Source organism: Cervus canadensis, chromosome 15, assembly GCF_019320065.1.
Source record: "Cervus canadensis isolate Bull #8, Minnesota chromosome 15, ASM1932006v1, whole genome shotgun sequence".
Lineage (NCBI taxonomy): Eukaryota > Metazoa > Chordata > Mammalia > Artiodactyla > Cervidae > Cervus > Cervus canadensis.
This window is the reverse complement of record NC_057400.1, coordinates 56,236,031-56,355,828: the sequence shown is the minus strand read 5'-3', so window position 1 is coordinate 56,355,828 and position 119,798 is coordinate 56,236,031. Positions and strand designations below refer to the sequence as shown.

At 41.1% G+C, this 119,798-nt stretch overlaps 2 protein-coding genes, 1 long non-coding RNA gene and 1 pseudogene across 12 annotated transcripts; 1 reads left to right on the top strand and 3 right to left on the bottom strand.

Annotated features, from left to right (window-relative positions):
* Positions 1-26,742: 26,742 nt before the first annotated feature.
* NFE2L2 (nuclear factor, erythroid 2 like 2) lies at positions 26,743-105,570 on the top strand. 6 transcript variants are annotated; one of them, XM_043487646.1, is made up of 5 exons: positions 26,743-26,763; positions 101,448-101,714; positions 102,301-102,390; positions 103,234-103,425; positions 103,840-105,570. In XM_043487646.1, the coding sequence occupies exons 2-5, from the start codon at positions 101,451-101,453 to the stop codon at positions 105,067-105,069; spliced, it is 1,776 nt and encodes a 591-aa protein (XP_043343581.1). In that variant the 5' UTR covers positions 26,743-26,763; positions 101,448-101,450; the 3' UTR covers positions 105,070-105,570. The 6 variants fall into 6 exon arrangements, with proteins under 6 accessions (XP_043343581.1, XP_043343576.1, XP_043343582.1 ...); XM_043487641.1 differs by lacking the exon at positions 26,743-26,763 and adding an exon at positions 71,516-72,772; XM_043487647.1 differs by lacking the exon at positions 26,743-26,763 and adding an exon at positions 73,424-73,548.
* Positions 64,424-65,985, bottom strand: LOC122453602 (annotated as a pseudogene).
* Positions 70,722-73,496, bottom strand: LOC122453604. The gene is made up of 2 exons (XR_006273117.1): positions 73,359-73,496; positions 70,722-71,920 (listed from the first exon to the last, which is right to left on the bottom strand). It is a non-coding gene; the product is annotated as an uncharacterized LOC122453604 (long non-coding RNA).
* A 4,065-nt stretch (positions 105,571-109,635) lies between the features above and the next one.
* Positions 109,636-119,070, bottom strand: HNRNPA3 (heterogeneous nuclear ribonucleoprotein A3). Of its 5 annotated transcripts, none has more exons than XM_043487652.1 (11): positions 118,967-119,070; positions 116,791-116,913; positions 116,555-116,701; positions 116,264-116,474; positions 115,841-115,930; positions 115,662-115,757; positions 115,483-115,563; positions 114,910-115,053; positions 114,202-114,324; positions 114,038-114,107; positions 109,636-113,943 (listed from the first exon to the last, which is right to left on the bottom strand). In XM_043487652.1, exons 1-10 carry the CDS (start codon positions 118,970-118,972, stop codon positions 114,055-114,057), a joined length of 1,074 nt encoding a protein of 357 aa, XP_043343587.1. In that variant the 5' UTR covers positions 118,973-119,070; the 3' UTR covers positions 109,636-113,943; positions 114,038-114,054. The 5 variants fall into 5 exon arrangements, with proteins under 5 accessions (XP_043343587.1, XP_043343583.1, XP_043343584.1 ...); XM_043487648.1 differs by having other exon boundaries at positions 118,901-119,057; XM_043487649.1 differs by having other exon boundaries at positions 109,636-111,251; positions 118,901-119,057.
* Positions 119,071-119,798: the final 728 nt, after the last annotated feature.

Genomic DNA, 119,798 nt, shown 5'->3' with positions numbered 1-119,798 from the left:
AGATGTAGAGCAGAGAAGAGACCCGTGTGAATCCGTGGACTCTGGGACTCAAGAAGAAAACAAACCTAGAAAAGAGAGGGTTACCTTCTTCCTCTGTGATCAGAGGGAAGGAGAAAAGGAAATACTTTGTTTAAATATTTCTCAGCAGAGAAGCAGCAGAAAGAGGAGGCTGACATTTTTAGAATCTTGATCTCTTCCATCATGCAAGATGGGAGTAATACACAGGAAGTGGGATTGTAGGAAAGACCAAGAAAATACAGTGGGAAAGCACCTATCTTGATTGAAAAATCAGACAATTGCCTGTTGGTAGCGCGGGCTCAGCAGAAACAGTCAGTTGACATTGTCTTGGATCTGATTTCTCAGTTTTCCCTAGCAACATCTTCTGTTTTAGAGCAGAAATAGAAAGTACGTGGTAGATTTCACTTTGGGTGGGGAGTACAAAAAATAGGACTGAATGGAGGACCAAAGGGTAAAGGGCACTTATGAAGATTATTCCTGAAATTATCAACACTGGTAACAAGCTGAGAGGAAGACAGCAGGGCTGATGGGTCCTTGGAACAGTGGTGGATGAGGTAGCAGGGCTCACAATGAAGAGGACGAACAGAAAGTTCAATGGCCCTGATAAAAATTACACCAGAATCTTCCAGTCCAGTCTCCCAGTAAATTAAAAAGGTGAATGCCCCTTTAAATCATTAACTAAACCAGCATTCAGATCCGGCAGGCTCTCCCAGCCTGGGCTGTTCTGCTTTGCCAGGAATCAATAAGCTTCTGTGAACCCTCCAGGGCAAGTGAGGCATGATCCATCTCCCCTGTCTGGACAAGCTTGATCTGGCCTCCCTCCTCCTGCTAAAGCAGGCCTGAAGTATGTGCCGGATTCTGTGTCTCAGACTAATTATCACATTCCAGAATGTTCCGGGATCCTGCTGATAGAGCCTTTCAGCTTTTAAAGGGCCCTGCTCTAACGCTCCCTGGCTGTGCCCCTCACCACTGGATGAGGACACTGGGGCCAAGAGGAGGCACCCATTCAGAACCTACACTGATTCCCTCTAGACCAGGGGTCCCCAGCCTCCAGGATCTGATGCCCAATGATCTGAGGTGGAGCTGATATAATAGCAATCAAAATAAAGTTCACAATAAATGTAATGCACTTGAATCATCCCAAAACCATCCCTTCCCACCCCAGTCTGTGAATTGTCTTCCACGAACTGATCCCTGGTGCCAAAAAGATTGGGGACCACTGCTTCTAGACCAGACTCTGGGTACCTTGGACCATCCCAGAATTCCCTGCCCAAACAACCTCAGGCTCACTTTCCAGGCCAGCCTACACTTCCTCCCCAGTCCCATCCTTTCAAGGGCAGACCATGCCACTAGTACACTCACTCCTCAGCCTGAAGGTCCCCAGGGGATGTACACACAGTGTGGATGTGTGGGCCAGGGCATCCACACTCCTGCAGGAGAGGCCCTTCTCCGTCAGAGCCAGGGATGGGACAAGAAGAGGGGCAGCCTCAGCCTGGGATCCAGCTCACCCCATGCCTCCATGTCCTACCACAGGACTCCAAGGGGTTCAAGAATCAACCAAACTTGATCTTGAGATCATGAGGGAGATAAAGTTACTAAGTTAAAAAAACAAAACATTTTATTTGTAACATTTACACAGACATGGGATGTGTAAGAGTTCAGTTGCTCAGTCATGTCTAACTTTCTGTGACCCCTATTGACTATAGTCCCAGGTTCCTCTGTCCATAGTATTTTCCAGGCAAGAGTACTGAAGTGGGTTGTCATTTCTATCTCCAGGGGATCCTCCTGACTCAAGGATTGAAAGCATGTCTCCTGCATCTCCTGTATTGGCAGGCAGACTCCTTACCACTGAGCCACCTGGGAAGCCCATAGACACAAGACGCAGACCTCTGTTTTGCAGTTTTCCATGGTCTCACAAATGTCAGGGGCAGTCGTGGCTCCTACAGTGTTTTATTTGCCGGTTGTGCAGAATAGCTCTTCAGAATTATTATTTTAAATTTATTTGACATATGCTGCTGCTGCTGCTAACTCACTTCAGTTGTGTCCGACTCTGTGTGACCCCACAGATGGCAGTCCACCAGGCTCCCCCGTCCCTGGGATTCTCCAGGCAAGAACGCTGGCGTGGGTTGCCATTTCCTTCTCCAATGCATGAAAGTGAAAAGTGAAAGTGAAGTCGCTCAGTCGTGTCTGACTTGTAGCAACCTCACGGACTGCAGCCCACCAGGCTCCTCTGTCCATAGGATTTTCCAGGCAAGAGTACTGGAGTGGGGTGCCATTGCCTTCTCCATATTTGACAGTTAGGTCCAAATTTTATCCCAAGATGGTGAAAAATAGACATCCATTTAAAATCCTCTCTGGATTTCTATAAAGTTTTGGCAACCTAAGCTCTCCCCTAATTTTTGATATCATTTTTTGTCACTTGATAGAGCATGTTCCCCTGTTTTACTAATGTCTGTATTTAAGCTGAATTTCCTGAAAGAATCTGTGAACATTTCTATCCTACTGTATCATTCAAGGTACATAGCTCGGCCTTGAGTATAATCCCCATCCAATTAACATTGGGCTTCGCTTGTGGCTCAGCTGGTAAAGAATCCGCCTGCAATGCAGGAGACCTGGGTTTGATCCCTGGGTTAGGAAGATCACCCGGAGAAGGGAATGGCTGCCCACTCCAGTATTCTGGCCGGGAGAATTCCATGGACTGTATAGTCCATAGGGTCGCAAAGAGTTGGACGCGACTGAGCGACTTTCACCATAAACATCAGAATATGTCCTCGGTATATATCCCTTCTGCTTTTGAAGATGCCGTTTATTATATCTTTTTCATATGTTCCAGATGCCTACTGTTATATTCAATCTGACTAATGCTAAATTTGAGACCTGTCCTGCAAATCCATGCCTTATATCTTCTTTCCTTCATGATCAGGTCTTAATTAAAGGAATAGAATCAGGTAAAGCTGAAAATGCTTGGTCATTAAGAGAAGGGAGGGGAAATGACCCCCGGATTGCCTCACAGGGCCTACTGTTCTCATTCCACTCACACTCCGCGTCTTGAATCTCAGAGTGGAATGTGACCTCTTGGGAGAGTCTGTGCTTGGACCTTCTAGTAGTTTACAACCAGTCAACAAATCTCAAAGCTTTATTCAGTTCGAGAAATCAGTTTGAGAAGTGGGAGACTTGGTTTCAAAAAGAGTCAAAAGAGCATTGATCTCGGCTTGAGAAGACGCAAGTTCTTAAGTCAAAACTATGATTAAGTCATTGCTTAAGTGACACAAGACACTGTTCTACATATTCTGCCTATAAAGTGTGTGAGGAGGGGCAGACGGGGTGAGAGAATTCATTTAGCTTTCTGTTTTCCACACTTACTAAACTGTGCAACCCTTTTCTTTTGCAGCAGTGGGTGAAATTAATATTCTAAGGAACTCTCTTTTGGAAAAGTTAGAGTAAGTCAGTGGTTCTCCACAGGCAGGGGAAGTGGGGATTTTGTGCCCTCACCCAAGGGCATGTGACAAGGTCTAGAGACATTCACAACTGAGGCGGCCAGGAATCCTGCTAGGTATCCTACAATCTATAGGACAGCTCCCGCCCCTCGCCCTGGCCCTGGCCAACACCCAACCAAGAATTATCCTATCCAAAATTTCAGTACTAAGGAGTTGAGAAACTCTGGGCTAGATGAACTGTCTCTAAATCTTCTTTTAACACTATATCCAAATGAAGTGTAATTTTTTTTAAAAAACACAACATTTTATTTCTCTTTTACTCAGAGTCAGCTGTGGGTCTGGGTAAATCTCTAGAACAATTTCCTTTCATGTGTTGGCTCCATATTTAAGCTGCTTTGATCTTATAGCATTTTCCTATCAATACATGCTTCTAAGAGTGCCTTGGCAGAGAAAGAGAAAGCAAAATCATGCAGGGTCTTAAATGCTTTTATTTGGATGTGACAAATTCTCTTCTACTTCTGTAAAAAATAAGCAGCTTTGCTGAGATATAATTCATATGTCTGATAATTCACCCATTTAAAGTGTAAGATTCAGTGCTTTTTAGTATATTAACTGATATGTGCATTCATCACCACAGTCAATTTTAGAGAATTTTCATCACACCCAAAAGAAACCCTGTACCTATTAGCAGTTGCTCCCAATTTTCATCCAATACCCCTGCCCCAGCCCTAGGCAACCACTATCTATTTCCTATCTATAGATTTGTCTATTGCAGAAACATTACTATAAACAAAATCATACAATATGTGGTCCTTTGTGACTGGCTTTTTTTACTTCACTTAATGTTTTCAAGGTTCATTTGTGTTTCAGTGTGTATCAGCTTTCTTTTATTGCTGAATAATATTCCATTGTATGGATATAACAATTCATTTATTCATTTTTCAGTTGATGGAATTTGAGCTGTTTCTACTTTTTAGACGTTACAAATAGTGCTGCTATGAACATTTCTATACAAGTTTTTGTGTGGACATATGATTTCATTTACTTTGGGTTGTATACCTTAAAAAGGAATTGCTGGATCACAGGGTAGCTCTTTGTCTAGCCTTTTGAGAAAACCAGACTGTTTGCCTAAGTGGCTGCACCATTTTGCAGTTACATTAGCAATGTATGAAAGTTCGATTTTCTCCAGTCCTTCAGCAACAGTTGTTATTATCTGTCTTTTTTACGCTAGTCATCCTAGTGGATGTGAAGGAAATCACCATGATTATGATTGCCCTTTTCTTGAAGGCTAATGATGTTATGGATCTTTTCATATGTTTATTGGCCATTTGTATATCTTCTTTGGAGAAACGTGTATTCAGATCTTTCGCCCATTCTTAAACTGGGTTGTCTTTTTATTGTAGAGTTTTAAAATTTTTATGTATTCTAGATACAGATCTCATGCCAGATATCTAATTTGCAAATCTTTTCTCACCTTCTACAAGTTTTTTGCTGGTGTCCTTTGAAACACAAAAGTTTTTAATTTTGATGAAGTCAAATGTACCTGTTTTCTTTCATTGCTTCTGCTTTTGGTGTTAATATCTAACCAGTCCTTGACTAAAGGCACATATTTATGCTTATATATTTTCTTCTAAACTGTATAGGTTTAGCTCTTACATTTCACTCTTTGCTTTGGTGGGGCTAATTGTTGTATTAGGTAAAGGTCTAATGATATCCTTTTGCATGTGCTATCCAGTTGTCCCAAATGTTTTGTTGAAAAGACTATTCTTTCCTCATTTATTATCTTGGAACCCTTGTCAAAAACCAACTGACCATAAAAATGAACAAACAAAACAACCAGACCATAGTGTGAGGGTATAAGAGTTTTTAAAATACTTTTTTTTTTCTAATATCTGTAATTTCTTTGCTAAAGGGATAAGTAGTAGGTTGCATCTCAGGTTACTGTGACACATTTAAACCAAAAATTTCAGAATAGGCCTTCCCTGGTGGCTCAGTGGTAAAGAATCTGCCTGCTAATGTAGGCGACATGCAGAGACATGCAACTCCTGAATCCTGAGTGCCCTGGAGTTGCTGCTCCACAACAGGAGAAGCCACCACAGTGAGAGGCCTGAGCACACAGCCGCAGAGTAGTCCCTGCTCACCGCGACTAGAGGAAAGCCCCATGCAGCAAGAGAGACCCAGCACACCCAAAATAATACATTAAAAACTTAAAAAGATTGTATTTGCAGCTGAAAGCATTCTTTCCTATTAGAGGTGTTTCACCCAGACAGGAATTGTTGTTGTTCAGTCACTAAGTGGGGCTTCCCAGGTGGCGCTAGTGGTAAAGAACCAGCCTGCCAATGCAGCAGACTTAAGAGAGGAGAGGAGGGTTCGATCCCTGGGTCAGGAAGATCCCTTGGAGAAGAGCATGGCAATCCACTCCAGTGTTCTTGCCTGGAGAATCCCATGGATAGAGGGGCCTGGTGGGCTACAGTCCATGGGGTCACAAAGAGTCAGACGCGACTGAAGTGACTGAGCTCACAGTCATTAAGTTGTGTACAACTCTTTGCACCCCCATGGACTGCAGCGCGCCAGGCTCCTCTGCCCTCCACTATCTCTGGGTTCACTCAAATTCCTGTCTACTCAGGATAGAATAGTTGGTGATGCTTTCTCACCATATCATCCTCTGCTGTCCCCTTCTCTTTTTGCCTTCAATCTTTCCCAGCATCAGGGTAACAGAAAGCTAAATAAACTGGTGAACTGAGATCACACAAAGGATCATCTTAATCATTGAGTATGTATTCTAATTTCCCCCTTTCTGTCCTCATTTTTTCTTTTATCCAGAAAAGTAACATTAACTTTTTCATAAAATTTATGAGATCAGTCGTCTGTCTAATGTTGTTGGGCCCAGAATGTGTTTCTTAGCTAAAATATCTCTTCACCCCACTTCCACACATGGAAAGAAATAAAACGTGAGACTCTAATCTCATAAATGAGGAACAAGGGTTGTTTCCTCAAATGAAACGAGGATTTAAGATGAGAACATGTTTTGAGTTGAGATGGTTTTCATAAATCCTATCTAGGTTTATTTTACTCTTTACTGTATTTTGTTCCCATTTATACCAATGAATAATAGATTTAATTGTGTTCTATCATTTACATCATAAATATTTCCTCCAGGTTTGAGTGCTGTGAAGTGTTCCTTTAAACTTGAATGGGGATTAAACTTGGCAGTGATTTAAGGTAATTAATTCATATGTCAGTTGTTAGCAAGGTCCAGTAATTAAATTCTACTTTACAGTAAGTTATTAACTCTCCAATTAAAAAAAAAGCTCTTTATCAACTTATCAGTTTTAGCTATTTATTCTGGTTGACAGATGAGATAGGGAAGTTCTTTATTGTACATAATCACCTCTGTACTTCCACCACTGAGCATTGGGGTCAAACGGAAGTCTAGGCTCTTCAAGGTCATAGTTTAAATATAGAATAAAACAGTTCAGGTCATTGGGGCTGGGGAAGGTGCCCTTGGATCTTGTTACCTTTGCAACACTGTCTCCTGAAATTTTGCATAGAAAGTCTGATTTTGCTCTGTTCAAAATGTTTAAACTTCCAAAGTGAAAACAGTCTAGACCAAGTATTTCATATTGAGGTCAGATATTAAACTGCTTTACGGTTCATGTTTTTCCCGGTATTACCTGTAGTCACCATGCTGTATGTTTTACATCCCCACAACTATGGAAGTTTGTATACTCTCTTTGTACAATACTTTTTAAAAAGCTAACAATATTAAAAATATGTATATATATATAATACTATATGCCAGTTATGTCTCAATTTTTTAAATAATTTTATTTATTTTTGGCTGCCCTGGGTCTTTGTTGCAGCACTCGAGCTTTCTCTGTTTATGAAGCAGGGGCTACTCATCATTGCTGCAGTACTTGGGCTTCTCATTGTGGTGGCTTCTCTTGTTGCAGCGGAGAAGGCGATGGCAACCTACTCCAGTACGCTTGCCTGGAAAATCCCATGGAGGGAGGAGCCTGGTAGGCTGCAGTCCCTGGCGTCGCTAAGGGTCGGACATGACTGAGCGATTTCACTTTCACTTTCATGCATTGGAGAAGGAAATGGCAACCCACTCCAGTGTTCTTGCCTGGAGAATCCCAGGGGTGGCGGAGCCTGGTGGGCTGCTGTTTGTGGACGGCACACAGTCGGACACGACTGAAGGGACTTCACAGCAGCAGCCCTTGTTGCAGAGCGCGGGCTCTAGGGCGCTCAGGCTTCAGCAGTTGTGGTGCATGGGTTGAGTAGTTGTGTTGCACAGGCTTAGTTGCCCAGAGGCAAAGGAAATCTTCCCGGGGCAGGGGTGGAACCTGTGTCCACTGCACTGGCTTGTGGATTCTTAACCAATGGACTACCAGGGACATCTTCAATTGTTTAAAGAGGAAAAATTAAGAAATGTTTAGACTCCTTAGATGCTCTCCTTGTGAACAGGCTGGAGGATGAACTCTAGTTGAGTGTTAATGCCTGGGACACAACAGTGCAGACCTTTTATCTACAGGCCTAAACTGGCCATGTGTTCCCATCTCATGATAGCAAGTTTCCTTTCATTCCACTTTGTTTCTTGACCTGACATTTCGTTTCATTTATTTAGTTTGAGGGCAACCATAATGGACCCTTTGCTTTCCCATGTTTGAGTTGTGGATGAACTGCTACCAAGGTCAGTTCAAGCCCGACTTTTTATCTGGTCAGCATGACTACACTAGTGGTTCCCACGCCCAGCTGATCATCAGAATTACCTGGGCTGCTTTAAAGAGCTTTCAGGCCTCACCCCAAATGTACTGAAACTGGGTCTCTAGGGTAGAAAAGGGAATCTGTATGTTTCAAATCTTCCTAAAGTGTTTCTGATGTTCAGCCACGTTTGGGACATGTATAGGACCTCCTCCAGGTAGTTAGAGATCCGTTGAGTGTGACCTTAAGGCGTCACCTCTGAGAAGATGCCATTTGTAACACTTAACAGAAGATTCTGAAAAGACCAGAGGTTCCTATTTGCAGTCTGCCCTTACTGACGGTCTACTACCTTGGCAAAGAGTTCAGTGCTCTTTCTCTATCACTCTCACTCCCTCAGGCTGTCCTGTGACTTATTTATCCTTTCAAGCTGCCCAGCAGTGGGAAGATAGACTTTGGTTTTATAGACCTGACATGGCCTCTTGGCTCAGCCTACGCTGTGGGTGCCCTTTGCTCTCTCTGTACAATGGAGATAAGATTGTCCTCCCAAGGGTGTTATGAAGACCAGAAGAATGTGTTTATATTACACCCTGAACTGGGCATTATAACTTGTGTGATTTTACTTGTCCACGTCTATGCATAGGTTGGATAAATGAAGCTCGGTCATCAATTTTCCCTGATTGTACCCCCTGGATTGCTCTGGGCAGTGTTTCTCAAAGTAAGGAACATAGATCACCTATATCTGAATAGGGAAGAGATAGGATAGAAATCTGCTCTTACACAGCTCTAACTTTCTCTACTTTTGAATTTTGATTGCAGTGTATCATACACACAGGAAAGTATGTATTTTTTATAAGTGAAAAGCTCATAAACTGAAAACACTCCTGAAACCAACACCCAGACGAAGAAATAAAGCATGACCGGCACCCCGGAAGCACGAGAACTTTGAGAAGCAGAGTCACGGGAAGAGCCCCGCCGTGGAGCGCCCCTTTGCCACAGTCCTGCTGTTGTCTCGCGAGCCAAATCCGTGGGCCACGTGAGCCCTCCCCAGTCTGAGAGGCTGGGCCTGTGGCCTCACATGAATCCTTAATAGTGACGAGGCTTCCTTTGTGAGGAGGGTCACGGAGGGTGTCTCCATCATTTATATTCCTAGCATACACCCTAAACTGCTTAACATGAATGAATCCAGGTCCTGGCCAACAAGGAGTGGAGATCACTCATTGCCCGACAGCATTGCTTATTACCACACTCCAGCATTTTCTCACGGAAGGGTGAATGAGGTGGATTCTAGTGTAATTACCTTTGTGTAATTGAAAACTAAATCACTGAGGACTGGATAGTTTAAATATCCATTTAAATACTTCCATTTTATTGCACTTATTTTTGCAGGACATGCTACTACCAAATAGGCTATTAATTTTTCTAGCAGATTAAAACCTGCATGGGTACATTAAAAACCAGCACAGCTCAAACAGATGCCCCCAATTTTTTTCAGAAATCGTTAGAAAGAGCTTGTCTTTTCCTGTAATCCAGCTATTCAAATAATCTATTAGACCAAGACCTATAATAACACAGGTCTTGCCCAAAAGAGATCAGGTTTTTCTATGCAATATAATTTAGGCAAGATTTTAAGTAGAAGCACAAGAGCCTGTGGTGCCTTTGCCTATATCTCCTCAAATTTTAACTTGTATACAGATCGCTTGGCGGGAGAGGTTGTTAAAATGCTGATTCTGACTTTATGGGTCTCGAGGCGGGAGATTCTGCATTTCTAACAGGTTCCCAGGTACTGGTGCTGCTGGTCTGAGGACCACACCTTGAGGAACAAGAGTACTCAGAATAAGCACTGACTAGAAGCCTGGGTGCAGATCTGAGCTTCATTTCCTGGCTTATATAGACTATTTCTAAGTCCCTTCTAACTGTACAAATCCACTATTCAATAATTCCTCTATGCTTATTAGCTCATTTCTCTTTAGGCTTCTGATTCTCATTGTTATAAGCTGTTGTATTAGATATTGTTGCGTTTTGGAGGGCCAGGTAAAAACTCTTACTTATGGCTGAAAAGTTTTGTTTTTCAATCTTCTGCAATTCTGCCCCAATCCATGGGAATTTTGGCTAATAATAACACAATTCTGGGCTTGGACCATAAACTAAACTTGAGTCAGCAGTTTATCTAAGGCTTTGGTTAGATAAGCAAGTGTGAACCTGGGAGTGTAACGAAAAGAAAAGGGCAGTTAATCCTACCAGTATAGGCAGTCCTTATATGAATACTTTACTCAAACATCCACAATTAGGAAGAGCTGCAGAGCATGTAAAGAAAATTTCAAAGAACTGGCATTATGTAGCTTGTGAAGAGAGAACAAAGGATGCCTTAAGAATCATTTTTGAATGACACCTGAAACCAGCAATCCTCTGAAGTAAATGGCTTTGCAGTGCAATAGAATAGATTTAGGTAGCTCTAAAGCAGAACTTTCTCACGAGAATGATGATCCTAGGTGGTAAGATTGCCAATGATAATTTTTTTTTTTCCAAAGACTTCAAACCAATCCTCACTATATTGCCCATCAGTTGTAACGCTAGCTGATATATTGACTGGGGTTCTGTTCAGACACTGCTCTACGTATTGAATACAAAGAATTAAATATGACCACAGAACTCTCAGGAAGGCTGTCCTCGAGCTTCAGGCCAGACCACACAGCAACAGCCTAGAGGTCAGAAAGCTCTGGAGACTACTCCCAGCGCCACAGCCGTTTCTCGGCAGCGGAGGTGGTGGCAGCACTGAGGCAGAAAACGTCTAGCCATTGACAATCATTTCTAACATCGCATGGACATTAACACCTAGGAGGGGAAACTAACAGGTAGGGAAAATGGCACATCTTCCTTTTACCTTCCAAATCTCACTTCACTGTGTCTGATTGGCAAAATCTAGTTTACATAAAACTATCATGTTTTTTAACTGTAAGTCAGTATTTATTGAAGTATAACATACACATAGAAATCACACAAATCACAACCAGCCAGCTTGATGAACTTTTCGTAAGTGAACACACCCATGTAATCAGCACCCAGATTGGGAGATGGAAATTTCTAGCACCTACAAGTACCCATTATGTTCTTTCCTAGTCATTGTCCCCCTTGAAGGATGGTTTCTAACATCATAAAACAATTCTGCCTATTTTTGAACTTATAGAAACTAGAATTATCTAGTATGTACTTTTTTATGACTGGATCTTCTCACTCAGTATTTTTGTGAGATTTATCCATGTATTGCTATGTGTTATTGCACTGGATGAATATAACAAAATCTATGTATTCTACTGCAGATGGACATTTGGATTATTTCCAGTTTGGTTATTACAAATAGTGCTGCTATGAAAATAACATGTATGCATTTCAGCTAGATTTAAAAGAACAGAATTTCTGCATACACCCCCAGGAAACCAGAGTTGAAAGAGACACAGGTACCCCAATGTTCATTGCAGCACTGTTTACAACAGCTAGGACATGGAAGCAACCTAGATGTCCATGGGCAGGATGAATGGATAAGGAAGTTGTGGTACATATACCCAATGGAATATTACTCAGCTATAAAAAGGAACACGTTTGAGTCAGCTCTAATGAGGTGGATGAAACTGGAGCCTATTATACAGAGTGAAGTAAGTCAGAAAAAGAAAGACAAATACTGTATATTAATGCATTTATATGGAATTCAGAAAGACAGTAACAACGGTCTTACATGCGGAGCAGCAAAGGAGATACAGGTGAACTCAGTGGGAGAAGGCAAATGTGGGATGATTCAAGAGAATAGCACTGAAACACATATACTACCGTATGGAAAATAGAAGTCCAGTGCAAGTTTGATGCATGAAGCAGGGCACCCAAAGACAACCAGGGAGAACCCAGAGGGATAGGGTGAGGAGGGAGGTGGGAGTGGGGCTCAGGGTGGTGGGGGACACATATATATCTGTGGCCAATTCATGCTGGTATATGGCAAAATCTAGCACAGTATTGTAAAGTAATTATCCTCCAATTAAAATAAATAATTTTTAAAATGAAATTTCTGGATTATAGGAAATGCATAGCTCAAGTAGATATTGCCAGACAGTTTTCCAAAGTAATGAATGTGCCACATCCTTATCAAAATTTATATTTTCCATCTTTTACATTTTAGCCATTCTGTTGAAAGACTAATGCAATATATTGAAATCATATTGTGGTTTTAATTTTTATCTACCTTGATATCTAAGAAGCAAAGCACCATTTTTTATGTTTGTTGGCCACTTGAATATTTTCTTCCATGAAGTGCCTGTCCAACTCTTTCACCCAACTTTCTATTAGCTTATCTGATTTTTCTTGTTCCTTGTGGTTCTTTATTCTGAGTATGTGGAGAAGGAGATGGCAACCTACTCCAGTATCTTTACCTGGAAAATCCCATAACCTGAAGGGCTACAGTCCATGGGGTCACAAGAGTCAGACATGACTTAGTAACTAAACCACCATCACCACCATTCTGAATATGAGTCTTTTGTTGGGTATTGTTGTTGTTATTGTTGAGTTGGTAAGTCTTGTCCGACACTTTTGTGACCCTGTGGATTGTAGCCCACCAAGACTCCTCTGTCCATGGGATTTTCCAGGCAAGAATACTGGCGTGGATTGCCATTTCCTTCTCCAGGGGATGTTCCCGACCAAGGGATCGAATCTGTGTTCCCTGCATTGGCAGGCTAATTCTTTACCACTGTTTGCTGGATATATGTATCAGGAACACCTTTTGCCTCTCTGTGGCTTGTTTTTTTCACTCCTCTAATAATGTCTTCTGATGAAGATGTTCATAATTTTGATGTAGTTCAGTTTATCAGAGGTTTCCCTTTATGGTCCATTTATTTTGTGAGCATCTGGTTTAAGACTGCTGACTCCAAGGTCATAAATGTTTTCTCCTATGTTTTCTTGTGAAAGCTTGTTTCCCCATGTCTTCTTGTGAAAGCTTGCTTTACTGTTGACATCGCAATTGATAATTCATCTGATACTGATTTTTGTTTATGATGAAAAGTAGGAAATATAGTTTTGAGCCTTCCAATTCCTATAATACTGTGCAGGGGGGATGGGATATCTATAGAAGTTGGTGAAAATGAAGCTGAGTGCCAAGAGACCATACCTAATCCTGTTAACCTAAGCAAGTTTTTGCACTATAAAACATGGAGCTCCAAACTGAATTTTCCTGAACCTCTTCTCAGTATGACTTTCTGTGATGGCGATTTTCCAGATTCCACACCCCTAATGGCCACAGTCCATCTTGGGCCGTTGCTTTGCTTCTTCTCCTTACCTTGCCTCTTGGAAGGTCATTGTTGTTGCAAGAGCACTGTGTTCTTTTTCAAAGCTTACAGCAAGAATTGATCTGCTTTCAAACAAGTGAAAAGAAATCCAAGGTTAGACTTGGTGAGTAAATGTGAATGTTAGAATACTTTGAAAGATTTGTAGTTTTGTTACTCAATCTAAGAAAGTGCAGTTAAGTATGAGACTTTGTTCTAAAAGGCTTGAGGGCCTGGAAACAATGTCAGGGTCCATCACTGCATGAATGGATAAAGAAATTGTGAGATATATAATACTCCACTATGTATATTCAGCCATAAAAAAGAAGAAACCCTGCTGTTTACAGTAACATGGATGGACCTTGAAGGCACTGGGCTGAGTGATATATGTGAGAGAGAGACACAACTGTATGAACTCACTTGTATATACAATCTCTGCCAAAAAAAAAAAAAAACTCATAGCAAAAGAAATCAGATATGTGGTTTTCAGAGTGGGTTGGTCTGGAGGAGGAGAAATTTAAGGAAAGTAGTCAAAAAGAACTAACTTCCAGTTATAAGATAAATAAGTACTTGGAATGTAATGTACAGCATGATGGTTACAGTTAACATTGCTGTATGATATACAGGAAAATCATCAATAAGAGTAAATTCCAAGAGTTCTCATCACAAGGAAAAAAAATTTTTTTTTCTTTTTCCTTTGATGGTATCTGTATGCAATGATGCATGCTGACTAAACTTATTGCAGTGATCATGTCACAACATATGTAAATCAAACTATCATGCAAAACACCTTAAACTTGTGCAGATGTATGTCATTATATCTCAGTAAAACTAGAGAAAATAAATAAAAGGCTTGAGGAAAAAGTGAGTTCTCCTAAGTGGGGTCCATCACCCTTTCTCTCCCCACTTACAGGAACAACCACCCCTGGCATTTTTTTCTTCAGGTAGAACAATTGATGTCTCAATCTCATGTAAGGTGTTATACAAAGGAAGTTTTGAAACAAGCTCCCTACAACCAGACTTCTCCCCATAAGATCCTGCTCAAGAAATTACAGGGTGATCCTTGGAACAACAAAATGTATCTGGAGCAAAATATATGAACAGCCATTGCTGTGTTTGATGGTTTTTTCCTCTCCCAGAAGTAGCATATATTGACTCTACTACTGACCCCTGAAGGGCCCACCTCTACCCCACAGTTTCTCAGGGTTCAGTGGGTCTTAAGTTACAGTTTCCCAGTGTTCACTCAGGCTTCCACAGGGATTAGGATAAGGATGCAATCTTTGGGAAACTGAAATGCCATTTTAGACTCAATATAGTTTTGATAGATTTTGTGGATGAATCTGATACCTAATCACTAAATGAAAGGTTTTATGGGGAAATATGTACATGTCCCCCAAAAAACAGTTTTGGAAACTAATCTGGCTATACTCCTTAATTGTTAACCATGTTGCATTCTTTGCATTTCTCGGGTATTTACCTTGTAAACCTGACTATTTTAAGTGGGACTTCTGGTGTTTGTTTTCTCTGTTCTTTACTCTTGGAGGTGGATGTCTCTGTTCTGATGCCAATTCTCAACTTGAGCAAATTAGTGCCTCTGGAAAACAGATCTCTCTGATAGGGATCGGTTAAGACTTTACAGCAGTGTTTTGCAAAGTTCTGATTACCTTTATTTATCTGGAATCTCCTGAAAATTAATCCCAAATTAGCTGAATGTAAGATGACCTACCATGAAAGCTAGTTTTACTAGTACATTTCATCCTAGATTTCTGTGACCACGATTTTAGTCCTAGAGAAAAGTAAATTGGCACCGTTTTATCCATCTCATCATGAAGTCATGGTACAGGAGCCTGATCAAACAGTCCAAGCTTCCTGATAGAGAAAGCAGAATGTCAGGGCTTCATAAGAAGAAGCATAGAATCCCTAATGCAGAGAGTGATCTCATTGCTTAGTCCTTAGATTAGGAGCAGTTTCAGTAGGATGAAATCCCTGGGCACAACACCTGCAAAGAAGGAGAGAGGACTGGCGTGAGTGATAACCCCAAGCTTTATCTTGAGCCATTTAAAAAATTCCATCCATCTCAATTTTGTTACTGTGAGATGGGGCCTTAAAAACTGTTTAATAGGAGAATTATAAGATCATATCAGATGTGTGAAAGTGCTTTGTGTTTAAAGTAGTATATGCCACTAGAGATTTTGAAAATTCATTTTTATATTTCCTTTTTTAACCTAGAAAGTGCCCAGTCATAATGACCACATTACATACTTTAAAACCATTGCTGGACTTTGGTGGTATGATAATAGCAATAGCAAGCAAACAGGAAGAGGAGTGTGGATAGGTAGTGATGTATATTTGTGTGCGCATGACCAGAGGCTGAGTTTTCTTCATGTTTCAGAAAGCTCCATGAAAGCCATCTAGTGTTCAAATGGAAAGGAACACAAATCGGCTAGGAAATCTACCCAAATGTCAGAGTATCCACCTTAATCTTTTTTTTTTTTTTTCATTTATTTTTATTAGTTGGAGGCTAATTACTTTATAATACTGTAGTGGTTTTTGTCATACATTGACATGAATCAGCCATGGATTTACACGTATTCCCCATCCCGATCCCCCCTCCCACCTCCCTCTCCACCTGATTCCTCTGGGTCTTCCCAGTGCACCAGGCCTGAGCACTTGTCTCAGGCATCCAACCTGGACTGGTGATCTGTTTCACCCTAGATAATATACATGTTTTGATGCTGTTCTCTCAAAACATCCCACCCTCGCCTTATCCCACAGAGTCCAAAAGTCTGTTCTGTACATCTGTGTCTCTTTTTCTGTTTTGCATATAGGGTTATCATTACCATCTTTCTAAATTCCATATATATGTGTTAGTATACTGTAATGGTCTTTATCTTTCTGGCTTACTTCACTCTGTATAGTGGGCTCCAGTTTCATCCATCTCATTAGAACTGATTCAAATGAATTCTTTTTAATGGCTGAGTAATATTCCATGTCCACCTTAATCTTACTAAGTAACTGTCCATCGCAAGTACATGTCATTACTTTTCAAAAAATAATAACCATTTTTATTGATAATAGTTTCAAAGCCTTGTGTAAATTTTTTAGTTTGTTACATTGGTTAAGATTTTTAAAGTTACCTCTTAAGATATTAATAATAGCTTATTTTAAGATGGCTCTGTTTAAGGGAGCCAATCTGGAAGCAAGAATGGCCTAGGACAGATGCTTTTTTCTAATTCCACTCCAATGTATCCCTTAGGCTGGATTCCACCTCTTAAAAAAAAAAAAGGGCAGGGATATGTATGGACTCAGTAAGGGTGGAGAAAGGAAAGCTGGTAGTGACTCACTCCAGTTTGTAGAAGGAGGGATTATGCTTCCACCCCCAGAAGTCTGATGCTGGGAACTCCCATGTAGGAAGATGAGGCAGATCTTGACATGAAAGCAGTTTGGAGTATTGTCCCACCCTAGAAGACAAGCTAAATTCATTGCTGATTTCTAGACTACACAGTTAAAATGTAAGAACAGCAAGTGTCTCTTACACTAAAAAATGCACATATCTTTTGGTGAACAATTTCAATTTTAGATTTCTATCCTTAGGAAGTAATTAAGCATATATGCAAAGATGGAGTTACTGGGACAGATCATCCAAGCTATGTTCCTCATACAGAAATAGTAAAAGCAATCTAAGCAGCCAACAATGAGTTTAGTTAAATAAATACCTCCACATAAAGTGTACTATTTATATTTAAAGTAATGTCATAGATAAATATTTATTCATATGATAAGATTCTAAAGTGTATTAAGGACAAACAAAGGTGACCAACCAACAGATTCCAATTTTGTAAAATGAATAAATGTGTGAAAGTAAGTGTGGTTTTAAAAGCCCTTAAAGGGCTTCTGACTCAATATGGTAGACCGAACACATGTATCTGATCTCCTCTTGCTCTCCACATTCCACTAAAATGATTTTAAACCAGACACACTCACAAAAGACAGTGTGTAAATGTGCGAAAAGGAACGCTCCCTGCTTTCACGCTCAGCCCAACTCTGGGTCTTGCCTACCTCTTTTCAAGTGGAAAGAAAGCTGAGGAATGAGACAAGAGAATGGAAAGACAAGATTTTTACTTTTTATTTTATACTTTCTGTACTACTTGAATTTTTAAATTAGTATGCATGTATTTGTGTACTGTTAGAAGGGCTGAGATGGCCCACACTGTCTGCAGAGTGTGTTTCTAAATCAATCCACTTCCAAAGTGTTATGCACTTCTTACCTGAAAAAATTAATTAAAAAAATAAAAGTTATTGCAGGATAGGTACAAATGTTTTAATAAGTAGCATCACACCATTTTGCATTTGGATTCCCCTAAATTTGGTAAAGGAAGAAGGCAAAAGAGGAAGAAGAAAGAGGGAAAGGGAAGGAGAGGAGGGCTGGTGGATGGTGGTGGTGAGCAAGAGAGGATGTTTTAAGTGGTGTGATGATTTCTGCCTGACCTGCCTTTAAGTGAGCTTGAACTTAACCTGAGGTTAATCCAAAAGAGATAATTTTGATGTAAATTTGATACATTTCTGGTCCCATGTACTTTTCATATTTGTAGTATCTGGCCACAGTGAATATTATTCTAGTGTTAACAGATCCTCTTGTTTTTATTTGCTTTTTGAGACGTAAATAACATGGCTATTTAACACAACAGCTTCATAAGGGATCAACTGAGGAAGCAACATTCTATTCTGGCACTGAGTAATCGAAGGTATTTTCAAGGATAATTCTCATTTCTCCCTAGATTTAGAAGTTAATTCCCAAGACTAGGGAAAGACAGTGCAGAAATTAGTAATCAGTGGGTGGTAGTATTAAGGTATTTTTTATTCTCCTCCCCTCTCTCTTTAGTCAGATTTTCTATTTGAAATATGAGGAAGTGTTCCTTTTGTAATAAGAAAACTATATTAAAAAAAAAATTTAACAGAATGTGTGACTCTCACTCTGCCTTCACCTGGCTGGTGGGCCCCCAGTGGCTCCTGTCTTTTACAAAGGCAACCAGATTCCATGACTCTCCTTAGAACCATCTCGTTTCCTCCTGCTGCCCCAAATGGAGCACTTTTGAGTGATAAGATGCCATGGCATCATGAGTTTTCCCCTTACCAAAGTCACTCAATCCCAGTCTGTGTCCAATGCTATTCATAACCAGCAGTTTAGTTGTTTTTCTTTTGTAAAGTGCTTCATGAAATTTTAAGAAACTCAAATACATATTCATCAGTAAAAAAAAAAAATTCAGAATTTGAAATACACTTAGAAAATGCCATTTGTAGAAGGAACATTAAATAGGTTACCACTTTATTGTATAAGTTAAAACGCCACCCAAGAAACTTCAGATAGCGTAAAAAAGGAACTCACATGCCGATGATTAATCTGTGTTTCTGCCTGCAAACGTTGAGCAATCAAGTTTGGGCTGTCCCCGGAGAACAACTTCAAAATCCTGAAAGGATAATCAAGCATTTATCTCAGAGGCCTGTGGAGTGACCAAATCCCTTTGGTTACTTAAAAGGTAGAGAATAAGAAGCAGCCGAGAGCTTCCTGCTCTCCCGGAAGGGCTAGCCTTGGGGAAATGTACCCCAAACTGGTAGCCTGGCCAGGTTGCATTTAATGGTTCTCATGTGTGGGAAGTGAGATTTCACAAGACTGTAGGTTCTCTATGGAGGATAGGTGCTTGAATAGATACCTAATTACAGGTTAGCAGTTCAGGGTTAATAGCTTACTGTATCATGCAGAACAATGGTTGACTCCTTTATGTTAATGTCCTGGGCTCCTTTAGTTTTATAGATTTAAAATGGGAATCATACTCTTTGTTTAATCTGCAAATTCAATGACAGGTGTTCTTTGGGTGTACAGTGCTGGGTCCTAAGGTATAAGAATAAGCTTTCAAACATGTATTAAGAAAGAAAAAAGAATAAAACACACCCTATCTACGGTAGAATTGTTGGACTGTTGAGTATGGGAAATGGCAGAGAAGCAGTTCCTGATGAGCCCAGTGGGAAGCCTGGAGACGTCTTTATGTTCCCCTTCTGCATTTTGTAACTTGTTTACTTGTTAAATTAATACCTTGGCAACGAGAATTGCATTTTTCATGCCTTAGATCCATCTCTAAGAAAACACACACCTGGAAGTTGTCAACAATAGACTTGCCAAGTTAGATGAGCCCACTGACAGGGTTGGCACAGATCAGACTTAATCCCTTTCTCAGGGCGCTGAAGCCAAGGACACAGGAGAGTAGCTGCCGGGAGTTTTCAGGTGAATCCCATTCCACCTGACCATCCACCCGAGGCCTGCACCACAGCCTCCTCCCCTGCCATCTGACCCCCAGGTCTCCTGAGGTGCTTCACAGATGCGAAGACATATTTTCTGCTCTTTCTTCTTTTTAATTCCTCCTTCCTTCCCTACTGCCAAGATGGGGACTGAATGGGTGGTGGTTTAGTCACCAAGTCGTACCCGACTCTTGTAACCCCATGGGCTGTAGCCCACTAGGCTCCTCTGTCCATAGGCTTTTCCAGGCAAGAATACTGAAGTGAGTTGCCATTTCCTTCTCCAGGGGATCTTGCCGACCCAGGAATAGAACCCGGATCCCCTGCAATGCAGGCAGATTCTCTACCGACTGAGCAACCAGGGAAGCCCACTGGGAGTGAATGGAGGGTATCAAATTGACCTGGACAGCATAAAGTAGATGTGCATAGATTATGGAGCCTGGCCTCTGTGGGGAAGAAATGGTACCCTAGCCTACCAGTCTAACCATGGTATCCAATTTTAAGCTTTAAGTATCTATTAATAAAACAGGTGTGCTAAGTTGTTTCAGTCGTGTCCAACTCTTCACGACCCTATGGACTGTAACCCACCAACAAGAACAATAATGAAAATACCAATCTTCTTGTGAGAGCAAGATCAAATGAGATAATAAATATAAAAGCGTGTTGCCAATTGTAAACTATTTAAAACAAATAAATCATGTTAACAATTATTGTAGTGGTTCTCTTCAAAGGGAAGCAGCCAAGACCTTGAGTGGGTGGAAAAGTCACTCTATCTCCCACCTCCTGCTGCTTCTCCCTGGCCCAATGCTCACTGCCTTGTATCAGACCCAAATCTCCCTCTCCCTTTTCCTCACGCCAGATTTCCTCACACCAGATTTCCTCACACCCTCTAGTGCCAGTCGACACTTCTCAACTAGCTGCTGATCTAAATATCAGATTATAGAAATTCACAAAAAGGCATAAATGAAGATTAATTCTTCTGGAACATATTTACATGTTAAGAGAGTTTGGTAATCAAAAGAATTTTATCTTGATGGAATGATCTGTAGAGAAAAAAGGGAAATTGATTTTGTAATGTCATTTAGGTTTATTTTTTCAGATTTTAAATTAATACATGTGATAATTGGCAGAAATGTATTCATATTTTCACCAAAAAACATGCACAAAAATAGTTGTGACAACACTATTTCTAATAGCCCCAAACCAGAAACAATCTGAAAGCCCATAGATAAATTGTAATCTATTCACATAATAGAACTACACAGCAGTGAAAAGGAAGGAACCAAAACTTTATGCGACGACAGAGATGAATCTTACGAACGTGGTGATGTGTAGAGGAAGCCAGGCACAGGTGAGTACACATCTTGTGATTTTCATCTACATAAAGTTAAATAGGGAACTCCCTGGCAGTCCAGGGGTTAGGGCTCCGTGCTCTCACTTCTGGGGCCCCAGGTTCAATCCCTGGTCAGGGAAATAAGATCCCACAAGCCACATGATGTAGCCGAAAGTTAAACATCAGACAAAGTGAATCTCTGATGTTATACGTCAGATCTGTTTTGGTGGGGAAGTAGTAGTGACTAGGAGGAAGGCACAAGAGCAACTTCTGGGGTAATAATGGTATTCTGTCCCTTGATCTGAAGACTGGTTACATTGATTTTGTGAGAATTAGTTGAGCTATAAATTTATGTATGTATGCATGCATAGTTAATTAAAACATACATGTTTTAATTTTGTATGCATGCATAATGTACTTGAATTTAAAGTTTACTAAAAATTTGGCAACACATGTTAATTTTTTAAAAAATATCTAGACTACAGGAAATATATAGTGTTAGAGGATAGCTTTCAAAAGTAAATTTGTGACTTATGTAAATATCAAATTAACACACATTAAAGGTTTTATTTAACTCACTAATTAGTAAGGAAACAGTAAGATATTATAGACAGTTCAAATGAATTTGATTTACAGAGATTTTTTTAAATTATTTATTTTAATTGGAGGCTAATTACTTTACAATATTGTGGTGATTTTTGCCATACATTGACATGAATCAGCCATGGGTGTACATGTGTTCCCCATCCTGAAACCCCCTCCCACCTCCCTCCCCATCCCATCCCTCTGGGTCATCCCAGTGCACCAGCCCCGAGCACTTGTCTCATGCATCCAACCTGGACTGGCGATCTGTTTCACATATGATAATATACATGTTTCAGTGCTATTCTCTCAGATCATCCCACCCTCGCCTTCTCCCACAGAGTCCAAGAATCTGTTCTTTACATCTGTATCTTTTTTGCTGTCTTGCAATCGTTACCATCTTTCTAAATTCCATATATATATATATGTTAATATACTATATTGGTGTTTTTCTTTCTTACTTCACTCTGTATAACAGGCTCCAGTTTTACCCACCTCATTAGAACTGATTCAAATGCATTCTTTTTAATGGCTGAGTAATATTCCATTGTGTATATGTACCACAGCTTTCTTATCCATTCATCTGCCGATGGACACAGAGATTTATATGGGCTTCCCAGGTGGCGCTAGTGGTAAAGAATCTGCTTGCCAATGCAGGAGACACACGAGACACAGGTTTGGTCCATGAGTCAGGAAGATCCCCTGAAGTAGAAAATGGTGACACACTCCAGTATTCTTGCTTGGAAAATACCATGGACAAAGAAGCTTGGCGGTTACACCCCATGGGGGTCACAAAGAGTCAGACACAACTGAGTGACTGAACACACACATATTATCTACCAGACAAAATTTATTTATATTGTATTAATAGGAATCACTTACATAGCTATGGATAGGAAACATTTGCATGTTACATGTTAACCCTCTTTCTCTACTGAATTGGGAAATAGTCTAGTCAAAGACAATGAAAGCAGAAGTAACCAGAATTGATGAGCTAAATTTCTTCCACTAAATTTCAGACTTTCTTACACTAGAGTAAAATCAAAACAATTTGTAATCTTTCTAGTCAGGGATAACCTACATACACAAATTTTGTGCCATATTTTTTAATATTGTATGAGAATTATCTTAAATCTGTAGCAAAACTTAACTGCTTCCACGTTGAGTATAGATTTCCCTTTGTACCAAAAAGCATTGCTCACATTCCTGATTATTTCCTTAGCATACTTTCTTAGAAGAAATACTAGATCAAAAGATACAGCCATTTAAAGACTCTTTATACATATTGCCAAGTGCTAAAGGAATACTTTGAAGCACATAGCTGGGTAGGGAAAGGGAGAAAGGAAAAACCTTTCTAGATTACCTGCCCATAGACTTCAAGGGTAAAATGTATGCTTGCAGTTTTGCAACTACCCACTGTCTGCCTTCTTCTTCTTTTTTTTTTTTTTTTTTTTGCTTTTGGACTTCACCAGGATTGAGCAAAAACTCAGTCATCGACTGAGGAAAAAGCGTGGGTTGGTACAGCAAACCACAAAAATCTCCAGTTTAAACGCAAATCCAAGATTACAAGAGATCTCCCTACATTGATGGCTTCATCTGTATTAGGTTATAAATCCCTTGAGGGAGTTTCCAGAACTCAAACCCCACTTCCTCCATATGACTTCCTGTGTTCACATGTGTTTTCTGATCTGTTTTGCTGGTCAGGATTTAAAATATTCTGTAAGCTACATGTATCTAACCATGAGAACTAAATTATTCAATTATTCAATAGTATTTATCAATTGCCTTCTAACTGATGTGCTAGTTCTGAGGTAAGTAGTAAGCAAAACAGACTTACTCCTGCCCTGTGAGCACCCAGAGTATGTCTGTGCTAAGTCTCTTCAGATATGTCCAGCTCTTTGCAACCTTATGGATTGTAGCCCTCCAGACTCCTCTGTCCATGGTATTCTCCAGGCAAGAATCCTGGAGTGGGTTTCCATGACCTCCTCCCCAGGATCTTCCTGACCCAGGGATTGAACCCATGTCTCTTACATCTCCTGCATTGGAAGGCAGGTTCTTTACTAGTAGTGCCACAGCCAGTATGTAATAAGTAAAATATAACCACATACATAGAATGAACATCATGCATTCTCAGTTCAGTCGCTCAATCGTGTCTGACTCTTGCGACCCCATAGACTGCAGCACGCCAGGCCTCCCTGTCCATCACCAACTCCTGGAGTTTACTCAAACTCATGTCCACTGAGTCAGTGATGCCATCCAACCATCTCATCCTCTGTCGTCCCCTTCTCCTCCTGCCTTCAATCTTTCCCAGCATCAGAGTCTTTTCAAATGAGTCAGTTCTTCGCATCAGGTGGCCAAAGTATTGGAGTTTCAGCTTCAGCATCAGTCTTTCCAATAAATATTCAGGACTGATCTCCTTCAGGATGGACTAGTTGGATCTCCTTGCAGTCCAAGGGACTCTCAAGAGTCTTCTTCAATACCATAGTTCAAAAGCATCAATTCTTCGGTGCTCAGCTTTCTTAATAGTCCAACTCTCACATCCATCCGTGACTACTGGAAAAACCATAGCTTTGACTGGATGGACCTTTGTTGGCAAAGTAATGTCTCTGCTTTTTAATATGCTATCTAGGTTGGTCATAACTTTTCTTCCAAGGAGTAAGCATCTTTTAATTTCATGGCTACAGTCACCATCTGCAGTGATTTTGGAGTCCAAAAAAATAAAGTCTATCACTGTTTCCACTGTTTCCCCATCATGCATTTTAATGTCAGGCTATTTATTTTTTGGTGTTGTATTTGTTGACTGCTCCCAAGAGATAGATCTTCTCTTTTCAACTAGATAAGATGCTCCTTGAAGATAGGACTATGTCTTCACTTTGCTAACATCTTCCAAATTATTATGCACTTAATAGGCACCTAGTAGAGAGCAACTCCAGTGGAGAGAAAGCTCCAGGAGATGGTAAAGGACAGGGAAGCCTGGTGTGCTGCAGTCCATGGGGTTGCAAAGAGTCGGACACGACTGAGCAACTGAACAACAGAGAACAGCTAAAGTGGGCTTCATGTCTGCGTGAACCAAGCAAGCTCTTCCTTCCAGCTCCTCAATTATTCTTATAATCTCTATGAGGATAAATAACAAATGACTGGGAAACATGATGTAACTTATTATGTAAGTGTTGTTTTACATTTTATCTTCACCAATAGGTGGCATCATCAATTTTGAAATTACATTTTCTATTTTGTAGCCCCAAATTTTAAGTATGCAGTTCATTCGATAAATGTTTATTGGGCATCTTCTATATGGAAGCTGCCCTGCTGGCTACCACTAACAGAATGGAAAGTAAAAATAGTATAGATTTACTGTGCTTTAACCTATTCCTTTCCTAGTATACCCTAAAGGATATTCCACTTTCAGATATCATCCTTGTTTTACAAAATAACATCTAAATCTGTGATAACAACTCAAAAATGACAATTTTACCTATGTTTGTGTATTTTCTTGTGTGTGTGTGTATTTTCAACTTAACCTAATATCTTATTTTAAATGGAGGAGAGGGATGTTAATTTAAATAAAATGTAAACCAGAAAAATATGGATTGAGTGCGGGAAGGGGGGGGTCAATCTGCAGAATTTAATCCAAGCTGACTTTTTAAATGACACAATTTACCACTCCTCAGTGAAAGGAACTTTATTTCCTTTTGGAAGATAAGAGAAGCGTGATCCAGGCATAACAGAAGTATTTCTACAGCTTCCAAGCCTGCACAGTCCCATCTGGAGATAATAAAAGATCCCATTCCTCTGTGTTTATTTCAAAAGATTCATTCTCTGGAATGATCTGAGGTTGCAAACTGTAGCGCATTTGCCAGCTAAAAAGGGCTGCTGCCTCCATGTTACTCAGGAGGTGTCTAGTCCCCAGGAAAGTGGGGACTTTCTAAACTCTCCTTAGAGTGGAAAGACGCCCCTCTGCCCTTCCCAACAATATTGCCTTCTCCACAGTCAATGTGGGAAGGAAGGAAAGGAGAAGGAGAAACAGGGAAGAGGAGCAGTGGGGAAATGAAATTTCAGGATTTGCATTAAACACCATGTATCAGTCACTAATTTATCCACCTACTGATGAGAGGAAAGTGATATTTGACCAAATGTGTGCTTCTTTTTACTGAGCATCTTTAAAGGGCAATGAATGGCATTACTTTGGGAGGTGCAAAGATGGGCCATAGAAAGATTTTGCCATCCAGAAGCTCCCAGTCTAGTAACCACAATACTGTCTTGTGTAGTAGTGGTTAGAAGTATGGGCTCTCGGCTTTATTCATTTCAACCCGGACTCCACCATGTACATATTCTTGCATAAATTATTTAACCTCTTCATGTTTCAGTTTCCTAACCTGCAAAATGGGGATAAAATAAATTAGGAATATAAAATGAAATTAGTAATATAAAACGAAATAATGCATTAAGATTATAACAAAGGATGTTTGTTGTTACTAATACCAGTAACATTAATACACAAAGGAAATGTTCAGTGTCATAAGACAGGTCTATGTAAAGAGCTATGAAAACTCAGGAGGTAAAGCAGCAACTTCTTAGAAGGGCAGGGCAGAGCAACTCACTCACTGTTGGTGTGAAAAAAAAAAAAAATGGACCCCAAATGGAATCACTTGTGTGAAGCTATGTCACGGATCAAGACTTAATACATAACCTAATTGCAGTCTCAACCTCCCCCAGGAATATAGTCTAAACTGTTCAGTCTGGAATTTCCTGGTCAGCACTAGTGAGGTAATCTGCCTTAGAGACCCCTTCCATCCTCTCAGAGAAAGATAAGGTAATCTGATCTTGCCTTGTCCTGCCCACTTCTGCTTATAAAAGCCCTTCATTGTGTATAGCACCTTTATATATGCTACATAGGATGCTACCAATTCATGGGTCATTGAACAAAGTCAGTAAGACCTATAAAACTTAGTTGAATTTTGTCTTTTAATAGATTTGGTGGCAGCAGTGGGATTTGAAGTGAACTTCCGATGGCTTCAGGAATAACAGGGGACAGAGGCATGGTACTCCACAAACCCACTGAGTTTTCTGTCTTCTTCGTCATTTCCGAAGGTCATCAGTAAGTTCCTCTGGGTTGCTTTCGGTTTCTTTGGATAAAGCTCCTGATTTAATTAACTTTCCAGTCCAGGGCAGGTCAGTTTAAGCTAGCAGACAGTTCCACCCAGAACCTAGGCCTTGGTTCAGTTTTCAACTCCTCATTTGTTTGGGAATCTTAGCCCTTGGTTTTGTGACCACATTCCACGCTGGGAACTCTTGGCAGTTTAATTTGCAGTTTCCCGTTTCTTTGAAATCAGTTTGCAATCCCCATTCTTTGAGGTCTTTTGTTTCAATTCTCTTCGCAGCCCCAACGCCACGCTGGGAATGGCTGGCCGCGTGCACAGCGCCGCCTATTGGCCAGTCTGCAGTAACGTCTCTTTGGTTACTGCTTGGTATACTAAGGGGCACACATTTGTTTTGTTTTATATGAAAGGCTATTGCGGATAAAGATCTTAGAAGCATAAAATTGGTGAGCATGGATTGAACACTTAGAAGCTGTTAGAGCCCTTCTCACCAAACTCTGCGTCTCCGATTTTAGGATGAGTTCACCACAGACTGTGTAGACTGAGACTAGGTCACCAGAAAACATCAAGAACGTTGTTATGCAATGAAGGACACCGTGAAACACCATAGTTCCCTCCTAAGCAGCACATCCCTTTTTAGTATTAGTTTGACTCCAAAAGCTAGCTCAATAAATACATAAATAAATAATTTAAAGTAATCATTGTTTTTTAAAATAATAAAATTAAAAGTTAATTACTAACTCAAATTCTAAAGCATTAAGCACACCACCTTTCAGCACACCTGCTTATTTTATGGCTAAGAACTATGGACCTGGAAGCTGTAGATATTTACAAAAATGGCAAAATCTTACCAGAAACAAGCTAGGATTCCTGTGGCCATAATGGGAAATGTTCCTGTTAGATCAGATCATTCATTTAAGAAGTACATTTGAAAGCTAGGATTGCCAAATTAAATATAATGAGATACCTATTTTAACTGATATGCAGGGGCCTCCAAAAGCCTTCACGATTCCAAAGGAGCTTCATCGAAAGATTCGTTGGAAAGGCCAATAAAAAATAAAAGACACAAGAGGTCCTAAAATAAAAGATAGTATGAGTAACATGGCTCCTACTGCTCCTTTCTATTTTCATTTACCTGAGTATTCACATTCCACTAATTCTCTGTCTGAACTGCCTTTCCACTCTTGTTTGTTTAATTGGAGGATAATTGTTTTACAATGTTGTGTTGGTTTATGCTGTACAACAGTATGAATCAGCTTAAGTCTACATATCCATGGTGAGCATATATCCATCCCCTCCCTCTTGAGCCACCGCAACCCCACCCCCTGCCTTTCCATTCTAAAGAGGTTATTAAGCAGTTTAAAATAAAACCTCCCAGGGTTGTAGGCAATTCTTCTCATGTATCAGTCAAACACTGAATGAAGGGCAGTACTTAAAGAATTTCCTAAACCCAGAGAGGATATAAAAAGAAACCACTTCAGAAGTCTTGAAGAATTTAGAGTCCCTGGTTTGACAGATCTTTATCAGCTTGTGCACATGCTGGTAGAATCTGAGGAAGCACAAAAATGAAGGAAGCAAAATGCAAAACCCTGAGGATGATAATTTGAGATCCTCAATCTTCAACATGGTCTCCAGTGGAGCAGAAAATGCTCTCAAAGTAGAAACTGATCTTTTGAGAGCCAATCCTAGAGTCTTCCCTGGTCTGTTATTCAAACATGCAACCAAAAAAAGAGAAAAAAGATGAGTCTATGGCTGACTTTAGAGCTCATCTGGAAGCTCTCCTCCTACAGGTTTCTGGGTTTCATTCAAGGGATGAAGTCACCCAACTTGCTCTAGCTACACTATTTGTAAATAGGTTATGTCCTGAGGTTAGTGGATTAATAAAAAGACCAAAACAAACAAACCAAAAAAATGGGGATGGGAGGCTATCTCCGCATTGGACTGAACTCATGACTGTAGCTAAACACTTTAAAAGGACTTTGGAACAAGATTGTAAACAAAAATCCACCAAGCTGTTGGCTTTAAAGTCATAACAGCTCCAAGGTCAGTCACCTGAAATAATGTCAGTCACCTAAAATAATGCCTGGGCCCCTACATCACAGTCTTCTTGGAGTCCATCATTAAAATGCTAACTCATGGGTAGATGTCTCAGTTGTAAGCAACTGGGACCCTGGAAAAGAAAATGTCCTCAAACAAGCCTCTGCATAATATTCAGCTGATTTGTAGATATGAATGTCCTTACATCGACCCTCAAAGGAGGGTCCCTGTATGGGTCCCTCCCAGAGTTGATGAGACTCCGGGGGCTTTTCTGGTGAATTGTTACGTTATTCCCTTAAACAGCCAAGGAAAACTAAAATTAATGGAAAACCTTGCCAAATTCTTGTGGATACTGAAGCTACACTCTCTACTTTAATCCCTTCTCAAAGCCTGCAGATGTGGTCCTGAAAAGACTGATACAAGCCAACTAAGGGTGAGAATTCTAACCAGAGTCAGCTTTCCCAGATCTGTCTGCAGTACCCAATAAAAAGAAAAATAAAACGTCTTTTGCATTTTCTTTGGAGATAGCAAAGGAGTTGTTCAGCACTTCCAGAAATATTTACTGTTTGTCCTGGCTGACAATGGACAAGATATTTAGAAGAATTTTGAAGTAGCTCTGTGGACAGAAATTGGCCAGGCTGAAAGCTGACATTCAGACCCTGATAGGAATTTTTCTAGGTCTCCTCCACTAAGCTAAGATAAAACTGTGTACACAAAGTAAAAGAAAAACCTTCTAAAAATGGGTGGAGCACCTATGATGTCATTTAAGTTGCAACCCATTCCTTTAGGAGTTAAAAACAACTGTCATTTTCTTATGAATCTTGGCAAAACCAGAAATGCTCCAGGAACTCTTAGTTAGATCATTTCTTTAAAATATCAACTTCAGGGAAGTGATTCTCATTAAAACAAACAAACAAAAAAAAAAAGAAGTGGAAGAGATGGTCATTTTGAACTTAGACAAATGAAAAATCTCTTACATGTCTTCTCCACAAATATGAGTAAACAGCTCTAGCCATCTGAACAGATAAGCTTAACTTATTTCATCTATTGGAAAGCATTGATCCAACTGCTTTTATAACTAGTGAGTTTTGTGTTATTACCTGCTCCATGGCAGTAATTTTAAAATAGAAGCTGTAAGATCCCTGTTTTTATCTGTTTATATGTTTGTGTGTGTGTGTAATAGATGTGTAGTATTTTCCACCTTTGGATGGTAGAACCAAAATTAATTTGTGAAAGTACTCTACTTGGCTTAAAGAGAATTAAGCACTTATATGAATTAAGGATTCCTAAAACTCTCAAAAATATAATGGAAACTAACCCAAATGCTTTTCAAGTTCACATGATCTGAGATAATCTTTGGTAAATAAAAACTAGTTTAAGTTTGTTGGGTTAATTGAAATAGGTATGTCTTCAGAATTATCAGCATTAAAATAATGCAGGCATACTTTATTCCATTAAAGTTTGATCTTGTTGGCCAATCCTATACTTGGGTTTCTTGGTCAAATAAGTTCATGTAGTTTTTCTTACACAGTTTGTCAGCAAGAAAAATAACTTGGGATGATGGCTGACTTTGTCTAATGTCTCATGAAATTTTTGTGGGTAGTCTAAACATAATTATTGAAAATAAGTGAATTTAATAGATATAAACAGGATAGAAGATTTTAGGTGAACTTTTAAGCTAGTTTCTACAAACCTTTTTGGTATACTGAAACCTTAAAGTTTTGCTAAATTAAATTAAATGATGGACAGTCATTGTGTACCTAGATCACTCCCAAATGAGATAAAATACTAAAACATTAATTACTAAACACAAGCCTTTTTACTTTTGCTTCCTTTCCCAGAGGAACTAAAGATACTTGGATTTATCAGTAAACATGTTTCATGTCACAATGAAAAATTTACTATGAGAAAGCATATGTTTCTAGAAATCATAAAAAAGTATCCATAAATTTGTCAAAGCATAGAATGCTAATATAACAGTTCACAATTGTTTTGTGTGTGTGTGTGCACGCGCATGTGTGTGCTATATCGCTTCAGTGCAACCCTAAGGACTCCAGCCTGCCAGACTCCTCTGTCCATGGGATTCTACAGGCAAGAGTACTGGAATGGTTTGCCTTGCCCTCTTCCAGGGGATCTTCCCGACCCAGAGATTGAACCTGCATCTCTTATGTCTCCTGCATTGGCAGGCGGTTCTTTACCACTAGCACCACCTGGGAAGCCTATATATACAATTAAAGCTACTAGTGACAGATTTTATTTTGTTGAGCTCCAAAATCACTGTAGATAAGACACTTGCTCCTTGGAAGAAAAGCTATGACAAACCTAGACAGCATATTAAAAAAAAAAAGCCACATCACTTTGCCGACAAATGTCCATATAGTCAAAGCTATGGGGTTGTTCCAGAAGTTATGTACAGACATGAGAGTTGGACAATAAAGAAAGTTGAAAGCCAAAGAATTGATGCTTCGAACTGTGGTGCTGGAGAAGACTCTTCAGAGTCCCTTGGACAGCAAGGAGATCAAATCAGTCAATCCTAAAGGAAATCAACCCTGAATATTCACTGAAAGGACCAATGCTGAAGTTGAAGCTCCAATACTTTGACCACCTGACACAAATAGCCAACTCAGTGGAAAAGACCTTGATGCTGGGAAAGATTGAAAGCAAAAAGAGAAGAAAGTGGCAGAGGATGAGATAGATAGCATCACTGACTCCATGGGCATAAGTTTGAGCAAACTCTGGGAGACAGTGAAGGACAGAGGAGCCTGGAGTGCTGCAGTCCATGGGGTTGGAAAGAGTCAGACATGACTTAGCAACTGAACGATAACAACAAAAGCTACTAAAAATAATAAGGGAAACATCTTCATTGCAAGGAAAGTAGGAAACATGTTTTCTATAAAAGAAGGTAAAAGGAATGGAGGTGCATTTATGTTGAGGAAAAAGAAAGGAACTTTGTCCTGATTAGAGACTAGTTATTTCACAATGGGAAAGAGAAAAAATGCAGAACAAATTATAGGTTTGTGGGAAAAGAATCTTGGGAAAAGAATTTTAGGTGTGGTCAGGCTGGCTAAGATCAAAATGAATTTATTTAAGTCAATGAGTTTTAATATCAAAGGTAAGCTGGTACAATATTAAAATCTGGTTTTCTCAGTCTTGAAAGGACAGGTTGTTTTGGATTATTAGTCTGCTCTTAGTAAGACATTGTAAACAAAAGTTTTGCTTTACCTTTTAAGTGGTCTGCCTGGAAAACAAAGATTCTATGTTTTATCAAAATAATTTCCTGTGTTTGTTGTTTTTTTCAGGTCTTTGATTACTTGAGTAAACCTAGTCTTCTTGCTATTAAAAAAGCAAAGTTTTGCTCAGAACTATGTACCTTCCTGAATTTGCATTCAAAGTCTTTGTTGCTATGGTAAAATGGCTCTTATTTCAGTGACCTATGATCCTTTTATGACCAATTGTTTTAAAATCTTTTTATATTTGTTTACAAACTTCCCCAAGGCAAATTCTAAATAAAGTGTTTTGATTTATAACTAACTTTAGGATTTCCCGGGGTGGGGGGGGTGGGGGGGGTGTCTCTGGGACTCTTTGTGACCCCATGCTGTGCTGTGCATAGTAGCCCAGTTGTTTCCACTCTTTGCAACCCCACAGACTATAGCCCACCAGGCTCCTCTGTCCATAGGGATTCCCCAGGCAAGAATACTGGAGTGGGCTGCCATGCCCTCCCCCAGGGGCTCTTCCCAATGCAGTGATCAAACCCAGGTCTCCTGCATTGCAGGCACATTCTTTCCCATGTGAGTCTCCAGGGAAGCCCAAGAATACTGGAGTAGGTAGTCTATCCCTTTTTCAGGGCAACTTCCCAACCCAGGAATCAAACCAGGAGCTCCTGCATTGCAGGTGGATTCTTTACCACTTGAGCTACCAGGAAAGCCCTGTGACCCGATAAGTTAAACTAATTAGACTTATTTGATATGTTTAATTACATGGGAGAGTGAAAGTGTTAGTCATTCAGTCGTGTCCAACTCTTTACGACCCCATGGACTATAGCTCACCAGATTCCTCTGTCCATGGGATTTTCCAGGCAAAAATATTGGAGTGGGTTACCAAACCCTTCTCCAGGAGATCTTCCCTACCCAGGGATTGAACCTGGGTCTCCAGCATTGCAGACAGATTCTTTACTATCCGAGCCATCAAGGAAGCCCAATTACATAGGAAGCGTTGTCAAATAAGAAGTAATATTAAACTTTCTTCTATATGTTTGTATGTGTTCCTGAAATTGAGCTAAATTCCTGGAAATCTGATAGGTTCTGGTCTAACGTAATCAGTCACAATTATATCTTAAAATGTATATGTCACAGAAATAACTGAATTTCCTTGTCAATAACATTGTAATGAATTTTCATCAGATCTTTTTATCTGTTTTTAAAATCATTTTTAACCATGCCCATTTTAAAGTCCTTTACCATTTACAGAGTTATGGTTTTACTGTGATGCTTTTGTAAAAATGTTCTTGCAAAAGTGCTTCATCTTAAAGGAGATTCATGTAAAGGACTTTAACAAGTGCAGGTTTCTATTAACTTGAAGATCATAAAACTGAACTGAGTGAGAACTCCGGAACTAATAGAAAAACTGGATTTAAGCAAAACAAGTGTTAATTACATGGAACTGAATGAACTGAGGAAGATGATTATAATTTTTTTAGGACTTTCTGTTTAAAACATTGGTTCCTTAATGTTTCATTTTTCCAGATTTAAGGAAATCTTTCCTTTTCATCTGAACATGACATTCAGCAATTTGGTAAAGGATACCTTTGTAAACACAGATGAAATGTTTACTTTTTCTCCCTATCTGATCCCTTCCGTAATTAGAAAATCCTTGAGTATTGTTCCTTGACAATAGAGTTAGTTATTTGCATAAGTTCAGTATGAATCTGTTCTCCTAGTAACAGAACACAATTGGAAACATTGGCTATATTACCAAGGCTTTGACTGGAATGTCATATTTGAGAGAGATACACATGGACTCAGATTTGACCAAAGCTTACATGGTCAGTCATTGTTCTCACTGCACTTACAGGCCAAGTTTAATGCAAACAAATTAGTTTTACTGTGATTATCTGTTTTTAATGGGGGAACTTGTAGAGAGAAAAATTATGTTTGTAGCTATTAGATTCTAGTTCTGTTAACTATCTTTAGGCATATAAACTAGTCTGGATTCTAAACTCTTGTAGTTACCTCAAGTATCTTGCTACATTTCCAATTTTCTTCCCTTTTTCTGATTTGGAATCACTGAGAACATAGAATGCTCTTGAATCTCCTTGGAAGAGACTATACCAGATCTTCCTAACTATAGCCAGACTTCAGGGATTTAAACCTTAGGAAGGCATCTCACTGCTGAAGAAATCTTCAGTTGTGAGATCTTTAAGTCAAATTGATTGGGAAGAGAGGTAGCCAGCATGGCGCTAGCTTGATTTCCTCTCAAGGTGCTTGATCAAGACATCATACCTTAACATTAAACTCTTTCTTCTTCTTTTCCTTACGCTGGCATTTGCCTAGAAAGATAACAGGATTGTCCACATCTCCTGGGCCATTGCTAAGGAGTGTATCTAGAATTTGGAACAACTTTTTATTTCAGACTAGGAGATTTAGTTCCTGAATGCACTGGAAACATGACTGACCCCTGGTTTGAATGGGCAAGTGAAACGACGTCTGCAAATGAATCCATTAACAGTTCCACTTTAGGGAAAGTGGTTTGGGCCCCCAAAAGATTTATCTTTGTCTGTAGTGGTTATCATTCTCCTTCAGCCTATGGACGCCTAGATGGCTAGCATGTAACTGGGAAAATGCCTCCTAGGTTATCTAATTGTGCATCGTGTGTGCGCTCAGTTGTGTCCGAGCCTTTGTGACGCCATGGAAGGCAGCCTGCCAGGCTCCTCTGTCCATGAAATTTTCCAGGGAAGAATACTGGAGCAGGTTGGCATTCCCTACTCCAGGGGATCTTCCTGACCCAGGGATCGAACCCATGTCTCCTACTTTAGCGGGCGGATTCTTTACCACTGAGCCACCTGGGATGCCCTAGGTTATCTAACCATGCCTCTGACTGTCCACAATTAAACTGAGACACCTCACCAGTCAACTCCCCTGAATTTTACATTCTCAGATTAGAAAGGACCGACCAGGCATTTTTCATGATTCAGAATTCTCTTCCTTTGGCAGGTTCCTACTACCCTATTTAAGAGTAAATGTGAATGAGGCCTGATCAGGAACCTCTCCTTAACTCTTGAAAGTACTGTGGAGTCTACTGCTAAAGAAATAGCTCCCCAACAACAGTCCTTAGACTTTCTTTCTGAAGTTGCTCTTAATAATAGTATAGCCTTTGTTTATCTTTTAGCTGGACAAGGAGGTATCTGTTCTGTGGCCAGTACCACCTGCTGCACCTAAATTAACACTTCTGGGGAATTTGAAACTCATTTACATACAAACACTAAGCAAGCCAGTTGGCTGAAAGGGTGACTCCTTCATCCAGTCCTTTCTTTGACTTACTTGATTTTCACTGGTTTAGTCTTGGGGATCATGGCTCTGAGGTACACTCCAGACATTGGGAATTATCCTACTAATAATAGTCATGGTAGTCTATCATGTCATAGTCTTTCAAAACTCTGAAATGCATGTTTGCAGCCATTAACCACTAAGTAAATGGAGATAAGACTGGAATGCCAGAAAATGAATGAAGTGACCAACTGAAAAATTATGAGCCTGAAGTCATGACCTGTTGGATACCACAGAGGTTCAGCCAAAAAAAAAAAAAAAAATCATCACGACCTGTGAATACCACAGAGAGGACCAATAAAAGCTGCAAGAACTATGGAGCAGTAGCCAAGAGTAGCTGTAATGCCTTACATATATTTTGGTCACATCCCTTGCAGATACAAGGTATTAGGTGGTTAAAATTCACTGAGTTTGACTTGTGTTATGTATGGAAGGCAAGGAGGGGCTCTCTGGCTTGGGTGAGTGGGAAGATAAAAGTAAGGACCTAGCAGGTCTGGAGGGAGAGACTCAATGAGTTCATTCATTGACATATGGAATTTAAAGTAGTGAGATGATTGGATAGTGATGTCCAGGAGGCAACTAGAAATGTAGACCTAGAGAGAAAAGCTCAGAGCTAGGAAGATTTTCAGATGACCTGTGACATTATACCAGTAGATGGAAAAACCAGAGACTAAGTTAAGTTACCAAGGGAGAGTAGAAAGAGGGTCAAAAGACTGTCAAGGGTGAATCCTTGGGACTTATATTGGGGAAAAGGAGAGAATGACTCTGCAACAGAACCAATTCATTAAATTGCACTATCACCTTAATAGCTGTGGATAGGAGCTAAAAAATTAGATAGTGTGTCCCAGCTAGAGTTGAGATCAGCAGGATCTCATGGGGAAGGTAGGAATGATGGAACCAGAGGTGCTGGCCACAGCTTTGCTGGAATGTCTCCCTATGGATTGCAGACTTAGAAAGGGCTTTCCAAGGTTGGTTTTATAGGGTTTCCATAACTCAGTGCCACAAGCTGGGTGGTTTAAGACAATAAGAAATGTATGCTCCTCCAGTTCTGGAGGTTAGAAGTCATGGTGTGTGCAAGGCTGGTTCCTTCTAAGGACTGTGTGCCTCTTTCCTAGCTTCTGGTGATGGTTGACATTCCTAAGTGTTCTTGGCTGTCGATACAGCTCTCCAATCTCTGCCTCCATTTTTACATGGTGTTCTCCATGTTTCTCTGTGTGTTGGCATGGCCTTCTTATAAGGACACCAGTCATATTGGATTAATGACCTTATCTTAATTGGTTACTCCCGCAATGACCCTTTTTATAGATAAGGACACATTCAGAGGTACTACTGGTTAGGACTTTACCATTTCTCTTTGAGGGGACACAATTCAACCAATAAAAGGCCTGATGACAAGAAAGAAAGTGATGTAGGTAGCGGGAGGAGGAGAGAAATGGGATCTGGTCAGTGTGGCAAAGAGGCAAGTGGAATTTTTGAACACTAGGGAATGGTGGAAATGCTTTTTGCTGCAAATGAGTCTGAGTTTGGGATAACTATTGGTTTGAACACATTTAATTACACCTCTAGTTTTAGAATAGCATTTTTTTTTCCTTCGAGAATTGACTTGGATATGTGAATTAGGTGGTTTACTAAAGCTCTAGTGCAGATGGACCCAGTCCTCTGCAGAGACTTGGGGTGATAATCTGGTTGGAAGTGCAAGGCTAGGGAACTTGCCCTAAGCCAATTTTATGGCAAGCCCATCATGTTTATATGGTCTGTTGTTATTTGGGATGACCCCCCCCCAAATAGGGGAACTGTTGAAGGTAAGGGAGGTCAGACTCCTAACCAACTTTTGGACATCCATCCATCTCTAGTTTATCCTTTCATCCTGCTGACCTTCCCAGATCTATTGTAATTATAGTAACCCAAATGTGTTAGCTGGAAATGGAACGAAGACTGCAGGATTTCCATGCTCTCAGCCTCACTTACTGGCTCATGCTTATCAGCAGAGAGAGCGGTGGTGGTGGTGGTTGTTTAGTCGCTAAGTCGTGTCCGATCTTGCGACCCCATGGACTGTAGCCCACCAGGCTCCTCTGTCCATGGGATTCTCCAGGCAAGAATACTGCAGTGGGTTGCCATTTCCTTCTCCAGGGGATCTTCCCAACCCAGGAATCGAACCCGGGTCTCCTGCACTGCAGGCAGATTCTTTACCAACTGAGCTATGAGGGAAGCCCAGAGAGAGCAGAGTGTAAGCTAACTTTTCTAGTATGGTAGTTCAAGCATTTGGGGGCAGTCTGTAGTGGCAGCGATCTTACACAATGATGGCACAAGCTTTTACTGCCCTTAGAAGAGTAAATAAGAAGCTGCACATGACATAACACAACCTGTGTTACAAGAAATATTTTGCAACAACTCACAGAAACAAGGTACATATTAAGTATAGTAGAATGGTTGCTTCTAAGAAAAGGGAGGAGGGTGGGGGGAGGCCCAAAGAAAATGAGAGGCCCTTAGAGAGACCGATGAGGAGAGCGAACTATAGATTAAGGAGTGTGATTAATATAACCTCCTGCACCAGAAGTTTTAAAAAGACAAGCAAAAAAAAAAAAAACCCCAGAATATGTGGGTCAGAACTGCGACTCCACTATTCACTAGCTTTTTGGAGGTTAACTAATCTCTCTATCCCTCAGTTCATCATCTGAAAAATGGAGATAGGATAAGTACCTACCTCAGGAGATGGTCCTGACAATGACGTGAATCTGAATATATAAGGTGCTTAGAAGAGCAGCTGGCACAGAGTGCACACTCAACCCTGTGGCCGAGTAAATTAAACAAAATAATCTGTATAAAGTGCTTAGCACAGCGCCTAGCCCACAGGATTCAATTCATGTTAGTTAACTGCTGTTGTCACAGGCATCATCGTTATCATCACCATTTTTTTACATGGCCAACACCATGCCTTAAATGAGAAGCGGGCAAGGGGGCAGGAGGACTGTTGTGCACAATTCAAAGACAATGCTTTCTACTATGCTGGCTCCACCTGAATCATTCTTTTTGTGTAATCTTAAACAAGTCGCTTCACTTCCCGCAGTGTCGGTTTCCTCAAGTAAGCCTCCTACACCTGTCGTCAGCATTAAATCTCACTCTTGGCACATCATCCTTTTGGAAGCTCTAGTTTTGGAACCCAGCACTTAGTCTGTGTTAGCTGCTGTGACAGGACCCAAAGCAATGGCAAGGGCCTGATCCTCAGGGAAGTCACATAGTTCCTTGTGAAATTGCCTTGACCCACTGGGATGTCACACCCTCTAACACAAGTCCCATCAGTGCAACCTACTTGTAGGCCAAATATGGGCTCATTGGGAACCTCTGGTGCCCCACAGAAGCAGAAGCCCAACCAAAATGGGATAATCTGGGTTACCCATCATGGTCTCAGGGACTCTACTTGTCTTGTTCTCACTTTTCAAACAAATTTTGTTTCTTTTTGGCTGCACTGGGTCTTTGTTGCTTTCTCTAGTTGCAGCAAGCAGGGGCTACTCTTCATTGTGGTGCACAGGTTTCTCATCGCAGTGGCTTTCTTGTTGTGGACCAAAGGCTGTAGCCACACGGGCTTCAGTAGCTGCAGTTCGCAGGCTCGGTAGTTGTGGCTCATGGGCTTCGGTGCTCCGAGGCATGTGGAATCTTCCCAGGTCAGGGATTGAACATGTGTCCCCTGCATCGGCAGGCGGATTTTTATCCACTGCACCACCAGGGAAGTCCCTGCTCTGACTTTTTATTTTTTGTTTTGTGTCAGAGTTACCAAGAACTTGCTTTGTTGTCCTTTCACAGCTGTTCTCTCTTTAGTCCTTGTAACAGCCCTGTGAGGGAAGAACTGCTTCTCTCATCATTCTGGAATGAGGAAACGGAGGCACAGGGGTGTAGAGTCATTTGCCTCAGGTTACATAAGTAGTAAGTGTCTAAGCCAGTGGCTGAATGCACACAGCCTGACAGCAAAACCTTTGCTACTAAGCCAGGGAGTTTGGCAGTTTGGATCAAAAGGGAAATTGGATACACTCTTGATCTAACAGTTTTACCTTAATGAACTTACCTGATAGATCTGTTTGGCTGTTTGAATGATTATGATGGCAAAAAGAAAAAGACAACTAAACATCCATTTATAGAAAACTGGTTAAGTAATTTATAGTACATAGTTGCAGTGGGATGATGCAGTCTCATGAAAAAGAATAATGCAGATTTATATGCATTAACATGAAACTAGCTCCAAAATAGGGCTTCCCTCATGGCTGAGTCGATAAAGAATCTGCCTACAATTCAGCAGACCCAGGTTCAGTTCCTGGATCGGGAATATCCCCTGGAGAAGGAAATGGCAACCTACTTCAGTATTCTTGCCGGGAGAATCCCATGTAGAGAGGAGCCTGGTAGGCTACAGTCCATGGGATCGTAAGAGTTGGATGCAACTGAGTGATTAAATCTCCACCATCATCCCCAAGATACAGTCTTAAGTAAAAAACGTTTGCATGAGGATGTATATTTAAAAAAAGATTGTACAAACAGTGTGTATAGCATGCTATCATTAATACTTTTTAAAAAGAGGTGGACACACACACTTGCTTATAGTTTTGTCTACAAAAAAATGCCTCTAGAGGCATATATAAGAAAGTTGAACTAGTACTTATCTCTGATGGGCAGAATGGGAGAATTAGAAATCTGAGAGAGGCAAAATTACTTCTCATCCTTTTGAACAATTCTTTATTTTAAATCATAAATGTTTATTGCCTTTTCAAAAAATATCTTAAAAGAGATGGGGTAAGAAGAGAAGGAAGACTTGTGGGAGGTATGGAGGTTTCAGATCCTCCTCTGATGGTCCAGTTCACTCCTGGGTTTCTGGGGAACGATGGTTTAGCACTGCAGGTTAGCATTGTTTGAGTGCTTGCTTGTGGCCGCTTTCAAACTAAGGGCTTGGTATAATACCTTATTTCACTTAAACCTCACAACTATCTACCAGGCCCTGCTATTTCACCTCTTTCTTATAGAGATTCCTCACAGTGCAACCCGACCAGATCCTTCAGAGGTAACAAACATCTAGAATAGGCCTCCCTGCCACTAGCCCATCCCCATTCCATTAGGCTGTTCTGAATGCTGAGGGTCTCCTAGACCAGTGGTTCACAAAATGTTGTCTCCAAGAGGCAGCATCATTATCATCTGGGAACTTGTTAGAAATACAGATTCTCAGGCCACACCCCAGACCAACTGAATCACAAATTCTGTGAGGGGAACCCAGTTGATATGGTTTAATAAGTCCTCCAGGTGATTCTGATATATGTTTAAATTTTAGAGCTGTGGTCCTAGGCCAGTGTCTTTGCCTGCGAAACATTAAACATTTAAATATTAAACACTACAAATATCAATGTCTGAGTCTCACCTCACCCTGGAGATTCTGATTTAATTGCTTTTGGATGAGGCCTGGGCACAAGTGTTTCAGTGCTCCCCAGGTGATTGACCTAGACCTTTGGAAACAGCCATTTGCATCTGGGAATGGTGAATGGTACACTGACAGCATGAAATCAAGTTGCAGGGACTAACACATATGTAAGAGCATCACAGTGTCCCACTTTTAAGTCCTGTCCCCTCCCCTAAAACCTGCACCTAACCCAGGAGGCAGAACCATGGATGAGCAATGCTCCTTGGCTGAGCAGGTATGAGCTTATCAGGTTGAGCACTTTAGTAGTGTTACTTACTTTAGGCCTACAAATTCCATCTCTAATGAACACTGAGAAGAAGCAGGAGAGAAAATATATTATCCCCAAAATAATTTAATAGAGAAAATGAGATCTGTAAATAGCACAGTAGAAACCTAATTTTACCAGCTCACCATTTCTGGGGCTTAAATATTTTGTACTGAAGATCGCGTCATATCACATAGCACATCTCTGACAAAATAGGGGTTCAATCAGCATTTGTCTAGTCAATGAATCCACTAATCAATAAATGAATGAATGGATGTCACTGAAGGAGAAGCCGATTCTGTCTTTGGCATCCACGGCCCACCTTACTACCAATTGCCATTCTTGGAGTGAAGTGTGGGGAGGGAGAATCTATTGACAGTAACTGTGCTAAGATCAGGTGCTAGAGCTGAATGTCAGTCTAAGCAGACTGTAAACCCCAATGAAGGTGAGAAGGGTGAAGCAGGTGTGGTGGTCATTAGAGCTGGCAAGTAAATATTTCCAGGTTTCCTCCCCAGAATATAGAAGGATGGCCCTACTCTACCCCTCAGAGTTCTCTATGGCCATGTGAATTGATTGGCTTACTGAAACAGAGGTTTTGCATTTTGCTTCTGCACAAAAGCTTTAAGAGCCAGTGTGTGATTTGTCCTCCTTTTCTGTAGGATGACCAACCTTCCTGGTTGCCTGAGATTGAGGAGTTTTCCAAGGAGTGGGATTTTCAATGCTAAAATTGGGACACCTCCAGGCATCAATGTTTCAAGTAGTAATCATTCCATCAGCTTGAGTCCAGGAATGAGGTCAGTCCATCAAACAAGAGACTCAGAACATTGAAATAACTTGCCTGGGGACACAGTGAGATCAGAGATGGATTCCAGACCATGCCTGTGTGACTTCAGAAACCGCAGTCATGTGCCACCTGGGTGTAGATACTCTTTTTTACATGTATCTTTTTATTTTTAAACCCCTGGGTCAGGAAAATCTCCTGGAGAAAAGAATGGCAGCCCACGCCAGTATTCTTGGCTGGAGAATTCCATGGACAGAAGAGCCTAGTGGGCTACAGTCCATGGGCTCACAAAGAGTCAGACACGACTGAGCAACTAACACACACACACATACACATAGTTGCCTTATAATATTGTGTTAGTCTCTGCTGTACAAAGACGTGAATCAGCCATATGTATACACAAGTCCCCTCCCTCTTGGAGCTTTCTCCCACCCCTTCTCAAATCCCATCTGTCTAGGTCACTGCAGAGTACTGAGCTGAGTTGCCTGTGATACACAGCAGCTTCCCACTAGCTACCTAGTTTACACGTGGTAGTGTATATGTGTCAGTCCCAATCCCCCAAATGTATCCCTCGCATGTCCACACATCTGTTCTCTATGTCTGTCTCTATTCCTGCCCTGCGAACAGGTTCATCTGTACCATTTTTCCAGATTACACATGTATAAATATACAATATTTCTTTTTATCTTTCTAACTTACTTCACTCTGTATGACAGTCTCTTAGGCCCATCCACATCTCTACAAATGACCCAGTTTCACTGTTTTTAATGGCTGGGTAATATTCCACTGTATATATGCACCACATCTTCTTTATTCATTGATCTGTTGATGGACATTTAGGTTGCTTCTATGTGCTGGCTACTGTAAATAGTGCTGCAGTGAACATTGGGGTGCACACGTCTTTTTGAATTATGGTTTTCTCAGGGTATATACCCAATAGTGGAATTGCTGGGTCATGATAGTACTTCTATTTTTAGTTTTTTAAGGAACCTCCATACTTTCTCCATAGTGGCTGTATCAATTTATATTCCTGCCACCAGTGTAGGAGGGTTCCCCTTTGTCTTCACCCTCTCCAGCATTTGTTGTTTGCTGCTTTCTTGACAATGGCCATTCTGACTGGTGTTAAGTGGTACCTCATTGTAGTTTTGATTTGCATTTCTCTAATAACTAGTGAGTTGAGCATCTTTTCATGTGCCTCTTGGCTCTCTGTATGTCTCCCTTGAAGAAATACCTGTTTAGGCCTTCTGCTCATTATTTGATTGGTTGGTTTGTTTTTTGACACTGAGCTGCATGAGCTGTTTCTATTATTTTGGAGATTAATCCTTTGTTGTTTCATTTGCAAATATTTTCTCTCACTCTGAGGGTTGTATTTTCATCTTGTATATGGTTTCCTTTGCTATGCAAAACCCTTTAAGTTTAATCAGGTCCCAATTGTTTATTTTTGCTTTCATTTTCATACTCTAGGAAGCGGGTCAAAAAAGCTCTTGCTGTGATTTATGTCAAAGAGTGTTGTTCTTATGTTTTCCTCTAAGAGTTTGTAGTGTCCAGTCTTACATTTAGGTCTTTAATCCATTTTGAGTTTATTTTTGTGGATGGTCTTAGGGAGGGTTGTAATCCCATTCTTTTACATGTAGCTGTCCAGTTTTCCCAGCACCATTTATTGAAGAGACTGTTTTTTCCTCCATTGTGTATTCTTGCCTCCTGTGTCATAGACTAGGAGACCATAGGTGTGTAGGTTTATCTCTGGGCTTTTTTTTTTTTATTTTGTTTACAACTGTGGAGACTCTGGTCTATAAAAGTAAGTGAGAATACCAATTTTCCCAAATTCATTGAATGATACTCATTCCACAAATATTTATTGTGTTCTATTCTATGGGATTATAGGCCCTGGGGTGAGATGTTATGGGTTACACAAAGATGAAGAAATGCTGTCTATGATTTCTTTCCTCAAGAAATATACAGTGTTGAAAGGAGATGGACATGTACATGACTCACTATATCCCAAGGCAGATGCTGAGAGATGTTATTAAAACGTTTTGTATACCTTTCTGTATTTAACAAATTTACCACAATAAGCACATATTATCTTTTTAAGTGTTTATTAAAGAAAACAAAAATTAAAAACAGTTAAAATATCTTTGGGGCTTCCCGGGTGCCATTAGTGTGCCTGCCAATGCAGGAGACATGAGAGATGTGGGTTCGATCCCTGGGTTGGGAAGATCCCCTGGAGGAGGGCATGGCAACCCGCTCCAGTATTCTTGCCTGGAGAACCCCATGGACAGAGGGGCCTGTCAGGCTTTGGTCCATAGGGTGGCAAAGAGTCCAACACAACTGAAGTGAATTAGCTCACATGCATGCAAAGTATCTTTACTCTTCAGGTTACCAATTCATAGTAGATCAATAATAATAACAATAATATCTAGAAAAATGTATTAATGCTTTCTTTTTCTGAAGATCAGTACCATTTGTTCAAAGATTATGATACAGCTGCACTTACCTGCCTTCAGTAGGACAGGAGCTTTGAGATTTCATTCAATTATGCCGACTAATTTCCCACTGTATTCATGGTTCCTCATTCACCCTATATGACCAGTGGCCCAAGTCTACATGCCCACTGGGCAGAATTACCTGACACGGGTCAAAGCCAGCTAACTGGTCCAAAGGATTATAGTCTTTGGTAAGGAATGAAAGACCCAGCCCTCCTTAAAGATCCTTCCCACTGGTCAAAGGCATTAGAAGAAAGCCTTACCAAAAAAGGAGGTGGCAGTCAGGCCTGAGACAGAGGAAATTTGGAGCCCAGGACCTTCCAAGATAACGGGGCTGTCTTGCCAGCCCTGGACAAAGAGAGTGTGGTTTCTGGGGAAAGTATCACTGTCCCACTGTCTACTGTGGGACATTCTCCAGGGCTGCAGTGAAGTTTTAGTCTTTGAGTACAGTTGATAGTACCTCCTGCTTTGGTGACTTGAGCAGAAGTTAAGCTACAAATGTGTGCATGCTGAAAGTGTTTGGGGAACGGAGATAACAATAAGCAAACAAATAAAACCTACTGCTTTGAGATGTTTTGTAACAGCTGTGCTCCCTATAGAACAGATTTCCTCCTTGCCTGGATCCAAGAGCATCTCCTGGGTCCTCCTGGTTAAAATGCTGAGTGTCCATGGAGAATATGAGCTAAGGAAGGAGGGGGACTGTCTTCCAGCTAAGACCGGGCAGCTGTCATGCAAGGTAAAACCTTAGCAGCTGTAATGAGGAGGTGCAGAGGGCCGGGGGTCTATCAGTTCCATGTGGGAGCTTTCCTGCAGGTTTACAGATGAATCAGCTTCCACTGAGAAAGCGATAGACTGTGATGGCATTGTAACTTGTAACATCTTTGCCCAAGAATGGCACAAACTGAACTTTTCTGTTCTGTGTAACATGGAAGGGAAGATACAGACTGAGCTACTTCTTCATGCCTTGAGACATCTCATAATATATATGTGATATGTGTGTATGTATAATACTGTTTATATTATATTGTTATCCTATTATTCTATTACTATGCCAGTCAGGAGAGGCTTGATAGGCTGCACTAATATACAACCCAGAATATTATGGCATGTCTGCTAAGTCACTTCAGTCGTGTCTGACTCTTTGTGATCCTGTGGACTGTAGCCCGCCAGGCTCCTCTGTCTATGTGGTTCTCCAGGCAAGAATACTGGACTAGGTTGCCATGCCCTCCTCCAGGGGATCTTTCTGACCCAGAGATCGAATCCCAGTCTCTTATGTCTCCTGCATTGGCAGGCATTAGGGTTCTTTAACACGAGTGTCACCTGGGAAGCTCAAAATTTTATTGACTCAACATGATAAAAGTTTACATCTTATATCACAATTCAGTGTAGGGAGAGGTCCCCACCACTTAGATTCCTCTAAGTGGTGATTCAGGTTCCTTTCATCTTAAAATGCCATCAGCTTTGACGTTTGGCCTCAACAGTTGCCCCCAAGGGAGAAGAGAGTACGTTAAAGGTTGTCACTAGGTCTACAGGCACTGGCCACTACTGTCACATCCTACTGGCAGAATCCAAACACAGGGCCCCATCCTAACTGCAAGGGAGCCGGGAAATGTTGTCTTTGTGTGCCAGGAAGAGAAAATGAAATTGATGACCATCTAGCCAGCCTTTCCTGCAAGTTTCTCCAAGTTGAGTTATATAGTACTTTTCTTCTAATTGTGCTTTACATTCGATACCGTTTAATCTGCCTCCTCGCTTGTCACTGTATTCTGTGACACCCGTGTGCAGCATCCCGTTTCTCACAATGGCGCTGTGAGTGGTCAGGACAAGTGTTGTTATACACGGTTTATAGACTGAGGACCTCAAGAGCCAGAATAGTCACATGCCTTGTCCAAAGTATATACTACTTGAGGACGGAAGTTCGTCGACTCAATGGACGTGAGTTTGAGTAAGCTCCAGGAGATAGCGAAGGACAGGGAAGCCTGGCGTGCCCCAGTCCACGGGGTCGCAGAGGGTTAGACATGGCTGAGGGACTGAACAACAATTGGGACAGAGCTGTCTCTCAGGTCGGCGGCCTCTCCTCTTCACCATCCCATCTACCCCAGCAGCTCACACTAGATGAGGCACAGGGTTAAGTGGGCAGAAAATACATTTTAATTTTACCATAAATCAGCCTAATTTATTCTTTAAGCCCCTGCTCTCTCTTGGAAGGTGTCGGCAATGAGTCCCATCATTTTAGTATCTGTCCGTCTTTGAAGGTGTGTCTAGGTTTGGGTTGGGACGTGGCGGGGGTGCAGGGGTTAGTGCCAAGGTACTGGGGGATCTATTTGTTCCTCAAATCAGCTCTTGGAGGAGGCGTCAATCCAGATGACTACAGTTCCTGCTAGTCTCCCTACTAATAAAGATGCATCTGTGCCTCCTTCCTGTCCACACAACCCACACATGTCCAGCAGCTCCCTGCCACTTTGGGGTCACTCCAGGGTCTGAGAAGTTTTGCAGGCCCACACCCTATAGCTGATATCTCCCCAGGCTTGTGCCTTTCTGAGGAAAGAGGGGAAGGGAGGAGGGAAGGACCCACTGGGCCTTTGCTGTCTCAGTTTTCATCCATCTCTCCTCCCACCCAGCAAAGGGAAGTGTTTCTCATCTTCCACGGAAACCCCACTGTCCCCAGGCCTTTTTCTTCTGAATCACTTTGGCTGCACGCCTTGATCCTCTCCAGTCCTCTGAGGGCTTTTATAACACAAAGCATAACTCAGAGAAGTTTTTACTTCTGATTTTGCTCTGTATGCTGTCACATCATTCTCTTACCTTGAGGCAATGAAATGAAGGGCCTGCTGTCCAAGGCATGGAGGTGGGGACAGGGGAATACCAAGAAAGAAACCATTTCACTATCACATGTGTATCACATGTAACTTCACCAGGTCCTTGTGAGGTGAAGTCTCTGTGTCATTTTCCTGAAACTAACAGTGAGGGGAAGAAGTACTGATGAGAGTTGTTAAATTTGGGAACTAGCAGGTTAAACCCTTTCCTGCCTGATTGGTCTTTAAATGCACCATTTCCCTTCCTCTATGAATTCACCCTCAAAAGATTGATCCAGGGATCTTGGTGATCAAGTTTTCACTTAAGAATTGAGGACCTGGTCTCAGAGTAAGACCCACAGCTGGGTTGTCTATAGATGAAAGGTTGTCTATAGATGATTCTCTAGGCTTCTAAATGTGGAAAAGGTGATGTGTTTCTCTGTGTGTTTAAATATTTATCACTTCACTTCCCCTACCTCAGTTATGAGCATGCACCCTAGAGTAAATCTGTCCTCCTCCTGGGAGGACATGTCATTGTACAGTATGTCCACAATGATGAAGCGAAAAGGAAGCATGAAGATGACTTACGTGGAAGGATCACTTGTAAGAGCTGCAGAAGTCAGATCAACTGCCAGGCAAAGAAATGTGGCCTGAAAGCAAAGCATCATTTAAAAAAAAAAAAAATCTGACTTGTACCAAATCTTATTTGCGAAGTGGATTTTAAAATCATTTCAAAACACATGAGGCTTTCAAAAGATGTTTGTTTTAGAGTACACTTGGCTTCTGGTCAAAAGCTGAAGTTTCGGTGATACACAGTAACAATTGTAGTGTAATTACTGGCTACAGAATCCCAGGTGCCCAACCAAGCCTTTTCTACCCACTTAGGAGAGCCACGCCAAGCAAAAATGCCCTGCCAAGCCATACCCAGAAGTTCCAGAGCTCAGCCTTTGTCACCAAGAAACAATTAATTCACAGAGCAAAGCAATGTTGGGCACAGCCAGGCGTTCTGTTGTGAACACCTTTTGTTAACACATGTTGAGAATTTGAACTTTCTCACAGTTAAAAGGCCTGCTTGAGAGAGAATTTAAACCAAGCCAGGCACAAGGTTGTTTTCTTTTTTTAGATTTGTGATTTTGTGTCTATGGTATCAAGACAGTAGGGAAATGCTGGTTTTGGAGTCCGAAGTCTCCCCTAGCTGTCATTTGACCTCAGGATTGTAGTGTTCTCTCTTCTTATGTGAAGAGATTGCTTTACATCAAGGGAATGAGCTCAGAAAAAAAAAAACAAAAACAAACACAGATAAAACACAGGAGTGGTATAGGGAAGAAGCATATTAAGAGACCTAGGGATGCACTTCCTCATTATATGTAAGGAAGCTATTTCCTAGATTCCTGAAACTATAAAAAGCCAAGTGAATTTGCTTAAGTTAATAAATTTTATTTAATTATGACGATAATACCACAGCAAAATGTTTTATGTTTCCTCTCCTTTTATTGCTTCCTGTTAGTTATTGAGAGAAGAAATTTACTGTAACTTTCTTTTGTACTCTGATAATGATGAGACTATTTCATTTGTTTCGCATACACTTCCCAATGTCTGCTTTTGTGTGCGTGTATAACAAAATTGAATAGGATGGCTGCCTTATGTGGTTGCTACAAACACAGATGTAAGGCTAAAGGTGGGGCCCAGTTTTATTACAGCAAAACCCCATCATTGAAGCCCTTTGCTAGGCTTTGGAACTGATAGTTCTGTCGTGAGAGAAAAAGCAAAACCTTCCGTTCTCAGAATGACCTGAAAAATCTGTGGTATGAACCTTATTCTTCTTTCTGAACCCTGGGATGAGAATGAAGTTTTACACTCAGCTAAAGTGATCAGTCTGCTTTGGTGTGTGGTGTCAGGTGTCCTGGAACCAGGCTGGGTCTCCCAGGGTTCAGCTGACGGGCCTTGCATGCTTTTTCACCAGTAGTGGCAGAGGTGGAGGTGGAGCCATAAAGTGGAATCACTAGGAAGCGGGTGTGAGCGAGGGGCTGTCTGAAGACCTCCCTGTCTTCTCTCTGCAATCCCTCAAAGTTGGTGCCTCTGCAACACACGAGGAAACCAAGGGAAAGAGATAATAAGTTATTACCTGAACCACATGGAATTCCTGTTTTTGCAGGTCAAAAAAGGTCTAACTTCAGCAGCTTCATATGATTCAGCCTAATACTTGCCTAGTTAGTAGGTTGTGATCCCAGAGTTTGAACTCTTACCTACCCCCCAAATTATAGCTGCATATCTGTATTTCAGATGGCAGAACGGGGCTCTGAGCAGGTGCATTAAAAATGGTCTATCAGCAGACTATTTCCTTTCTTCTCTAGTCTGTGGTTTCAACTACTGACTTATTCATGTCATAGTGTGAAAGTTAGCTGGAGACAGACAAGACTGGTCTGCCTGTGGCTATTGTTCTTACTGTGAAGCTGAAATCAGCCTATCAGATCAACTCTGTCAGGCCGGTGCTTCCAAACTACCTGCCTAAATATATCTTCCTCTCAGGATGGCACAGAGCCGGATATCCCATTTCCCAAGCTGAACTCCCACCGTTAGAACCACTCAGCTCCGACCATATGCCTTCCTCCTAGAGCCATTGTTAAATTCTGCTCAGCCTCTCCTGTTAACACCCTGATGACTAGTTTATCTTCAGATTACATGAACTCAGGGCTTGGATCGAGTAAATTTTGTTTGGAGCTGATGCTTAAGGTCAGGAGCCTGAGGGTGAATCATGGACTATTAGATGCAACGGAAACATTAGAAGCTGTATTGGCCAACCCCAGCCTTTTACAGCCATGGTAACTGATATACAGGTACCCAAGCTTTGGCGGTCTTGATTGCAGAGTGGCCACATTTTGCCTCAGACTGAGGGGTTTGCTGGAGTGTGAGACTTGCTCTGCTTAAACAGGGCAAGTCCTGGACAAACCATGATGAGATGGGCCACTCTCCTCACTTGGAAGCCCCAAACTCTTCAGCTTCCCTGGGCAAGTCAGACGTGTGCACAGGGCCTTCAAGCGAGGGTTGCTCCGTTGCTTGGTTCAGCTCAAAAAGCCTGGGGTGGTGGGTAGTGTCAGCCAACACAAACTCACAGGGCACAGTTTGACCCAGGCCGGCTCCCCTGAAGAGTCAGTCTGCTGTCGCCATGAACTTGGACACCACATGGGAGCGGTCCTGTGAGGTAAGGTGGTGTCTGCCTCATGACTGACTGAACTCTTAACCTCTTGGGCCGCTGCGTTTGGGAAGGCCGGTCGGGTTGAGTCAGTCTCAGAAAAGAAGGCTGTGGTTCAGTTTATTGACTTCATAGAGAGGGCCACTGGGTCGGCCTCAGCCGTGCGGTTCACAGCGCCGGCAGGAGAGGGCCACTGCGTTTCGTCCGTGCTCTGTGTGGCTGCCTGGAGGATGGAATGGAGAAGTGCGCGGGGAAGGGAGATGGGTCAGCAGGGTGCCCCGTGCTCCCACCGCTTCCGCTTTCAGAAGTTGTGTCACTCAGAGGTTTTGAATCCTGCAATAAGCAGTTATTCTTGGCTAACTTTGGACTTTTTCCTTAAATGTCAAGCCCCTAATTTTTAAATATTTCTTGGTTTTACTTCTCCTGGCCTATTTTGCCCCCAGCCCTTGGTTGCTTGATAGCTGTTTCCTTCACCAGGTCTCCTGCTTTCTATTCTGCTGGCACACAGCTCATGCCCTGCCCCTGAGGATGTGAGTGAAAGTCGCTCAGTCATATCCGACGCTTTGTGACCCCATGGATGGTAGTCTGCCAGGCTCCGCGATCCACGGGATTCTCCAGGCAAGAATACTGGAGTGGGTTGCCATGACCTCCTCTATGGGATCTTTCCCACCCAGGGATCAAACCTTGGTCTTCCACAATGCAGGCAGATTCTTTACTGTCAGAGCACCTGGGGCTGAGTGCATGTTAGACAAAAAGGAGAAGGAAAGGGGGAGGCAAGGAAGGAGTAAGGCACAGATCCAAGTCAGGCAAAATTGTCAGATGGTCCAAGTTAGCTTCAACATTCTCTTTCCTGCCAGCATTCCTTTAAGTTACTCCTAGATACCCCACCTCCCATTCCTACAGACACCTGCTGAGATCTACTTTTTTTTATGCCCCACTCTTGTTCTCCATTGCCACTGAAATGTCTTTCTTGGTGCCACAGAATAAATTTACCGATAGGAAAAACTACTCACTGTTAACGGAAGTTGAAGTCAGAGGCCAAGGCCACAAAAGTGACTCCTAACTAAGACCTGTATAGTTAATACCCCTTTTGAGTTGTCTTAACACTTTAGTGAACTTGATGCCAGTGGAGGGATTTTGAAATTGGGGGAGAGGATGGGAAGCACTGCTGTTGTTTTTATTGCTCAGTCATGTCCGACTCTTTGCGACTCCATGGACTGTAGCCCACCCAGGCTCCTCTGTCATGGGATTCTCCAGGCAGGCATACTAGAGGAGGAGGGGAAGCACAAGTGGAGGATTAGCCGTGATGAGAGTTGCCAGATTTAGTAGAGCAAAATACAGGGCACCCAGCTGAGGCTGAATTTCACATAAACAGAGAATAATTTTTTAGTATAAGGATGTCCCTTGTGATATTTATGATATACTAAAAAATTATTCACTGTTTATCTGAAATTCAAGTTTAACTGGGTGCCTTGTCCTATATCTGGCAACCCTCTGAGCCACGAAGTCTCCTGAACACGCAGCCTGTGCACTAGGAGGCTGGGATTGCTGCAGAGTTTGGAACAGTTTCTAAACGTCTGGCAGAAGGGAAGCAGCCTGTCGGAGAGGGCATCATGTGGCACAGTCAGGTGAAACTGCTGCCCCCAATGCCAACCCTGCTGATGTGTGGGGCATCTGAGGTAGGCCTGAACGGAACAGCCCTGGAGACTGGCCAAGGTGCTGGTAAAAAAAGGGCGTGTTCTGCTGGGTCCTTCCCAGAAGATACAGTGTCTGGTTCCGGTGCTGACAACTGACCCATCTGATCCCCATCACACTAGAATATTATTTTTAGATCTGGGGAAGGAGCGACAAGGTTTTAAAAATAAGATATTAGATATAGGGAGGAACTGTATTCAAGAAGCTCAATCCTAAAAGTAAATGTGGAAAAAAAAAGAGAAGCTCGATCAGTCCTGACGATGAAATGCAGACCCTGGGCTTGCTAACATTAGATCTAGAAAAGGTTAGTAGCAGCAGCTTTCCACGTAAAATTGCCTAAGACTGAGACCCCACCCTTTCTGTTTTAGGCTGTGCCGTGTGGCATGTGGGATCTTAGTTCCCTGACCAGGGATCAAACCCAGGCCCCCTTCATTGGGAACTCAGAGTCTTAACAACTGGTCCACCAGGGAAGTCCCCTTTCACTTTTTTTTAATAAGCAAAGGTGATGCTACTGGCTTCAAGAAAATTGCTCCAGCCACCTATAAACATCATCAGTTAACAAAGAGAGAGGCTGTTTTGTTACCCACTATTGGTTTCTGTAGAGGATATATACTGTCTGATCTTTCAGACCCAACCTCATTCCTTCTTCTCTACCCTGCTCTGCGCTCTCAGAAGCTCACCCTGAGGACTCCCTCCCCTCCTGTCTTCTTTTAGGACCAGCCAAGTGGAAGACATCAGCAGGAGATTGGAGGGTGAAGGACAGATGGTCAGAAGAATAGCTTCTTTGTATTTAGGGTTTATTAAAATGCTCATGATTTCAACCACTTGATAAAAAGCACTTGAAATAGGAAGAGATGAATATTTCTTTAATATGATAGAATGTATCTATGTCATTCCCAAGATAAGCATTCTGCTTGATGGGGAAATGCTAGAGGTAGGAATAAGACAGAAGAGCTAGCTACAACCTTTATTAGTTAAAATTTTCCATAAGATACTAGCAATCATAGACAAAATAAAGACTTCAAATATAAAAAACTGGGAAAGAAAAAAAATACTTGTTATGTGCAGATGATTAAAATTTTATCTTGATAAGCCCAATAAAAACTATTATAAATAATAAGAGAATTCAGTAAATTAGAAGGATGCAAAATTAATATATAGAAACCAACTGATCTCACATATACAAACAATAACCTATTAGAAGATAGAAGGATAAAGGACATTATTTAAAGTAGCAACAAAAAAGAGAAAATACCTAGGAATAAATTTAACAAATATGCACAAGACCTATATGTAGAAAACTTAAAAGAAAAAAAGGGATCAGGGACTCCAAAAAAAAGATTTGGGCAAGTAGAAGACATAACTGGATAGGAAAATAAAAAATTGTTAAAGTGTTATTTATCTCAGAGCTACTTTAAAATTTTAACACAGTTCCAATAAAATGCCAATTTTTTTTCCTTTTGAAGTTGACAAAATAATCTTCAAATTTATATTGGAGACAGGGGTTGGATAACCAGGAAGATTCTGAAAAGAAGAGAAATATGTTCATCTGTGTGTGAGAAAAGCTCAGATATGAGAACACATTATAAAGCCTCAGTAATTAAAACACTGTGGGACTAGTCCATAAATGAATATACAGATGAATGGAACAGATGAGAGTGTTCTGCATGCGTGCATGCCAAGTTGCTTCAGTAGTGTCTGACCCTGTGTGACTCTATGGACTGTAGCCCACCAGGCTCCTCTGTCCATGGGGATGCTCTAGGCAAGTATACTGGAGTGGGTTGCCATGACCTCCTCCAGTGGATCTTTCCAATCCAAGGATCAAATCAATGTCTCTTATGTCTCCTGCATTAATCAGCGGGTTCTTTACCACTAGTGCCACCTGAGAAGCCCCAAGAGTGTTCTGATACAGACCCAGACAGATAAAGGAAGTAGTGTGTGATAAACTGCCAGGAAAAGGAGCAGCTGTTCAATAAATGGTGTTGGTATAACTGAATAGTCATCTGGAATGAAACTGGATCTACACTTCACACGGTACAGTAAAATACAAAGAGATAATATATTTCAGTGTAAAAAAAAATCACATTAAAATTACTAAAAGAAAACTATGAGAGAATTTCTTTATAAACTTGGAAGGTCTTGATAAATGTGACTCAAAATCCAGAGGCCATTTAAAAATTTATAAAGTCAATTATGTAAAATTTTTTTTTAAATTCTGTGTGGATATATATATATATATATATATATATATATATATACACACATATATATATAGCACCATAATTAAACAAACCAGGAAAAAGTATTTTCAAGTCATATTACAAATACTAATATCCCTTATATACAGAGCACTACTAGAACTAAATAAGAACAAAAAAATCGACAACCCAATAGAAACATGGGGAATGGAAATCAATAAATAACTGAAGAGTTCTGGTACCAATTCCAATGTGTGTGTGTGTGTGTATGTGTATGTGTGTGTGTGTAGGGGGGCAGATTCTTTTATCAACAACCTGACTGTCCTACAATTCAGCTCAGTTCTGACACTACCTACCCAGAGGTAACATTAGATCCGGGTGGTTAAGGGTTTAATCCAAGACGGTTCATTTTCCACTTCAGAGATCAGCAGCAAGCCCAAGTTGTCACTTGTGCTTCTAAAGAAGGGCTATAGATTGGAATTTCCAATGCTCCCCTCTTTGGATTTGATTCATTTGGTAGAGTAGCTTACAGAATTCAGATAAATTGGATTACTGGTTTACTGTAAAAGATAACTCAGGAACAGCCAGATGGAAGAGATGCATAGGGTAAAGTATGGGGAAAGGTGGAGGAGCTTCCAAGCCCTCTCTAGGCTCACTACTGCCCCTAAATCTCCATGTGTCACCAATCCCAAAAGATCTCTGAATCTCTTCTTTTGGGTTTGTATGGAGGCTTCATTACATGGACATGACTGACTAAATTATTTTCCATTGGTGATTGAACTCGATCTCCAGCCCCTTTCTCCTCCCAGGATATGGAGAAACAAGTTCCAACCCTCTAATCACATCATTCGCTCTCCTGTCAACCAGTCCTCAATCTTAGGTGCTTTCCAAAAGTTGTCTTGTTAACATAGCATGATACACATTTACTGCTATCACCACTTAGGGAATTCCAAGGGTTTTAGGAACTGTGTGCCAGAAAAACAAATATATATTTCTGATTATAAATCACAATATCATAACAACTCACAGAGAAGTTCATAAATATATGAAAAGATATTCAAATTCTTACATAAGATAAATGCAAATTAAAGCTATGCTGATATATAATTTTTCACATATCAGTTCAGTTCAGTCATTCAGTCTTGCCCGACTCTTTGTGACCCCATGAACCACAGCACACCAGGCCTCCTTGTCCATCACCAACTCCTGGAGTCCACCCAAACTCATGTCCATCGAATCAGTGATGCCATCCAACAATCTCATCCTCTGTTGTCCCCTTCTCCTCCTGCCCTCAATCTTTCCCAGCATCAGGGTCTTTTCAAATGAGTCAGCTCTTCGCATCAGGTGGCCAAAGTATTAGAGTTTCAGCTTCAACATCAGTCCTTCCAGTGAACACCCAGGACTGATCTCCTTTAGTCTGATTGTCTTTGTATGATTGTAAATTGTAACAAGTCCATGGAGGTTAATTTGGCAAGATCAATCAGTCTTATAAGCACATATACCCTTTGACTCAACAATCTCTTCTAATTGAATATATTCTATGAATAGATTTGACACATAAAATGATGGAGGTACAGGTTATTAATTGAAGCATTACTTGTAATACCAAGATTAGAAACAGTCCAATGACCATCAATACAATACCTGTTAAATAAATCATGATACATTCATATCCTGAGTTGGCAAAAAATTTTGCTCAGTTTTCTTTCCATAAGATGTTATAGGAAAATCTGAATGAACTTTTTGACCACTCAGTATAAGGGCTTCCCAGGTGGTGCTAGTGGTAAAGAGCCCACTTGCCAATATAGGAGACTCAAGTTCAATCCCTGGGTCAGGAAGTTCTCCTGGAAAAGGAAATGGCAACCCACTCCAATATTTTTGCCTGGGAAATCCCATGGACAGAAGAGCCTGGTGGGCTACAATCTATGGGATCATAAAGAGTCAGACTTGACTGAAGCAACTTAGCACTCAGTATACTAAGTGACTTCCTGGTAGCAGCTGGTAAAGAATCCACCGGCAATGCAGGAGACCTCGGTTCAGTTTCTGGGTCAGGGAGATCTCCTGGAGAAGGAATAGGCTACCTGCTCCAGTCTTCTTGGGCTTCCCTGGTGGTTCAGATGGTAAAGAATCCACCTGCAATGCGGTAGACCTGGGTTCGATCTCTGGATTGGGAAGATCCCCTGGAGGAGGGCATGGACACTCACTCCAGAATTTTTGCCTGGAGAATCCCTATGGGCAGAGGAGCCTAGTGGGCTACAGTGCATAGGCTCGCAAAGAGTCGGACATGACTGAGCAATTAAGCACACCATACTAATGGAAAATTATACAGCTATAAAAAGATAGAAATAAAAAAGAAAGATAATGAGGATGTGCTCTATATTGTACTGATACAGAAAAATCTCCAAGATATATTTAAGGAAAAATGCAAGATACAGAGCAGTATGCACTATCCACTACATTTTATGTGATAAAAAGAAGAAAATACATCTAAGTATATGCTGATATGTACATAAGCTGCTGTGAAATAATATCCAAGAGACCAGTAACAGTAGATTGGGAGGAGAAAAGGGGAGCAGATCTAATGAATGGGAGATAGGGAAGGAAGAGACTTTCACATTTATAGTTTTTAAATATCTGAGTTATGAATATATATTACTTATTCAAATATTAATATAGAAATAAGCCTTTCCTGTGGTGACGCAGTGGTAAAAAACTTGCCTGCCAATGCAGGAGACACAAAAGATGTGGGTTCGATCCCTGGGTTGGGAAGATCCCCTGGAGGAGGGCATGGCAACCCACTCCAGTTTTCTTGCCTGGGAAATCCCATAGACAGAGGGGCCTGGCGGGCTACAGTCCACGGGGTCGCAGAGAGTCGGACACGACTAAAGCAACTGAGCATACGGTGCTTGCTTTAAAATATCAAACAATTCAGAAATACACAAGGTAGGAAGTAAACGTCCCCCTATTCCTATACCTACCACTCAGAGAAAAACCAGTGCCAACAATTTAGTCATTGAGAAGCAGGTAGGAAAGTTTTTTTTAAAGCATGTATTCACATGTAAATCCATGGCTGATTCATGTCAACGTTTGGCAAAAACCACTACAATATTGTAAAGTATTTAGCCTCCAACTAATAAAAATAGTTGGGGAAAAAAAAATAAAAGCTTGTATTAAGCAAGGACAGCATTATTTTTTGAGCCCCTGAAATCATGTAGTTGTGACAGTGCCAGTCTGCTTATACCAAATGTAAGTAGCTAAGATCAATATTGATCTCCTTTTACAGGCTTATGGTGAGCCCCTGGCCTTATATAGCGTATTCAATCCCATATGTAGAATTGAGGTTGGAAAATTAAGGGCAATGTAAAAGTGAATGGTAGAGATCATTAGCTATTGGACCAAGTGTTATGTGGTTTTGAAATTAAGACATTAAGACATTAATATTTCAGCAAATGAAAATGTTTATGCAGTCTTCAAATTCTTGGCAGTAGTACCAGAGAATTTAGCCAGCAAGGACTCCTACGTTACAAACATAAAGAGTTGCAAAGAACACTAAGAAGTCTTCCTTATTTTCCACTGCCATTATTAAAAATTATTTATAATATTTTCTAACTGGAATCTTATAATCCCCTTCTAATAAAGCAAAGCTCATGTTACAGAGTCTCCTTCAAGGTCATGTTCATTTGACTCAGAAAATTCCATGATGAGTAGAAAATGAATGTTACAAGTATCTAACAAAAAATGTACAAAAATGACTTATACAGCCTCCCTATTTCAACATAAATACCAAGGTCTTAGCCAAACTAGCAGTTGATATTTTTAATTCATGTGCTCCAACACAACAAAATATTTTCTACAAAATACTTGTATACAATGTACTGTCTTTCCTGTCATCTTCTTATAAAGGCAATGCTTTGATGTTGGAAGAAAATTTAGAAATCAACAAGTCTATTCATGCAATCATTCATTCATTTAACAAATATTTATCAAGAGTCTCCCATATCAAGTTAAATAAAATACACTAGGGATAAAACAAAATAGCAAAGTCCCTAGCCCTCGAAAAGCTTAAGTCTAAGGCAGCTCCTTTATTTTAATTTTGAAGAATCTCTAGGTCTTCCAAGTTCAGACCAGTTCTTTTTTATTATGCCCAAATATCAAACATTTATGAAAAGAACTTAATAGTTTATGTTTATAAATTAGCAGTGGTCTATTATTACTTCAAAGTTTTTCACATCCTAATTTTTTGGTTTAGGGTTATCATTTCATCTTCACAAGTAACTTTAAATACATACATTATGCCAGTTAACTTCCCAACCTTCATTTCACAGATGAGAAAAATGGATTCAGTAAGATAAATCAACTTTTCCAGAATCACAAAGCAAGTTAAGTAAGTGAACCCAGATCTATCTGTCTCTAGTGCTTATATTGCCTGTCATAGTACCCAGGAGAATTTTTTAAATTCTAGAGAAAGCATTACAAGTACTAAGGCTTTCAGAGCATATGACTGTTAAACTCAACATTCATGAAACTAAGATAATGGCATCCAGTCCCATCACTTCATGGCAAATAGATGGAGAAACAATGGAAACAGTGACAGATTATTTTCTTGGGCTTCAAAACCACTGGGGACGTTGACTGCAGCCATGAAATTAAAAGACACTTGCTCCTTGGAAGAAAAGCTATGATGAACCTAGACAGATTTTAAAAAACAGAGACATCACTTTGCCAACAAATGTCCATATAGTCAAAGCTATAGTTTTTCCAGTCATGTGTGGATGTGAAAGTTGGACCATTAAGAAGGCTGAGCACTGAAGAATTGATGCTTTTGAGCTGTGGTGCTGGAGAAGACTCTTGAGAGTCCCTTGGACTGCAAGGAGATCCAACCAGTCAATCCTAAAGGAAATCAACCCTGAATATTCATTGGAAGGACTGATGCTGAAGCTGAAGCCCCAATACTTTGGCCACCTGACGCAAAGATTTGACTTATTAGAAAAGATCCAAATGCTGGGAAAGACTGAGGGCAGGAGGAGAAGGGTGTAACAGAGGATGAGATGGTTGAATGGCATCACCAACTCAATGGACATGAGTTTGAGCAAACTCCAGGTGATAATGAAGGACAGGGAATCCTGGTGTGCTGCTGTCCATGGGGTGGCAAAGAGTAAGCAACTGAACGACAAGAAATATATATATATATATACACACACAGATACATATACCCACAATGGAATACTGCTCAGCCACAAAAAAGAATGAAAATTTTGCCATTTGCAGCAACATGGATGGACTTGGATGGTATTACGTTAAGTGAAATAAGTCAGAGAAAGACAAATACTATATGCTATCACTGATATGTATAATCTGAGAAATACAACAAACTAGTGAATATAACAAAAAAGGAAGCAGATTCACAGATATAGAGAACAAACTACTGTTATCATCAGGGACAGGGAATGGGGTGGGGCTAAATAGGGGTAAGGGATTAGGTACAAATTATTATGTAGAAAATAAGCTTCAAGGTATATTGTACAACACTATGGATATAGTCAATATTTAATAACTGTAATAGCTATATTTATGGACTGGGGCCTCAGAGGGCAAAGAGTCTGCCTGCAATGCAGGAGACCCAGGTTCAATTCCTGGGTCAGGAAGATCCTCTGGAGAAGGGAATGGCGACCCACTCCAGTATTCTTACCTGGAGAATTCCATGGACAGAGGAGCCTGGCGGGCTACACAGTCCATGGGGTTGCAAAGGGTTGGACACAACTGAGTAACTAACACTTTCACTCATAGACTATAACCTTTAAAAATTGAGAATCACTATATTGTATACCTGTAACTTGTATAATATTGTATATCAACTAGACTTCAATTTTTTAAAAAAAGTACACAATGTTATTTGATTTTTAAATTCTCTGATGCTTTATATATAATTTCTTGAGAAAAAGTACTCTATAATGGTAAACACAATGTACTTCTGAGTGTAAGATCATAAAATTACACCGCATCATTGTTAGTTTTGGTCATTATAATACTCAGCAGTAAAATGATCACTGTTTAAATAAAGTTAGTCCTTTCCTATTATATTCCTTGTTTTTGTTTGTTTGTTTGTTTGGCTGCACTGGGTCTTTGCTACAGCCTTCAGGCTTAGCTGTCCCACAACATGTGGAATCTTAGTTCCCCCACCAGGGATTGAACTCACATGCCCTGCATTGGAAGGAGGATTCTTAACCACTGGACCACTAGGGATGTCTTCATATCCTTTTACCTTTTAATCCTTGAACTTTCCTATAGCCTTACCTTTCATTTATTTGAACCGCTTTTCTCTCCATCTTTTGAATGCCCATATGAAATCTACTATATCTTTAATGATCTTATAATATTTTTATATTATATTATTATTACATTTATTATGAGGTATCTGACTTTTCTTCTGTTAGCCATGTTGATGTCAATCCTTTCCTCATATTTGCTCTCCTCAAATTAAGCCTTCTAAGAGGTAACAGATTCACACTATAGTAAGTGATTAATGAATAACTCACTCAGAACAGGATATAGACTTGCAATCATAAAAGTGATCTGTAGAAAAAATGATAATTTTGATAAAGTTCAGTGATCAAATCTGACATTGATTGGCAGTTTGCTTTGAAGATCTTGGGCCATGAAATCTGAATTGTATTCCTTAGAGTAATATTCTTCACCTATGAGCCACTAACAATCAAATACAGGTTTCTAGGGGCCCTTATAATTTCTTTTCTATGTATTTATAGATTTAGATCAATAGGAGAGGGTTGGTAAACAACAATCAAGAAAGAAAAACAAATACATGGAAATATTAAATTGAATTTCAATGTGAAAATTATGGCAAGGCTTTAATGTATCCCAATAGCATAAAATTATGGTTCACCCTTTGAAGTTAAATGAGGTGCTTGGCAAAAATTGTAGGATAGCAAAGAGTTCCTACATCGTTTGATTATTCACAAAGAATTGGTTGGTGCCTTGGGACTAGCTTGGTTTAGTGAAAAAGATACAGGTTTGGAATGAATTAAACCTAGGATTTCAGGGAATCCCCTGATGGGCCAGTGGTTAGGATTCCTTGCTTCCACTGCAAGAGACAGGGCTTCGATCCCTGATTGGGAAGCTAAGATCTCTCACGCCTTGTGGAGTGGCCAAAAAACCCAAACCAAACAAACAAAAAAACTCCTAGGATTTCAGCTGAACTCTGGTGTGGAACCTTAGCCAAGCTACTGAATCATGGAACTGTGTGTCTTAGCCAAGTTACTATACTTGATTGTGCTCAGATTTATCACCTGTAAAACGGTTGTTGTAAAGATTAGTAATAAAACATGTAAGGTGTCTGGAAGCAGAGCCTTATACATAGTCTGTGCTCAGTCAAGTCTCACATGGGCACCTTGAACAGTACACCCAATGATTTTTTTTTTATTAAATTGAATAGACTATTAGGAGATTAAATGTTGGTATTATATGACCTTCTTCCTGGAGTGGACAATTGAAATTGAAAGGACCTATTTTTTGCTGCTGACTGTACAGTAATTACTTCCCCAACATACTAGAATGGGCACACTTTAACAAGAAATGTCTCTGTAATGTTCCTTTATGGAGAAGTCTATAGTGTGCAGAAAAAAACTTCCTCTATTTTATAAATCAGTATTTTCACAAAAAAAATCTATTTATTTGGTGTTTAGGACCCCATTTAAAAAAACAATAAAATTGCAGTGCCTTTTCAGAATAGTAGTTAGTAGATGATTTTAACAAATTTGATTAAAATTGTACCTGGTAACAAATAGGGTTTCAAAAGGAGAGGAAAAAAAAAGAGATTGATAAAATTTGTTGCTTCTCAGTATGGCCCAGGAACCACGAGTGGGTCCATCAATGCATGGTGAATGGAAGAAATTCAGAGGTACCAGCTGAAAGTAAAATCTCAGTATTCTGTAGTTTTTTTTTTTTAATAACTCAGATTTGTACTAAGGTGCATATTTTATATTTTCTGGATTTTATATGTCATGTAAATCAACAGTCAAGATATTTTCATACCATAGCTGTTTGATTTATCTAACAGTAAAGTTTCTAATAATGAAGCATATTGTAGGGATACATCCCTTCCTTTCAGTCAACATATAAAAAACATTATATTACACATTAAAATTATTGTGCCACGAAAAGATAGTCATCATCTTTAGCCATTGGGACATGTGAATTTAATGAAAATTATATACATATGCACATATTTATAATAATTACAGGTGTCACATATACATGTGTGCATATATAAATATACTATACATTAAATACATTATATATTAATTATAATATATATTAATAATACCAAGTAATCTTGGAAGGGATATGGAGGAACTGAGACTCTTATTAAGTTGCCAGTGGAAATGAAAAATGGTATAAACACTTAGGAAAAGGTCTAGCATTTCTTATAAAAGTTAATCATGCTCCTACCATATGACCCAGCTATTCTACTCCTAAGTATGTACCCAAAAGAAATGAAATGTATATCTACACAAAGACTTACGCATGCATGTTTCACAACTTTAAAAATGCAAATAACCCAGTATAGTATCAACACGTGAGCAGATGGACAAACAGAAGTATATCCTCACAATGAATATTACTCTACAATAAAAAGGAACTAGCTATGGATACCGGAGAAGGCAATGGCACCCACTCCAGTACTCTTGCCAGAAAATCCCATGGGCGGAGGAGCCTGGTAAGCTGCAGTCCATGGGGTCACAGAGTCAGACACGACTGAGTGACTTCACTTTCCCTTTTCACTTTCATGCACTGGAGAAGGAAATGGCAACCCACTCCAGTGTTCTTGCCTGGAGAATCCCAGGGACGAGGGAGCCTGGTGGGCTGCCATCTATGGGGTAGCACAGAGTCAGACACGACTGAAGTGACTTAGCAGCAGCAGCAGTAGTAGCAGCTATGGATACATGCAACAACATATATGAACCTCAATTATGCAGAGCAAATTAAGCTAGATTTAAAAAAAGAGTACATATTGTACAATTCCATTGATAATATTCTAGAACATGCAAACTAATTAATAGTTGCAGAAAGTAGATCACTGGTTGCCTAGAGGTGGGATGGGGGAACAGAGAGAAGCAGGAATTAAGAGAGACATGAGCAAATTTGGGGGGATAATACTTACATTCATTATTTTAATTGTGTTGATGGCTTCATATATATATATATATATATATATATATAAACTTATCAAGTTGTATACTTTAAATTTATGCCACTTACTACATGTTGACTATACCTCAATAAAACTGTCTTACAAAAAAATCATTGTGTTGATTTTTCTTTTTTTTGCATTTCATCATTTATTTAATGTTTAAGCTCTTGCACTAGATTTTTACAAGTTGGTGAACACTGACAAATTATTTCTCCACAGTACTATAACCACATGTTCCTGGACAGTATAAATAAATGGTTGAGCTAACGTTAATACACATCACCATTTTATCAATTACTTAATAAAACAAATTGCCAAAAAAAAAAAAACAAACCAAATTGTCAAGTATCCAAATATTAAGTCACACAGCTCAAAAGGTATATAAAATATTAAATGTCTGCTCAATTCATTAGCAGAAACCCACTTTTTTTTTTTTTTTTTTGCAAGAGAGGCTGGGAATCACATTTCAAACAAAACTAAGTTGGTAAACAACTTCAGGTAAGTATGGAAAAAATTACAATAATTTCAGAAATTTTGATTAAGAATTGTTTTAGTTACAATAACAAACTATTTCTAACTTTTAAGAAATACTTACTAAATTAAAGTGCATATTCTGCATGTTCTGCACAAGACAAAGGCAATGTTTTACTAAAAATACTTAATAGACCCCTCTCATTCTTTTCTCAGGCCCTCCCTGTAAGCTGCACCCCAAAGTACAAACATTAAAATGAACTGTAAGGCTTTTGTCTGGAGACATTAAAGACATGTGCTTCTGTACAATGTAGATTTTCAAAATGGAGGCCTTCTACAATGCAAAATGAGATTTATAGGAAGATATTAAATAATCACTGTAAGACTTGGTTAATTAAAAAGGGAGCAAATCTGATGTATACTGGTATGAGTGTGGGAGATGTAAATATATTGTGAGTAAACCTCATAGGCCCTACTTTCTGTGTCTGAAATGATGCAAGGAATAAACCACGTAAGGTTGAGAGTGTTCATAGTTCCTGGGGTTTGTTCTATATGATACTAAAAATATACAGGTATTGTGCTGGGTATTTTGGCACCTAAGCTTTCTAAATTTCTTACATATTGATAAGATTCTGGCATGGAAACAGATTTAAAGATACAACTCAATACTGCATGATTTCAGGAAAGGTCAACTGGTACAAATGACAAGCACATTTTAAATGCAGAACAGCATGAACTCTTTACTTGTATCCAAATAGGTTGATCATAACCTGAACAGAATATGCAATTATGCCAGGCTTGTGGCCTGGTAAAACTGCTCTTCAACACACCTGTGGAAGCTTCATTAGTCTTATTCACCAAGTCAACAGGCTATCTACTATGTACAACAAATTCCATCCTGTCTCAGGTTCCACTTCTAAGCAATGGCATCACACACCCTGGTTTTACTGAATGCAACAGTTGTTTCTATGCCCAATGGAGTCTTTGTAGCACAGCCGCATTTTAGGATGATACTTCTCCAAATTCAGAAGTTGCTTGCTGTTAAAAGTTCCTCGCCACTTTTGTCTTACGAACTGTACTGCATCTTCATACTTCATTCCACCTTCAGTTAATGCTAGGTGACAAGCTCTGGAGCTCTGCCAAGGCCTGCAACACAGGGAACAGCAATACAACCACCAAGGTCTTCACAAAACTTAATTTTCACAAGACTTAACCAGTCGTCAACAATCTGGTTAGATGGTGGTGCGCCATCATCAAAAGGCCAATTGAGCACACAGATGCCTTCTTTCTCCACAAGGAGTAGTGTCATAAGTTGCTTCACATACTCTTACTATTGTGGAACTTCTTAAGTTCCTCTCCAAATTTGTTTAAGGTCGCATTAGTTGGGTTGTGTGTAATAAGAAATCTCATGTTCTTGTATGTAACTTCTACAGGAGCTGGGGGGTTCATTCAAGCCATGTTAATTTAGTTAACTCAGTAGGGATATGAAACAATTAAAAAAATTGAATACAGAAATGATGCAAAGAAACGGAGTCACCTTCAATATACTCCACTTGAAATTCTCAGTGCTTTTGAGTATGAAGTTGGGAGTAATGAATGAATGAACCTCTTAACAAGAAGCAGCAATTCTTCAATCCAGTAATACTGAGGCAACAGAAAGGAAGAGTACTGAGGTCTACCCCATCTAGGTCAAAACTCTTGTAAAAAATGCTCTGTGGATTTCAATTCAACACTTCTGTGTCCAGGTTAACCAGTCTTCTGGGGGCTTCTTGGTGGAGCAGTCATGAACTTCTGCAGTTCACCTGTCTGCACAGAGGTTGTGCTGTGCCTGGCAGTAATCTCCACTGTCCTTTAGAAACTCCATAAATGTGTGACCAAGAACATCACAGAACTGAGGAATATATCTACTTATTGAAAATTGTGGCCTAATCATACAGCCGGTCTGAGGCTGTGGCGGCAGCGGGCACCAGCAGCGGCAGGGCAGGGGTGGCGGCGGAGGCACCTAAGTCCTGATTTTTCTTAAAAATGAAGAATCAGCCGTGTCCCTCTGCCATTAAGCTGGATAGAGTACCCTTTTGTGGCATTCACCACTTACTGGCTATGATCAATTGTAAAGTTTTATCACTGGACTATAAGGACTTTGAGAGTAGAATCCAAGTTTAACTCATCTTGGTCTTCCCTCTAACCCCCAGCATGGTACCCTTCATCAACTGTTATTTTTTAAATGAGTGAATTATCTGGACAATGTTTGGCAAAACATCTCAGAAAACATTTTTTCCTGAGTTCCCTAATTAATCCTTGCCATTCTTTTAAACACCCATCAGACAGCAAATCTGCATGCTTAAAAACTTTAGAGCCAGAGTGACCTGCTCAGCTACTTGCTAACTGCTTGACCATAAATAAAATTAGCTAGCCTCTCTAAGCCTCCTTTTCCTCATTTCTAAAGAGGATAGTAATATACCTATGGGCTTCCAAGGTAGCTCAGTGGTAAAGAATCCGCCTGCTAACACGGTGGATCCCTGGGTGCAGAAGATCCTCTGGAGGAGGAAATGGCAACCCACTCCAGTATTCTTGCTTGTAAAAGCCTGTGGACAAAGGAGCCTGGTGGGTTATAGTCCATGGAATCGAACAGTCAGACAGGGCTGAGCATGACCACAATAATATACCTATGTCATTGGTTTTCTGAAAGGTTTAAATGAAACAGTCCATATAAAGTGCATGGCCCATAGTGTAAACTCAAAAAGGCAAGTGAATTCATACATTTACCATCACAGACTTTTGAAAAAGTTTATAAACTCCAAATACTGAAATAATTTATTTTTCATCAGAAGAAAGAAAATGTAATGAACTAGTACCTGAATCTTTTGAGGAGAGAGAGCTCTAAACTGCAATTAAAGTTACCTGCATGTTAGGCTTTTTAAGAAGCATACATCCAGAGAAATTTAATTTGTTGGAAGAAGTAGAAGGGTTACAATAGCTTGCAGTCTTGTCAGTACATTTTATACCTTGTTCTTAGACCTTTCCATTAAAGCAGGAAAATTAAAACCTTGTCATTACACAGAGAGGCTGAAGTTCCAAATAGCCCATTTAGTTTCTTCTTACACTTCACGTTGAGGTTCTTACATGTGGAAATCCTGTTATCATATTTGTTTGCAAGCTTTCTCTCTAGTGAAAAATACTTTATCATTCAGCCTATGGGGAATTAATTAAACGAAATGTGGAAAAATGTAATCTTCAGGGACCTCTGCTGTGGGTACTCTCAGTAAATACAGCACAGCCAAGGGACTCTGCAGAGATCTGACCTAGAGTGGACAGAGTTCTGGGCTTTAGGTCCAGCCGGTTTGAAATAAAATAATTTTCTTGAGCCTTGAGCAATTCATTTCATTGTTTTGCAGTCTTTTGATTTATAATATGGGGACTAATCACATAGTCATGATTTATAGGGAATGTTTATAAAACATATGGAATAATTATTATTAATAAACTAGGTTATTAACCTCTTCCAAAAATAAGGTGCTGACATGTAAATAACATTTGCACCTGATGCTTTAGTTCTGGTCCAGTGCTAGATACGCCTTCAAAAGTCCAAATCAATTTGTCTTGCTGGAAGAACGTAAGTGTTCTTCTACTCCTGGCTCTGCCAAAAGCTAGTTCTGTGCTCACTGGTAACCACTTCACCTCCTCAATTTCTTCAAATGTAAAAGTAGAGAGCTGGACTAGATCAGGGAGGGAAAACAGATGATATATATTGATATTCCTATCTATCTGTGCCCATGGCAGACATTATTAGTCAATCACTGAAATGTTTCTACCCAAATTAGGAAGCTGCTTCTGAATTCTTTTCAGCAAAACATCCTAGGCAGCCACTACCCATCAATTAGAGTTAGCAACCAAAGTAAAACATACTTGCCATCTTTGAGACAGAGTATCTCTAAGGGTCCTTTTAATTCCAATACTACTCAAAGGTCAAAATGAGAGTCTGCGGAAAAACAAACTTGCCATCTTTGAGACAGAGTATCTCTAAGGGTTCTTTTAATTCCAATACTACTCAAAGGTCAAAATGAGAGTCTGCGCCAGAAAGAAGTATGTTGGCAAATCTTACTTCCCTTTTTCACATTCCAGCCTCTGAGTGTTAAAGACTTTGCAAGGCCTGTCCATGAGGATACTCGCTCTTACACTATTGCATTTTGCCTTTTTTTGTCCAAAATGAAAACAGGTTAGTGAATTTCTCCCCAATTCTGAAAATACATACTGTAAATCTTTGAAAAACCCAGAAAAGTACAAAGATGAAAGTGAGAAGTATCTGATATTCAAAATCCATTATTATTTGGTAACCAGTCTTCCAGTCACAGCTCTAGGCGTGTTTTTCTGTATTCTAATTTCCCCATACAGCAACATTATGTATGAACAACTTTGCACATCACTTGGATCCTACAGTTCTCTATGTACTCTTAACATTCCACTTTATCTGGGGGCTCCTATTCTGCAGAGCGAAACTTTACAAATATAGCAGCAGATTGAAAGAGCAAAGGATCTTTAGACCCTTACTACAACTACACTTAAAGATGTGGTCAAATTCTCCAGGCTCCTCTCTAGTAAACACAGAACAGAAACATTTGTAAATCTTGTGGTTAAAATTCAATTTGAAAATGAAATGGACCCAGTGTCTTAGGAGAAAAGCAAGTGTTCCTCCTTTACCCTTGTACCCTGACACCACTTTTTTTTCTGCTTATTACTATAAAAGTAATATATGTTTATTTAGGAAAATACAGGCAGGCAAAAATGAGAAAAAATAAAAAGCATTTGTAATCTAATCCGAATAATTGTGGTTAACATTTTGGAATGTGTATGTTTGTCTTTTTTTCCTATGCATATATTTTTATGTAGGTATCAACATACATAATTCAAAGGCACTCTTTTAAACTTCCAGGTTTTTCTCTTTACACACAGCACTGCAGTTCCTGTAGAGCACTCATTCTATTGTGAGCAGGAAACTACACGAGTTAACACCGGCTTTGGTAACACACAGCTCTTTGTGTCCGTAGTTTGCACAGTGAGGTGTGCTCACGGAGCAACCAATGTTATGGGTGTGTTTCTAAACTAATACGCCTATCATTTGGAACACTACTGTACTGGAGTTTAGTTTATCCACTGGGCATGATGCTCCTGAAGTTCAAATTCCCTCAGCAGATATTCAGCAAGGATGTTACATAACTGGTATAAATGAGGTCATGTTAGGGCCAAAACCTCTGTATGCATTTATACCTCAATCTACTTAACTGATGGAATATCTGTGTTCCTTAAGTGTATTTGCATAAAGAGAATATCTCACCATCATCTGTCTAATGGTGTGATACTGATACATACTGTGATGAGGTGATTTACTTTGCATGTAGCAGTGAAGAAGGTATAACATAGGAAAAATACCTTCTTCATTCACAGGGGGGTCAATTGCTCCTGAGGGTTTGAGACTCTTATTAAACTGCAAAGGAGAAACCTTGTCTTTGATATTCAGTATATGTTGTTTGGTTATCTATTGCTATGAAACAGACCACCCCAAAATGTAGTGGCTACAAACAATTTATTATAATCTCTCACAATTCTTTGGGCTGACTGGGCTCACCCAGGCAATCTTCTGTGGGTCTTGCTTAGAGTCTGTCATATATGGTTGCAGTCAGATAGTAGCTGGGGCTGAGGTCTCCTGAGGTTCAACTGGGTGGCTAGAAGATCTAGTCTGGTTTCTTCACTCACATGTCTGGTGCCTTGGTTCACATAGCTGCTCTTTCCACTTGAAGTCTCATCCCCCAGGGCTTTTCCCCACAGCCTCTCTTCCCACAAAGATAGTCAGACTTCTTACCTGATGGCTGGCTTCTAAGACTGTAAAATTAAAAGCTGTCAGGCCCTTTTAAAGCTTAGGTGGGGACTTGGCCTAGTGTCACTTCCAGCCTCCTATAAGTTACAGCAAGTCTCAGGGCCAACCTTGATGCAACGTGGGGACTACACAAGCAGAGCAACACGTCAGGAGGGGTAGTTCATTCAGTGCCATCTAGGGAAACTAGATGCTGGATCTGCTCCAATTTAGAATTTTAACAATAATGCCAAGGGAGTTTGGATACTTTCTCGGTGAAACATGGAGTACAATGAAAAGGAGTAAGCAGAGGGAAGAAGCCTCAAGGTGACGGAGGACTTTGAAAACAGTAGGTACTTTCTTGGGTCTTGCAAATTTGGCAGATTAGATCAGGGAGAAGGTGAAATAAATGGGTCATTGCATCACTATTATCCAAACTTTGCATACTTGGAAGGCTTACCTGATGATGCTTGTTTTTTACGACAAATCCGGAACTAAGTATTACAACCTGGTCACACATCTGAAGCGTACCTGGAGGGTTCTCTTTTTAAGGATGGCAAAGAACTCAGATATAAATAGAAACATACACAGGTTAGTAGAATGTGAAGCCAATTGAGGGGGAAAATAAAATAGCAAGGAGAGCCTGACAGTAAAATAACTCCCATGGCAACAGGACAAGAAGGAAAAATCAGCATCCTGGAACTTCTCAGTGCATACTAACTGTGCCTTCATGGCACTATATTTAAGTTTAGAGGGCAAGGCTTAGTTTCTCACATGGATATGATCTTGCATCAGAGTTCTGCAAAGACCTGGAACCTCATTGATGTGGGTGGTCCGAGACTGGGGTTCCCTCCTCTTGTGCCGAATCACCATTTAATGCCAAACAGCTTTTTCTTAGCTGTTTGCTTAATTTTTCTTAAACACGTTCAGACTCTTATCATATTGTCCTCCTCCCTTTGCAAATATGTACTCTTCAGGTGCCTGAAATAATATACTCCCAGTAATTGCAGTTTTGCAAAAGTAAAGTTTATTTTATTCAGTCTAAACTCAATGGGAATTGGTTGCCCAACAAGGAAATACCAAATTTTATAAACGCCTGGAGGGCAGCCATCATGTCCTGTATGACTTTGTTATCGCCTGCCTCCTGGGCTCACTGTCTACCTTCTCCATGTACTAATTTTAATAAGTAACTTGAATTGTTAACAACATACTCTGGTGCCATTCTTTGATGCAGAAATGTCATTTCATAATGTCTCTGCATGTTCCATGTCAGGTTCACTGTAAATCATTTCTCCTGAGTTTGCTGTTAGTGTGCAGATCATTTTGCAAGCTTCTCACTTAACAGCTGAAAGTTTAATTCAAATTGAAGAAACTTACTTCAATTACAAGCAATTAATTTAGGCTTCACTTACCTTAAGAAATATTTGAACATATAAATCAACAGATAAATCCTGGGAGTGTCAAATTATGCAACCAGAAAAAGTAAGTTCTTTGCAGTTTTGGGGGCGTCGGTCTGCTGTAGTCAGGCTTTTATGGTTTTCTTTTTCTTTTTTTTGCGTCAGGTTTTTGAATGAAATAGTAAAACCAGTGCCAGGCACTGTCTACTCCACCTGGTTTTGCATAATTCTAAGAAGTCAGAAACTGAAAACACCAGGCTTGTTAAAGAGCTAGAAAGAGTGCTATTGCATAAGAGAAAACAAAACAAAACCATTTCTCTATTCTTTTTAAAATCATAAGATTTCACAATATTCCTGTTTTCAAGTACTTGAAGTTTGCTCTGGGCACTGATTACTTTTTAAATAATTGCTTTTAATGTGCAGTGAATAATACACATTCATTGTAGATTTAAAACATACTTAAAGTAACAAAGAGGAAAAAAATCATTCAAGGTCCTGCAACTATTAATATTACTAGTAATATTTTGAAGAACGACTTTTTTTCCCCCTAGGTACATGTTTTCACAGAATGGGTCCACGCTACACAGTTTTATAACTTGTTTTTTTGCGTTTTTATTTTAAAATCGTATCTTGAGTACGTGAAAACTTCTAGAGGTTATGACACGTTTGTAGTATCGAACGGGGTTAAAAATCGCAATCTGTGGTGTGGCATGGGCACTCTGGTGGGAAGAGAACGCTCCCGGTGGGCAACATCGACCACTCTCCGATTCAAAGAGACGTCTCCGTTTGCCCTCGGCGACTGAAGCCTGGCGAGAGTGCAAGGCGTGGGAGTTAAGTGGAGGGCGATCAGGGTGACGGCGAGCACGAGCTTCCCGCGCGGTCCGCTTTCCCCCCCGCCCAGCCCCACTGGCCCCAGCCCCGAGGTGAGCCGGAGCGAGAGGGCAGCTCGCGGTGCGCTGGGCCCGGGGCCCGGCTTCCGGCCCCCGCCCCCGGGGCTGGCGCCACTCTCGGGCGGTGGGGAGAGATAAAGCCGGGCAAGGTTCTGCAGATCCAAAGCAGGGAGGCGCAGCTCCGATACCAGCGCCTTTGCCAGGTCTCCAGGAGTGTTTGTTTCAACTGTTTAAACTGTTTCAAAGCACCCGAACCCCAGCGACCTTCGGCAAACAACTCTTAATCCCGCGGGCGGGGAGCGACGGCTGCATTCGCCGGAAGGGCAAAGTGAGAGCGGAGACCGGGGAGCTACGGGGGCCCTCCTCCCAGCACTCTGCCCGCCCGCAGCCGCCCCCTGGGACCCCCGCCCGCAACTCTTTCCAGCCCCAGGACGGCCAACTTCTTGCGTCAGCCCCGGCGAGGGTGGGGGATTTTCGGAAGCCCTGCCCGCGCGGCCGGCTGGGGAAGGAAGGGCCCGGGCTCTTGCCCCGCCTTCGGGGGGCGGGAGGCGGAGCGGGGCGAGAGCCGGGTCGGCGACTCCGGCCAAGTCAGGGAGAAGCGAGTTCCTAGGATCCCCAAAGAGCCGCCGCCGCCGCCACCACTACCGCCGTGTCCGCACCAAGCCTCGGCAGCCGGAACAGGGCAGCAGTCGGGGAGCCTCAAAGCACCGTCCCCAGCTCAGCATGATGGACTTGGAGCTGCCGCCGCCGGGACTGCCGTCCCAGCAGGTGGTGCCAGGACGGGAGCAGGGGCGCGAGGGAGCCGCGGCCCGGGAGGGACTGCCGCACCAGCCTCTACCCCTCTGTGGCGGGAGCTCGGACTGCAGCGGCCGCGCGCACGCCGGAGCCGCCGCGCTTGAGCTGGGGCCGGGGGCGGGGGGAGTGGCGACCCGAAAGGTTGCGAAGGGTCTGGAGGTGCGGCCGAATGGTGTGACTGACAACGCGCCCGCAGCCCCCGAGGGCGATAGGGTTGGGGGTGGGGGGCTACGCCAGCGCGCGTAGGGGCGAAGAGCGTCTCTAACCGGGTCCCCGGCCGCCGCAGTTGAGAAACTGGAGCCGCGGCCGGCCCCCTTTTCCGAGTTTGAGCGGCCGGGAGGCAACCGGGCCGGAGAGGGCGGACGCCGGCGGTCTGAGCCGGCGCGGCCCGGCCCTTCCGGGGCTGCGCGGCTCCCCCGCCTCGGAGCCGGCAAAAATGTGCCTAGTCACGGGGCCGCTCTCGGGGGAACTGAGGTCTCCGGGCTGGGACCCGGAACCCCTCCTCTGCCGCTGCCCCTCTGCCCACGACCTCCGCTGGCGCGAGCCGCGGCGCTCTTACCCCGCTGAGGGTTCTCCTAGGCAGAGTGATCAATCAGTCCAGCCTTGCGATCTCCCTTAGGCCACTTGGCGAAAATGCCCAGCTCCCAGGGTGGGGGCAGGAGGAGGTCACCAAGTGCCCAGCGCACTCGGTTTCCCCGACGTACGGCGATCCAACCCTGCCCTGCGCGCCACCTCGCCCCGAGGGAAAGGTTCGGGCTCGTAGAACTCTGAGTCGGCCCCGAGCAAGAAGCCGGCAGGGACGGGCGGGGCGGTGGACTCTGAAGTCCGACGCGGCTGCGCCCCCCACCCCACCCCAGCTCCCCGCGGCTTCTCGGTCCCGGCGCGGTGCCTCCCGCTGGCGCACGCCGCGAGCGTGGTCCCGGCGCCGAGACAGTGGCCGGTTGGCTGTCACGGCGGCCCTCAGTGGGCCCTTTCCTGCTTTGTAGCGTGCAAACCTTGCGGCGCCGGGGCCAAGGGACAAGTTGGAGCTGTTGATCTGTTGCGCAATTGTTATTTTCCCCAGAGCGGCTTTGTCTTTGGATTTAGCGTTTCGGAATTGCAGTTCCAAAATGTGTAAGGCAGGATATTCTGTTCTCTGCTGTCAAGGGTAAGAATTTCGAGTGTAGATTAGCGTTTGTGTTGTTTTTAGGCTGTTACTGAATTTTGTGCTTTGATACATTGTTTCTCTTTTGGGTGCTTTATGTAGTTTTCCTTTTCTGTTTGAGAATTTGCCTCAATTGCTTTCCTAGAATGTTGCTTCTTTTGAGAGGGCAGAGGGTGGGACAGCTGTGTCTCATAAAGCTTTGCTAACAAGTTCTGTAAATGTCGCAAATGTGAAAACAAGTTTCTGTATATATTTTGTAGGGACTTTTTCAAGGAGTAGCTAGTTTTATTTCCAATTTGTGTGTGTGAATGGGTTCTTTGGAAAGATACTTAGTTCAAGGAAATGTGTAACCTAATAGGAGCGGTAAATATATTTATGCTCTTAAACATGAAGTTTTAGACTAATCCTGAAGTAAGGTTTTGAGTTATTGACAATGTACTGATTGTGCCTTTTTTTCCTTTTGAAGCAGTTTGTCTTGAACTTTCCCCCAGTAATGATTAAGACTGTATTCCTTCCTCCCCACGATATGAAGTAAATTGTGCTTTCTGATTTAGCTGCTGTTCAATCCCTATAGCCATTTCTTTAATAATCTGTATGACCAAAGGGTATATAATGCTAATGGACTTTAGTTTTCCCAGATTCAGGAGTGTAGCCTAGAGTGTTATATTACTGAAGTTTTTTTTTTTTTTTCTTAACTATATAATTTAACATTACGTATAAAAAGTGGGGTAAAGCATCTTTACTGCTTTTTCTTTTAAATGTGAACTTTCCAATTATGTTTTTTAAGGTAACTCCCTTTCCACCCTTTGTAATCAGACCTCAGTTTGCATATGTGAAGACTATAAAAGAAAATGGAATAAAATTTAGAGTTAATGTCATGTCTGTAACTAAGATTCATATTAAATCTTTGTAGTCCAAGGAGATTTGGACAGAGTCATAAGTGGATTCTAACCTTTTGTCAAAGAAACACAGGGTGAGAGGTGGTACAGGGGTAAAATTCTTCCCCCTTTGTGCAGAGGAGGTGTTGATGAAGAACAGTAGAGTTTTACATTCTGAATTTCCATTAGCTGGAAAGAACCATCCATTTACCCTTTTGAAAGCTGTCTTGGGAGAAAGTATTTTTGCATATGAGGAATGAAGTTGATCTTGGACTAGATAAGGTAACTTTTAAAGAAAAATGGGGCATCCCTCTCAACTCCAGAAGGTTGAGCAAAGAACAACTTGACTTTTTAGGAATTTGGAAAAAAACCTCTTGAGAGATTGTTAAAGATTGTAGGAGGATAAAAACGTAACTCACATCAGTCTTTCTGCATTAAAAGTAACTTGGGTCATTTTGGACTCTTTCTTGTCAACTTGGGTTTTTATAAACAGTGCTGGGAGGGGAAACCCCCAAATCTGACTTTCTTTAGGATAACCAGGAAGAATTGAAAGCCAAATACATTATTTGTCTTTATTTTTATTCAGGACGAATTATACTTACAGAGCTGCATGAGAAAAAGAAACCTCTTTTTTCAAGAAAGAAGCACTTTTTTCCCCCTGGAAATTTCCTCTCTACTTGTGGAACACATTTAAAGGGGGTTTTGCATAAATAATATTTCCTCTTTGATTTTTCCTTGATCTGGGGTTAACTTGTCAGTGCAAACTCTTGGATTCAGGAGGAGTTTGGCACTAAGATAATCGCAGATGAGTTATTGGACACTTGTGTGCCAGGCAGTACGATAATTGCTTCACATGCATAATTTCACAGTCAGCCTGTAGGAAATACCATCTCCAGTTTCTAGGTGAGGAAAGAGGCGTAAAGCAGCCTGAGTCCTAGTTAAAGTGACTCAACTATTGAGTGGCAGAGGTGGGATTCAGACCCTGGTAGAAACACCCCACTTCCGAAGTGGACCAAGACTAGTTAACTTTAAACAGAAGGAAACTCTTACACTTGAAAAAATGGACAAATCGAGAAAAACTACGAGAAGGACAGGTAGGAATTTAAAAGATTAATCTTTACACTTTTTCCAGTTACCAAGCTATTTAATAACTGTGTTTGTGAGGGGTGAAGTCGACCCTGAATACAGTGAACGTAAATACAACCTGTCATTGGACCTACCATGGGAAACTTTTAAGGAAGACTAAGAGACTAGCGGGGTTTAATTTAGAGAGGCAGGACCATTTCTTAATTTAATAATAGTTTTTAAAATTTCTGATATTTCAGCAGTATCTGAGATTCTGCCTTACATTTTTCAGGGACTGTTTTTCTTTATTAAATATCTTAGCTCCTGGTGACTTTAATTTTATTTGCCTTGTTAGTTGGTACATTCTCCTGTTCAACTGGCTCTTTTTATCTGGAAACAGTCGTCAAAAATAAGTTTGGTAGTGAAGATGTTTGGTAGTGAATATGGTGAAGAGTGAGACAGACAGGGTTAAACCTGGTTGAAGGAAAGTGGAGAGAATGGGGAGAAGTTGAGTTGAAAACAACTAGTGGAAACCTGTTGGTTCAAATTAAACACTAATCTCCTGTTTTGGCATTTCTGAATTGAAGCAGGCATAAGGGCTCAAATCTGTCTAATTGAAGCTTTCCTGGGGTTTTGTGAATAGTACATTTCAAAATTAAATACTTTATTTCTTAGTCCTTATCTTTAAACAGATTGTTCTCGGAATTATTATTGTCTTGTTTGTCTGAGTTAAGGATGCTGCAGGGTTTTTAGGATTCAGTGGATAATTTGCCTAAAAATTAATCTGACAACTCCCAGTATATTTAAAAAGCCTGGCCCGGCCACTTCTGAGAGTTTGCTGGAATCTGTTGTTGCACAGCAGGGTTGTCATTCTTTGGTTGCTAAGCTGTGTCAGACTTTGCGACCCCATGGACTGTAGCCCAGCGGGGTCCTCTGTCCATGGGATTTCCCAGGCAAGAATACTGAAGTGGGTTGCCATTTCCTTCTCCAGGGGATCTTCTTGATTCAGGGATCGAACCCCTGTCTCCTGCATTGGCAAGCACCTTCTTTCCCACTGAGCCACCGGGGAAGCCCACACAGCAGGGTATAGGAGGATAAATGTGCTAAAGGCGATATTCAGCCAGCTTCCTTCACCAGTGGCTATATGTTTTAAGTTTACTGGAGAATGGAGAATAGAGTTTATATTTTGATAATAAGATTTCTATGAGTTTTAAAAATGTAATTACCAGCTGCTTTTAAATATGCCCTAACAGACATTTTAGGGGCTCTAAGATACAGACCAAGGCTTCTTTCATTGATAATGAAAGATAATTGATAATTTCATTTTCTGGAAATGAAAGCAAAAAATACGTTCAAGTGTATAACATTCCCCAAAAGTATTATTGGAAAAAGACAAGTGTTCTTAAACTAACTTTCCCCGCCAAGACAAAGCAAGATTGCAAACAAAATCCTGTCTTGCCTAAAGTTGGGTTTTCTCTGTGTCAGCCCCTGCCACAGTAAACCCTTTTTAACTATTGTTATGAAGAATTTCAGGAACACTGAGGGTTGGAAGCACTTTTTGTTAAATTGGAGTATAATTGCTTTACAATATTGTGTTAGTTTCTGCTGTACAGCAGTGTGAATCAGCTGTAAGTATACATATGTCCCCTCCCTCTTGGGCCTCCCTCCCTTCTCACCCCTAGGTCATCCCAGAGCGCCACGCTGAGCTTCCTGGCATATGTCCTATGACACCTTCAGAGCCTTATAAAATCTTTCTCTGTGCATGAGCATTTATTTGGCCCAAACTGTGGTATAAGTGAAGACAAAGCCAGGACATAAGAGATACTTAGAGTACCAAATCCATCCTTTAAAGAGCTTGTTGATAATTGAAAGTCACTATCATTCATCAGCAGCCTGTATTTTGCTTTTGCTGTTGTTGTTGTTGTTTGGGTGTTTTGGAGCTCTTAATGGCTTGCGGGGATCTTCCCTGACCAGAGATTGAACCCAGGCAAGCAGCGAAAGCCCTGAATCCTAACCACTCAGGCCACCAGGGGATTCCCAACAGCCTGTATCCTGAGGATTAAAAAAAAAAACGCCCTGGCAGTACTAAGTTAGTCATGCTTTTTCTCACAAACTTGGATAATTGAGACTCCCAGCCCTGTGATACCGACAGCATACTGATGAGATCCAGCCTCTTCGTTGCTTTTCTTCAAATCAGAGAAGAATAATTGGGTAAGAAAAGAAAACTGTCAGGTCACTTTGGCTTTGAAGCCTTCTTTCAAACTTAAGAGTTTATTTTCTGCATTAGGCAGTTCTCCTTAATCACTTTTTAAAATCTCCAATACCTGTCTTATGTATGTATCTGTTCTTTTCCTCTACAATTCGCTTAAAAGAGCTGGGCATAGAATTTATATTTGTCTCTTCTTTAAATAGATTTAAGAGATATAAGCCCCATACTATACAGTCCACCCATTTAAAGTGGACACTTAGGTGACTGGGTGTATTCAGATTGGTACAGCCATCACCACAGTCAATTTTAGAACATTTTCATCACCCCAGGAAGAAGCCTCATACCCATTAGCAGTCACCCCCCATTTCCCTTCAGCTCTCTTAGTTCCTAGTAACCACTCATTATACGCTTATCTCTATGGATTTGTCTCCTGGATATTTCATATAAATGGACTCATAGCCTGGGTGGTTCTGTGTGACTGGCTTCTTTAACTTCACATGTTTACATAGTTTGACCGAATTGTATCATATATCAGGACTTTGTACATTTTATTGCTGAATACTGTTCCATTATGTGGATACACTGCATTTTATTTGTCCCCTCCTCAGTTCATGGACATTTGGGATGTTTCTACTTTATATATATTTTTGCTCCTGATAGCAGTGGTTCTTAAAATGTGCTGTGTGTTAGAGTTGCCACCCGTATTTAAAATACTGATGCCCAGGCCATATGTCTCATTAAATTAAAATGTCTGCAGGTGGGGCATCAGTATCTTTTTCAAACCTCTGAAGGAATTCCATCATGCAAGTAGATTGAGAACCAGTGTTCTGGAGGAGTTGGCACGGTGCTTGGTACCCGTGGCAGGTATGTCTATAGGGATTTAGAAAATCTGGTTAGGATGTTGCTTAATTCATGAAAGGAAGTGTTTTTATGTTTGATCCCTGACCTTCACAGCCTTAAGATTAATAACCTACATCTGAGAACTGTGTTTAAGGCACATGGTGAACGTTTGAAATTCAGTAAATATAAATTGAGCTCTGTAATCCCTCATGGAGATTTGGGTGATAATTTTAGTAGAATTCCTCTGTTTGGTCAGGATTGTGGTGACTGATAACCCGCAGTAGATTATTTGGGAATCATGTAGAGAAGACAGTGAGGACCAGTGCGAGGCACTGGGAGGTTGGAGAACCTGGAAGCTGGGGTGCAGTACTGCCTCCCCCCACAAAGCTCCAAGCTCTGCATTCCTGGGCCTCCTTATCTTCCTCCAGTAAAAAAACAAACGCTTCAATCTGGGACTCCCCTGGCAGTCCAGAGGCAAAGGCTCCAAGCTCCCAGTGCAGGGGGCCCGGGGTCAGTCCTTGGTCAGGGAGCTAGATCTCACCTGCCACAACGAAGAATCTGCACGCTACAGCTAAAAGATTTCTCTGTGCCAGAACTAAGACCCAGCGTGGCCAAATAAATAATATTTAAAAACAAAAACTTCAATCTACAAGGCCACTTTTAGCAACTCAGCTTTTTGATTCTGTGTATATGCTTCGTAAAGTCAACTTTATATTCTGACCACAGTGGCTACCATTTGTACTTAGCTGGATGGTTTCTGGTTTACACATTTGGAAACTAGGGCTAACTTCTGAATTGTTTGCGAGTTTGTGTGTGTGTGTATACGTGTGTGTTGTGCGTCACACTCGAGGGTATGGTTCAGGGCCTTCTGACACTGTCTCAGCCCTGCCTTGGGACAGCGTGGGAACAGGCCCAGCAGGGAGCTCCAAGCCAGCACCCATTTCTTTCAGTCTTTGGGCTCCTCTTTTGTGCAGTCCAGATCCAGTCTCTCCCAGGCCATCACCCAGTGGAGGGGTACATTTAGTCTTCCTTTGAGAGCTGTCTGCTTTTCTAACTCTAGTCATCAGTAGTTTGAAATTCTTTTAATATGTCCCTCCTATTATTGCTTTAAGATTGAAAAAGCAGTACTGTTCTTTCACTTATTTTGTGCTGAATGATATACATATGTGTTTAAAGTATTGATACCTTAAAACGGAAGAGTTTTGGTGTTAACACTTAGGCTGTCTGCAGTGCATACTTGTATTTCAGTGAGTGATCCTTCCTATTAAATGCCATTTCCCTCCTTTGCAGGATGGAGCCGATGTTCAGGGTGGGTAATACCCCTCCACCCCGCGTGTTTGTGTGGGGGGCACAGACACTGTTAACTGTATGGAGGTGGCCTGCTGATAAACAGTATAGAAATTTGCCTTACTTCAGATTTGACAGCCTTTTGTCTGCTCTGCTTCAGCACAGAATTGTACTATCACCCGTGGAGGCAGAGCCCAGCCTATCCCCAGGGAATTCTGAGGGATTAGACTGCAGGGAGCAAGGATTGGTCCGGTTCTGTGGCCTTCTGTGAACAGCCTCGGAACAGAGGTGTGACCCTGGTGGACTGACTGTGCTTGTCCCAGGGTCAGCTTAAGAACATGTGCGTTTTGCTGCTGCTGCTTGCTTTTACAGTCCTAGAGCAAGCGAGTCTTGCTACTATGGCTAGAGAGTATTGAAGAACCCTGAATTTCTTTGACCTAGCCAAAAAAAGAATTTTTTTAATCCTTACAGTCCTGGTAATGAAAACCACCAAAAATCAAAACTGTCATTTTTTTCCCTTGCACTAGGAAAAATGGTCAGTTTTGGAAGACGTCATTTTGTTCTTGGGGCTTCTCAATGAGACATGATTAAAATGGACATTGAGAAACCAACTCCAGAGGACAAGAACCAACCAGGGCAGTGAATTTAGTGCCGGCCTGGCTGCTCTCGTACCCCCAGCTCCTGTGTTCTTCCTCCTTTGGTTCCCGAGCTGAGACCAGGCGGAGACTAAGAACCAAACTGTGGGTTCAGGTTCTTTCTTTCCCTGCAGAGACAAAGGTTCACCATGTGCTAGAAACTTCTTTACCAAGCTGCATGTTTGGGAGAATCCTTGGGGCAGTGGAGATCCCAGGTTACCTTTCAGTTGGAAAAAAGTTCTGGAAGTAAAGGGGGAGAGGTGGGGAGGAAAACTAGTTTAAAAGATTCCTCGTAGTGAAGCCAGGAGGAATGCGGCTTTTTGGTCTCTTCTGTAACTCTTTGATTTGCTCCTCAGTGCGCATCTTGTGCCTGGGTCCTTCACGTGAGAAAAGGGAAAAGCACTGGGGACATTCTGCTGTGTTTACGTTCATTATCTTTAGTTCTTGAAATCACCCTGTTAAGGTAGGTTTGTCGCTACTGAGAAAATTCTTTGGAGAGGCTAAGCAGCAGTCCAGAGCTTGGTTTAAGAACTAGACAGCACAAGTACTTCAAGCAGAAGGATTTTATATAAGAAATTAATTATATAGGTGAGCCAAGAAACCAGCCAGCCAGCCTCAGGAAGCCACTTGCCAGTCCCGGGGCTGGAGGGGCAGAGAGAACAGGTGGAACTCCAGGAGCTGGGACCACGGCGAGAGGGGCTCTGCCTCCCATCCTCAGCCTCTCTCCCTCTCCCAGAGCCTTGGTGGGATGTCTTTGGGAAGGGAGCCTGGGGACGGAGCAGGGGCAGGATGGGGAAGGGATCTGGAAAGTGTTAGTCGCTCAGTCATGTCCTACTCTTTGTGACCCCATAGATCGTAGCCCACCAGGCTCTTCTGTCCATGGAATTCTCCAGGCAAGAATCCTGGATTGGGCTGCCATGAGGCCACAGGCAAATCACTCAAGCAGTCACGTAGCTGATAAGAACTGGAGCTGGGACGGGAACAGTCTTTGCTGTCAAAGTCCTTGGACTTCTCTCCAAACCATCTTCTTTTCAGAAATCTTAGTCCAGACCTAGTGCTTTGCCTTTGGGGCACGTGTCACACCAGCTTAGGGGCAAGTGGCATGGGCATCCCATAGACCGCAGTGCATTTGTGCTGTGTGTTCCTTCTGGTGAGTGGAGCGCACCACGTGTGACCACAGAGTAACTCGAAAAAATGAAATGTTAGAAACTCCTCTCAAGAGCACAGATGGAGACTCCAGTCGGGGAGTTCCCAGACTCGATAAGCATTCCCACTATTGTTGTTTCTGGGCCCCTGCCCCCATGGGGTGCCTCCGAGATGCCACGGCAGGATTGATTATACATATAAGTTTTTGGTGTTGCTGAAGGACTTGGGCCTCTGGGTCTTGAACTTGGGGGGAGGAGGTTCAGAAAAGAGGGAAAGTATCTAAGAAGAGCAAAGGGAACCTCGCATCTCTTCCACTGCTCCTGGTTAATGAAGCCTTTTCTCCCCAGAGAGATGTGGGTGGATATGGTACCCCTTTCCTCTGCCCCGTGGAACTGGGAAGCCTGTGGCCCTGCAGGGCGTGGCGCTTGCACTGAGCTGGGGTCTCCATTCAGGCTGCAGTGATGGTGTGGGTGCTGGCCAAGATGATAATGGAGACCGAGGGGGCAGTCTTTCAGTTCGCTTCAAGTCACAGTGCACTTGCAGCGTTATGAAGAGAACCAGCCTTTAGATGTGTGAAGACATCGGAATACAGGCAACTGGCAATTTCAGGAGGAAGAAAAGGAGAAAAGAAAATGCACATTTACTGAACAGTTCTTAGTACTGTACTCGGTCCTGGATGCGTTCTCTCTTACTGGGTCTCGACGATAAATCTGTGTGGATGGGCTGTTAACCCCTTTTTTACAGACAAGGAAACCTATTCAAAGAGGTAAGGTAACTTATCCAAGGCCATGTTACTCTCGCTGGCAGCACAGGGATTTAGAAAGTGTAATCACTGCCGTCCCTCCTTTCTTTCTTTGCTTCCTTGTCTCATGATTCTGGGTGTTTTGTTAGATGCTAAAGCATGAGGGGCTTCTCTACAAAGATTCTTTAGTTTGTTCTCAGGAAACCTCAGGATATTCCTTGTTCTTTGCAGGTAGGCCCACTGCCTCCTCAGATGGCAGCCTGTTCACTCCTCCTTTTCTGAGCTGGAAGGGGTTAGTGGGAGAGAGAACGCAGAAAGTGAGGAAGGTTCTAGAAACCAGAGGGACCAAGTATATTTTATTTACTCAGTGTCTGTACCAGCTCCTTTAAAACAGAACAGTTTTATTTGAACCATTGATGGTTACCACTGATATTTACCCTTTCTCCAGCCCATGGCTGCAGGGGCTGGTCCTAAAAGATAAGCTAAACATTTTTAAAAATTTCAAGATGACATTAAAAGTCATATGCCATGTCTCTCTGGATCTTGACTGTCTTTTCTGCCCAGTACTTTTTGAAGTAGCTTGGGAAGATAGTAAAGGAAGCTATCAAACAGCTGAAGAGGTTGAGTTATTGTGGTGATAGATTGATGGTTTAGAAACAAAGTCTAGAATAGGGAGGGAGGCAAGGTTGCCCACTTTCTTATCCTTTTCCTGACGATCAGCTTGAGGGAAAACAGCTTAGTGTCCTCTAAGAAAATACACTTAATCTGCATTTAGTTAGTTAGTTAGTTAAGTCTCTCAGTCATGTCCGACTCTTTGCGACCCCGTGGACTGTAGCCCATTGGGCTCCTCCGTCCATGGGATTCTCCAGGCAAGAATACTGGAGTGGGTTGCCATTTCCTTCTCCAGGGGATCTTCCCGACCCAGGGATCGAACCCAGGTCTCCTGCATTGCAGGCAGATGCTTTAACCTCTGAGTCACCAGGGAAGCATTGAATTAATTGTTATGTTATCCAATTTACAAAATTCCTTAATGCATATTGGAGAATACTATCGTATCTGTTCTCTCAAACTCAGTTTTATTGTTAACTTGAAGGAGTGTGTTTTTCAGATTCTTGAGGCATAATATTTTTGTTTTTAATCAAGTACCCAAATAATAATTTGAAGTTGATTTTTCTGTGACTAGTAGCTGTGGTTATAAGTGATACTAAATATGAAACCTTTGTGAACATAAGTAATTCTTTAACCCCAGACACCTTAGATACACAATGAAAATACTGAATTCTAAGCCTAACTCTAACTTACTCATTCCACAAATATTTATAAGGTGGTAGCACACCCTAGGGAACTTTCAGGGCATGAAGTTGTTTTAATCGTCCAAGATAATGTAGCGAATATATTGTCCTCCTTGAAGGACATTTGCTTCTCAAACTGCCTCTCCTCCTAATTAACCCAGGTGTTCTTTGTACACCTGGGTTTTAGGGCAGGGCATGTTTCAATACTTAATGAGTATAAATTAATCTATCTCTCCTGACTAAGGTATGACCTCCTGTAGGGTAGGGATTGTGTCAGAGTCATTTTCGTAACTCTGGCGGCTGGCACCATGCCCGGTGCTTATTTAATAGTAGTTGTTCAGCAAATGTGAGGCTGTGTCTGTTACTGCCCTCTCGGAACTCGGTATTTTTAACCTGGGGTAGATGAAAGGACAGAGGAGAAAATGTCACTTCCAACTGAGATGCTCAGAGAGGACATCCTGAAGGAGGTAGCAGTATATCTAGTTTGTTTTTTGCTTTTTTTTTTTTAAGCTGGTAAGATTTGTTTTGGTTCAAACTGCCGTTGGAAGCCGGAGGAAGCGTGCGGGCGTGAACTGGCCTGTGTCCGTGTGTTGGGTCACTAGGGCTAAAAAGGTGAGCGTGGGGCTGGCTGCAGAGGGCCTTCGGTGCCCAAGTGTGGTGTTTCAGACTTATATGAGGCATCTGGAAATCATGGGAGGTTTGGGAAAGGGTAAGACACATGAGCTGGGTGTGGCAGGAAGTTTATTATGGCCTCTGCTTGGGCAGGTTAGGGGCAGAGAGATGCTGATACGTTGGCATCAGCCCAGCACTGAGGATCTGTAATTAATACTCCAGTTTGTACCTCCTTTGTTAGCATTTTAAGAAGAAATTTTTAACCACCCCCCCCCCCCATTTTAAAGAAGGGAGTAGAGTTTTCTCTTTCCATTAGCTCCATCATGAAACCATTTGTGCTCAAGTTTGCACACCCTGCTGTTCCTGGGTTTTAACAGAAACTCATCACCAACGTATCCATCACTCCATTGATGAAAGGAGAGGAAGGAGGAGTCAGAAGTTGCCAGTTTGCCTTTAGGATGGATTGTTTTCTTCCCTGGTAACACTGGGGAGTTTCTCTCTTCTTGCCCGTTCCCACGATCCATTTGCTCTCATCATCTTCGTTCAGAGGGAAGAGCATCATCCTTGCCTTCTAGCCCCAGGGATTAGCAGTATTCACCCAAGAATGAAAACACAGACAGTATCCTGTCTTTTCTCTTCCATGGGCTCTGCTTCTGCGCCCCCCTGAGCTAAGAGAGGTGGGCATCTTGCAATGTTGGCGAAGGCAGCTACAGCCTCTGGGGCTCTTCCCACCACCAGCCAGGTGCTGTGGGCTTTCACACACTAATTTTGTCCCGTGGACTCCTTACTCCACCCTGTGAGTTAAGGAGCCTTATCCCTGATTTGTCGGGAGAGAACCAGGGGCCAGAGAGCTGGAGTGATAGTACGGGGGATGTGCCTCAGTTTTATTGTCATTAGATGTGGCTGAACCTACGTACAGTGTAGAATTAGGTGAGAAGAGAACTGGGCATGAGGATCTAGCACACAGCATACACACGGCAGCCCTGAGATTGTTATCATAAGTATACATCTTCATCGGGGATGTTTGAATGTGTGGGATCTGAGATTTCCTTGGCCCACTTGAAGAAAAATCCCTCCCTGAATCCATGCCCCTTGTCATTCTTTGCTGTAAGCGTCTCATTCCCCTATGGCTTGTCCTAGTCTCACGTCAGGGCCTGATTGTTGCAGAGACGGAAGACCAGTCCATGGCAAGGCCTTCCGTGTGCCCTGGGACACAGAGGGGCCCACACTGCCCTGTCTCCTCCGTGGGGCCCTCTAGCCTGTCCACTGGATGCCCTGCTTAAGGGACTGGTAAGCTGTCTCGGTGAACTCCATCACAGACACACTCCTTCACTGGTTGTAGAATTTCTTACTCTGGGTTTCTGAGCCTAGAAATGGAACAGTCTCCATAGGCAAGTTGTACAAATGGAAAGAGTTGGGGGGTAGGAGTGCATAAGTGGAAGGTTAAACCCAGCTGTGGGACTTCTGGTGGGTCAGTGGTAAAGAATCCCACTGCAATGCAGGAGGCTCAAGTTCGATCCCTAGATCAGGAAGATCCCCTGGAAGAGGGCGTGGCAACCCACTCCAGTATTCTTGCTTGGAAAATCCCATCCCATGGACAGGAGCCTGGTGGGCTACAGTCTAAAGTCGCTCGACTGAGCGACTGAGCCCCGCCCATGTTCATCTGACCCATGCAGCAGGAGTTGAATGTATTGGGAGGGTTACTGCTTCACCCCTGACATGTCTGTATTTTCAGGGGGCGCTCACACACCTTTTCCCCACATGGAAAACAGTTCTGAGAGGACAGGTGTTGCTCTGGGTTTTCTCTTGCAGCCAGAGCTCCCTGTACAGTTCGCCCCGACAGGACCGCTGTGTGCGGCCTCCTTGAAGAGGCCTTGGGTATGAAGAGGGCCTCTGTCCTGTGAGTGATCCTGTAGCACGCACCGGGGGTGGATCTCGCAGTGACTGGTTCTAGAGGTAGGTCTTCAGGCAGGATTACTTAACGTCTTGATGCTTCAGATTCCTTGCCCCAAAAGGAGATGATAATAATACCACCTTCCTTGCCAACTGGTTTGAGTACAAGTGAGCTCAAGGAGATGAGTGCTTGGAAAGGACTGAACACATAGAAAGCGCACGATAAATGCACTTATTGTTATTAGATTGTGTCGCGCTTTCCTTTACCCAGCTTTAGAATATTGGCACTGTGATCTTTCCTTCTCACGTCTTAACGTGAAGGCTCTCTAGGTAGCCGATGTCCTTATGTATTTATTTAGCAAGTTAACTGAAAAGATTGACCTTAAAGAAAGTTAAAGACTCCTGTACTGATTTTAAGAGAATGAAATGGGATATATATACTAATTATCATTTCCTTTTTAAGAGGCCCAAACTGCTGCCTGGCAGTTGACAGCAACAGTGGATTTTGTGCATGTGCAAATGTATACATTGGAAGCAGTTGAAATGTAATTTCCAAACTCAGGACTAATTCATATCCTTGGTTGGAACAGATAGTGTTGCTGGCCAAAATCTTGGCTTTCTTTGTCCACCAAAGCCAATTAAAAAGTACGGAGACAGAATTTGGAGGAAATGGAAAGGTGGCTTTAATTCTCAGCCAGCAGAGGGGAGGCGGGGAACACAGTAGGCTCATGCCTCAAGAACTGTGCCTCCATGAGGAGTCTAGGGGCTTGTATAAGATGAGGCCTCGCAGTCAGGAGTAGGTGATGAGGAACAAAGGCGTTAGGACTTGTCCAAAAACAGTCATAGGCTGGCATCGGTAACCCAGTAATTGAGTCTGGCAGTTCAGTGGCTCTGCCTTTCTGATATGTAACTGCTAGGGGAAGGCTGTTCTAAGGGTAAACACCAGATGCAGGATGTATTTAGCATATAGAGTCAAAGGAAAATAGGTGCGGAAGTGTAGCTCCTACAAAGTTAGGGGGAAGGAAAGCAAACTTAGTTACAGACATGCAGAGTTAGGAACAGTTTTAAAAAAAAAAAGCTAGAAATGATCAGGCCTGCTCACTGTTCTCTTATCTTCTTTGTTCTCTGGGAAAGGGAAATTAAAAAACTCTTTTTTTTTTTTTCCTGTTTTTCATGGCAACAGTGGTACTTTCCTATTACCTAAAGCCCTCATTTCTACCCATTCTTCTGGATGACCTTTGCAGTAGTCTGGTAATCATGTGGCCTCTGGACCATAACAGTGCTCTGTTAGTAACTCACACTGACTTGTACTCTCAGGTCGTTGAAGTAGCTTTTTGCAAACAATGGTGAGCAATGACCTAGTGTCCTTGAAAGGGTTACTGTTCCCATTGTATTCTCAGGAAATAATTTGCAGTATAGAGGAGTTTGGTTCATTAGGATTCCCCCGCTAAGAAATGTGGGGGGGCCCACCCTGTAGGTGCCCAGAGCTGCCCTGTCACTTGCCACTGGTCACTTTTGAGCACTTGAAATGGGACGGGTGTGACTGAGGGTGTGCATTTTTTAATTTTAATGAATTATGATTTAAAATTTTAAACAGAAGTAGGATAAGATATTTTTCTGTTGAATATAACTATTTTGGTGGGACCACATTTTATGTGATCATGTCATTTGATCTTTGTTAACATTCGTTGAGTGTTTTGTCACTTGTAATAGCTCATTAATAATTTAAAATTTTTGGTGACAAAGTAAAATGATGTTTTGATATATTGGGTGAAATAAATAATACTGATTAAATCAAATTAACTTTTTTCTTTTTTTGTAAGGCTACTAAAATCATTTTGGGCTTCCCTGATGACTCAGTAAAGAATCCTCCTGCAGTTTAGCAAACCTGGGTTTGATCCCTGGGTTGAGGAGATTCCCTGGAGAAGGGAATGGTAACCCACTCCAGTATTCTTGCCTGGAGAATTTTGTGGACAGAGGAGCCTCGTGGGCTCTAGACCATGGGGTCTCAGAGTTGGACACAACTAACACTTTAATGTAGTGTTAAACTACATTAGTCGGAGTGACTAACACTTTCCCTTTTCTCTAAAGTTGTTTAAATCACACATATGGCTTGCATTAAATTTATACTGGAAAGTACTGCCTTAGAGCCTCTATTACAGGTTGCTGAAATTAGCTTGTTCTAAAGTTCAAAATTAGGTTCCGGGCTTACATTTTGACTTTATGGAATCAGAGTTGTTTAGATGAAGGGATCTTTGGACTCACCCAACCCAACCCTGTCCTTCTGCAGATGGAGAGACTGAGGTTCAAAGTTGCTGTAACATGTTACTGTAACATGACCGTGGATGGGTGTGGAACTTAATGTGCTTTAGAGCCTATTGCTTTCCTTCCTGGGCTTCCTTGGCATTGGAAACATGGTGGGCGTCAGGGCTGCAAAGAACTTCCACCAGTTCCCGATAGAGGGATTTAAAAAGCAATTATTTTAGGCAGTGAGAGAAAGAATTTTTGTACTGTGTCTCCCGTGGACAGGATGATCGATTCCATGTTTGACGTGTAAATTTTTGTTGGGCAGTATAATGATATATCCATGGGGAATAGTAGTAATAAGGTACAAATAATTCCCACACTTTGTGCGAGCACTTACTTTGGAAAACTCCATACATCTGGCTTTCATATTTTTCTTTTTTTTTTTTCATATTTTTCATTTAAGGAGTTCTTTTCCCAAAACCAGAGATTTTAAACCAGACCCACAGCTTTTGTCCTTGAGAAAAAGACTGAGAGCTTGCCTTCAGGTGTTTGTTATCTAGGTAGGTAGCCTGAGATCCTTTGGTAAAAGTTTAGGCCTGTTTTATGGTATTGTTTTCTTCGTGGCAAAACTGACTTAAGGAAGAAGCCACCAACAATTAAAATGAACACCTTTAGAGCAAACCAGAATTTTTTGTCTATTTTGAGGAATCGAGGAGGAAAGGGAGCCGTGATGAGTCACTAAATGGTGATTTGATTTATGGGTCTGTCCATCAGGTTTAGCGAGGGCTCCTTCCGCTACAGATACAGTTGACAAGTCAGACGACCTTTGATATTTAACCTTTCTGAACCTATTTCTTCATCTTGCTAATCTTCACACAGAGTAGTGTGAGGATTAATTGACACAGTCATGCAAGTGAAAGTGGTTTGTGCTCTGTAAGCATTAAAAATGGAAGGGCTGATGTCTCGAAGGGCTGCTGTCTCAAAGGGCTTCCTTTCTCCAAGAAGATGTAGAACTATTTCTGGGGTCACCCTTGGTCTTGGTGAGCCTGTGGATGAGTCAGTCAAATTTGGAATGTGCATTTGGTGGGCCCATGGCCTTGACCCCATGATTTGGGACTTCTCAGGCTTCCACGTTAATTTAAAGCACTTCTTGCTCTTGGTAGCAGAGATGGTCTGCCTGAAGTCAGGGTTAGAACTGGAAGCCCTTTAGTCCTATTGTGTTGAATATGGGCACAATCTTTAGATACCACTGAGGATTTAGAGATTAGGAGTAGGGAAAGGAAAGGTCTCTGCAGAAAAGTGCAGGTCATACTTTGGTCAGATAACAGGGTTCTATTTGGTTGCAGGGTCAAATGCCACACGACAGTTTTGTACACTTCTGTTTTCAAAGTAGTTCCTAGCATTTCAGAACTTTAAGGACTAGAAATTGCAATAGAAAGGTCTAGTTTGAAATCTAATTTCTGTGAGTTGACCAGATGACCCTTCCTGTGTTCAGCTCAGTCAGATGAGACCTAGTGTCAGTTACCCATTTAGTATCTCTGGGCTTTGGGATACTTATTTATAAATTTGGTGTTTGGTCTGTGTTCTGCAAGATCACCATTGGCTCTTCTTAGTTACTTGTGTGTTCAGTGTAATTTAATAGCCACCTTACATGTTTTTGAGAGACACATCCCTAGACGAATACCTTTTCCTGGTCTTCAAAGAGCTAGTACATATAGTCAGCCTGGTTGGACTTGCTTTCTCTTTTATAGATTATACTCCATTTAAAGTTATTATAAAATATTGATGATATTGCTTGTGCTGTACACTACATCTTGGTATCTTATTTATTTTATACCACTAGTAGTTTGTACTTCTTAATCCTCTTCCCCTATCTTGCCCCTCTCTTCCAACCCTCTTTCACTGGAAACCACTCGTTTGTTCTCTGTATCTGTGTTTTGTTATATTCAGTTGTATGTTTTATTTTTTAGAGTCCATATAGAGGTGAAAACAGAATTGGTCTTCCTCTACTTGACTTATTTCACCAAGCATAATACCTTCCAGGTCCATCCATGTTGTTGCAAATGGCAGAATTTTCTCCTTTTTTGGCTGAGTGGTATTCCATTGTGTATATTTACAGCATATCTTCTGTATCCCTTCATCTCTTCATGGATACTTCAGTTGTTTTCATATCTAGGCTGTTGTAAACAATGCTGTGGTGAACACTGGGGTGCATATCTTTCTTTTCAAATTATTTCAAATGGTTTTTGTTTTCTTCAGATGTATACTCAGCTATGGAATTGCTGGATCAATATGATAGTTCCATTTTTATTTGACTTGGTTTTTTCTTGGGAATTCACCTTGTCTGGTAGAAGGACTGAGGTTGCCAACTTTGCTCGTTTCACCTGTTGAGACTGCCTGACATCTACCTGTGTGTACGGTGGCCTTTATGTTTCTTGCCCCTGCAGATTGTTTTACCAGCTCCAAAGGCACCAACCAAGATTACCTTGGCTGGACATAGACTGGTGATTAAAGAAATGTTGGCTGGACAACTGACTATGTACAGTATATTCTCTTTAGTCTTAGTTTTATTGTCCTATCTTTAAAAATACTGAGAGGGCTGATTTTGAAATGAGTTTGAAATTAATATAGAAGACCTTATATCAACAATTACTATGTATTTATTGGGTGAGTACCATGTGCCAATGTGCTGCAAGGTATGAAGGACACATGATTGGGGAAAAGAGTGGGGAAAATTGGCATTTCTCATTGTATAATAAATAAAAATGTGTATACTCCTTGACCAGCAGTTCTGAGTATCGGTCTCATAGGTGATCCTCACACATTGTTGAAATGATTTATGTACAAAGATAGCCATGGTAGCATCGTTTGCCCTAGCAAAAGATTAGGAATAACTTAAAAGCCCAATGAGGGACTGATTAAGATTGTTATAATAAACGTCTATTCTTAAAATACTGCTCAGCCATTAAAAATAATGAAACAACTTTATGCCCTGATGTAGAACCATCGCTAAAGTATATTAAATAAGAAATAAGTGTAGAATGTTATGATTATATACTACTTGTGTGTGTGTCTGTGAAATGTGTTAGTCCCTCAGTCGTGTCCAACTCTTTGCAACCCATGGACTGTAGCCCACCAGGCTCCTCTATCTATGGAGTTCTCCAGGCAAGAATACTGCAGCAGGTAGCCTTTCCCTTCTCCAGGAGATCTTCCCAACCCAGGGATCGAACCCAGGTCTCCTTTATTGTGGGCAAATTCTTTACCACTAGCACCACCTGGGAAATATGTGTCTGTGGGTGTGTATTTAATAGAATATCTTCCTAGGGACACAAAAAACTGATGCCAGTGGTTGCCTTGGGGAAAGATAACTGGGAGATTACTTTCGTAGCTTTTAAAGTTATCCTGTGTACACATGCTGTCTATTAAAAAAGACATTGTCATGCCCTGAAGGAGTTTGCAGTTTAGTTGGGCCGTTGTAAGAAAGCTCACATAAGATATACAGAGAAAGTACTGGGGGGTGAGTATTGGCTTTATGGAAAAATCTAAATGCTAAACTCTGCTTGTGCAGGTTGACTGGACTTGCCTACTTGTCAGGATGGGTGGGCTGAGCGTCAGTGAGCTGGCTTCCAGCCTTAGCATCCCACCCGGCAGGGGGCACGAGGCTGAAACAGTTTGCAGCCTTTGTCCTGCGGTGGTGGGAAGCGCCCATAGGCTGGACATCAGATCTGGATTGGGGTTCTGGCTCTGCCACTTGCCAACTTGCAATTTGGGGCAGGGATGCTGGAGACCCAGAGCCTAATTGTGCTCATCCATAGATGAAGATAAACCACCTCCTCATGCTGTGCAGTGGCCAGTCCTGCAAACCATGAAGTGCTTTGCGAACACCAGCTGAGATAGAAGCTGCGAGGAATCTGCTGACTGGCAAGCTGGGACTAGAGGTGCAAATTAAAAAATTCAGTTCAGTTCAGTCACTCAGTCGTGTCCGACTCTTTGCGACCCCATGAATCGCAGCACGCCAGGCCTCCCTGTCCATCACCGACTTCTGGAGTTTACTCAAACTCATGTCCATCGAGCCGGTGATGCCATCCAGCCATCTCATCCTCTGTCGTCCCCTTCTCCTCCCGCCCCCAACCCCTTCCAGCATCAGGGTCTTCTCAAATGAGTCAACTCTTCGTATAATGTGGCCAAAGTATTGGAGTTTCAGCTGTAGCATCAGTCCCTCCAATGAACACCCAGGACTGATCTCCTTTATGATGGACTGGTTGGATCTCCTTGCACTCCAAGGGACTCTCAAGAGTCTTCTCCAACACCACAGTTCAAAAGCATCAATTATTTGGCGGTTAGCTTTCTTTATAGTCCAACTCTCACATCCATACATGACCACTGGAAAAACCATAGCCTTGACTAGATGCACCTTTGTTGGCAAAGTAATGTCTCTGCTTTTTAATATGCTATCTAGGTTGGTCATAATTTTCCTTCTAAGGAGTAAGTGTCTTTTTAATTTCATGACTGCAATCACCATCTGCAGTGATTTTGGAGCCCAGAAAAATAAAGTCTAACACTGTTTCCCCATCTATTTCCCATGAAGTGATGGGACCAGATGCCATGATCTTAGTTTTCTGAATGTTGAGCTTTAAGCTAACTTTTTCACTCTCTTTCATTTTCATCAAGAGGTTTTTTAGTTCCTCTTCAATCTCTGCCATAAGGGTGGTGTCATCTGCTATCTGAGATTATTGATATTTCTCCTGGCAATCTTGATTCCAGCTTGTGCTTCTTCCAGCCCAGCATTTCTCATGATGTACTCTGCATATAAGTTAAATAAGCAGGGTGACAGTATACAGCCTTGACGTACTCCTTTTCCTATTTGGAACCAGTCTGTTGTTCCATGTCCAGTTCTGTTGCTTCCTGACCTGGATATAGCAAAAATATATCTTTCCCCCCCTATCTGCCAAATAACTGGGCAGGAGTCATAAAATTAGATGTTAAATTAGAAAAGTAGACCACAGTAGCTTTGGAACCCTTCACCTTTGATCTCGGGGCGGTCATTTCACCCTTTAGACCAGTTTCCCTGTTTGAAAAATGAAAGGGGCGACGTGTGTCCTCTGGGCGCCTCCCGTCACCACGTTCCGTGACACTGTGGCATCAGCAGGAATTCCCATGCCATCTGAGATGAGTCATACTGACTGAAAAGTCCACATGCAAGGAGGATGCCTCTGAGAATTTTCCTTGTGCTGGAGAATCTGAGCCTCTGGGGAGAAACTGGGGGTCGCGGCGGGATTGCTGCCACGAAGAGGGGAGACCAGAAAGGCAGGGTGAGTGGAGATGGGTTGTCTTCTCCACCTCCAAAACCTCCTTTGCTTTCCAGTATTCATACAGACTAGACGTTTGGAAAAACCCAGCTTTGCCCCTTGTTTAAGTGGGTGGGATGTTCATGTGCTTGTGACCGGTGAGCTTTTGACTCCTCTGCGAAGTCTCTGCAGTTTAGTGACACTTCCTCTGTGCTGTCTTGGCCCCTACATGCTTTTCTCCTCACGTCTCTAAACTGAGATCAGAGACTGTCCTCTTGACCTCTGTGTCCCCAGCACCTATCATAGTTCCAGGTACCTGAGAGGTGAGCTGTGTGTTTGTATTCAGTGGGTAGCTGGGTTAATGATCCATTTAGGTACACTAATATTAATTTTGACTACCGCCTTTATTATAACTATCACCATTCTGGTAAAGTGACATTTTAGCCACTAGTAGCTTATTATTTTGAGAAATATTTCATACTCAATAAAGTTAACACTAAAAAATAATTAAGCAGACCCCCCTTTGTAATGTTGTTTTAACAGGATGTACAAAAAAGCTAAGTATTTTAGATAGTCTCTGTATATTACGATATATGCGTATCTAAGATTCATCACTGTCACTTCCACAGGCACACAGGTCTTGAGCTGGCAGCAAGTAACAGCAGGCCTGAATCCCTGGCCCAGTTCTTACCTTTTAGAGCTGATTGTAAGCAGTTAAGTCTGAAAAGGAGCTTTAAGATTAAAATAAATAATTTGTTTACAAATGCAGGATCCAGAGAGGGTGAAAGATCATTAGGGGGTTTATAAGTGGCAGGAATAGCTAAAAGAGTTCCAGGGGTCCGAGCATGCTGGGGCTCTGCCCTCTCTCGTGGGGGCAGGGGCAGGGGGCTGAGCAAGCAGGTCTGTTTGATGCCACCCAAGGTGGGTATCTGATGACCTGGTCAGTTCACACTTGGTAAATGTCAGCGTGCATGCTGAGTGAAGTTAGAGTTAGAGCCAATGCTCCTGAAGGTTTTCTTGGTAAGAAAAGGTGTGTGTGTTTTCCTATAGAATCATTCTAGTAGTGATAACAGACCTATTCACAAAATTACTTTCATGTGTAGAGTGCAGCATCCAGAGCTGAGTACCTTCATGGCTTGTTCAAAAATGGAGGTGAAAAAAATGGGTCCTGAAGTTTGCTTATCAAACAAAGCCGCTCGACATAGTGACTTACCCTTGCATAGGCCATTTGAGGCCCAACAGCAGCGTCCTGCAAAAATACTACAAACGGGCAGAAATTAACTCTGCTGGCATCCAGGTGTGAAACTTCCCATAGAAAACTCAGATTCACTTTTGGAATCAGTAGCAGTGGGATCACCTGCTGTTTTGGAAATTAACTGTCCTTTCTGGTTTCTTTTTGGCCAAACACATATATGTCTTAGGAAAAGAAACAGTCCAAATTCTTCCTCTGTTCACTTTCAGGCCTTGCTTTATCTTTGCATCACACTTTGCAGTGTACAGACAAGTGTAATGGATGAAAGTTCCAGTAAACTGGCTTGATCATGTTTTTTAGGTTGAGTCACTGCTGAGAAACTTGTGAGCAGGAAAGAGCACATGAAAATGTACACAGTAACAAGCTGGACTGTGAGGAAATGGGACCATTTTCTAGCTGAAAGACACAAGCGTAGGAGGATGTGTCTGCAACTCATGGACTAGCAAATATGTGATCTAGGATTTTAAGTCATTGAATAATTCATGTTTGGTATGTTTGAGATTTTTTTTTTAATGCTGTTAAAAACTGCTAGTTATTGAAGACTGAGGAAATAATCCTTAGTAAATTTACTCTAGAAGGAAAACTTGGATTAGTGGTAACTATTATTACCTATTAGGGGTCTCTGCTGACATATAAACTGGTTGCAAGGCCAGTTATTTTTTTAAATGGAGCTGTAGTTACACAGAAATTAACCCAGTGACATTTACACTTGACCTCAGTGTCTGTAAGGCCTCTTCCACCTGTAACATCCTATGATTCTGTATAAATGTTTTTTTTTTACCTTTGTTTTTAACCACTTACTTCACAATTATTATAGCAATGTGTTCAGAAATGAGCAAATCAGATCAGTAGAATCAAAGGTACCTGAATGTGGGCAGACTATAAAGAATAACCTGTCATCTGCCTTCTCTAGAATTCTGAGAAAACTATTGACCTCGTTGTGTGTATCTTCTTGTGATGAAGCAGGAAAGAAGTAAACAGGCAGATAAATATTATGAAAGAGAATAGTCGTCAGCGAGATGTATTTTAAAAACACACCTGCTTGGTGTTATTTTCCTTTAGTGGTAAAGATCCATACTGCAGAGAGGCTTGTAAATCCAGACCTTTTATGTTGTTTAATCAGTTCTTCAGGATTTGAGCACGCCCTCACTTGTTTTTGTACCTTCCTATAGCTGTTAATTTGACCTCTGTTCTTAAGGGACGGTAGGATGTGATTAATGTTCCATCTGGTTTTGCCCAAAAATATTTTTGTAGCTTCTATGGAAAAAAATATTAAACCAGATTTGACTTTTAGGTTAATAATATAACTATCTGGGTATGATGGGTATGATATAAAGACTGAAATGTCTGAAAGAAAAGTATTACTGGGTGTAATTTAGACTGTGAATGCTAGTTGTTAATATTTGGGTGGAAGGATCAATATCAGGAGAATAAACTTTAAAAGATTTACTATTAAGAAGGAATCACCTGGGACGTTGTCTTAACACTTATACCATGCGACTGGAAGTGAGGATCAGTTTTTATTGTTTATAGAATTTTCCTTGCAATTTTTTAAAAACACTTTATTAGAGAAACTTATGTTTAGAAGGAAACCTCCCATCACCTTCCCTTCATCCTCTGGACAAAACAGAGAATGGGAGAGGGGAGAGAGGAAAAGGGTTGTGGGTACAGGTTTCATTTATACGTGTGAATGTATGTGATAGAAACCATTTCATTTTAGATACTTTTCTAAAGCCTTGGTTTACGGAATTGCTTTAATTTAGGAGTTCATAATACCTTTGCTTTATCTTTTCTGATTTGGGGGGAATCATCTGAGCATGATAAAATGCTAGTTTATTCAGAGCACTAAAATTAGCTTGCAAAAGACATTATTCTGGGATTCTATGTTCAAGGGCTTTCTTCTTTGTTTATCCTGGAACAAAGATGTTTGTTTTAAAGTGGCCCAAGTTAATAGTCCAAGTTCAGGTTTCCCATAAAACGAGTAACAGATTACCCAGATGGCAAATAATGATATATATACATTTTCCAATATGACTATTTCCACTGGGCCAGATGGCGATTTAATGTGAACTGTCAAATATTTCTTAGTATTAATACATTGTCTTATTTTGTCGAAGCCAAGCTGGCAACATAACTCAGGGATCATGAAAGAAAAACAGCAACAAAAATTCAGACACCAAATGTGGTGCATGGCATTTGCTCCCTATGGCACGTGAAGGCTACAGCCAGTGCGGAACGCCCTCAGGAACACCTTGAAGCTTAAGGAGATGCCTGTTGAAAAGCCATACATTCCCCCTCCCTCCCCCGACCCTCCTCCTCCGCCCTGTTGCAGGGCAGCTGTGCTTCCTCAGTGCCTCAGGGTGAAGTGTGCAAGAGCAGTTTCTTCTTCCTTGGCCATTTTCCTTCCACCCTGTCCATTGTCATGCTCTTGTCTGTTACAGGCACCATCCCAACTATTTCCCCTTAGATAGTTTGAGAGCTTTGCAGAGAGATCGGTCATTTGTGGAGTCAGTCACAGGGCTCCTTCAGGACAGCTTACTACAGTCCTGGGGCTGCAGGGCTCCCTGCCAGTGAGATGTGTGTGGACAAACTTCTGCTGTTCTTAATTATTTGAATGTTTCGTACAATAACAAATGCCCACAGACTTTTTTCCTTCTGAAACTGAGGTGAAAATCTGAGTAACATGATGTATGATATATCAAGGCTATGACAAGCAACTCTTTGTTGCTGCATTCTGAATTTGATCAGAACACTTGTTTTAGGAATTCAAAGTGGTTAAAACTCAGCTTTTTTTTTTTTCCCATGCAGATGTTTTCTTTCAGAGAGCTCTCATGGCAAGAACAAACATATAAACTTAAAAATACAGAGCAAAACCTCTGAGAACACTTTGAAACCTGTTTTGGTCTGTGATAATCTCCATGAAGGCTGCCCAACCTGCATTGAGCAGTTTGATGTTATCACTGGAAATGACATTTTGTGTTTTATGTTTCCTGTTTGTTGATAAAGGATCTAGCAAGGTGCCCTTGCCTAATTGTTATGGGGAGTTTTAAAACACTGAACTGGTTTCGAGCTGTGCATTGAAGGGCAGTCATATCAGAAATTGAGCAGCAATTGAGAGGGTGTTACTTGGGTACATACAAGTTTACATAAAAGTGTGTTGTTTACATTTATTTACAACACCCATTACATATGCCCAGTGGTCAATTTCCGACCTTCTTTGAAAAGGAACCAAGTAGCTTCAAGACCGAGTGTTGTTTCAAGGCTCCCACTCCGGTTAGGTCTGCAACTCCATTCTTCTCCTTTGGCCTGGAGTTTGGCGTCACTCACTTACAGCAAGCAATAGGACCCATTCCCGTTGGGAGGCATATCAGTACTTGCATATACTTTACGTTTACAGAGAAAGTTCCTCCACATGTTTCATTTGATCCACCAAAATCTGTATTATAGGGGTAGGATGGAATAGTTAATAATTTACAGCTTAACTATCTGAACCCACTCAAGACATCTCATCTGATGAGGAGAGCTGGGAAAGGGAAAGAAGAGTTACATCAACTCTTGGTGTGATTGCCACTGACAGTTTTAGAATAAATTAGAAATTTTCCTCCCACATAGTTCTGGGTTCTAGGGATACTTTGGACTCATATTTGTGAGGTGTTTCCAACATAAATTCTTCAGTGCTTTTTATGGGAAAGCCAAAAGTGGGTACTGGTTTTTATCCTGGGACCTCTTTAACAAGAAGCCCCAGGCCCAGGCTGGCTGAGGAACGTGAGGGCGGGATGTGGTCCGTGGCCCCCCGATACAGAGACAAGTATTGGGGTTTCTCTGTTGTGAATCTTCTGAAGAGTTCAATGTGCTTTCCATGTTCCGTTCTTGAGAAGGGTAGGAAACTATATAGTTCAATTGAAACTGTATGAGCACACATTTCTTTAATTTTTAGTACGAGCCTTTAGTAGGTGTGAACGTGCCAAACGTCTCCTTAGCACCTTGTTAGCTCCGGTTTGGAGAATGGCCCAGAAGGATACTCAGCTGTATTTAGATTTCCCCAAGAAGATATGGCCCAACCTAATTACAACTTTAGTGTAGGTTTCTCTATACCTTGGGCCTTTCTCTTTCACATGACCTTTGTGTAGACATGTCCATTGAAGGCAAAACAATTTTTAAAATGGAAATTATTGTTTTAGTGGGGATCCTCCTGAGAAAAGTCATGTATGAGTGAATGCTACACAATTTCTATTTTGTTGCTTGTGGCCAGGAACATAATCCAGGTGAAAAGAAAGAGTGGCTCAGTCGTGTCCAACTCTTTGCGACCCCATGGACTGTAGCCCACCAAGCTCTTCTGCCCATGGGATTCTCCAGGCAACACTGGAGTGGCTTGCCATTTCCTCCTGCAGGGGATCTTCCCGACTCAGGGACTGAACCCATGTCTCTTACATGTCCTGCATTGGCAGGTGGGTTCTTTACCACTAGCGCCACGTGGGAAGCCCCTGACATATCTGTTCTGGCACCTTCCAGTAGTATCTAAGCCTCAATAAACTTACCTGTAAAATAGGGATACATGTTTTCTCCATGTGGTTTTGAGACTTGGTTTGTATATATCTGAAGTACTTAAAACATTGCTTGGCATATATAGAAAGATCTTAATAGATGCTGCCTTAAAAATAGGTATACCCTAACCAGTTCTCAAGAGCTACAGATACTGCTTTAACTATACCTGCTGTGTGCGCTTTGTGCTCTTAAGTTATACTGTTTAAAGCTAGGATAACTTATCTCACGGGTGGGATTTCACAGCTTCTAAGACTCGAACGCCAACTTTCAATCACGGCTGGAGGTGGCCTCTACTCTCCAGTAGCTGGGCTGCCTCTGGGTTGGGTGATCTGTGCTTGGACTTGGTTGGGTGAAACAGCCTGATTGCTCAGCTAAGGAACCACCTTGTTCCTGTCCTTCGGCGGCTGAAGGTAATAGAGCTGTAAATGCACTGGGCAGCCCAGTGCTGCCGGCCGTTGTCTGAACTGCAATACACAGTTCAATGTTTGCACGCTGAGTCTGCTGGCCTTCAGCACCAATTCCCTTTCTCTGTCTTGATTTTTCCAATCTCCATCTCATTGTCTTCAATGTAAATGATCTATTAAATAGGAAGATTTAAATTTCCTATTCAGAATTTAACAAAAACTTAAATTTTGAATCAGAAAAAAATTTTGACACATTTATAGTTAGAAAATTTGGCCATGGTGCCTAAGCCTAGCCTTGTTATATAAATCAGAATAACCAATCCCTCATTGTAAGATTCTCCCCTTATGTTAGAACGGTTACCGTCCATTGTTCCCTGGAGCCATTTTTTTTTTTGGCTTGTGTTATTCAGAGGGTTATTTATCAGGAGTGAGCCTAGTGGGCAATAGCCCTTTGGCAATTCTTCTGACAGCCCCTTGCTTTACCACAGTCACAAGATTAACAGTTGCTAGGACTTGACCTTACCAACATGGTCATACCTCAGAAGTTAAAACTCAGATCAAGAGGAAATTGTTTTTAATAAGTAACCATGGAGACAAATGTAGCAAGAAGTGCTAAGCAGAAGATAATCCACCGTAGGCAAAGACCAAAAGAAAAGTGGTTTCTCACAACTGCAAGAGTTTAACTTGCAGTCTTTCCCCGCTCTGTAAACTGGCAAGCAAGTTTAAGAGGAAATTCCACATATTCAGTCATGTTCTTCAAACTCCATTTCTCATGATAAACCATTGGCTCAGGGTGCTTGCTCTAATTTTACTGTTCTATTAAACAAGTGTGCGGTTTCTTTTGATTCAAGAACATTAACGTGCAACATCTGTTACTTTGCTTTTAGTGACCTCTACCATCTCCCAATTCATTAATAATCCAAGTAATAAATGTTAAGAATGGATAGCTGTGTTTGAAGGTGATTTTTTTTTTTTTTAAGAAAAATGAATACATGCAAACACTGGATAGAATTACTGTGTCCTTCCAGAACACTGGACTTATGTTCCCATTCAGATTTTATTTGTAATCTCCCTACCCCCTACTATCAGCAGTGGTATAAATTATGTGTTATCTACTATTTTAAAACCATTTTAACCATGGTCTCTCTCCTTCTTTGTTTTAAACATAGGACATGGATTTGATTGACATACTTTGGAGGCAAGATATAGATCTCGGGGTAAGTCGAGAAGTTTTTGACTTCAGTCAACGACAGAAGGAGCATGAGCTGGAAAAACAGAAAAAGCTTGAAAAGGAAAGACAAGAACAACTCCAAAAGGAGCAAGAGAAAGCCTTTTTTGCTCAGTTACAACTAGATGAAGAGACTGGTGAATTCCTCCCCATTCAGCCAGCACAACACATACCATCAGAAACCAGTGGGTCTGCCAACTACTCCCAGGTACAGGGGGCACTCAGTTCTCGGGAAGGTGTGGGGCAGGACCCAAAGAACATGGACCCAGGGGTTAATCCGAGTTCCAGCTTTGCCTTTTACTTATTAAGTAAACTTCCCAACCTCAGCCTACTGATGAGTTCAATGCCTGACTGACTTACCTCAGAGTATAACAATTAGGACATATATATTACAGGGAAGAGCTTTATAAGCTATAAAAAACATTGTTATTGTAAGGATCAAGCAGCTGCAACAGTACTGACGGTAGTAGAACTGTTGTAGTAGGGATTACTCACGGTACTGGGACAAGTACTGTTTTAATATTAATTTAATCAACACAACAATTATATGAGTTACCATTATTCTGCTTTACAGATGAGCAACTGCAGCTCAAAGAGGTTAAATAACTTGCCCAGAAACTGGGCAATAAATTGAAGGGGCCACGATTTGAAATCAGATAGTCTGCTTTGATTCTGTGCTCTTTTTTACTAAATTGACTTCTGAAGTAAGAAAGATATTTGATTAACTAGACTGTAAACATTTTATGAACACTGAACAATTTTTTTCTTCTTCTGTGTCTTTCCCTTTTGTGCAGGTAGCCCACATTCCCAAAGCAGATGATTTGTACTTCGATGACTGCATGCAGCTTTTGGCAGAGACATTCCCGTTTGTAGATGACAATGAGGTATCAACGTCTGACTGACAGCAGACCTCTACAACTGTGTCTAATATAACCTACATTGATCCCTTTGGTGCAGTGGTCCCCAGCCTTTTTGGCAGCAGGGATCAGTTTTGTGGAAGACAATTCTTCCATGGACTGGGGAGGTGGGGATGGTTCCAAGATGATTTCAAGGGCATTACATTTATTGTGCACTTTATTTCTATTATTACATCAGTTCTACCTCAGATTATCAGGCATTAGGTCCCAGAGGTTGGGGACCCCTGCCTTGATGAGTCTCCATTAAAAAGATAAAACAGCATTTTAGGAGCAAATACTTATCGCAGAAACCTCAGCCTATAGGTAACAATTTGGCGCCAAAAAAACCCACCTTCCTCTGCCCATATAATGCAGAACCACAAAAAATGTTTACTCCTGCATAGCCAGAAGCACGCATGCATCAGCAAAACCATGAAAGCAAATAACTCATTTGTTATAGGTACTTAGAAATGGATTTCTCTGAGTAGAAAGCAAGCTGGGTAGTAAAACCAAGACTTGTTTGGTTAACAATTTTAATAATTTATTTTCTGAATCACTGTACTAGGTGTTACATAGATACAAATTAAATTCTAAAGATTGTTCTTATGCATTTTGAAGTTTACCTTCAAATGCACAGGGCAAAGCAGTTAAGCTAAGGAATAAACTTGGAGTCAATTGGGCAAGACAAAGATTTGTTTCATCATATAGAAATAGCAGTTATGAAAAATACGGAACTGCAGCCAATTCCAACTTCAGATGTTGTGATGGCCTTGGACCGTACCCACCCACTGTTGGTGGCAGATTCATATACAAATGCCTTCTCAATTTTAGGTTTCTTCGGCTACGTTTCAATCACTTGTTCCTGATATTCCCAGCCACACCGAGAGCCCAGTCTTCACTGCTCCTCATCAGGCTCAGTCACCTGAAACTCTTGTCGTTCAGGTCGCCACTGCAGATTTAGACGATATGCAGCAGGAGATTGAGCAAGTTTGGGAGGAACTGTTATCCATTCCAGAATTACAGGTAACTAAGATCTAGTATAATGAATACCAAAGATGCTAATTTATATTCAGTCCCTTTAAATTACTCATTCCAGTTATTATTTATATGCCACCTACTTATAGGAAGAATTGGAAAGTGCTTTTAAATTAGTTAGGATAGCCTGGGCACCATGCTCACTTCAGTGAACTTTTGTTAGTTAAATGGACGGGATGTCTTGAGGATCGATCAGGTTATAAACCTGAAGTCTGATCTGGGAACTCTGAAAATGTTACATATGCTTAGGTGTAACGATCTGTTGGAAGTGGGAATTATCTCTGAATTCTGGAGGAGCCTGGTGAAAAATCAGGGTGGGGAGAGAGAACCATCAGATACCGAGTATCAACTATTAAAAATAGCTTAACCTTGATTTACATAGTATAAACTTCTTTTCCACAGTGTCTTAATATTCAAAATGACAAGCTGGCTGAGACTAGTGCAGTTCCAAGTCCAGAAACCAAACTGACAGAAATTGACAATTACCATTTCTATTCATCAATGCCCTCACTGGATAAAGAAGTAGGTAACTGCAGCCCACATTTTCTCAACGCTTTTGAGGATTCCTTCAGCAGCATCCTCTCCACTGAAGACTCCAGCCAGGTGACAGTGAACTCATTAAATTCAAGTGCCACAGTAAATACAGATTTTGGTGATGAATTTTATTCTGCTTTTGTAGCAGAGCCCAGTACCAGCAATGGCATGCCCTCCTCTGCTACTTTAAGCCAGTCACTCTCTGAACTTCTAAACGGGCCCATTGATCTCTCTGATCTATCACTGTGTAAAGCCTTCAATCAAAACCACCCTGAAAGCACAACAGCAGAATTCAATGATTCTGACTCTGGCATTTCACTGAACACAAGTCCAAGCATGGCATCACCAGACCACTCAGTGGGATCTTCTATCTATGGAGACACACTGCTTGGCTTCAGTGATTCTGAAATGGAAGAGACAGACAGTGCCCCTGGAAATGTCAAACAGAAGGGTCCCAAAACACAGTCAGTGTGGCCTTCTGGGGACCCAGTCCAACCTTTGTCATCATCACAGGGGAAGAGCGCTCCAGCACCTGATTCCCAGTGTGCAAACGCACCAAAGAAAGAAGTGCCTGTAAGTCTTGGTCATCGAAAAACCCCATTCACAAAAGACAAACATTCAAGCCGCCTGGAGGCTCACCTCACAAGAGATGAGCTACGGGCAAAAGCTCTCCATATCCCATTCCCTGTAGAAAAGATCATTAACCTCCCAGTTGAGGACTTCAATGAAATGATGTCCAAGGAGCAATTCAATGAGGCTCAACTTGCATTAATTAGAGATATACGTAGGAGGGGTAAGAATAAAGTGGCTGCTCAGAATTGCAGAAAAAGAAAACTGGAAAATATAGTGGAACTGGAGCAAGATTTAGATCATTTAAAAGATGAAAAAGAAAAATTGCTCAAAGAGAGAGGAGAAAATGACAAAAGCCTCCATCTATTGAAAAAACAACTCAGCACCTTGTACCTTGAAGTCTTCAGCATGCTACGTGATGAAGATGGAAAGCCTTACTCTCCAAGTGAATACTCCTTGCAGCAAACAAGAGATGGCAATGTATTCCTTGTTCCCAAAAGCAAGAGGCCAGATATTAAGAAAAACTAGATTTTGACCTTTTCTGATCTAGTGATTTTGGGTTTTTTTGTACTGTTATACTAAAAAAGCTCCTACTGTGATGTGAAATGCAGAAATGTACTTTATAAGTAATTCTACGCAAAATTATACTCAACTAGTGTAGAAAATATAAAACTTTTAAGAAGCATTAAAATAAGTTATCAGTATGCTGAATCAGTAGTTTCACTTTAACTTTGTAAACTTAAAAAAAATTTCTTAGAACACGATTTGGGCTAGTTTCTATATACTGTAAATACTACAAAAACTCCTTATTTATACTGTTCTTATCTCATTTGTTACCTTCATAGATTTATATGATACATCTGGCTAAAAAGCAAATTGTTGCAAAACTAACCACTATGTACTTTTTTTTTAATAAATACCATATGAACAAAAAAAAAATGGCATTTTTTTTTACATTAAATTGTTTAGCTCTGGCAAAAGACAATTTAATTGAAAAACTGGTACTAATAAAGGAATATCAGGACCGTTCTATTATTTCCTTGAAGTTCATTCACAATCTTACATGACAATATCTAGCATCACACTAAACTGGCACCAGTGTATTATCAGAAAGATTTTTCTATTCAGCAAGTATATTTCAGTCAAGAAAAATGCTGTATATACCTCGACATGGAAACACTGGTTCTTTTATTCGTATCAACAGGTAGATGCCATACACATGAAGGTGTGGGAGAAGCATTCTATTAGCAACAAGTATTAGACACAGAAGCTGTGAGGCTGGGGGTCTGTCTGAAGAACTGTACGGCCGAACATGGAGTGGGAGAAGGGTAGGTTGGTACATTAGGACACGGCACAGATCCTTGCTAAGCCTTCATACCTTGGCTTTTGCCTACTAGAGAACTACTGGAGATGTTAGGTAGGAGTAACATCAGAGTTAAAAGGTCTCCTCTGCCTTGTGTCCGTAACAGTCTGAAGAGGAAAGGTAGGAGCACACCAATGGGGAGGCTCTGAAATGCTCACATGGGGCGTGGTGTCTGTCTGGGGTTATAGTAGTGAGGCGGCAGTGGATTCTGCATGTTTCTAAGAACTAAAAGGAGTTTCCAACAGAATGGGGGCAGGGTGAAGGTGACTCAAGTACTTGAACATCTGAAAGAACAGAGTTGCCCAGACATGGCTAAGACTGTGGCTAAGAGGTCTAGGTGGGAAAATCAGTTCACTTTGGGACATATTCTATGATTAAACATATAAATAGCAGGTACAAAATTGAAAGCCCTTTAAAATTTTGAGAATCTGCAAGCCACCCACACAAAGCCATTCACAGCACTCATCAAAACTTCATCTAATCAAATGTCTGACTCAAGTCATGTTTAAATTCAAGTGGGAAAATAGAAGTTATTTGAGGGTTAAGCATGTTTAGAACACATAACAGGCAGGTTATTCAGAATCCTATCAATCCGCTGGGAGCAAGACCTGTCTACATGCCTTAGAGCCAGGTTGCCTGGGCTGCTGCCATTTTCCAAGAATGACTTCCAGTGAGGCAAAGCACGCTGCTTACTCATCTGTAAACTGGGGATAAACATGCAGTGAATTACTCCAAAAAATAAATACAGAGCCTAGCTAATATCAAGCACTCTATAAATGATATTTTCTTTGGCCCTACATTAGCAAGAGAAAGGAATAAAGTCAAACTAGCTTAGTAAGAATTTGACTCAGATGATGGGCAAGTTCAGAGATGGAAAACCACTAAGGGTTAATCTAGGCATTCAAATGTAGACTCTGCTGTGGGCTTCCCCTGGCGGCCCAGATGATAAAGAATCCACTTGCAATGTAAAACACTTTGGGTTCAATCTCTGGGTCACGAAGATCCCCTGGAGAAGGGATTGGCTACCCACTCCAGTATCCTTGCCTGGGAATACCTATAAGCAGGAGCCTGGTGGGGTGTAGTCCATGGGATCACAAAGAAGTCGACACAACTTAGTGACTATGTGACCAAAAACTCCTTCCCACAATGGTATTGAGATAGATCCCTGTAAGATACCCCTTTCCCCACCTCAAGACAATCTCATCTTGAATAAATTACCCTTATATAAAATATTGGGTGAGGGTGATGGCAAACAATCTTAACAGTAGCCACCACCTGGAGCACCTGGAATTAACTTTAGCATTTGCTAACTACCATCCGCACCCCCACAGGGGAAGAACACTCCACTAGCATGACAGCAGATACTTTCACTCCCATTCATTCTTTAAGTCATATCCAGAAATACTTTTAAGACAACCAATCACATCTCAGTACCCAAGAATTATTCTGAAGTACTATACATACTGCATTACATAGAACCAGAATTTTAAAACCTAACAAATTCTAAGTGACCCATGACTAAAAGTAGATTTCATCTCTTGATCAAGATTTGAAATATATTGATCATTAACTCCTCAGATTTTTAAACTCGGCTATCCAATCGTTAAGCCTTAAACTCAGTTCCTAATTTCAAAATGTGTATCAATGCCTTTCACATCAAGGTATAGCAAGCATTCTATTAGAAATCTTAATTTCATGATAATCCATTTGTTGTATAGAATTCTTGCAAGATTTCTCCTGAAGCCTGTGGAGTGGCCCCTCAAAGTACCTTAATCTTACATACCCATTCTTCTAAGTCTCAGAACATACACAAAATATTCCCCCAAATATTACTAGGTCAACTCCAGCTTTTCTCTGAGAACTGGGAAAAATTTAGACAAGAACTCTTGAGTCTACACAGAGGGGAAAACCTCCCGATAGCATTAACTTCATCACCCTCTTAAAAAAAAATACTATCTTTAGGAACCATGGAACAGGTACTAGCTTTAGCTCTTTAAATCCATTATCAGATTTAACCTTCAGACTTACTAGGTCACTAGATTACTGTAGACTAGTATCTCAGAATGCCCCTTATCCACTACTTCAAGGTTAAACTCAGCACTAGGCTTATTTGATGCCTAGAGCACATACTGCTGAGTCAAACCTAATCCTTGATAACCATTTTCTAAATAAGATTTAATTCTACAGTTAATGCATATAAAAAACATTCTAAGGGGCCCACTACCATCACCAAACTGCCTAAGGGAGCATGGCATATAAAGAAACCCCTAATAACTTGATCATGGTCACAAAACTATTTGAAAACTCCTGACTGCATATTTTCCAATACTTAATAAAGGGTGTTAAGACAACTGAGGTTAAATGCAAATAACCTGTCAGAGTACTTCTGATGCAGTTAACTCAAAATTTGTTGGCAGAATGGACTAATTCAACAGTCTTTTTTTTAAATGAAAATGACATGTATCCTATTTTTCAGATACAGCTATAACATCTGATAGAATGTAACCCTTGTGATAAGCCCAAACTATTAACTTTAATGTCTATACACATGGATGTGCTGAAATTTTACCATTTCTCATTAAGCTGTCCACATCCTCGTATGTAACATCATTCACATTTATCACCAATTTAAAAACAGGACAGATAAAGCTGTTATTTCCCAAGCAGATTCCAGTGTCGTGACACCAGGCAAACAGATTAATGCACCCTTGCCCCTACTTGACTGAAAAAGCAGTAAGCAAAAATGGCATTTTACACCTACCACTTTAGTCTTCCCCCAACCCTTGGTACTTTATACTCAGTTCCAAGTTCAATCAACCTAATGTTTTAACCGGATCCCACTTTTAATTCCAGTACATGGGAGAGTCCAATTTGTCTTAACATTTTGCATTTTCATTCTGAGAAAATAGCTTACTTAACAACTCAAGCATTAAACTCAAATTTATAACCTACAGCTTCACAGAATACAAAACCACTGCATTATCCTATGAAAGCAGTATTGAATAAAAGCAAAAATATCCTGTTAACAGCCAAAAATCCTCAAGAGGATGTCAATTCAGAAAGCATTTAACTATCAATGCAAAGAAACTAAAGTGTTCTTTTCCCTTCAATGAAAAAATGCTCAACTGCCTTTCTCCAGGTTAAGAAACCAAATACTTTTGGCTTCCCTGGTGGTCCAGTGGTTAAGAACCCACCTTGTAATGGGGGGAGGAGGGACACGCAGGTTCGATCCCTGATGGAAGATCCCCATGCCAGGGAAACTAAGCCTGTGTGCCACTACTGAGCCCTTGTGCCCAAGAGCCTGTTTTTAAGAGTAGAAGCTCTCAAACCACTAGAGTAGCTAGCCCCACTTACCACAACTAAAGAATGCCCACGACACAAGACTTGGCACAGCCAAAAATAAAAAACCCAAATACTTACAGTACCTTCTAACATCTGGAATCCCATTTCCTCTAAATTGCTTATTCATATAACTGCTTAACTCCAATTTTTCTCCAAGGAAAGTTGATTCTCCTCACCAGTCACCTGCTGCTTAACCCTAAAAATCCCAAGTGGCAGTAAAATTTCCCACACCTATTCCTCATGTGATGTTTTCCACTGAATAGAATCTACAACCTTTAACTGATAACGTGAAGGCTCATTCATTCCAGGTTTCCTTTTTCACTTACTTGTAATGCCCACCTATTTCACCACTGAAGTCAATGAACATTGTGAAGTGACAAAACAACACACACATTTCTAAAAATATTTTAATGAAAAAGTTCTTTCTGTAAACATTTCATTATACTACAAATAAAACATTTGAATCCATTACAGACCACCTCTTAAAGTCTTATAAACCAGAGTAAAACATTGAGATTTAAAAGAAATCTTGAATACTTGAAATAGGCTAACAATCCTTACGTTACCCCTGCACATTAGCATGCTTACTCACTACTTTGTGACAATTACTGGAATTCCAAGAGATACTGGCATTAGAAATATTTCAAATTGTGACTTACATAATTAGAGAACCCTTAAAACCAATTTTATTTCAACTGTTCAACAAATGGTCCTTTTTACCAAATTTTCTTCTTTAGGACATCAGTGTAAAATTTTTTTTTTTTTTTTTTTTTGAAGAAATGTAGTGTGGGAAGCTGTAACCTAGGAGTTTTGACAAAAGGTTTGCCTTGACCATCTCTTGTGTTACTTGTTTACTGGTGTTATGAGTTAAGAGCATTGTATTTTTCAGAAATGACAGTGGAACTACATTTAAATAAAATCACTTTATTTCATAAAATTGATGGACTGGAAAAGAACAATGCCTTGCCTTTAAAAAAGAAAATGTTTCATTATCTTAGGAAATTTGTGTCATTAAAAACCATGTTGTAAAGAAAAATTATTAAAAACTCTATTTACCTTATTTAACACTTCTATGATGTGTAGAAACTCAGCCCTGATTTAGTCCGAGACCCAACCAGCCATTCTCTGAAAATAAATCTGTGGCAAACTAACTACTCTTGTTTATATGTAAGAACTTGACTTATAATTTAGAAGCCAGTTTTATTTTAACCATCCATCCCCTCCCCCTAGTGTTATTTTAAAAAGTGAATTAACACCAAATCTCAAATTTTAACAAGCCCTTTTGGGGCAGCAATAATAGCCCTTATGAACAATCAGCATCTGACTTTGTGTAGCAATGCAGTGATTATTTTTTAACTATTCTTTGGGAAAGGTTGTCTTTTAGAAAGGAGCTGTAGTTTACGTAGGGCCCCACTACTTCTGGTTAACGGGTCAACAACAAAACCAAAAGAGAACCAAAAGTTTATCCTGTTAGTCCAAGTAATTCCCTGAAGTCATATGCAAGAGAACTTACTTATGTATGAGGCCACTTGAATGAAGACCATTTTTAGATCTGTATGATCTGACAGTTTTGAAAGTTCATTCCAGATGTGTTTTTTTTTCCCCTAGAATGAGGATTGAAGTGTAATGCTTCTGTTACAAGTCATACTTGTTACAAAAATTCTTTAAAAAATCTGGTCACTCTTGCCAAAAATTGACTTTATACTAAAGACACCAACAATGAATTGTTCATATCTGACTCAAGATCAACACCCATGGTTTTTGCAGAGAAAATCTTAAAACTGTTTAAAATGTGCTGGATGTGATTCCTCAAGACAAAGCTTTCAGCTGAACAAGTTTGCCAATGTATCTAATAGTTTTAAAATATGTACTGTAAACTTATGGGGAAACAAATGGTGTCATCAGGCTTTACTGTGAGCTACAAACCTTACCCAGCCAGAAACCTTCGTATTTAAGATGGTAGGAAAGACATTCCTCATTTAGGCAAGTAGGGTTCTCATTCAACCTGCAAATCAAAAAAATTACTCTTACCTTGCTTTACAAAAAATTACTCTTTAATTAGTGAAAAAATTCAAATTCAAACCTTACCTAATGCTTATTGCCCTTCCTTGCAGGTCTAAATGCTAGACCTAGTGACTGTGGCCAACTATCTCTCATTGGTGTTCCAAAAGGCGAAGAGCTCCTTCCTGCTAGACCTTCTTCGATATTTCAGTTGTAATAAGCAGATTTAACTAGCTTTTGGAAAGTTGCTCACTATCACCATAGTATTTTATGCCTTCACTTCTCTGTAGTTGAAGCTCTTGCTGCTGCCTTGTCATTCTTTATTTATGCTGACTTGTCCATACTCAAAATGCTGCTGAAGTCCTGTCTTAGTGAGTCTCGTTTGATCCACACCGTGCTTAAAAAGCACATCTTAGGTCCTTTAAAGCTGGTTAAATCGCTCTCCTCATGGCTTAACTTTTCCACACTGTTCACAAGAACTAAGCTAACAATACAACTTATAAACAGGTCACATACACAGATTTCACCTGCTTATAGGTTGCAAACATCAACTTACTGACAGTATTTTCACTATTAAACTAGTTCCAGAACATAGAAAGTTTTGTTAACAGTACAATTAACCTCATATGTCATTAAAGGATACTGTCAAGGTTGTGTCAAAACAATTTCACAAACATAGAAACAGGAAATGTTAACCTCCCCCATTCCTTCAACCTTTATTATATGAATAAAAAAAACTTGAGACAATTTAGCTTAATTTTAATAAAATGTTTCCCAAGCATTATTTTGACCAGGTACCCAGATTTAAGTTATGAACATTGACAGTGTCCATTTATATAACCACACTTTTAAGTTGTTAAAGACTTAACCATTTGCTAATAATTAGCCTATTTTCTACACTGCTTATTCACATATGTCCATTAACAAATGGAATGTCTGTTACATTTATTGGTTTGTGAGTGTTTTCTGAAAAACTGCAGTGTCTGTGAAGACCAATTTCCATGCTGGCATGCATCCAAATATTAATGCACAGAGGCACAGAATTAGAGCAACGAGAGCATAGTCAAACACTAGCACGCCCCATCCCCCCTTTATTGCTTGTTTTGCTTAGTACTTCTTAAAACAAAAAGAATCTCGAATTCAACGTTCAACTGCCAAAGAAACAATAACAACAGGGCACATACTCAGGGCTTGAATGAAATTGTAAACACTAGCTGGCGCAAAACAGTAGACATTGATTTATATATATATATATGTGACCTTATTATCTAAAACTCTTCTCAACAAGGATCTTCTGAACAAATTGTAAACTCATACCAACACGATTTCGGTTCAAGCATACACATGAATAACAGTGTGTTCTTTGGGATCTTAAGTGAGTACAAGCTAACTATTCAAATTTGAATTCAGGTCTTGGGGGAAGTGAAAAGCTTTTTTGTACTAAGCAACTGTGCTGCAAGTCTACTGCAGTTAAGTATCTGGGATGATTTCCATCTAGACTATCCTTGGTTTTCAACCAGTAAAAGGCAGAGGGTACAAACAGGAAAGCATGCCAGCCAGTTAAGGGTTCAACAATGCATGATTTTTATTCCCTTGCTCTGAGAGCTTGTATCAAAAAAATATATGTTAAACCAAGGAAAATTAACTGAAGATTTACGGGCCTCTTGTGCTTTAAAAAGGAAAAAAAGGTAGCCACTAATTTGCTCAGATACAGCAGGCTTAGTGGTCTTGTATTTTCAAGATTTTAAGAATGTTTCCTAAGGTAGGAGGAAAGGGGAAACATTCACTACCCCTTCCCAGAATTTAAACAGAGGGCAGTAGACATTCTTTACACCCAAATAAAACTATGGCAGCAGTTCACTTGTGACCAAGGTGAATGTAGAATGGAGATGTTCTAAACACAGCTAGGACTCAGCAAAGCTAATACACTAAAATCATGATTACATTTTGAAAGAAAATGCACAAAAACCAAATAGAAATTTTGAGATTTTTCATTTGAAGGTAAATCTTAATGCTATTAAATTCACAAATATGCTAATTTAAATACCCAATTCTATTATCTAAAACACACATTGCAAACATACAAATATCTATTCTCTCCACATGTCAGAGCCATTCATTTCATGGTTTGGAAATGGGGAGAATAGATTCCCCTTAAACTGCAAGTCAGCAGGTGTTTCTTTACAGTTAACTTTAGCAAAATTCATACAAAATAGTAATTAACAATGATCTTCTTTACTTGTTAACTCACAAGGAAACACCTTCAAAACTGCATTTTGTTAAAGTTTCTGTACTAAAATGTAGAAAAACTGAACTACACAAATATTGAAAAGTTAAAAATTCCTTAATTTTTTATTCCTGGTACCACTACCACAATTTACAGGGCAATATACCTGATGTAATGAAAAGAAAAAGAAAAAGACAAAGCTACAACAGATAAAAGACCTCAGGAATGTACATCTAATTGACACTACATTGCATTAATCAATAGCTGCACTTTTTGCAAACTGTGGCTATGACAGTCCTGAACAAGAAGGGTTTCCTGTTTAAGCTGCAGTAACTTTTCTGACTATGGATCATCGTTCCTTCTGTGGCAGATTTTTACAGTTCCTCTAACGCATTTGGGACGACTGTCTCAAAGTAACCTGCAGCTTTCCTGACAACTCCTCGCTCTCTCTCCTGCTAAGAACTGTAGCCTGTTGAATAATACAGGATAAAAAAATTATTACACTCAGTGAACAATTCCACATATTCTTTTATCATCATTATAAAAACTTAAAAGATACCTACCCTTTTCTTCTGAGTTTTTAGAACCTTCTGCTACCATATCCACCACTTCCACCACCAGATCCATAACCACCTGGAAATACACATAAAAGGATTATAAAGAAATATACATACACTTTAAACTTAAAAGGCAATATAGAATTTTACTAGGAAAAAAAATTATTTACCACCATAGGGACTGCCCGAGCTTCTTCCACCAAAACTACCCCCTTTCATGGGTCCATAATTTGATTGCTGTTGTCCACTATAATTTCCAAAATCATTATAGTTTCCACCACCACCATAGTTACCTGAAATTAAAAATATTTTATTTGTGGCTGACCTACAGAAGTTATTTTCCTTGTTTTTAATATATACATGCATTGCATTATCTTTCGACAATCATGGCACCATCCTGACACACACATTCCTTTGAGATTTCTCAGAACTATCAACCTCTTTCCACCAGAAAGACCTCAGACATAGCAGGAGAGGAATGAGGAGTGAAAATTGCATCATGGAGTATGGAATAATGATACAGACTTAGTCTGAAACTCTGCTGACATATATTTTTAATCACCTAAATCCTGATAACACCTATTCAACATGTCTGCATATTCAATTTATAGTTACCATCTGTCCAGCCTAAAAGCACCTCAAGTAAAATTCAGGCAACAAACATTACTGTTAAATGTTCCATTTCAAAATGGAGAACACGTGAATACATTTTGCAAATTTACTAAATCATAGCAATGTGAGAAAATTCAGTTTAACTTTCCACTATTTGAGTATTTTCTATTATAAAACATGAAATTTGACCTGTTTTAACATTTTTCTAAAATACCTTAATGAACTATAAAAACAGTATTGAATACTTAAAACAAGTGAAAGCCTACCACCTCCAAAATTTCCTCCTTCATTGTAACCATCATATCCTCCACCACCGCCACCATATCCACCACCTTGGTTTCCATATCCTGGTCCACCACCACCGTAACCTCCTCTACTACTATAACCAGGACCACCGCCATAGTTGCCACCTAGAAAAACAAATTGGGTTTTTAGACAAAAACAAATGTACAATTATAGAATGCCAGTTTACTGTGCTTTAAGCCCCAGGAAAACAGGCTGATTAACACATTAAAGTTTGGTGATACCTGGTTAATAGAACAGCTACAGTCTGGGGTATTAACCACTAACACAAATGCTTAAATCTTCTGATGTTAAAAAACAGTTCCATTTTTTAAAAAAATCTAAGAAAAACAGTAAACAGTCTCCTGAGAAAAATAATTCCACCTCAATTATCGGTACAATAAATCTTACCAGCCAAAAAAGAACAAGATAACCTTAAAACTTAAGGAGAAAAAAGGTCTAGTCTTCTACAGTATTAATTTAGAAGCATACTTTAACAGTAAAGTCACACAAAAATATAGAAACAAAGTCAAAGTGTCAAAGATTACAAAACTCACCATCACCTCCAAATCCATTGTATCCACCATCACCTCCTCCATAACTCCCTCGGCTGCCACCACCTCCACCACCATAGCCTCCTTAACAACAACAACAAAAAAGGTGTGAATTAAATGTATATTCAATTTACTAATAAATTTTAAGTAGACACGTTCTGAGAAATAAGACAACATCCTACCTCTTCCACCAAAGTTTCCACCACGGCCAAAGTTACCTCCACCACCTCCAAAGTTTCCGCCACGACCCATAAAGTTGCCAGATCCACCTCCACGACCTTGAACACAGGCAAGAAAGAGCTTTAAAAAACTTACCATCATAACTTATGTATATTTCATATGCATACGTGATACTACCTACCTCTTTGTGATCCAGCAGATTGCATCTCTTGTTTAGAAAGGGCCTTTTTCACTTCACAATTATGCCCATTAATAGTGTGGTATTTCTGAACTAAAAGTTTTTTTAATCAAACAAACAAAGAAAAGTTATTTGATGTTTTTGGAAAAGCACATATAAATGATATCCTTTATTGCTATACAACTTATTAAAACATGATCAAAAGGGTAGTGACTTCTGAGTGGGGATGAGTGTTCTGGGATGTGAGTCACATTTACTGATCCAGATGCTGGTTACAGGTGTAGCTACTTCATGAAAACTGAAGCGTACACTTTTCCGTGCTATTTTATGCACAATACAAACTAAGCAATTGAACAAGTTTAGAATAGAGCAAACAAACCATTTCTGCTTTCTCATTCAAGTTCTTCCATTCAAATTGCTACTTACCAACAATTTTATCAACTGTATCATGATCATCAAAAGTTACAAAAGCAAATCCTCTCTTTTTTCCACTCTGCCTGTCTTCCATAACTTCTATGGTTTCAATCTTGCCATACTTTTCAAAGTAGTCTCTCAAATTATATTCTTCTGTATCTTCTTTAATACCACCAACAAAAATTTTCTTCACTGTTAGATGGGCACCAGGCTTTACAGAATCCTACAAATAAAAAATATGTAAGTAAAAAAACCTCAAATTTTTACAATTTCACTTCATACAACATGGTATTATTAAAATACCTCTCTAGAAACAGCTCTCTTTGGTTCCACTACACGCCCATCAACCTTGTGTGGTCGAGCACACATTGCTGCATCCACTTCTTCAACACAAGAGTAAGTCACAAAACCAAAGCCCCGGGAACGCTTTGTTTGGGGGTCTCTCATCACCTACAAGATAAAAATTTTAAAGCACTGAAACACACCTCCGCAGGTCCTCTGCCCTTCTGAGAAACCTTTTTGTTACTTTAATAACTTACCACACAATCTGTAAGTGTGCCCCATTTCTCAAAATGTTCTCTTAAGCTATCATCTGTAGTTTCAAAGCTCAGACCACCGATAAACAGCTTTCTCAACTGCTCTGGTTCCTTGGGATCGTGACCCTGAGGAAAGAAACCAATGCATTTTAATTCGTTTAGTAGTTAAATGCAAAGAAAAATGCACAAGATTTTTAACCTCCTACAAATAACAAATTCCAGTACCATTATCACTGTCCAGTTAAAACACTAGAGTAGAATCATACACATCAATTGATTAAAGGGACCCAAACACCAAGAAAACCTATAACCAAACTGTGAAATGCCAACATCACTTCAAAACTAAACTGAAGCCCAAGAGAATTCCAGATTCAAAAGTCCCATAATTTTGAGCTACAACTACAAATTCCTGAGGGTAGATTATTTTTGAAGTGGCCACTGAGAAAACCACTTTCTAAGAAATTAGTGTTGTGAATTCAGTATTTTATCTATGCCGTTTCTTTTCCTAACTTCCCTCCTGACTCTACACCTCCCAAAGCATTTAATTTTAAACCACTAAACGGTGAAGCACAACTTACGTTATGAGTGACAAAGGGAAATTTACCACTTTCAAGCAAATAAAGATGTTGAAATAAATATTTCTCAATGAAAAGACGAAACCAGCATTCCCCCTCACCAAAAAAACCTGTGGGGAAAAAAACCTACCACATAAAAATTTCCTATTTGCACTCCTACCACATGGCCAAAATATCAAAACCAACACTTCACTGGGTCACACAAGCACCAGTTTTGGACTTACGTTAAGTACAGTATTCGATATAGTTTGACAAGAAAGGAGCCCAACAAAACAAAAACTTGAGATTTACAGAAAACCAACATATGGCCTGAATTGTTTTATACTTCAACTAGGTCTTTAATAAATTACACGAACAGCCACTTAATACACATATGCATTAAGATATCGTTCATCAAACGTGCTTAAATACATTACATTCTAAGGTCTTCCTGTGTCTTCTAAAAGTAGAGACGCTAAGGCATTTAATATGAAGAGGCTGTCACATGCTAGGAAAAAATGTTAAACGATTAATAGCCTAAAGCATTAATTCACCTAATTTCACCCTTTCAAGGCCCAGTTAAATACATCTCATCGACGACAACGCAAACTTGACAAAACCACCAACTAGAACCCACATGGAATTACATCAAATGAAAAATTCGACTCTGGTTGCAGGCCTGGAAAACAAATTTCCAAGTAAGTACAACCAGAGCCGACCCATCAGAGAATAAAAAAATGAAGATGAAAAAATTTTCAATTTCATATTTTACAACCACACTCAAAATTTCGATAGAATACTTCACCCACATGGCGCGAAGTTACGTGTAATATACTAAGTACTTTAGCAAAAATGGCAGCTCAATAAGTACTTTAAAACAGTAAACTTCAAAAAAAAAAAAAAGAATCGTGTTTCAACCGAGCGCTGCAAGGCACAGAACGAAACATAAAATTCTCCACTGAGAGATCTCTAAGGCCTAGAAATGTGTCGGGAGAACATCACCGAGAGCACTAGGCCCCAAGCTTAGAGGCCATTTGCTGCATTCTCTGCTGGGCCGCCTCCTCCCTCTTCCTTCCAATCCCACGCTCTCTCCCGCGGCGGAGCCAGGCGGCGGCCATTGCGTGCCAATGCGCCATTTCGTAACGCGGCGGCGGATCAATGTCAGTGTGGCCGCCGCCCGCCTGCTCGCTCGCCCGGATGTGCCTGCTCGTCCCCTCCCCTCCCCCACCGCCTCCTCCCAACCGCTCTCGCCGAGGCCCGCCATGCCGCCCTCGGCCTCGCATGCGAGGCCGCGCGGCCAGGGGGCCAGGTCCCCTCCCGAAGTCTCCCCAGCCACACCGCGCCTCCAAGGGACCATTTGTGCAGCCCAGGGAGCCGGCAAGGCTGGCGAGAAGCCCCGAGGAGGGCTCCGAGGCCCTCTCCCCTCCCCCTCCCAGCGCCCGTCTCCACGCAGAGCGCGGGACGGCCGACCCGGTCCACCCTGCCTCCCCGCTCCCACCGAGCCAGGCCCCCCACCTTGCCGGCCACTACCCAGCAACCCCCCGCTCTCCCCCTAATACCTCCTCCCCCCGGCGGCGGCGGCGACGGCCGGAGTCGGGCTGGGGGCGACCGGGCGGCGGTTTTACCTCCATTTTGAGACCGGACTCGCCTCTTCCAACTCGAGTTCAATATGGGACCGAGAGGAAGAGGCGGAGCCAGCCGTCACGTGACGCACTTTCCGCGCGCCGCCGGCCTTGTGGGGGGAGGGGCGAATTAGGAAGGGGCGTGGCCACCTGGGCGCGAAGAGGGACTTGAAGAGTGGATTGGCGGGCAGAGGATGGAGGCGTGGCAGGCCCCGGGAGCGCGCTCGCCTCGCCAACTTCCAGTGCGGCACCGCCCTTGCCACTGTTCGCGCCCGGGCGGCTACGAGGACGTCAGCTGGGGTTTGGCCAATGGCATGCGCCCACGTCGGGAGAACGCCTCGTGACCGCGCGTCACTGGAGAAAAAGGCCTGTTTCCCTTTCTTCTCGCGCCCCTTTCCCCTCCCCCACGTGGGCCTTTTAGGTCTCTATTACCGAATTCATTTCATTCCAGTGCTTAAATAAAACCACGTTTTTCCTTATTGTAATTTAGAGTTGTAAGAAAGCCCTCTCTGCTCCTCGGCGTCTCCTCGCACGTTTCCAAATGCCAAGGCCTGGAGTCCATGACTACCACGCCCACTGTGAGGGCCCGCACTGAAAATCCCTGTCACACGAACGCATGTGAATCATGGGCATCTTGGAAAGGCTACAAAACGCGGTTGACACCGTGGAATTTCACCCTTAAAGAGCAGAAGCACGACTGGTGGAGGGTGACTTCGCTGGTGGTCTGGTAGTTAAGACTTTGTGCTTACACCGCAAGGGGTGGGGGTGGGGGGGTCCATCCTTGGCTGGAGAACTAAGATTCCACCCACATGCCCGGCGGTGAGACCGAAGGATG

Bases quoted from the DNA above. Each gene is read 5' to 3' on its own strand.
- NFE2L2 (XM_043487641.1), top strand. From the start codon at position 72,728: ATGATGGACTTGGAGCTGCCGCCGCCGGGACTGCCGTCCCAGCAG. The intron at 102,391-103,233 runs GTATCAACGTCT...TCTCAATTTTAG, and splicing joins CGTTTGTAGATGACAATGAG to GTTTCTTCGGCTACGTTTCA. The intron at 103,426-103,839 runs GTAACTAAGATC...TCTTTTCCACAG, and splicing joins TATCCATTCCAGAATTACAG to TGTCTTAATATTCAAAATGA.
- HNRNPA3 (XM_043487648.1), bottom strand. From the start codon at position 118,972: ATGGAGGTAAAACCGCCGCCCGGTCGCCCCCAGCCCGACTCCGGCCGT. The intron at 116,702-116,790 runs GTAAGTTATTAA...TTTATCTTGTAG, and splicing joins GCACACTTACAGATTGTGTG to GTGATGAGAGACCCCCAAAC. The intron at 116,475-116,554 runs GTATTTTAATAA...TTTTATTTGTAG, and splicing joins AGAGAGCTGTTTCTAGAGAG to GATTCTGTAAAGCCTGGTGC.